General features: G+C 38.8%; 3 protein-coding genes across 15 annotated transcripts in view; 2 read left to right on the top strand and 1 right to left on the bottom strand.

Moving 5' to 3' along the window:
- TSPAN4 (tetraspanin 4) overlaps positions 1-17,520 on the top strand; it is a 431,876-nt gene extending 414,356 nt beyond the window's left edge. For all 5 annotated transcript variants that reach the window (XM_042038860.1, XM_042038859.1, XM_042038856.1 and 2 more), the window contains 3 exons: positions 4,015-4,146; positions 6,169-6,252; positions 8,978-17,520. In XM_042038860.1, the coding sequence (XP_041894794.1) occupies positions 4,015-4,146; positions 6,169-6,252; positions 8,978-9,046 (285 nt within the window). In that variant the 3' untranslated portion in view covers positions 9,047-17,520. The remainder of the gene's footprint in view (positions 1-4,014; positions 4,147-6,168; positions 6,253-8,977) is intronic.
- A 15,235-nt stretch (positions 17,521-32,755) lies between these two features.
- On the bottom strand, positions 32,756-137,265 carry CHID1 (chitinase domain containing 1). Of its 6 annotated transcripts, none has more exons than XM_042038545.1 (13): positions 137,217-137,265; positions 134,028-134,170; positions 132,703-132,852; positions 131,198-131,330; positions 130,197-130,241; positions 128,729-128,835; positions 127,386-127,447; positions 117,186-117,278; positions 98,646-98,747; positions 97,255-97,410; positions 38,416-38,496; positions 35,134-35,176; positions 32,756-33,085 (listed from the first exon to the last, which is right to left on the bottom strand). In XM_042038545.1, exons 2-13 carry the CDS (start codon positions 134,151-134,153, stop codon positions 32,987-32,989), a joined length of 1,197 nt encoding a protein of 398 aa, XP_041894479.1. In that variant the 5' UTR covers positions 134,154-134,170; positions 137,217-137,265; the 3' UTR covers positions 32,756-32,986. The 6 variants fall into 6 exon arrangements, with proteins under 6 accessions (XP_041894479.1, XP_041894477.1, XP_041894478.1 ...); XM_042038543.1 differs by having other exon boundaries at positions 134,028-134,194; positions 137,217-137,261; XM_042038544.1 differs by lacking the exon at positions 137,217-137,265 and adding an exon at positions 136,905-137,094.
- Positions 137,266-141,792: 4,527 nt separating this feature from the next.
- The window catches only part of AP2A2 (adaptor related protein complex 2 subunit alpha 2), a 45,320-nt gene continuing 42,933 nt past the window's right edge, over positions 141,793-144,179 (top strand). For 2 of the 4 annotated variants that reach the window (XM_042038161.1, XM_042038160.1), the window contains exon 1: positions 141,793-141,967. In XM_042038161.1, coding sequence (XP_041894095.1) covers positions 141,901-141,967 — 67 coding nt within the window. In that variant the 5' untranslated portion in view covers positions 141,793-141,900. The remainder of the gene's footprint in view (positions 141,968-144,179) is intronic. The other 2 variants (XM_042038163.1, XM_042038162.1) reach the window with 1 other exon arrangement.

Genomic DNA, 144,179 nt, shown 5'->3' with positions numbered 1-144,179 from the left:
CAAACTCACAGCCTCTCTCAATAGCGTTTCAAACCTTAAAAGGATCAGAAACACAAGCAGATGAATTCTGCATGTTGTGACCGAAGACTACGAAAGCTTACAAAGTGATTTTTAAACATGACTAAAATTCTAATAGTTCAGGAGGTAAGTTACTCTGAACTGCATTACACTCGTTACCCACCAGGACTGGTTAAAGTCACAGGTGGAGATCATTAGAAAATGAGAAACAGGCATTAATTTTTAAAATGTTGCTTCATCCCCAGCATCTTTGTGATGAATATTTGAGCACTTCTTTTAACTAACCAGGCAGTAATTCGAGAGGCATGCAGAAAACCTATTAGCTTCACTGAAGTGAGCAAATTCAGCTCACTTTAGCTGCTGTGTAATGCCTTTTCATGTCTATTTAGACCACTGTAACTGAGAAGAAATTTGACCCATCTCCTTCTGCCCAGTCATTGATTCTGTTAGATCTAGTCATACTTTAGAATTACTGCTGAAGTAATCCAAACCACCCATTAAACATGAATTTTAGAACAAAACTTATCTCACCACTTTTCACAGTGATGGAGGAAAAGGGTGTATAGAAGATCCCCTACTCTGTCTCTAGTTCTTTGCCACATTCACAAAACCAGAAATCAAGGCATTGCTAAAAACTGTCTGCAACAAGGATTGAGTATCTGTTTATTTTCACAAACCCTATCCCAGCCTGACTGACTTTGCAGGAATTTGGCAAAGAAGATAAGGCCCACTTAGCCTTCAGTATTGGTATTACCTCTAAAATGCGTACAAGTGTCCAGCTCCTTCCCATTTTTGTTGCACTGAGATAGAAACTTCTTAAATGCATTACTCCCTTTTAAAGTGTGTTAGTCTGGGTACCCCAAAATAAGCACTGTTAGTTTTTAATGTTTCTAAAAAACTTAAGTGTATTGTTCCCTGTTGAAAGTAGGAACAGAACTAAGCAATTATGCAACTTGTCTAATTCTATCACTTAACTAGTGAAGGGAACAAGACAGGACTGTAAATGTGACCAAAAAATGAATGTGAATGTAGAATGAAGTCTCCAATTGTTTCATGCCTGGGACTGGCAGAACATCAGCCTTTGTGGTAGAACTGGCTACAAACAAAGTGCTGGTGACAGAAATTACCTTTCATGTGCCCTGAGCTTTCTCCATCCACCAGGTGTAGGCCTGTCTCCAACTATCCCTGCTTAGAAACCTTGCAAATTTTTGAGAGAACATTGCTCTCAAATCTAAGAGGACTCTAAAAAGTCCTCAATATTCTCCTTTCTTCTAATGGTCCCTCATCTCCCTCAGCAGTTTGGCTGCTTACTGTTCAGCTGCATGAACCTGGGATAAATCAGTTGCTTGTCACATGATCCAAAATCACTCCTGCAGTCTTTCTTTTCTGCTTGGACATCCGTAATGAAGTCTCTGAGTTTACTGAGCTTTCAGCTTATCTGCCTTTCTGGCTTCTGACTGGACCCCTTTGCTGAATCTGAGCTGGTGACCCATTCAATCCCATTGCTGCTCATTTTCTTGTTCCTGCATCTCTGACTTACTGCCATGGATCAGTGCCCCTGCTCCCTAGAGATGCCAGTTACTGGACTTGGCCTTCCCTGAGCAGTACTCACTCACTTGCTTCTGCACTCTCAGGTCTCTATGGTGTTAGAACTCTTCTGTATTCATCACCTCTCCTTTAGGGCTATGGATCATCCACTGCTTAATCCCATTGCTCATCCTTTGTCTTCCAAAGATATTTCTTCCAGTTGTAGTTACAGACATTATTTCTTCCAGTTCCAAGACTATTGATCCTGTGCTATGTCCTTCTTTTATACCTTGACCTTCTCTTAGCCCATTCTCCCATTGCTGTGTCCGCTGTGCTCTTGTACAGAGAATCTGTGTGGGCAGGCAGTTTGTGTCCAACTGCAGCTTGTCTTCCCAACTGCATCCCTTCCTATTCTCACCTGGTGCTTTACCAGGAATTTTTACTCTTTGGAGTCCCAATCCTCGCTCATGGCTAGCCACCTCCTGCGTCACAGGCTCCATAGGAGCAGCTGTCCTCAACCTGTTAGTGAGCACTTGACTACAAAACCCGCGCTTCATCTTCATCTCCTTAGTCTGTCAGACTGACACCTTCAGCCATGCATTATTATGGGGAGAAGGAGTCTAGTCCTGATTTATGCAAACTTGTGTCACTTGTGTTTGGCCAGAACATCACTCAAATGTCTCAGCCCTTACCGCTGCACTCTCTACATCACAGATGAGCCACATTTTTAAGGCTTGCTGTTTACAAGCTGTCACTTCTCACTGTCTGTCAAAGAGCTGCCTCCTGACTCTAATGATGACAGCCTGCAAGACCTTCTTCTTGTTAGATTTCCAAATAAACCAGCCTTTCTCAAATGCATGCCATGTGTTCCAGGCTGCTCCTACCCGCTTTTGGGACCTGTTACACATGGACCTCCTGTTTTCTGTGCAGGAACATAGAGTAAAAAAAGAAAGGCACAAACTTTTTTTCTAGCTTCATGTCAGTTTGTAGAAAATGAAACCTGTAAACTTACAAATCAAACAGTTGCAAGTAGAGGGTTGAGTTCTGCCACAGACCACATCAAAATTTGGAGCAGAAACTTGGAGGGATAGATGTTAGTCCAGTAAAGTTTTCTGACTTTTCCTTGGCAGAAGAAAAACTCTGCTGTGGGGACTGAAACATCTCTATCAAGGAGGACTTTGTGAGTGCTGGAAGCATCATATGATGCATGAGGCAGCGTGTGACACCTCTGCCCTCTATGGGTCTGGAGTGGCACATTTTGTGTGTGCAACAAGACCTGAACACTACAACTCTACCTACAGCCTGAACTCTACAACTATTCTATAGCAAAGGAAAACTCCCCCTCTAGCCAGTGTAAATGTCAGGATCTCAGTTAGGTCTTTGGCCCTGGTGATGCAGATGTCTGCACGATTATGAGTCTGTCAGAAACAAGAGGAGTGATCTCTGTAGGGATGCAAAAAATACTCTTCAGGCTTATATAAAATCACATTTTAAAAAATAAGATCTTGGCAAGTCATTCTGGGACTATGTAGGTGGCTGGCACAGCCCTGAAAAAATGTGAGGTACTGTGAATAGCAGAGAGCAGTTGTGCCGCCCAGTGTTGTCTTGTTTTACTCATTGGTGCTGAAGTGTCTAAATACCAACAAATTCAACTTCCGAGTCCGCATAGGGGTGACAGATGGTGTATACATCTATATGGTAATGAGTCCTAGCTTACTTGCTATCACAGGAATATACCAGTTCCAAGGGGAAGATGGCCACAGAGCTATTCCCCATACCACGGTGTGTTTCCTTTACCTTTCATCCCACTACCAAAGTCAAACAGACCTTCTGATTTAGCAGTGTTGTGATCTCTGCACACACTGTGGCATTGTAGGTAGACACTTAAGGCACCACTATTAAAGCAGCATCAGATGATGACATTAAAGAAGTGCACCACAGAGAGAAGAGGAGGAAATACATCTTTTGCTGACTGGCAAAGACTTTCAAAGGTGATTAGTAATTAACAGCTTAGTGAGAAATTTGCCTTGTTTACTTCAATCATGATCCCAGAAGTAGTGTGCCGTAGAGATCCCAGTATCTTCATTTCTTGGGTGCTGTACCCTTATCTTTTTTCCTGACAAGCTGCAAACAACTGTTATAATTCTGCTCAGTCAATAACTCAATCTCAGTACTTGTCTGAGGTTGTTCAGTTCCAGCTCCTGCAGTATCCTCCCACTGCAAATAGGTGCCTTTACTTCTTGCATCAACATTAGCTGCGTACAAGGCCATATTTAAACATAATAAAAGAGTGGAGAAAAGGGTCTGGTTGGGTAAAGCTGAGGAAGAACTGTATTTCTTTAAAAATTCAAGCCTCTGCTGGTATAATCAAAATGCACTGAGTGTCAAGCTCCAGGAGGCAAAGTCAGAACAGGCAGAAGTCAGTGATGGATCACACTTACGATATCACCTAGGTTCATCTTTTTCCAGTTCAGATGCTGTGGAGTCTCCAACTACACAGACTGGTTTGAAGTGTACAACACAACCCGGGTGCCAGACTCCTGCTGCTTAGAATTCAGTGAGAATTGTGGGCTCCATTCCCCAGGGACCTGGTGGAAAGCGGTGAGTAGCTCTGTAGCACACAGCAGCAACTGCCTTGCAGCCCTGGTGAAGGGCAGACAGGTACTCATTTGCAGGGCTGTACAGATGATAAGCTGTGCACCTCATTCATCGATCCTAATTCACCTTTCAGCAGGTGCTTTCAGAAGGCTCCTGTTGAGCTGTGGCCTTTGACCTTCAATGAGACCCCCTATTTAGTTATTTTTATGAGCTGGTTTATTTTCAGGAGGCTCTAAGCTGTTGTTTCACATTGCAGATAGGTCCATTCCAACACTGATCTGCAGCAGAGACTAGTGACACCTAGCTAGGAAATGACAGGAATGTCCTTTTTAGTGTCCCACCTACTGGAGTCAGGTAGCAATAAAGGCAAATGGTTCATGAACACACACAGGCCCTGGAGCAGCAGCCATAGCTTATCACTGCCCAGGCAGTCCTGAGGCAAGAGGACTGTGTGAGCCTGGAGCACTTTTCTCCCACCAGGAGCTCCCGTTCAGGGGCTTCTGCTGCACAGGAGCAGAGTGGGAACTGTTCCACTGAGTTGCCAGTAGCATGTTTTTTCATTGAGTTTCTGCACTTGCCTGTAAACAAATTCAAAACTCCATGGGATAATTTCCCTACAATGGCCTCAGCAAGATCTTTCCAGAACAGATAGTCAGAGCCTAAATACATCTCTGAAATTAGCTCAGCAATTCTTTGTGCTAATTACAGGTAGTGCGATTACACAGGAGGGGTGTGGAGTGAGGCCACCTGATGAAGTGGAATTGTAACTAAGTTTTGCTGCTTCTAATGGTTTGTGAAGACAATAAGTAAAAAGCTCTCTTGACTTTCTAGTGAGATTTCATATGCATGGATTGGCACTCACAGAGGCTGAGTTCACATCAAACACTTCCTTACACTTGTTGAGTAGCTCCAGGTCATTTTTTTAAATAAAGGACTGGAAAGTTCTTCTTTTATTTTATTTGGGATAGCAAGAAAGTGAGCACAGGTTAACAACCTGGCTTCTGGTGGGCATTAATAGTTTTTCCCTTAAATGTATATAAAAGCTACTAACTGAAGGCTGAATGATTCTTGGATATGAACATTTACAAGACAGGGGGGCACTGTTTTTGCACAAGGTTGTCTTACAGACATTATTATTATTTAAAGAAAGGTTTCACTTGGGCCCATTCCACCCTCCCTAAAACTGGACCAGTAAAACAGGGCTTACAGCTACTGCAGAATTTAAAGCAGGAAGAAAATAATGGAGGAGTGCCCATACTGCAATTTGGAATGATGGAAAATGGCATGAAATGGGCCCATGCGCAGCAGGAGCAGCTACTGAGCCACTCACACTGGGACTTTGGGTATCATGTGTATGTATGTATTATAAGAAGTGTTTATGTCCCTGAAACATGGAGAAAATGAAAGTCTCATTCTAAGGTTCTAACTGCTTCCAACTGGGTTTTAGAGGGAAAAGAGGACCCAAACCCAGTGTTTGTTTATTTGTTGTAGTTTAACCACTGTTGGCAACTAAGCCCCACACAGCTGCCTGCTCACTTTCCCACCAGTGGGATCAAAGGGAGAAGCAGAAGAGTAAAAGTGAGAAAAGAATGGGTTGAGATAAAGACAGTTCAATAGGGAAAGCAAAAACCATGCTCTGTGTAACCCCTGCTCAACAATAACAAAAACATCTCCAGATTATCAACCCTGTGTTCAGCACAAATCCAAAACACAGCCCCATACCCACCACTGTGAAGAAAATTAACTCTACCCCAGCCAAAAACAGCACAGTATTTTTAGGCCCAATTTATATGGAGCAGTGCTCATGCAGCATTTTGAAGGTGCACTTTTTTGTGTCACTAAGATTAGTACTCCATGTTCCAGCTTGAACCCAAAAATACATTGTAGTTGCTCCAGCACTGAAATGATAAACCAGGCTACCTAGCAGCTAGGTCAGATCTGTGTTTTCTCTGGATGTATATTCCTAGAAGAGTAGAGCTGTGTATTTATGGCTAATACAATATTCTTGTTTTGTTTTTATTTTAGCCTTGTTATGAAACTGTGAAAATATGGCTCCAGGAAAACCTACTGGCAGTGGGAATCTTTGGATTGTGCACAGCTATGGTGCAGGTACAATTTAATAGCAATTTTCAAATCCTATCTAAGTAACCATAGATTCAGATATATGCTGCTCAAGCAGGTTTTAATAATTTTGCATGATGGTAGAGGAAAATTCTGCAATATTTAAGTACTTTGTGTTTTGCTTTAGTTAAAATACTGTGTACAAGAACTAGGAATACTGCACAGTGTTTTATGATGCATTGCAAAGAGCTGGCACTTTATCAAGTGGTTTATCTAATGCTGAAACTGTACTTGGGAGGGAAGACTGGACTCCAGACACCTAGTCAGGATAGGATGAACTGCCTTTAGGGTACCTGTATTTTCCAGTTAGTCTCCAGAGAGGACTTAGGCTAAATATCCAACTTCAGTATAGTCTAAACCCATAGCCCAGGGTAAGTTGCAAATCAGGATGTGGTCCCCATTAGTCAGCCTTGCCAATAAACCCATGCTCCTTTGCTGTTAATGGCAGGGAAACTTAAGATTGGCATAGATTTGCCTATCAGATTTTTGAGTTGCAGTTCTTTCCAGTGTGGCTTTGGTCAGAGAAGAATCTGTTGTCCATCACTTCGTGTCTTATGTGCCTGTGCCTTTAATCCAGCCTGCTGTGGTTGTGCCATAATGGCACAACCTGAGGATACACAGGTGAAAGCTGTGCTGGAGCTCAGGCTGGTTCAAAGTGCCTTTCCTAAATGCAGTGAAGATCTAGCTTTAGTTTCCAGCTCCCCCTCTCTCCCACTCAACATGCAAGCACAAAGGGTGGCGTTGCTGAGCTAATTAACACCATAACTGCAGATTAACCCATGGTTGTTTGGTTTGGTTTGGTTGGGGTTTTTTAAAATTTTGTCTGGTATGCCACTAGCAACAGCAAGAGAGAGCATGGGATCAGCATTCTGCTCACATTCCCACTGATGACAGATTAGGCAGAGTGGCACATATCTTACTCTCTTATATGTCATGTGTTGGCTACAACTTATTAATGCAAATGCCTGATGCCTCACAGGCCCAAATTCAGTAGAGTTTTGGGGTTTGTTCCAGTATAGTAAGCAGACATGCTTAGGGAAAAAAGCACAAGATCATATGGCAGACAGACAATTTATGACTGTTGTTAATAGATTACTATAATTTAAAAAAATGCCAAACCAGCTTTTGAGCATCCAGTCAGCATTTAGGGTATCTTTAAAGGATACACTAAAACCCCCCAGCAGCCCATGTCAGAGTCCTTCTCATAAATAGCCTAAATCAGTTCTAAGACAATACTGTCTTTCTGACAGAAAGACATCACTAGTTTGCATGGGAGAAAACACTTCAGACAATTTAAAAATGCAAATTCCTATTCCGAGTATATGCTGTGCAATGCAGGGAAAACACCTCAGAACACAACAGATTTTCAGTCTGTCTTCCAGCTGCCTGGTGTGATTGAATCTACTGCTGGCAAAAGTTTCTGTGCACTGTCACCTAAAATGAGCTGGGCTCCCTCTGTTGCTGCTGTTTCAGTGTTGTTCTGGCCCCAAGCATGTGACAGTTTTTCATGTTAAGAATCTTACAGAATTGTACAGTGACATCATTTGAAGGACATACAGTACATGTGACAGAAGCATCTTCCTCAGTCGTGCATGCTTCAAATTATAAACCAAATTCAGCCACCACTGTTTTGTTATGTAGCTGTCCCTGAGGGTGTTCCTTTGCCAGGAAGCAGAAGGCAGTGTTCAGGGATACTTCCAAAAGGCCAGTGCTTGCTATAAATAGCACACCAAAACCTAATAATCTGATTTTACTGTGGAAGAGTGAGACTTGAGGAAGATTAACAACTTTATAACCATTCTTTTCTTCATAAATATAATTGTGTGTGTGTGTATTCATATATTCCTTCAAAGTACTCATTAACAGGAACTATTACTCATGCAAAGACTAAATTTGAAGTGGTCAAATTAAGTGCTTAAAACAGAACTCATACCCTAAAATTTTCTACTTGGCGCAGACCTTCATTTCAGTGACGCCTCTTACAGTGGTGTTGCAAAGGGAAAGTAACAAGCACTTAGTACATTCATATAAGTACTTCAGCTGGAAGGAAAATAAGACTCTCTCCCCCATCCCCTTTTGATGAAGTAATCTACCAGAGGCAGCTCAAGAGGTCAGTGCTTGACTGGGAGGAGAACCCCCACCTCCCTGCTGCTTCTCTTGAACAGGCTGAGTAGAAAAACACATTCATTGTTGATGAGGCATTGATGGCCATGACAATGCATGTTCAGTCTCCAGTGATTCCCCCACAGGGACCTGTGCACACATACACTTGGAAAAGTAAAGTACAGTCAAGTAAACAGCATCCATAGGGCCAGGGATGAACCCAGTGTCTTTCAAAACAACAGTTACAGGGATACCCACACAGCCCACACAGCTGTGGATTGCTGCTATAAAATATCTTCAAGCAAAAGACATCCAAACTTTTTTCAATATACCTCTTCCCAGTATCTGGTGGCTGCTCTTGATGGAGAAATCAACTCCCCCCTGCTCTCACTGTTTGTTCTGTAAGACAGCAGTACAGATAAGGACAAAAGGCAGACAGACTCTAGGAACAGAAAAAGGACATGAACAGGCAGCAAAAGCAGTATGTGATATGTCCTCCTGTGTGTGAACAAAACTAGTGTTATGCTTTTCTCTTTTTTTCTTGTTGTTTCAATAAATAGGGGTTTTTTACTTACTGAAAAACGATTCTTTGTTGTTTTTTTTCTCTTAGATTCTCGGACTCACCTTTGCAATGACCATGTATTGTCAGGTAGTCAAGGCAGACACCTACTGTGCATAGATACCATTCCCAATCTTTCTGCTTCTCCTCCAAAGGACACAGGAGAAATCTCCTTCATGCTCATTCATCTGACCTTTTTTTCCCCCCTTTGTACTATAAACTGTGTATAATGCTATCTTTCTGAAGATTTTGTGAATCACCCCACTTTACTGAAGGAGGAAGAAAAGAAAAAGTCAGTAGTTGAACTGGCACAGGTAAGAAGCAGCCTTGTCTTTAAGCAGAGGAAAACCTCCAAAGAGCAATGGTTCCTTTTCCATGGCCTGTGGCAAGGCAAGAGAGGCTGCATATAAGGGGCTGACTGCAAACCCGTGATAGGAAAGGATGGCACTGAGGCAACCTCTACAAAAGCTGCCAGGCTGCCTTCCTGCATTTCCCGGTCTGGAAGAGAGGACGTAGAAAATAAATGTTCTTCATCAAGAAGGTACAGAGTAGCTAGCACTGAATGCAATTGTAATTTTACTACAGTTTGCACACAGCTAAAATGTCAAGATCAAACAGCCCTGCCTCCGAGTGTCTCAAGATGGTTTTGTAGCCAGGAGAGGATCATCTTCAGAAATACATTGTTTTAAGGGAGTATTTTTAATCTTATGCACCGCAAAGTCAGGCTTTTAATCAGAATCTGTACAGCGAGATCCTGGCTGTTAATGGAAAACTGGACATTGCCTCACTTCCTAATTGCCAGTGGCATATAGATGGTTGACTGCATATGTTATATATATTACATTCATAAACACATACTTTTCTGAAAGGAGGTGAAAATACCCAGCATCTAACCTCAGAAAGAGGAAACCTTTCTATCCTATTTTACATTCCAACTGAAATAACCAAGTATTATTTCTTGTACAAGGCACTATCACTTATACCTCTGGGAAACAAGTAATTACTTTCAGCTGTATCTTCATTTCAGTAAACAACTTGTGAGTGGGCTCTCTCTGTCAGTCTACTATGGTTTTATTTTTTATCATCCCTGTTTCAAGTTAGTCTGCCAAAAAGTATCACTCATTTCCACCCTTGAAAATGTGTACCAAGCTGTCAGCTGTTCCTCCCCTGAATGTCACTATTTCATTAATTTACTTTGGGATAACATCATCTGCAGGTATGATAGAGTTTGCCTTGCTGAGGAAAAGTCTTTTGCACATTGCTCATTTTTCTGAGAGTTATTAAGACTTCAGATGCTTTTATGCTTAGCTTTTTTTTTTTTTCCTCCCAGCTGCACGCTGACAACAGCCAAGACACATCAGTCTCTGTTAGAACTGGAGTCACTTCTCAGTGCTCTTTTTCAGATGCATTTTCCTTCACCTAGCTGCTGGCTAGAATATAATCCACACCTTCTGGAATACCACAGAATCACAGAAATATGCAGAAATCAAAACCACAACTTTCCTTAGCTGGGGAACAGCCACTCATTGATAACGGAAGTAATTCATGTAGTACCCTCCTATGTACATCTTCTGGTGATGAGGTTAAGAATCAGATGTATCCTATTGTTCAAACAAATAATTCCCTGCCAGCAAACAGCGCCAGCTAATGCATATGTGACAGAGAGAAGCTGAAGCACCCTAGGGAAAGGACACAGCAGGGAACAGCAAACAGAGCAGTGCAGATGGCCTCCTCCCTTCAGCCAGCCTTTGAGGAGCTCTCAGCCACTGACACTCAGAGCAGAGAGATGATCATGGAGTCCTGTTTTCCAGGAAGTTCAGCGCAGCCATTCCTGCAGACTGGAAGCATGCATCAAGCTCATACAGAAAGTTACCCTGCTTACAACAGCAGGTCTCAGCTACGAGTGACATTTTGCGTGCTTCCATTTAAAGGCAATTTCCAGCACAAAGCTGCCAACCCCCCAGCCTATTGAACAATCTCCTTTATACCCTTAACTAATCCTTTTCCTGGACCTGCATTATTTGACAGATTCACTCTCACACTCCTTAGGTTTGGGGGGTTTTTTGTCTCTTTGCTGATTTCCTGCATTCTTCTCACTCTCAGGCATGAGCTACTCCATATTTTCTAGGGAATTGCTTAGGACAGTCTGGTGTTTAAAAGAGCAAGTATCTTCCTAAATCTTACCCCCATGGGGCATTTAGCTCTGCAGGCTAAGGTAAAAAGTATTACTTGTGTGCATTTTATGTGGCTTCCCAATCCCTATCACAGCAACCTCCTCACCACTAAAGGATTTTACTGTCATGCAAACAAGCCCTGAAAGTGTTAACCAAGCTGAACAAGTAGCCCACACACAGGTGCCCTGTACTCCAAGCAAGAGGCTTACTAGTGGTGTTGCAATCACCACAGTCTCCATGCTTTCTGAGCCCAGGCTGACCTGCAGCCTGTCCTGCTCTGCAAAAGATGGTGTAAGTTTGTTCCTTCCCTCTCTCTGTTCTTTTCTTAACCTGCACTGATAAAATTCCAGGTTAGCTGTACCATTAGTTCTTGCCATGGTTTATAGTTTGTACACAGGGGTGCTTCTGCTGACAACTCAGGGTTTCTACCACTGAAAAGCAGCATGACAGAGTGATGAATACATTCATAAAACATTGATTTTTTTCTGAGACAGATAAAGGGTAGACAAGTCTATCTGTAGTGATCCCTGCCATTAAAAATTAACACAGACAGCAGGCTGATGATGGTTCAGTTGATGGGAGCAAACCACTGTGCAGAACTCCCACAGAGAGCAACTCTCCAATTTGCTTGATGGTGGTGTAGGGAAAAGAGAGATCACAAACCCCTCTCCTGTGAGTCTCACAGTAATATGTGCGGAATTCTTGGAGAACACTGCTAGACTTCAGCTAAAGCTTCAGTGGAAACAAAATACGAGAAGCAGACTGGAGACAAGTCATATTGTGTGGTTTCCTCTAATAATTTTTCACAGTTTAGGTGTCTTTACAAGATAAACTGCCTTGGTTTTCAAAAACAAGTATTTAAAGGGAGTGTAAGCAACACCCATTTCATAAATCCCAGTCACTGCAACAAAAACACACAAGGGAAAAAACAAAACAAAAACCACAAACAAACCCAAAAACACCCAAGCAGACAAACAAGCACACAAAAAAACCCAGATCACATATTGCTGCTAGTAATTTTTTTTTAAATACTCATCCTTCCACTACCAACTGAGATGCTACTGCAACTTGTTCATAATTTGAACTGGACTATTTTGTATATTTGATGTTATTAACTCTCTCCACATAGACCAAACAGATGTTACAGTGCTTACAGCATTACCAGCACAATCCAATTTCAAACCTCTGAACATATTGCATATAACAAGCCTCAGACTTACCATATTTTCTTAAGAGCATTGCATCCTTTCTCTGCTGACAAGGTCAAAAGATTTTGTGATGTGTAACAGCAACAGTCTTTAACAAAAAAAACCCCACAACAAAACAAAAAAGGACAGTTCCATTTAACACATAGAACTTCACATTAAACTGGTTGATTATAAATACTTAACCTGTAGTACATAATATTCATTTGAAAGGTTGCTGATAGTGAATGCAGGCAGAGCAATACAGAAGTCATTCCAATTGCTTCTATTAGTGTCTTGTCACTTTTAGTTAAGTCTTTTATATTATTTTGACATCTTATCTTTAAACATGAAGGAGGACTTAATACATTAAAATTAAAGACAGAACCAAAGGCAATAAAGGAGCACTCTTAGTCTATTCTCATTTCTGTTTCTGCTTAATAATAAGATATGAAGGCACAGGGCATATGCCTGAACCCACTGAATTCAGCAGCATCAGGATTTAGCTTTTTAGATTCAGCCCAATATACTTTTTGCTTTTTATTTTCACAGTTACTAAAAAAACCCAAAAAACATATATTTAATAGAATAAGGTTTATTTTCCTGTACTATCACTAGCAGCCAAATCTTACTATTTGTACAACAGAATTACTTACCTCCTCATCATACAGTGCACAATCACTGAAATTCACTCCAGCTTCTGTTCTATGAATAGGTCTTTGGTCTTCCCCTTTAAATCAAACAAACTCATAAAGGTTTATTCTTCCATTTAATAATTTGTATTTAAATGCAGCATTGTTGGTTTCATAATATGGAGAGGAAGGAACTGCACTGAAGCTGTAAAAATACTCTGTCTTGCATCAGCAATAGGGCTGCTATGGGAATCCACCCAAACCCTCACTTTGCACAAACTAACAAGAACTGGTCACACTGAGCACACGTGGCTCAGGGCTGCCTTTTACACCTTCCCAGGGTAGGACAGGAGGTTGTCAGCATGGACAAAGTCACAGCCTTTCATTTACCCCTTGGCTTCGGTGTTATGCTATAAATGTGGCACCAAAGGTAAGCAACAGAAACCAGCAGCTGATTGTGGCATTTATTTTAAACCCAGGCTCTCTATTTACTCTTTAATTTATCTGCAAGAATTTGCTAAGTGTGAATGCTCTTCATAGATACCGAGTTAGACAGTTAGAAAACACGTTGGGACTTGCCAGGGGAAATCTTGTTTGGATTCCATTGTGAATTCTCCTCCCTTGTCACTGGTATCTTACCACAGTGGGCAGGTCTCCTCGGGTCTTTGGATTTTGTTGCTACAATTACAATGGTACATTTTTGTGCATTCATATAAAGAACAAAATTTAAAGTATACATTTTATTTTTTAAAAGTTATTAAATATTCTTTAAAGTTTACAACAGAATGTCTTTTGTATTCTTTATAAGCAACTGCACTACAAGCTAAACAGTGATTCTATACAGACCCAAAGATGTGTGTGTGTACAACTGTGCAAGTGCACACACACACTGTATGCAATTTAACAAAACCCCACAGTGTTCTACTTCTTTGCCATGTCTCATTACCTTTGATTTCACCTATACTTCCGTACAGATTTGTTTTTATTATTATTATTTAAGTGGCTTACCCAGTCCCAGGTAAATTTACGCCCCTCTTTCCTCTTAAGGATGGGCAACCTGAAATTATGTGGTAGTTGATAACAATTCAGAAACTACTGGGAGATCAGGTTCAGTGTTAAAAAAAAACTCAGACCCAAATCCAATTATTTTCTGTTTACAACTTGTCTGTTACTGATAACTTTGAAACAAAAGGACTTCTCTTTTTCTGAGGTAGTTGCTTACATTCGGAAATTACATAGAAAAACTTGAAAAATTAACACCAGAATGTGTTGAAATGGAACAACTAGGAAGTTGTACTGTGTCAGATGAGTAGAATGTCTGGTTAGCCACCAATGTTACCTGCAGTCGTGTCTAACACTGCCTCCTTTAATACAATTTGTTGTACCCTACAGGTCAAACAGCTTCACAAGTGAAATTGCCTCTAAACTGTGCATTCTGAACAACAACACGTGTACTATTGAAAGTGTAATGGGAGAAGCAGAGACCCAGATGTTTTAGAGGTTGTTGCAGGAAGCATCATAAGGGATAACCCACACCTTTGGTGGAACGTTCTTACAGCTCCCTTAGTTTAGTAGAGATGTTTACATTATTTGAATTGTCTTCATCCCATTAAATGCACCACTAAATGGTCTCATTAACCACATTTATCTTTAATCCCTTTCTGACTTCATGAAAAAGATTAAAGTCTTGCAGTGTAGCAGTGAATTTCACAATTTCTTCAAGTTGCATTTAAAAGAATCCTTCTAACATGGATTTTAACGTGTTGCCTTTCAATTTCCTTTACTCACTACTGGTTCTGTACTTCAGGAACGATAACTTAATGATGCTTACAGAAATATATGGGCTCAGAGCAGCAGTATTACCTTTAAAGCTTAATTTGGCTTTCCACTAAAGCTTAACCCTGGGTAATTGAGTACTCTGTTGATTTTCAAGATCCCACTGTTTCAAACAGTGTACCTTCTCCCAGTGGCTATTCCAGTTGTCTTTGCTTTTGAACTACATGTTGGCATAGACAGAGCTGTTCCTATTTTAATCAACAACTAGATGAGTATTTCACCCGACATCCTGCTATTTTTCCAAAGCACACTTAACACAACCTGGAAATATCGGGCCTAGCTGATTATTCTGGCTGTGTAATACAAAGTACTTTCTGTCTGCATAGTGATAATTTTCAAAGAGACTTAAGGGCAGCTTATGAAGCTTCATCCAAGCTTTTGTCTTGACACATCAAAAGTGCAAAACACAGAGTCCTGTGTTTCTTCTCTTACCGTGTTAAAAACCCCAAACTAAGGAATCTGTCATTAATAACTCATCTGGCAAATGCCATTTGAAACAGGCTGTTTTTCTGAAATCCCATTAGTTGCCTATGGTAGGTCACTTTACCCTAGGCCTTGCTTCCTTGTCTCCCCCTGCAAGAAACTCTTTCCGCCTGGAAATACTGTATGTTCACTAGAAATCCTGGGGGTTGTTCACCTGCAAAGCCAGCTCAGTTTACATTCCTCCCTCCAACAGCCAGAAAATGTTCACTACCAAATCTACACCAGTGTGTGTTAGACAGCTGAAGAGAAGTCCTACATCTTAGGGTTTTTAATGAAGAAATAGCTGATCAGTTGAACTGATTTCTCAAGCAAATCCCTGGTATGTTTTATGCAGAAATCATTTAGGCAGAGCAGAACATTTTGTTATGACAGAATTGCTTAACAGAGACTTCCCTGTACTTGGAATTAAAGAATAATTTGAAAGGATGGGATAATTATTCACTATAAACTTTCCCTTATATTCCCATGGCATTGCTATTACAAAGTATAGTTTAAATCACAGGCAACCAAATAAAACATATAACCGTACATAGTTAAATACATAGAAAACAAAACTGTATAGAAAGCAAAGTACAGCATAAAAAACCCCCAACTGTTACATGTATTGCTTATGTGTCTGTGTCTCATATGGACAGTGACAAGAGTTCCAGGTGTAAAGCATTCTTCCTGAAGATTAACTAAAAATGACTGGAGAAATACAGGGATTTCAGGAACCGGCTTCTCAAAGTCTATTCAGATGCACCTCAGCATCTCCCTCCTCCACAAATGCCTTTCTTTGGCCCTAAAGCTTAAGTCCATCTCTGCTCCAGCCCCTTCCACCTCTACCATTTAAATCTGCTGTTCTGCACACAAAAATACTTGTCCAGTCACAGTCCCAGTCTGTCAAATGTGGAGGGGATTCAGTTGTCTGAATTGTATAAATTCTAGTGCCCAATGATAAGACACGTTACGTGGCTTGACAAAATTCAGGTTTGATACTGAGTTAGGAGAACACAGACTGTACAGAACAGAGCAGAATAAGTAGTGTGACCGAGTAATTCATGCAACCTGGTTCTGGACCTAAGTAGTGACTGAATCTGAGTTGCTCTTAATGTCCTCGGTTCCTTGATGCAAGCCTGCAAGTGGCTAGACAAGCACTGTTATCACGCAGAACTGTCACTAGCTGTTTAGTATTCTCCAGATAGACCAATGCTGCAGGAATTCTTTTTCCATTTTTTTTAACCCAGTTTACTTGGAAACTTGCTCAGTGTTATTGTATCAGCCACAGATGCAATTAACAGATTCTGATATTATATTCCAGCTTGAATGATAAACACCCAGAATACTGAGGTAAAAAAATGCCTCATCTTAGAAATGACGCCTTTCTTGTTCTTCTGAAATGCTCACCTGGACCCACACACTTTCAAGGTGTCTGGGACAGCATATGCATCCCCACAGTTTGTACTGTGGCAGCCCAACTGCCCAAGATAACTTCTATCAAAAAAAAAAAAAAAAAAAAGTGTAAACGCGTGTTTGTGTAATTCTCAGTTCTCTCATTTCAGGCTCTCATTTCTTAAGGAATAAACACCCTCCCTCCTTTAAGGGAGTCAGAGCTGTTCACAAACTCAGTTAGGATGAAGCATTTGCAAATACTCCAGGAAAAGAGCACTCCTGCATGGTGCTGATTCTAATGCTTCTTTGGAACCCCACCTCTCACTCTATAATCCAATACCAGGTCTCTTACCACCGTCAAAGTCACCAAAAGCTTTGTCATAATCTCGGAACACCACACAGCCTCCCTCCCTCCCCACCAATGGCCTTCTGTATTAATTTCATTTGAAAGCCATGCTGGCATTAGTTGAACAGGGAGGCTGTATGGAAGTGTAAGTCAAGCTCTTTGGGTAAACTCTTCTTGCTGTAAGCTCAGCTGCAGGAACTGGACACAGAAATATGTTAGAAATAGTAATATTTCCCCCTAGAAGCCAGAGGTGCTTTGACTATTCTGGTGAGCAGCTAAGTTATGCTACGTGGTCTCTCAAGGGCAGAGTTGCCTCAAAACCTCATGATTGAAAACACTCCTACTTTTTGGGGAAGGACAGAAATTGTGAACTCAGACCTGTGCACAACAGAAGGAATTACGGATTTGCAAATGCAAACACAATAGAGTACATAGACTGAATTGATGTGTCATATAATTACTAACTCACTTTCCCTAAACAAAGTAGCTCATCAGCTTGGAAGTACAGCTTGTTGTCATGGAACTTGCTTGATATTTGGTGCTAATAAAAATTGAAGTTTTAAATCTCCCTGTGAAGTCCGTGCATTGAAGTTCTTCCCTATTAAACACCTTCTTATTCCTGACTGTGCACCACAGCTGGTTACCCTGACACAAAACAATTTTATCAAAAGGTCCTTTGAAATAAGTGCTCACAGGTTTCAAAGAAGAATTATCACAGGAAAACCTGGCACAATTAAAAGCTTGCTGCAAATCACACTCTCTTGTTCCTGATGGAATCAAGAGTTAATGTACATGCAAAAAATCCATGTGCATGTGTTCTTCTCCAAACCAGAATATTCTGGTGCAAGCAGTCTTTGGTGTGGGTGGCAGAGCACTCCAATTTATCCAAATATGTAAACCAGGAAAGGTGAGGAAGAAAAGGGAAAATAAAAATGACAGGTATGAAAAAAAAATGAAGATTGAGGGAGAAAGTTGGAAATGGACAAGAGACCACCTGAGCAGACTGGTTTTCCCCACTGTAAGGTACAAAGATAGAGCAGCATCCCATGGCACATGGTGAGCCCGGTCGGAACAGCCCCTGTGCCCTGTTCCAGCTGCTTTCTTGTGCTCTTCAGACTGTAGTCCCATCTATTCCCCTCCTAGGTGCAGCAGCTTCACTGAGCTATTGAAGGACACAGGAATACTCAGATGATGAACAGCTGTAAGGGGTACAGACACTGATTTCTCTTACACCCTCCAAATTTCAGTTCTTCCAGCCTTGCAAGAGATCCATTTAGGGAGCAGTGGTGTTGAATTTATATGTAATTTAAACATTACTGAAAAATGCTGAGGATGATGAGATACATCTGCAGGTCCTGAGGGAACTGCTGGATGAAATGGCTGAGCCATTATCCATCATATTTGAGAAATCATGGCAGTGCAGTCAAGTTCCCACTGACTGGAAAAGGAGAAAAATAACCCCCATTTTTATAACGGGAAGAGTGGGATACCTGGAGAACTACAGGCCCATCAGTCTCTCCTTACTGCTCAGCAAAATCATGGAGCAGATCCTCCTGGAAAATATGCTAAGGTGCATAGAAAACAAGGATGTGACTAGAGACAGCCAACATGGCTTCATGAAGGGCAAATTGTGCCTGACAAATCTGGTGGCCTTCTGTGATGGGGTTACAGAGGTGGATAAGGGAAGAGTGACTGACATAACCTACCTGAACTTGTACAAAGCATTTGCCACTGTCGTGCACAACAGCGTTGTCTCTAAACTGGAAAGACATTGGTTTGATGGATGGACCACTCAGTGGATAAGCAACCAGCTGGATGGTCACTCTCAAAGTCCAAGAGGAGACCAATGACAAGTGGCGTTCCTTGGGGGTCCAGGAGGACTGTTCAGACCAGCACTGTTCAACATCTTTGTCAGTGACGTGGGCAGTGGGATCGAGTCACCCTCAGCAAGTCTGAAGATGATACCAAGCTGTGTCGTGTGGCTGACACTTGGGAGGGCAGGGATGCCATTCAGAGGGACCTGGACAGGCTGGAGAGATGGGCCCATGGGAACCTCAGGAAGTTCAACAAAGCTGATCACAATGTCCTGCACCTGAGTAAGGGAAATCCTGACAGGCTGGGCAAACACAAATACAGGATTGAGAGCAGCCCTGAAGAGAAGGACTTCAGTGCTGTTGACAAGAAGCTCGACAGGACCTGGCAACATGCTCTTGTATCCCAGAAAGAGAAGCAGTGCAGTCAGCAGGTCGAGACAGCCGATTCTCTCTCTACTCCACTCCAGTGAGATCCCACCTGCAGTACTGCATCCAGCTCTAGGGCTCCTGACATAAGAAGGACATGGACCTGCTGGAGCAGGTCCAGAAGAGGCCACAAAGATGCTCAGAGTGCTGGAGCACTTCTCCTGTGAGGACAGGCTGAGAGAGTTGGGATTTTCAGACTGGAGAAGAAATAGGTATTAGAAATAAGTTCTTGACTGTGAGGGTGGTGAGGCACCAGAACATGTTGCTCAGAGGAGTTAATGGATGCCCCATCCCTGGAAGGCCAGGCTGAATGGGACTGTGAGCAACCTGATCTAGTGGAAGGTGTCCCTGGCCCAGGGCTGGGAGGCTGGAACTAGATAATCTTTATGGTCCTTTCCAACCCATTCTGTGGTTTAAAAGAACTCAGCACGTCACAGCTGATCTGTCAGAGCTGTTCTGTCACTGTTACATGGAGCACAGTATCCTGCAAGTGAAAAAGCTTTCTTAGTGCAGCTACACAGAACACAAGGGTAGTTCAGCTACACAGTCAGATCTAGTGCTGAACAACTGAGTACCCTGATGCCTGACGTGCACAAGAAGCTCTGGTGAAGTATTAAGAGAAATTCAGGATAATACTGCCACTCTCAGTGCTGATGATGCAAGCTTATTTAATTTTAATTTTCATTTAGTGAGTTCTCACTGAAATTAAAGATTCCTTGAAAGCTTTATAGCATGAAGTGAAATGGCAAATTAAATTGAAATTGCGATAATCCCCAGAAATGTATACACAACTAATGCAACTCAAAGTCTAGACACCTTTAAGACTGGCAAGTTCTTATAAGAAAAAGCAATCTATCATTTTCAAGCCTTTCAATTTGTCTGAGGACATCCCAGAATGCACCACATTGTGTCTACACTATCACTGCAGTGGGACTAGGCAGATCTCTATCAGAGAATGAAGTACTATTGAAATGCGTTACATGAACCCAAAGCACCAGAGAATTTCACATACAGGAGTTTAAAAAAAACCCCTATTTTCTCTGTCTGTCTTATTGAGACCACATATCACAAGCATCAATGTAATTTTCACTTCAGTATTTTCAAATGGCAACATTTGCTTGTTTGAAAGCCTAAGCAAGATCTCTGTTAAGGTAGGAAAGTTGCTCAACTCTGCAATTTTTGTTTTTCAAGTCTGTGTAAAACTCTTCCTGCAGCAAACATGTAATAAGTGAAAACCCACAAGGAATCACACTCTGGGTGTACAGATGTACACAGAAGGAATTTAAGCCCCAAGAATGAAAGTAGATTTCCCAGTAGGCAAAGGTGAGCTATAGTTTCAGTTAAGTCTTCAGTGAAATTTTTAAAGCAGAGAATATGATGATTCCTCAGGGAAACTGCACAGCCACAATGCCTAAGCATATTTAAAGATTATCATTCGGGGCTTTTAAATCGAGCTCTATGTTTCTATTAATCCACTGAGCTGCCAGCCCAGTCTCACACTGGCAGGCTCACTGCTCTCTAACAATTGAGAGCTTATTAAATATTAAGGTCTTAAGTACTTCTGTTTGACTGAGAAATTCTAAACAGTGCAGAAGATAAACATTTTCCCACTAATATATATATACACACACATATATATGCAGAGAGAGAGCAGTATGAGATAAAGGCAAATGTCCCCAAACTAGCAGGAGAATTGTGTAATAAATCCATTCATTTTAAAGCAGCCCATGTATCCCCCCAGTTACATTCCCTTCCAGTTGTCTAGACCCAGCCTTCACAGGTTTACCTCTAAAGGACAAAAGCTCACCTCTCTCCTGCCTTCAAATGCCAGCTTAGGAATTAGAAAGATGCTCACAGCAGGATTCACACTACTCTAATAATGCTACACTACAGGTAAAGAGCCAGACAAATGGTTTGAAAGGTAGCAGGACCAGCAGCATGTCTGGTACTTGATCTCTCTGACTTTCCATTCCGTTATTTTTAAAAGCATTCAGCTAAGACAGCTTTTGCTTAAAAATTAGGGTAAAATGCATAAACTGGATGTGTATCCAGTACAAGATTTTCTGAAAAATCATTTTCTACCTAACAGGGACAGGGGTCATCTAGTCAGATGGCTTCCCTTCCTCTTGTATTTCAGAAGGATCACTTTAGATCCAGTACAACTTGGGGTGGGTTGGGAGAAAGCAGGAAAGTTTTTAGTTGAGATTTTTAGATTTTCATACTGTTAAGGCTTTCCACTAGACCCAACAGTAAAAGAGATGGTGACTGGGAAAATGGTCAGCAGCAAATGAGGGTTCCTGTTTCAGGACCTTTGTTCTGGAAAGGAGCCAAGGAGTACCCGCAGGGTGCTGAAATCCCACTTGCCTCTTACACAGATGATCTGTAGTGCAAGCACTGCTGCCCCCTGAAGGAGCCCTGTGAAATCACATGGAGTGTGGCTTGCTGCACTGTCTGTGGAAGCAAGACCTTCCCGGATGACAGAATTCTTCTTTGTGCCCTTCTCTTCAGCCCAAGATTTCTGCTGGAACCAGACGTCCTCCTCTCTTCACAGCATCACCATTCCCCTGAGGGCTGGCACGCTGAAACCCCTCTGTCAGGAATCAGAGCCACATCAGCTTCTCTACACACAAACTTGAATTTCCCTTTCTAGACAAGCTCAGATACCAAACAATGGTCAGATAGGCATTACACCACAGAAACAAAATGTGGATCTTGCCAAAAAATGAAAGAAATAAGGAGCTTAGAGTCTGTGTCTACACGTGGAAACCTAGAGATCAATCAAAACTAGAATAGTGGAATTAGTGCTGAGGTGAAACACAATGAAGCAAAACACCAAACAGCTGCCTGAGGCTCTTTCAGCAGGGACATCAGCAGAGGCTGGTGCATACCCTGTCCTGCTCTGTGCCAGGGGACACCACTCTGACACGAGTAGCACGTGGGCTCTGTCATTCCCATCACAATATTTATATGTAGGCCCAAGAGAGTACTTGCAAAACCAATATACTCACTAAAAATTTCCATTATCTTTTCAAATAGAAAGCTACCATTCGGATGCATTTTGGCCAGAGGTTTAGCTGAGACTCAGCCTCATGTTTCCGTGGCCCATGTCATCTACATGGCCATCAGTATGGGACAAAGTACTTTCAATTCCTGTTTGATGACCACAAACAACATTTCAGAAAAGCAATTTCTGCAGTTAGTGCAATAAAGTAAGGAGGTACTGAGGGCTAGCAAACACAAAAGGCTTCAAGCCCCCTGGAACAGATAATACAGAAATATGTAAGTCGTTTTGTACTGCAAGTCAATCCCTTTATTAAAAGGGGATTACAACAACCACAGCATTTGGTGTCATTCACACACACACAACCCTGTATTAACTCCTGTATATGGAAAACTCAGTTTGGTGATAGGCTCCTGCAGTCTGCTTGTCCTGTCTCCCATTCCCCCTCCCCCAAGCTTTTTACCTACAAGAATGTCAATAGCTCAGATTTCAATTTCTAAAGGAATGGGGGTTTAACATTTATCCAGAACTCTCTGGATGTTTGTCCTTCCTCCACTAGTGGCCCATATGGCCAGAAAAATGGTAAGGTCTGCAGAGAGACAAAGTTTAAAATCAATTAATAATATTCAAACTCCTTTGCAGGACCTAAAGGCCAGTCCTTGAAACAATTACAGATTTGATAATGAAATGTTCTTCCATTTATCAAGGGTTTTTTTCTGTCTCCTAGTTTGGTTTGTTCATGCTCTATTCCATGCTTGAACACCTATTTTATAAAGACAATCTTTAGAAATACTAACTATACATGCTTACGAATGCTTCTTTATGCAAAAGTAACAAAACCAAACCACAGAATCATTTTAATGGACAAAACACTTGAGGTGCAAAACAGCGTGAAGAAAAATAATGTGTTACTTAGGAAAGCACAGGAAGGAATTATTCTGATAATCTGCAGAACAATCCATGACTCAATAAATAAAATAAGCTTTTCAGCTTCTTTCTAAATTAATTCTTTTATAATCTTGTCTCTTCATAGGTAAGCCAAGTTTGCCTTGCCATAAATTCTATTCCAATAATAATGGCAAAAGATTGAGACATTTATCAGGACACAGGGAATCTTGAAGCTACACCAAACATCCTTCCTCACGGTGATGCACATTTGATGGGCTACTAATGGAATCCTTTCAGCTGAGTATCACAGGTTTTACTGTCTGGCAGAAAGCAAAGTTTTACAGTGAAAGAAAAACACTGCATAGGGAGATACTCCAAGGGCTTACCAGGTGCTGCTGCTTTCAGTGCTGCATTTCCAGACCACTCCAGTACAATCAGAAATTCAAAACCATTTTCATGTGCAGCGAGTCAAGCTGTTCTCCTGCTCTGTTAGTGACTGCAGTCAGTTCTGAGTAACATCTCCCCATCACCATGAAGAAACTGCCCAAATTTATGTGCCTGACACCTGCACTGTAGAATCCTTCACATGAAGCAAAGCTTTCATTATTTTGGGGTTGCACTGAAATTAGAAGTAAATTCTTTCAGATGCTACTATTTAGTTCCAGAAAAGCCCCAAGTGAGTTATTTAATACTGCCTGTGCAAATAACCTTAAAACCCTTTTTTATTACAAAAATAGCATTATCAATAAAAACTGGATAAGCTACACAACTTCATGGCATAGCTCTGTTCTCGGAAGTGTTGTTCTTTTCATTGTGCAGAACCAATATCTACTCTTCTGTTCCAAATAATGGTTTTAAACTTCCTCCAGGATGGGAGAAAGGCATTATTACTTTTTTGATTCCTCCTATTCTTGCTGAGTCAACACAAAATGAAGCAGAATTATGTTTTCATTTGAGATTCATCAAAAGAGCTGCAATCAAGCTGAGCTGTACTGCTAAATTCTGTTTTAATGAGAAACAACAAAAATCCTTGAAAACAAATGGGCTCCCAGACATGCAAGTCGGTGGCAAAACGGGGCCTGTGGAATCTTTAAGCAGCAATGGTCCCTGAACACCAACAGTGCTTGAATGTCAGCAGAAAAAAAAAAAAAAAAAAAAGCTTTCACTTACAAAGAAAACAGCTTGGAAATGAAAGCTGACCAGCAGTTTGACTCCTACATCAAACACAGAGACCAAACAGTCTCAAAAGAGGGAAGTACATCCCCCGAAGCACATACGCAAGCAAGTTTAGAAAGCACAAGGTTAGCCTTGCAAACGTGATCCACTACAGATCCTGCTCTTTTTTGCCTTTTCAGCTTACCCAGACAACATGCAGAAAGGCCAGGTTGGGATGGAAAGAAGATGCCTCAGAGGAGTAACAATTCACCTTATGACAGAAGGACTAACCCACCATTACGTTCCCTTTGAAATGTATAATCAGTGACATTATCACTAGGAAAATATTCAGACCTTTGAAAGATCCAGCTACTGTCTGTGACTCTATGACTTATTGCAGTAGTTATTTACTCCACCTGATTGCATGTTGTACAAATTACTATTTCCATTTATGCTATGTATAACTACTTGTCTCCATATCTACAAGCAAAGCCATTTTTCCTCAGTGTGTGGTGGTGAGGGGAAGGACTCATCAGCTCTCACAGAACCAGTCAGAATGGCAGTGTGCTCTGTTCACTTTGACATGCACACATCCCCAACTTGCTGCCAACAGACTGTTCTGCAGTGAGTGATTTTGAGAAGACCCTCACAGTGTCAGTGATGAAGGGACCCTACTTTGCTCTGGCTTGCTCTGATTTGTGTAACTCAGCAGCAGGGTCTAGCCAGCACATGGTGGGAGACAGAATCATAGAATATCCCCAGCTGAAAGGGACCCACAAGCATAATCAAAGCCCAACTCCTGGCCCTGCACAGCACAGTCCCAAGAATCACACCATGTCCCTGAGAGTGTTTTACCCAAATGCTTCTTAAACTTTGTCAGGTGCAGTTATCACTTCCCTGGGGAGCCTGTTCCAGTGCCTAAACATCCTCTGGTGAAAAAACTTTTCCTAATATCAAACCTAAATCTCCCCTGACACAACTTCAGGCCATTCCCTCAGGTCCTGTCACTGGTCACCAGAAAGAGATCTGGGTCTGTCCCCTGTTCTTCCCCTCAGGAGGAAGTTTTAAGTGCAGTGAGGTCTCCCCTCAGTCTCCTCCAGGCTGAACAGACCAAATGACCTCGGCTGCTCCTTGTGTGGCTTCCCCAATAGACTCTTCACCTTCTTTAGATGCTTTCTAATATTTTTCTCTCTTTTATTATATTGTGGCACCCAAAACTGCCCCAGCACTCGAAGTGAAGCTGCCTCCATGCTGAGCAGAGCAGGACAATCCCCTCCCTTGCCCGACTGGCGATGCTGTGCCTGATGCCCACCAGGGTCAGAAACCCTGGCTCCTGTTTGATTTTGTGACAGATTTACTACCTGGCACTGAAAAAGTAATTTTCTCTTTTCTTTCCACTTTGTCTGCCAGGTCTCTTTAAGGCTGTGTGCTCTTTGGAACACTGTCCACTGTACCTTTTTTCCAATGCAGTTATCCCTAACAACCAAGGGCTCCTGAGAAGGAGGAGGAAAAGGCTTCTCATACACTCTGATGAGTTCTTCTTATATCCATGATGAGTTTAATACTGCATACACTTGAAGCTCAAATTATATACTAATATGTGTATCTGGGAAGGCAAGGAGTATTTACAATATTCATGTTTTCATCTGCAAAATTCACTTAATAACTTCTAGTGGTCTGCCAAAAAGCACTGGGAGAAGCCATCAGAAAAGTCACCTCAGTTGTGATAAATATATTTTCCAAGGACAGAGCACAGCCTGCCAAAATATTTCATAGTGCTAGGCTCCAAAACAGTGCTCAAAAATGTACAGGGATCACCTTGGAACACAGGGGTTTGGGTTTCATCTTGCTAAGTCTATCTCTCTGCTGGTCCTACAGAAGGAAGGAAAGGAGAAAGTGCATTTTTTCTGAAAGCAATTGTTCTGCCCCATTCCCTCCCTCTCATCCCCTTCAAACAGCCACACACACAGTTTCTCTACTCTGCCCTGCCCACCACCTTAAGAGACATGGGCAGATAAGCTCACTTGTTGCAGCCAAGGGGAGAAGATGAAATCTGAACACAAAACTGGGACCTTGCTCAGAGGTCAGTCTATATTAGACACAACAGAAAGGTTTTCATTCTGGGGATGATGATTAGTCTCCCTGCCACCTTATATATTTATTTAACTCTTACTAAAGCAATTAACAAATCTGGTTCAGTAAAAAAAAAAACCCACCTTAAAAATTACTGATCGTTCCCTCTTGTATCAAAGGCAGTAATTCCAAATCAAAAAGCAAATGTTAAAGGTACAGTTTAACCCTCAGTGCTTAAAATAGTTAATAAACTGCTAAACCAGGCTTCTAAGACATGAGCTCAGCCAGTCTCCTGTGTGCAATTGCATCTTCACATCAACCCCAATTTCAGGGTTGATGTGAATGAAGAAAGGAGGAATTAGATGGAATTTAAAATCCTGACCCACTGTTTGACTCAGAAAGTCCATCTAAAACACTTCCCAGCTAACAGCAAATGCAATTTCATTTTAACAGGAAGTTCTGAGCTAAAAAGCAGAAGCAGGATGCAAAGGCCTCATACAGCAGACAACAATTTAGTGCTGTGATTCTAAAAGCATCATTAAATAAAAGACTTTCTAGTGTTAATTCCAGCTAATTATATCAGCAAGCTACCCAGAGCAAAAAAACCCAAAAAAACTCATTTTAAGTTGGCTCTACAGTTGCAAGACATGACACAATATATCTGTAAAGGGAGACTGCTTATCATTTATGAAGAAACTATTTACTTATGCTAGTAGAAGTGGTCTGTATAAAATACGCCAAACACCTCCACCTGGTTCCTCGGTAGCTCCAGCTCTAGTGCAAAACAAAGACAGTTTGGCTTTCACTTAGCCAGGCTGATTGGTTGTTTTAATGAGAGCAAAATGAACAATATTATAAGCACAAAGGTTTTTCCACATTAGGACATGAGCAGAGCAAAAATAACCACTTGTTTTACACAAAAGCTCCCAGCGCAGCAACTGAAACAGCACCTATAAACAAGGGGGAATCAGCCCAGAGGTAGCTGCCATGAGCAGAGCTGAGCTTTGCCACTCTTCCTCCCACAATATCACTCTAATAACTATAGGGATTAGGGAGCCAGCTTTACAAATGGCATAAATTACTCTCTCCTCCTCTCTCTCAGTGTGGTCACACAACACTCCAGGCATCTTTTCCCTAATTTCCACAGCACAAGAATGCTGATTCTGCTGCTGCTGGGCCTTCATCTACTCATGATATATAAAGCCCCCAAAGGAGCAAAGGAAAACACAAAAAGACTACAAAACCTGTAATAATAGCCAAACCATCTGTAGCAACTTTTCTGCCCCTCATGAGTTCACCTGAAAAATCAGAGAAGAAACCGTAAAGATTGAGTGAAAATGGACACACACAGTCCTAAATAATTTTCTACACTGGGCAGTAATTCTGTCTATTGGCTATTTTTAGTCACAGTCCCATGCTCCACAACTGCAAGCAAAGACAGCATAGAGTGGAGTATATGCTCTCCACCAGTGCACTGGAAGAAAAATGACAGGAACATATCAAAAGTCCTACCTAGATGAGGTAATGAGATTGTAAGGAAGAATAGAAAAGTAACGTTTAGTGAAAATTAGCAATGTTTCTATGGGGGTTTTTAAGCTGCTTTTACACTTGCAAATGTATGTAATAAATAAAGGAAAACAATATTTAGTATTACCTTCTGGAGTAGGATAAGCAGCAGAGGTAACCATAATGTGTAGACTTTACATATTAGAGGAAACTTGAAACCCCATAATCTTCTACTCCATCTGTACTAACCTTAATCTTTGAGGAAGGTGAGGGAGATCATTCAGCCAGTCCCTGGTGCAGCCACACACAGAGCAGGAACTTAACAGCAACAGATGACAGACCTGGAATATTAGATAGCCCAGCTCTGAGAAACTGTTCCAGGATTTGCAGAAAAATGCAACGATCTGGGAAGCCTTACAGCAAGTCACTTATGCAAAAAACTCCACGGTATGCAATCTAGAGATAAGAGGGTCTGTGCCCTTCTGCCACTATGTGTATGTCTGCTCAGATTAGTGGCTTCTGGTAAACGAAATAAGGAAAGTTAGGAAGTCAATAGAAAGACAATATACTGCTTATTTACACTAAACATTTCCACATGATCTTCATTACTGCTCTCAAAAAATCAGGTGGGCAAGGTAATGAATGCCCTGTGATTAAACTCTGTTCCCACCTGGGCAGCCAGCTGAGCATTCATACACAGAGGGGCAGGGTTTTATGTTCTGCCTTCCTACACTAGACAGTTGCTAAATTTTACCTTATTTAAACTCCACACAATGGATGGAATAAAATATGATCTGTGTGCCACATGAAGGCAGCTCGAAAGTGCCCATCTGCTTTGCTCTCAGCAGTTAAATGGAGAATAAGTTCTAATGTGCTGGAAGTCAGAGTAAGAACTTATTTCATTAAGAGTTTGTAAGAAACGTCTTTGTTTCTAGGAAAAATAGCCTACAAGTTTTTCTATAGTATTTTTACTGAAACAATTTTAAGTTACACTGTAACCAACTAAACATTGAAATATATCCCGAAAAGGTAACTGGTATAAGTAGGAATGTAAAACAACAAACTGTTTTAAATTTTGAGTCTTAGATTCTATTCATCTGCATTTTTTTTGCAAAATAACATTTTGTTATAATGTTCTCATTCCAACAGAATACATTTTAAAACACATTTTGCTTTTAATTTCATATACTAACAAGATAAGTGATGTTATTTATTTTTGCAACTGTTTGAATAAGTAGCGTTAATCAAGTTCTATTCCAGTTATTTTTTCATATTAAGCTGGGTTTTTTTCTAAAGAGATGATCTATTTTTCCCTAACACAGACTATCAAAGGGATTGCCTGGCAGACTACAAAACTCCAATTCAGGCTTACTTAATTTGCACTTATTACATATAAAAGTGATCACTGAAGGAATGTTATTTTCAGGAAATAGCTGCATACAACCTCTTCAAGCTGCAGAGGTAGAATCCATCTGCTTTGTGCTGCTATTTCTTTAACTGAAGTCACAGAGCTGCACTGTGTATTAATCAGAACAGTAAACTTCAGAAGACATGTCCCAAATTCAGGAGAGACTGTAATTACAGTTCCTGTGAACATCCATTAGCTTTGCAGTCTCCACAGATGAGCATGCACAGAACTCTCCCCCCGCTCTTACGAATAATTACGACTGTTAGTTCACAGCAGAAATGAAAAAAGCATTTCATATTTTTGCTTAAGCCCATAAACATTAAATTGTTACAACTCACCCAACAATTCTTTATAACTAAGAAGTGGTTAAAGAGCCTGTTTTACTATTGTCAGCCTTTGGTCTGCCTTATCACATTTTCTCTTCTCTTTCTCTCCTAACTTTCTTACCTCAAAGCTACACTTGGTTCTGCAGTTTCCCACCTATATATGATAAAAAACCAAACTATAACATGAAATCCTATAGCGATTTTTCTTGAAGAAATAGCACCTCACAATGAGAAGCAAAACAACTTATTTTCCACAATTCTCTGTTAAATCTCTTTCTCATTACAAAGATGCTATGGCAGCTCAAGTTTTCAAGATACACTTACCACAGGAGATAAGATGGGATGCTGTTATCCCAGAAGAATGGTCCATGTGGTCCTACAAGCAGCCAGATACATCCTCTTTTCTGTCACAAGATACTTAGTTGTATACAGATACCCTCCCTTGACACCTGTTAAAACGATGTGTGTGATGATAATTGACAATAAAACTACTAGCTTCATATCAAAGGCCAGCTGCAACAGAATCAGCTGCTATTTCTTTTTCTCAGTGAATGCAATAAAAATTGTGCAGAAAAATGTGTTTATCTTAACCCTGTGTAAGTCTAACCCAAGAAAAAAAATCACCCAAAAATACAAGAGCAAAGGCCAGTTGAAAAAAGCTCTACTTGGCATCAGGTAGATCAAAGATACCTTTACATTCATAGGTCTTGAGATCTTATACAAATACAAGGAAATTTTTCTTGCAACAGAGCCAGATTATACAGCAAACCTTTTTTGGTTTTTTTAAAATGCATCTTAGAAAACTTAATGATAATATACTGTGTGCAAATAAACACACTTCCATGTCACTGCTTGCTTTAGTAGGTGTAAGCTGTTTTAATAGAAACACTAAATATTTCTCCCCAGTCATACCCTTGATTGTGTATGTCCAGTATCTTCAGCCTTGCCCTGCCAAGTACCTCATTTTAGGAATACTTTTTAAATTTAGGAATAAATAATGAAGTGTCACTTCAGCACTCCCTCCTACCTTCTGCCCCTCATGCAGTTTTCCCCACTTGTCATAAAAGAGATGCTCTGCAGGAACTCCTTTCATACCAACCTCTCTCTCCTGTGTCACTTCTCATAAATGTGTTAAGGTGCAAATTTCAAAAGAAAGCTGATTTCATCGTGGCTCATTGATATCTCAATTCTCTGTTAATACAGGACAACCTGACATTCCTAAATATTGAAAACTTAGGGAAATGCAAGACCAACCCGTCAGAAGCTGTTCTGCATTCATTCTGGAGCTCACGTGCCTTCTGATGCTCATTTGGTTTTTTCTTTTTCTTTTTTTTTGAACAGAGAATTTCATGAGAAAGAATAATGCCAATTTTGTTTCTTTTAGAATATTATTTCTAAAGCAACAAACATGTTTTGCCTTTAGAGACAACGGCAACATTCTTGGCCTCAAGCACCAATATACCATGGATGGCTCAAAATCCTATCTGGTACTTCTTATCTGGTATTTATTTTTCATGATACATCAAGGGTTAGTTTTATCTTCTTGAAACACAAAGGTGTTTGTGCTACCTCTAAGGATGGAAAAGACATTTCTTTCTAACATAGCTGTACTTGGAGACAAACAGGAATCATGAACTTCATAAAAAAATCATCACAGAATATAAAAAAAATTATAATTGTGATAAATTATGTATATCTACCTTTTCTAGAGAGGAAACAAGCTAAAATGAAATATCATTTTCTTCCCCACATCCCATTTGGGAAGCTACTTACTAGCTAATACAGAACTGGATGCCATTTCAGAACATAACCCCTTCCACTGCTGAGTATTTTTTCCTGGTTCAATAGTGCCACTGAATGTAGAAAAAACAGTGTAATAGAATTTAATTCTTGTGCTATTCTAGATACCATTGCCAGAGCGACTTTAAATTGCTTTCGAACGAACTAGAAAGTTCAAGTTAATTGAACACAAGGATTCATGTAGCAAATTATCTTACTACTAATGGTATGGAAGAAAGAAACCTGATTAGTAAGCCCAGCTGGATACTCGCAATGTGAGAAGTCGAGAGATGCCAGAACTAAATCAGAAAGGTGAAGATCAATAGTTCCTTAATCAATGGTGGATTACAGTGGGATTTATTCTGCTGAAAACAGCAGGGGCAGATAAATTCCCCGCTGAGATTAATTACTGGGAAGGGTGAATGTGAACAGAGGAGTGCAGTTATCTTTGTGACAACTGTAAGTGGCAAGAAGAGCACCAGTGGGAGTACAGAGCTCTTTGCCTGAGTCTCTGCTGGTGACCAATGACACCCTCATCAAATTCCCAGCACCTCTTCATTCCTTAGAAGAAATTGCCTTGAAGCCTGTGGATTTCAACAAATACAAATACTATAAACCAAGAAGCAGGGCCACAATTTTTTGGCTTTGTTTTTAAACTGATGGGTTTTTACAGCCGTTGGGTTCCTAAAAAAATCCATATTACAGAGACAAAAGCACCAGTGTGTGCAGCTGAAGAATGACAGCTTAATACACAAAGATGCTGATGACATTCACAGTGCCTGATTAAGTCAAGGGGTTGTCAGAGCTGCTGGGGCTCTGTCTACTGGGGACATGGAATCCATCATGTCCATGGAACCCATGATTACCATTAGAGCCTTTGTTGCTGAATGTTACAGTTCTCACAAACTGGCCACTAATGCATCATGCTCTAGGGCTAAATACTGCTCCTCAGACACCAAGCAGGCTAAGCAGAATAGGGAAATCACAGAGCATCTCTTGTAACAGAACTGATTTAGAAACAGGTAGTAAATTGAAATTACTGTGACTTTGAACTGCTTAAGAAATTTACTAACATGACAAAACAAACAGAGCCAACAGCTTAGCTTGTCAGTGCTTGATTTTCTACCAGCTTGAGGGAAAGTCTGCTAATTGGTCTCCCCTCCTGACATTTTATGTTCACTCACCTTACCAGAAGACAGCAAGATGTCCAGCAGACTTTAAATTTGCTGCATGTAGTATGATGGATTTATTGTTTTCTTACTATGGTTATTACCAGCAGCTCTTTGAGAGGTCTCCATCTTACACTCTGATCAGATGGCATCAAATTTCCCATTTTATTTCTTGTAGAAAACATTTCAGAAAATATTTTCAACTCTGACTCCATCCACCTATGTTGGTTTGTTTTCAATGACTCGGAATTCAGGTGCTTTATGAGAAATTTCTGTGGTTTTTTACTCTGAATTTTATCAGATACCAACAATCATGTCTGTGTGGCAAATCAAAAAAAGATTCTTTATTGGGAAAAAAAAGCAAGTTTAATACAGATATGATATAAATTACAAAAAATGTTCTAAAAATCACCTCTCCAGGATACTCAGATTAATTGAAAGTGGAGCCTCAGTGAAGCAAATAAAGTCTTTCTCAGATCATCTCTTGTTTTAAAGCAGGTCATAGAAATAGTCCAGGCCTTGTCCCAGCTCCCAGATGGATATTCCAGTGCCCAGTTCTTTTGCAAGCTCCAAGCGCAACTGGATGGACTAAGAGAAAGACACATAAAGCCATCACATTTCAGTCAGAGATACCAGACACTCCAAACTGCCATCTCTTCATGACATTATCAGACCTTTTAAAAACATCTACCCTTGAACCAGCTACTGAAAAACTCCTTCTGTACTTGAAATACTCTCTGGTTAGCAAGCAGTAATTCAGTCAAAGACCGTTAATCGTACCTGTTAATTCAATGACCTAATAAAAGATTACCAGCTAAATTGACAAAATGCCACAGAAATAAATCAGATTTATGAACTATGCAAAGAACTATTCTAATTTAGGCTATCATTTCACAATGTACAGAAATTCTAACTCTTCCCAGAAATGTCTCACAGGTAAAATAAAACTTTATCACTGAAGACAACCATAATAATTTGTCAAATACCATGAAGATCTCTTGCCTACCCTTGCCTTTTCCCAGGACACAGTCACAATTTATATTACAAAAATTCTATTTTAAAGAGATTCTTGGAGATAATAATTAAAAGTATTTCTATTTGAGCTCCAGCCATTGATTTAGAAGAGTTAGTTTAGCCATTGGTTTACAAGGGAAGCAATGCCACAGTCCGTGTTCTGCACCTTTCTTTTTCAGTTCAAACAACAAAAATAATTATTTTTTAATCTTTTTCTCTCAGGTTTTCTTACTTTGAACTGCAGCACTGCAATGTTTAAACTACTCACACTAGGGATGTGTTTAAAAAATCATTTCCATGGGAAACAGAAAAAAGTATCACAGCATCATTAACAGATCCACTGGGCCAGCCATTCATGACTGCTTTTAACTGATCATGAACAAACTAATTTTGAGCAACCTGTCAGTGATTATAACGTTAAAAAGGGAAAGAAATGCATTTTTCATGAGGTAATAACATTCAGTGTTTCCCAACCATCTTGGCCAGCATACAAATCTCAAAATACTTCATTACAAGCTTTTTGAAAATGGAAAGAATACCCATTTCCATGCATTCACCAATCAGCACAGTTGAGTGGTGGTCTGTTAGAGAAGAAATAATGAAAGAAATGTACAGGAATGAGTGTTCTTAACCTAGTTAGTACTAACAATGGCAGGGTGAAATCCTTCCATGAGGCCAAAGAAAACACAGCATAACAGCACAAGCTATCTTTTCTCTGATAGGTTCCTAAGGAAACTTTCTAACACTCTCAGACACAGCACTAGCAAGGACATAGTTAGATGTGGTAGTTAATATCCCAGATGTGATAGTACTTCCATCAATATTAGATTAATGAGGAGAAATATCCTTTTACTCATGGTGCTTAAGATAACAATCTTGTCCAGGAAAACAGAGCCCTAGAACATTTCATACTAGTTTAACCATTAAAAAAAGTCTCAATTCTCTGTAAATATGACGTAGTTTCACTACAGAAGCAATTGTTTTCCAGTAATAAAAGCCCGCAGAGGTCTAACATGCTGACTTCAGTTTAATATGAGAAAATCTAAAGATAGCTTCCTAGGAACTCGGGCTGTAATTAACCACTTTGTCCTGTATTTTGCTCTACTGCAGACTATTGTGTAGAAGTTTTCAAAACACTAAAATAGGTTCCACAGAAACAGAACTGAAGAAAACAGGGTGGCGCAGGCTGACAGGGAGAATCAGGACCCTATTACAAAGGAAGGCAAAAGTTCTTCAAGCTTTCAGCCACCATGATGAGAAGGAAAATGTCTTCAGTAACTTGTTTGAGAATCTGCTAACAACATGTCTGATAGTACATAACCTGTGCACTTGAACAGATCTTCTCACAGCACTGGTTTGTCCTGGTGTGTCTTACCTCCAGACACGCTTTATCTTCAGAGTTCCCAAAACTCCATTATGCATCAGAGAAAAAACCAACCTTCTTGCACAGGCAGCTGAAGCTTTGAATCATAACAATTTACATAACATTTACATGAGGGTAAACTTCTTTCACAAAAGCCTAAATTCAGTTCAACGTTTTCTGAAATGCCTCAATAATGAAACAGATCAAGTAAACATCTCTGTCCTCTTACAGCCCTCTGACCTGACAAAGTGGCACCTACCTTCAGTGTTGGGTAGAAGACTGCATGTTTTCCTCCCTTATTTCTGCAAAACAAAAAAACTAAATAGTCACAATAGCTTTGATAGATAATAGGATTTTAAACTAAGGTTAGAATTCAAACCCAGTTTTATTCTTTTCCACTAAAAGGAAACAACCTCAGTGCTGAAGAAAACTGCCAACTTTATTCTGAACTATTGGTAATAAAATTAAGGTATGCTAGTATGTTCAGAACATGAGCATTAATACATACATATCAAAGACAGAGACTACTTCCCATTTAGTAGCTCATATCTGAGATTTCTTACCCAGCGTTCATTTCACTGAAATCAGACACTTTTGCTATCAACTACCATTCATTCCATATTTGCACTCTGGCTACTCTGTCTCTTGGGGGCAGAGTACAGCCAAAATCTTCTCTACTTCTCTTCCTTTTCTACTGCAGATAAGAACTTCTACTCCCTCCCCTGTCCTAATGTAGATGCAAAAAAACCCCACAGCACATAAATCCAAAAAACTTTTAAGAGAAGGTGCACAACATATCTAAAAGTCAAGTATGCAACTGTGTCACTGTCCTGCAGGTACTGGTTATGGGAACATTTGTCAGAAAGCCCCAAACTTCTTTGTGTGTAATACCTCATCCAAGAACTGGTTACAACAAAATACAATACAAGCAGTCAGACAAGATTTTTATTTAGCCCATACTGGCTAATTATGCCATACTGGTGGCCTTTAAGGAGGACAAGTCTTAAAGCAGGTGAAAGAGGATTTTGACACTTTCTCCCATGATATCTTCACAGACAAGCTCAGGAAGTGTGGGCTGGACAAGCAGATGGTGAGGTGGATTGAGAACTGGGTGAGGGGCAGACACCAGGGGGACATAATCAGTAGCACAGGGTCTAGTTGGAGACCCGTCACTAGCTGGGCACGGACACAGGTTGCCCAGACAGGTTGTGGAGTCTCCTTCACTGGAGATATTCCAGAGCCACCTGGGTACAATCCTGAGTAACATATTCTACAGCTTGAGTAGGGAGGTGGAACAAGATGATCTCCAGTGGTCCCTTCCAACTTTAACCTTTCTGAGATTTCTGTGATACTGTGAAAAGGCTGACAGTGAAAACAGAAGATCCAAGAAGAGATCTCACAACAGAGATGGTTTGATGCCATAGCACAGTAAACACTGAGATATTTTGTTGCAACTGGATGACAAAACTGTCAGATAGTAACAGACAGTTGTGCCTGCTAAATGCACATCTGAAAAAGATGAAGACATTTGGTTTTCTGATGCAAACTGTGAAAGATTTTCTCCAATTCCCTGAATTACTATCTTTCAGGCTAAATTAAATGCTAGCAGTATAAAATATACAGACAGGCCAAGCTGTACTGGGCACAAATACCAAGGTTGCATTTTAAACCCCTAGTAACGAGAAGGACGAGTTACGAGTGGTCTCACAGCACCACTTTAGCACTTAGGCCAGGAGAAAATGTAAAGTGCATGGACAGACCAAGAAGGAATTGCTTCTAAAATCTCACAACTTACATAAATGAATACTTGCCTGTGCACTGGGACAAGCACTCAGATTTCTGCAACTATTTGTAACAGACAGTCTGCCTGCTACATGAAATCATTAGCAGTCCTTTGCTTAAAGATTCATGATTTCATTTCTCAGCCACTGTAGACATGCAGGATTTCCAGGTGAGAGGCTTTCACCAGGGAAGCATACATATTTCAGGCCTGGCTGCCATCCCTGTCCAACATAATCGAACCTTTGCAAAACAAAGTGGTAACTGAAAAAGAGATCCTTAAATAACCCTCCCCTGGAACCAGCTGAACCCCACAGCTGACTGCCAAGCACAGCACAAGTGAAGTTTAGAGTTATTTTCAGACACACTGTGCTTCGTGCATCAAAAATTCCTCCAGGAAGCCCACACACAAGAACCTCCAAAGGCTGGCTTCAAAGAAAAAAAGAGGGAGTACTACTGGCAAGCTATCCCTTTCCCACACGTTCATTTTGCCATATAAGAAATGTGATTCAGACATGAATCCCAGAAGCATGCCATTCAAACAGAGCCCTCAGAGTTACTCTTTTGAGAGCAAGTTTTCATCGAGTGCTCATTGTGTCTCCAACTGGATTTTACATTAAAGATCAGTAAAACAGAGCTTCTGGTTTATTCCTCTTTAGTTAACACAAAAAACTGTAATTGTTTGGTACAAAGTAATTTTGCAACAGGATACCAAATAATTAAATAAGAGGCATACAGATCCCAGTCCTTTCATAAAAACACAGAAAAGAAATTAAAACACTGTTGAACAACAGTTTTTTTTTTCTGGTAGGAAAAAAAGTCAGAAGAAAATTACAGCTGAGAAAAACCTTAAAAATAAACTAAAAATACAAAGGTAGACGATTTGTAGGTTTAGTTTTGGATTTTGCTTTTTGTTTTTTTTTTAATATTTAAAAATCTTTTAGACAGGAATGTTATGGAAATAATGAAGTAGTTTTGATTGTTTCTATTAAAAGCTTCTAAATTGTGTTCTACTCTCCCTTTCAGTTGTGTGTCTTCACATTCACAATGCATTGAGTAATATACAAGACATAGCTTTGCAGAAGTAGTAGGATTTGTTTGTATCATTTTAGTGTATTTTGGTATATTTGCATAAAAATAGCAAATTACCAGAGGATTAATGAGATGTTGCTGGGTTTATTTATTTAAATCTATTTTAAATAGATTCTTCCTAGATCAGGAATCCTCTCATCATTTCATGATGAAAAAAGGAGGACAAAGAACATTATTACCCTTAATGCTCTCAGTCCATTCAAAAACTTTATCTGGAAGTCACTTGGTTTTATTTCTATTACATTTCTCTACCCATTCCATCTAGTGGAAGTTTATTGCCTAAACAATCTTAGCAGGAGGACTTGTGAAACCAGGCTCTTGTGCCACAGATTTTTCTCAGAACTATTTTTGGCTGAATTATTGGTAATCACCCGACAGCTCACAGTACTCCTTTCAGAGCCTCTGATTAACTGACATGCAACAGATAACTTTGATGGATAATTTCTAAAGATATGGCTCATCAGACTTCTCTTCTAAAAAGATTGTTCTAGTTTATGAATCCTTCTCTGATTTTCTCCTCTCATCCAAAGCACTCTTTTATGCTGCACTTCAGCATTGACACAGATTACAACCAGCAGAATTTCCATTTGCTGAATTCAGTTGCATACCACAGTCACTGGCTCATGCCCAAAAATATTTGCAGAATGGTAAATTAATAAATGTAACTCACTTTTTGTATTCAAAGTAGTGTTCAGCAATTTGTTCATCCCAGAGAATTTTTGGCTTGTGTTCCTTCAAGGTTTCAATGTACCTACAAATTAAAAACATAGATATAGAATTAACTTTTCTAAGAAGCAGTTACGAAATTACATTGCAGAAATTTCTGAAAAAGAAGTTTTACCATGTTTAGATGTTGAATGCTGTATCAAAAATATCTTCTTGTTGATAACTAATTTCCTATACCACTTTACAATTTCATGTTCACATTTTTAGGCTATTTTTTTTCTAAAGCATTGCATATAAGTATCTAAAGGGAAAGTGTCAGGAGGTGGTGCCAAGCAACCAATGGGCAGAAACTGATGGACAGGAAGTTCCCTCTGATTATGAGGAAAAATGTTACTGTGTTGGTGACCAAGCACTAGAACAGACTGCCCTGAGAGGGTGTGGAGTCTCATTCCCTGGAGATATTCAAAAGGTGTCGGAGCACAGTCCTCAGTAACGTGGTCCAGGGAACCCCAATTGAGCAGGGAGCTTGAACCAGATGGCCTCCAGTGGCCCCTTATTCATTCTGTGATTGTGATTCTGTGAATTAATTAATGTTCATCAATTGAAAAATCTTCAAGGACACATGAAGGCACTATTTTATTATTTCTACAGTCTGAAACCCATATGCCAAAGCACAGGAACTGACATCACTAGGCTGTACATAGCGGTGTCCTCCACTACATGGCTTATGGCATCAGGAAAGTTCTTCTATAAAAGGGGCTTAGCTAATCTTCTAAAACTGAAATTGTCAAGAAAAAGTCACTGCTAATTCATTCTGCATATGAATTTTCTCCATCACCAGCTTCTTGGCATTATTTTCTCACACGGACATTTTGAACATGGAATGACCTATTTCACCTGACACAGTGAGGACAGATTACTACTTGTACCCAAAACACTGCAAGGGGAACTGGAGTGGAAGAGCTGGTATGCTGTAAATTTATGTTCTTGGCTATCTCATAGTATCATCTTGGTGCAGAGACAGTGTCTGCATTTCTGATGGCAAAACAGAAACAAAGCTGCAGGCTGCCACATGTCAGAGGACCAGAAGATGGCAAGCTACTGCCAGTGATAGAGGCCACATGGGTGTCACACAGAAAAGAGAAGTCTCACTCCCCTGTCTCTTCTGCATCTTTTAACCTGCATCTTTGGCCATCTCTTTTTAAAGAGTCTATCAAAGCCATCTCTCCCACAATTGGTCTCTTTCTTGCAATAATTTCTCTGCTCATGACAGGATTTGGATGGAGAAATTTCCTTCAAATCATCTTATTTTTTATTAAGAAATTTCAATCAGCCACTATCCTGACTGCATCAGTGCTGAAATTCCACCTCACTATTATACATCAAGAAACAGAGAAAAAGTTTGCATTTCTCAGTTTGGAAAAGATGTGTTCTCTCATTTGGTATTATTCTAAATGCAACTAAAACATCCAGCATTGCCAGGACCATCTTCTCTCTTTTGCTGTGGCTTGCTTATTCATATATTGGTGAATTGTTTCCTACTGCTAGCGAGTTTAGAAAAGATTTTCTTTTGTATTTATGTCAAATGAACCCATGCCAGGCATGGATTTATCTCCATAAGCAAACACACAGGAACATGTGAGCACATGGAAACATGAAGAGCTATTGCACTCTCCCTCACACACACATGCCCTGGAATAATGAACCTTTTCAAAGAGTGGAAGTAAGACCTTGGAACCTGCCCATCCCTTTTTAAGACATACAAAATTTTATGTTGCCCCACTGGAAACATATGCAAAGAGACCTAGTTTTGTATATTTAAAATTTAAGGACAGATTTTAACAAATTGTCGCATTCCAGAATGACAACTTCAGTAATGACAGGAGACTACACTTATATAGAATATGGTACTAAGATGTTCCAGACCAGAAAACAAGAATTATTGGCCAAGACATCCTGGCACACAGCTTTGTTCCTGAATGTATGACTTTAGATGGGAAATCCTAATTGTGCCTGCTAAAATTCCCAACACAATTAAAGATCGTTCAAAATACTTATGAAGAAGCTTTAAAATTAGAAATGCAGGTGGAACCAGTTATTATATCTTGTTCTATAAAAGGTATATTATTATTTTAAAACTGTTCAGGTATACACCACATCAATGAGTACCCATCCTGACCAGGCACCGAGAATTTATTTCCCTTTCTACTGTCTCTAGGCATTTATCCCCACAGTACATAAGAGCAAAAATGAACAAGTTTGTCTTGAAATCACATCTATGGTGATGAGATTAGCTCCAAGCTTGAGTTGGGGAAAAAAGAAGTATTAGCCCCTGGATTGTCACTGCTATCCATTAATATTAGGGGGCCTACTTGAAACACATGAACTTGGTTTTTACATTTCTCTATTAAGGCCAACAGAAAGTCCAAGCACAATGTTCAAAACAATAAGCTCTCATTTACTTCAGTTGCAACTGCACACACAATGCTTCTGAAAGTCAAGCTTTATATTTCTCAACCAGACACAAAGCTGCTGTGAAGAGTTGGGAAGAGGTGCAGCAGCAAACCACAACTGTTTCCCATGGGCTTTCTATTGCTCTAACTTGGGAATAACCCATTCCCTTCTTGTAGTCATTTTCCCTTTCCTTGATTCCTTTCCTTTCAGTAAAGCATTTGGGATCTTTGCAGTCAAGAACTCTGAGATATGCCATATTATCCTGTTATCTCTGTAGTATCCTACCCTGTGCAACATAAGCAGAAAGGTTCCTGTCTAAAACTGCAGCACCTCTATCACAACACACTTGCTTGACTCAAACTAGTGCTTACCAGGCACTTCTAACATATCTCCTAGCTGAGGCAGTACTTGACTCAACAAATATTTGACATGTATTGGTTTAAATAAATAAATAGAATGGAAAAGCAAAATTTGCCACCACACTGAATAAGATGTTCATATGTCTGGGGCAGCAGAGCTCTAGATAAATTTTTGGGTTCTTAAAGAGGAAGAGAAAGGGGCAAGAAGCTCACCACAGCTAACTTTCCTTTTTTCCACCCCTTGCCTCACTCTACTCCTTTGAAATCATATTTATTGCTACTTTTTCCTCCTCTCTTTCTAATTTATCCCTCTTTCTACTGCCTCTGTCCCAGTTCACTTCTGCTTTTATACTGCTATCCGGACTAATTTATTTGCCTCCTCATCCATCAGCTCCTAACTTACTACCTTTCTTCTTTTACCAAGCTGCCTCAGCAGTTAAGAGAATGAAAAACACTGAAAACTCAGCTTCATTACCTTGGACTACATATTTCCTGGGATGTTTGTGACCATTTGCAGAGCAAGTCATGCTGTTTCCGTGGTCCTAGCCTGAAAAAGGGTCAGCACAGATGAAGTATCTGGATTATTGATGCCAGCCTCTACTGAAGCACCAATGCAACATATATAAATGATAGATCTGCATGGATCATCAGGAATAGTAAAAAAAGGCAGATATCACCTGCATGTCCACCTTGCAAATACATGTTCTGACACAGACAAGTGCCATTCTGGCTTGCTTAAATTGCCACGCCTTTGTCACAATGGGCACATCCTGGTATTCAGAAAATAACTGTTATTTGTGTGACAGATACTCCTGGTTACAAACACTCTGGGCTAAAACAACCACTCCCTTCTGCAAAGTAAATGAGAAGTCAAAACATACATATTAGGGAGTTGCTGTAAAGTCAGTCCTGCCAAAGATGTGTATCTATGAACAACCCTAATGTGGCTACACCTACACACTATTGCACTTTACTGCACATTCAACGAATAAATAAAGGATCCAGATGAAAGGTTCTCAGGATTTATGCCTGGTGTTCCTTTACTAAGATGCTTTTCTTCCAAAACATGAAAAATGGCATGGCCCTGGAATACGTTAAGTTAAAACCCACAATATTTAGTCCCCCTGAAGAAGGTATTTATCTTCATGGATAATGCTTTTTTCACTGAGAATATAAAGAAACCAGTCTCTAGTATATCTTTTGCAACAAAAATTTACATTCTAGGAAAAGAGATAGCTTCATATATAATTCTTAGGCTAGGATTTATTTATGAAGTTAAACTTTTTAATCTTCAGGTGTTTTGCTTTACTAGTCCTGAATCATTCTTCAACCAAAAAACTTTAGTGGAAAGAAAACCACTACTGAGCATACATTGCATTTTAATACTCTTTTCTAACACTTTATATTTTCTTCCTAGTTCTCACATGAACAAAACTCTGATTAGAAGCAACAGGTCTCTATTCAGAACGAAGGATCATTTTCTCCTGCTACAGAAAATTGAGTTTATCTTCTGCTATAACAACTTTGAGTGATTCACTCAAAGAATAAAAATACTACTCAGCTTGAAAATCTATACCACACGTTTTCTTTTCAGTTTTGTTCCATTACAATAGGCTTAGTCATTAAAATGTGAACCTACCAGGAATTGTATCTTGATACCTAACTATCAACAGTGCCTATGCACAGCAAAAATGTTTTAGTCTCAACTGGAGAGGGGCCATCTTCCCCCTTTATAGGGAGCTGTATCTCTTAATAAAAGTAAGAGAAGTCACATAAAAGGCTGTATTCTAAAGCTCAAGAGTTCAAATTTCTGATGCAAAACAATTTTACAGAAATAGTTCCAAAACAGTTTTCACAGGAGTACTCCTAAGAACATTCCCTATCTCAGTACATATCTTCCAAAAAAGTACCAGTCAGTTTCCCCACTGCTCTGTGTACATCAGGACACTCTGTGAAAGGGCAGATACCCATCTTCAAAACAAGATTTTTCAGAAAGGTTGGATATATAACCTGCAAGTTCAACTCCCTTTTATTTAGTGTTTAATTTTAGCTACCTCGACACTTTCCATTTTAGGTTTTTCATAAATGACTTCCTTTTAGGCGAGACAAAATGTCAAGAAACAATACAATCTGGAGACATTTTTATAAAAAGGTTTTAAAAGTGGGAAGTTTTTGGCCTTCTCTGCTTCTTAGAAGATCATTTCTAAAGAACAAATGCAAAAATTCTGAATATCCTACAAGCTGCTGAATGATTCAATCATGAAACTAACAGTTTTGATAAAACGTACCTTCAAAGGTAATAGATAAAAAACACAAAAGGAAGAAAATTTGAAAAAGAAAAAAGATTTTATATAAATTTTGAGTTTTCATTCACTCAGTCCCTAAAATTGCAGCTTGCAAAAGGTAGAGATGCCCTGCAATTTAACAATCTTTAGATATTATCCTTTAAAATAGTTTTGAAAGCATGCATAAATTTATGAAAAACCTAGCAGAGTCAATAACAGCATAATGTTATATATATGTGTGTGTATGTATATATATACAGCATTACACAGTGCAATAAAAAAGGACAGCAATAGACTAAACAATTAAGCTTTCACCACACTGGTTCCATCAGGATCACTTAAGCACCTTTTTAGTCATCTCTCCATCCAATACTCAATAATACCACATCTACAATTTAGAAGCTTCCAACTCTAAAAGGTGGTAATGTTACATACCACTGTATCCCATGCTTGCACATTAAAGAATTCAGATTTTATTAAAACAAATCCCACAAGTTCTTTCAAAAGCAAATAGGCTATCCAGGAAAAAGACAGCTACTATGTATTTTCTAGCGAATCAAAAGAATGCACTAACATTGAAATAATTTTTACTCTGAAGATTTATGCATCTGAGAGGAGTGGAGAGCACACTATAGCCTGTCTACAGGGTATGTTATTCAAAAATAATTCTGTTAAAATCTTTAGATTATTTAATGCAAAAGAACTTAAAAACACAGAGTTTGAAGAGAGAAATCAATCTGTTAGCTGTTAAAATATCCAAGTAGCAGCCTAGAAATGAAAAATCTATAAGCAAGCATCATCTTTCTCTAGTAATCTCTCTGTTGCTGCCTGCACCTTGCTCTGTCAGTTTTAAAAGGCAGTAAGAATATTTTTAGTATTTTAATAGTAAGAGGTTTCCAACAGAGTCGTTTGTCTGGTTTATTGCTTTCAGTAAGTTTTATAAAATCATTCTCACCGCTTTCTTCACAACACTTCATCACTGACTTGACAGATTGCACTTTCCAGCACTTCCACGCCAACCTCACGCAAACTCACTGACCTTGTACCTTCTGCCATGATGCACCAGCCCAGTGAAAATAAGCAGAACCTCAGTGACATTTCTACCATTACTCTGGGCTCTTCAAAAGAGCACCTTGTTCAGCATTCCTAAAGTAATTTGGGAACAGTAATACTTTGCTGGACACAACTGCAGAGAGGCAGAAAATTATTCCTAATTTACAGATCTCAGGAGACACAGTAGACAATGTCAAGCTTTTCAGAAGCATTCTTGTCTCAAGAAACAATGAGCATCAAAACCTTCTGGTGCTTTACTGTGGCTACAGAAGAAAATGTAAACATTACCTATTTCTTTGTATAGAGATTTACATGTTAATAGTGCCCCTTATTACAATTCAGCTTCACAGAGGTTTTATAGAGAGACCCACCTGAGAGTTTACACAGTGGTACACTGGCAAATTATCCAAGGGAATGTCAAGTACAGCTGAAAGCAATACAGTGCATGCTGTATTTCGCAATATAACCAAAATGGTGGTTCTTTACTAAAAAAACCCTCCCGAAGTTACAGTTAGATATTGATCTATGAATAGAACTAATCACACACAAGGCAGAAAGCTGTGAACATTTATTTATATATTGAAGATTTTTACTCAAACTGACAGATACGAACATATGCGCATATGAAAATCTCCTCAAAGAAAACAAGACCTTAATTTCAAAGTCAAAAACTATGCAATGAAGACATAACTAGATTGAGGCAGAAGGCTTGTATATCTGTTTGTGTACCTTCAGTAACACATTGCTGTTCAGCAGAATGACTGTTTCTAAGGGAGAACTGAAAATATGTATTGTTGAGAAGCCAGTATGTGATTCTTTCCTCAGTCAGGGTTGAACCACTACACTGACATTACTGCAGCTTAATGCCCATCCTTCATGGAAGAAACACAGGTCCTAATAAATTCCTATAAGGCAATGTATCATCAAGAAACAGTAAAAGTGTTAGTGCTTCCTAGACCATACATAAAAGCTTACATTCTGCTCCAGCTCAGCCAATAATCTGGCTTAGTACAGAATCTGAGACAAGACAGAGTGTCTCTGCTTAAAAATACTTCTCAACATGATGAAAACTAATGTTTGTTTATCCCTACAGGCTTGTTTAAAGAACCAGCAGGTTCACGCTAAAAATAAAATCTCTTAAGATAAAACTGCTAGTTTAAGGGTCCATTTCCTGAAATGTTTAAGTAACACTCAATTGAGGTTGAAGGATTTTCAAATTCATTAATCCAAGTACAATACCATGCTCCATTCTTCTAAGAACTGACATAATAAGCACTACATCTGAAAAAATGAGGCTATTTATCTTTGGATGTGAGGCTGAACAAAGTTCAGATCCACTAATATATCTGCTGCTCAGCTTCAGCTGTAAATAACAAAATCTAAAACTATGCTACTTCTGTTATGTGTCAGATTGGGTTTGTTGGGGTTTCTTTTACTCACATCATAAAAACTTTACAGACTTTCCTCTTGCTCAAAGTATACAAATCAGCTCTATTCACACAGTGCTACAAAGATTAGCTATGAAAACTGTTATACTGGATTTGGAGCCTGGTCAGATTCACATAATCTTAATTCAGTGTGTAAGAGATGAAGTCTGATGCACTCCAGTATGAAAATGAATTTTGTGTGCAAACTCACCTACTTCGATATTCTCAATTCTTCCATACCTACTTCATTTAGAAAGGTACCTATTAAAAAATCACATTTCTTTTCCATCCTTGTCTACAAGGTCAGATGATCTTAATGCCATTGAATATCATTCCTAGCTTTTCCAGTTGCTTCTTGTATCTCCCTTCAACCATTCCTGAATTTAATCATTCCAATACAACACAAGGTCAATAGTAATATCATCCAGCAGATTTAAGAAACACAAAAGCCAGCAGGAGCATCTTTTCCTCACCCTGTGTCGGAAAAGGAGCAGTTCAGTTCTTCCAAGCCTCCACCTCAGGCCTGTCTCACCTGGGGCCTGTGCCAGGCAGGTGCTCATGCCCTGTTTCCAGAGGGTTGCTACGAAGCCCTGGTTGAGCCCCATGCAGGGGAAAGGATACACTTGGTAGCAAAGGAGAAAAAAAGGGAACATACACTGGGTGCAAGCAGCAGAAGGCACCGAGGATGGGACGAGGACACTGACTGAAGGGGAAGATCTGCTCCCAAGTGACTTGACTCAGGCAGAACACAAAATTTTCAGGCTGCAGGACTCTGGGGATGTAAAACTGACCCAGGTGGGCAACTGCCTTAGGAAAGAAATGCTGTCTCTGTTGTCTCTCCAAAAATAGGAGAAATCATTTAGGCCACCAGAAAGAAGCGGAGCCATCTGCAAGGAACCAGAACTTCAGATGATAAAAAAAACTTACTACAGTAGGAGACTGTAGCCTGAGAAAGCTGACCAATATTTGGATTCCATTTGCTTCACAAGATGCTGAAAATGAGACACAGAAAAGTATCTGTACTTCCAAGTAGCCTCAGAAGAATGTTCAGGTTCCTTAGCTGACAATCACATCAGGCCTACAATTTCCACTACTGTCATGAATGAGTGGTTTGGCTGCTTAGAGAAACACCATCAAAGGTATTGGCAAAAGGAGGACCTGAACACCAAACACTTTCTATAAAATAAAAGAAACACAGCTCAGGGATAGTTTTTTGGCATGCAGTAGTTATAGCAGCACAGTAATAAATTTAAGTTATCAAGAACAATACAGCAGATAGTTTCATATGAAAGAAATCATAAATTACATCCTTGGCAGGGAGGATTGTAACTAGAGAAGTTAACTATGCTAAAGGAAAATCTATGGCAGAGCAGTAAATTCTCCAAACCTCCTGTGTCCTATGAAGATATGAACTATATACTCTTTTCCATCTATTGGGACCAAGTTAAGTGAAGAACAAAGAACACTGCTGCTGACTTTTGAGTTAATTTTTCATACTTGGCAGGTGGATCTTTCTCCTCTCAACTGACCGTGTACACCAACAGAACTAATAGACTTTCAGACTTTGTTTTTGGAAAGACAGAAGGATGACAAATTCATGCAAATGAATATTAATCTCTCATAAAAAATGCAAATCTCAGAGGGTTAATACATTTTTAACATGCCTTAAAATAATCTAGATATCATATAATTTCTCAGGTTTTGGCATGACTTGAAGACAGGCTATGAAGCCATAAACTATCTTTTTAACCAATGAGAGTGGGGGTTTATGCCCCTTTGAGCAACTATCTTCACCAGGGGAGTTAAGTAAATATTTGAGAACATGAATTTTTAATATCTTGATATTTAGTTAAACAAATGCATATTCATGTGACAGTGTTCAGTTTTAAAGAAAAGCCCGGTACTTTTCATCATGAAAAAATAGCAGAACATCTTCCATATCTTTGCTGTAACTCAAAAAAATATTTGTAAATTCTTATCTGTTTAGTTTCTGCTGAACACACTTACCTGCCTTCTGATAAAGTTTGCTAAGGTCAAGACTAAATTTTAAAGCAAAAAGAAATATGCATGTACTTATTTAAAATGATTTCCAAAAGAACTATTACTTATATCAAAACAGTAACACTTGGATTGCAAATCAAGGGACAAAATGATGGCCACCACATTTTTTCCCCCTTTAAATTAACTGGAAATTTCAAAATGCAATACTATTTACCTCTAACAGGTATGTATATCATTTTTTTAAATCTTTAATTAAACAGCATTTACAGCATTAATCCTCTCAAATGATATTTGGTTGGCTGAAGAAGTTGTTGGTTTAAAGGAAGAGTGAAAAGGGCATTATACTCAGCACATATGGGATCTGTGCACATCTGGGGAAGTTAGAAAATAAATTCTTTTGCTGTGTTTGAATGATAGAAGTTTACTTTTTGCAATTATTTGAGAAAATTCAGACAGTAAATGTTGACAATTTATCCTAGTACACTGCTAGGAAAACAGTCAGGCATTTCTGTATCCAAAATTGTTCCATATGCAAACATATTGAACTGCAATAACACTTTCAAAACACTATTACTTTGCACTACCTACACAAGTCATCCAGCACATGGAGCAATCACCAGTACAGCTGTGTAATCAATAAAAGAAGAATGTCCTTTAAACACTTACTAACTGTAAAGCTAAACAAGTCAAATATGAACATTATGATATGCATGTAAGAAAGGCAAACCCAGAAAGTCCAATGCAAGATTAAAGAGTAAAAAATACTGCAAAGCATCAATTACTAAAAGCATAGTGGATGAGAGATGGATACAATGTGGAATGAAGAAACATCTTTTTTCTTTTTTTTTTTTTTAAAGCACAATTTAGAAACAACTGTTGGGGAAAGAAGTTTTCAGTTTCCTTTTTTCTTCTGATTTCATCAGTGAACATAAAATTGTTTCTGTTGGATTATGTCTGGCAAGATACTGAAGGGTTCATACCCACAAACAAGTCAACTTTTCTACCTTAAGGCAGGCCTGAGGGGAGAAGTAAAGCTCTCCTTTTCATTGCAAAGAGCTATTTCAAAACCATATGGCAGAGGTGCCACCTGGGAATAACTCCCTGTGCCCCACATACCTAATTAACACGAGCTCCTGCTACAGTGGTATGCACAAAGAGGTATGAATGACCTTGTTAGGGGAAGACACATAAAAATAGGATGAGAGCAAAGCTCAGAGATGAAGAGAAACAGATGGGACTGTCAGCTGTAGAACTGCAAAGCCCTGCAATGCAAGAGCATGGAGAACATGGGGAATATTACTTGGATTAGATGGAACAGTTCCAACTGCAGTCACTGGAAGACTTACTGACCTACATTTGGGATTGGTAAGGCTTTTGCTGGGTAATATTTTAGTTGTACTTACTTTTACATGAAGTGGAGGGCTGTAATCTGTTCCTCTCTTGCTCTGCATTGAAGATACCCAAGTAAATGTCAGTACTGCTTTACACACTTCGTAGTCTACAACACAACTACTGCACCGCTTCAGAAGCTCTTTAATTTCAATCCCCCACCCCCTCAGGACGGCACAGTTTTCTCTTTAGGTAAAGAACCTTTACTGCCAGATAATGGATTCTGTACTCAGCATCCATTCTGTACTCAGCTTGGTGATCAAATCGAGAAGTCCTGAACAGAAATAAAAATTACCTCCTCACACCATGAAAAAAGTGCAGGTTCTTGTCTTAACAATAGGCTCTAACTCCATAACTGAGCTTGTTTAAACTAGTTTGGATGACTGATTTGGGCACTTGCTGACTTGAAAACTCAAATATTATGTTGCTAGAAATCTTTTCTCTCCCACAAAGCTCTGTATTTGTGGATTATGATGGCTGCTGTCTTTGATCAAATGCTCAGGGTGTTTTCATGCAGAAGACCAAACTTGGAGGAAAAGAACCTGCTGCAACACAGGATTGACAGCCAGAATACAGAGAAATGCCCTGAAAAGTCCAAAATGGACTTTATTGGGCCATTTGTCTATGTGGACACATGTTACAGATCTCCTAAGCAGACAAGAACAAAGGGAAAAAAAAGATTGAGGACAAGAAGTAATTTTTATCCATTAGTATTTCCAAGCAAGGAACAGCAATTCAAATATTCTGGGTACATTTTTTGGATCCTGGGGAATGAAGAGACAGATTACTAGACCTATTAATTTATATGCACAAAACATATTCCAATTACAAGTAGTTTCTGACCCTTTCTGGCCCTACAGCCATTGCAAGAATCTCTTTAATTACTTGCCTTTTTTGCAATAAAATACAATTAGGCAGTACTAATTATTTGACACAAGATATTTTAAGTATGGAAGAGGCTAACCAGTTGCTATAACAACATAATTTAATGAAGTTGACTGGCAGGTACTACATATTCTTCTCCTATGGCAGAACAGATTTGTTCCGCACCTTCACTTTCAAACGTATCATCTTTGTTGTAATTTGTACCTACAAAAACATAGGAACATATTGAATAGAAGAGTGCTGAAAGAATTCACAAAACCATCACATTTTCACAGCATTTCACACTTGGGGATACTGGATAAATATTAAGCAATTATGACAGAGGTGGGAAGGCCATGGATTAAAATAAAAAACCTGTGTGGAAACAAGGTCTTCTGAGGACAGAAGTCTGGGATAATGTTATAAATTAAACTAGACAGAAGCAACACCAATCCCATCAATAATGATGGGGATTTTTTTATGATAAAACAGTGACTTATCCCTACATGGGCAACTAAAGATGCCATGATGTATAATTATTTCTTCAGAAATATTGCAACATCATTATCCAAAAAAAATTTAATTAGAAAAAAATTCAAGTCAGATATCCAAAAGTTATAAAAACTTAAATTTCTTTATGTGATTCCAGATAGTCTTCATTGTGTTCCCCAAAAGGTCACAGATGGAAAGGGAGGCTAAGAAGTTATCAAGTTGGAATAAGTATATTACATGACAACACTGGGTAACTTCAGGAGCACTTTTCTCAATCTTACAGCTAATGTCAATTATACAGTTGACCCTTTGAACTTTGTCAATCACTCAGATTCAAGTCTTATTTTTAACACAATGAAAGGATGAGTAATTCGAAAGGAATTGAGGAAGGTGTTCAATTTTTACGGATACAAAAACATCATTCTGTAAAGAATTTGTTCTGTAATTTTGAGTGCAGGAAGACAACACATGGGCTTCACAGAACCAGAGGCACTGTTTCATTCCAGCCAATGTATGCTGTTTATAATAAAATACAGGTAACATCTGCAAGTTTTCTTACTTTTTCATTTGAATTACTGGATCCTCTAAATTAAATTTAAAGCTGACAAAGGGTATTTATGTTTTTACCCAAAGTCTAAATAACTTCTTGAAAAGGTTCAGCTCTAATAATCAAAACTGATGGAAATAATTAGGATTTTATACCTTTATTATCTGTCACTAATTACAACCTCAAATAGAACAGTAAGAAAAAATTCTTGATGATGTCTGATATTCACTTTCACCACCAAAATTTCTTTCTTGATAACATCTTTAGCAAGTTAAACCAACTTGTGAATCAAACCAAGCCTCACAAGTTCTTTAGAAAGTCACACACACCCCTACCATTTTGTCAGCATCAAATCAATGGTATCTCTCCTTCACTGAACAAACAGGCAAAACCTGAACTCATCCCCTCCGATAGCCAATGTTTGCACACATTAGTACACAAGTACTTGCATTTGGATCCACAAGTATTTCCAACAGAGTACCTACTTAAATCATAAATTAAGAAACTACTTAAACATTAAGGTATTTTAGTAACATTTAAAGAAGCACAAAACCACAGAAATAAACTCAAAATGTTTATTTAGTTGTCAAAATTAGTTAACTTTCATTTTGCAAACAGCAATTTTTGCTGTTGAATTTGATTTTCAATGCATCACAGGGAATTTACAAATAAAATTAATAAAATACTTTTAAGCATAAAATTCTTACTCTATAAGAAAAAATTGTTCAATGTTTTACTTCCTTTTCAAAAGATTTTAAATCTCTACATAAATTTCTTATTTAATTTTAAAAATTTGTATGGAGTTTTAAAGATTCATCTGTGAAAGTCTATGAAATATTTCAATATAGCATCCTTCAATATTTTCATACGAAAGCTCTTATTGAGTCATACTGTATGAATTTTTGGGGGTAAAAATTAGGGTAATTTCATCATCTTTACCACCCCAGCATTAATATGGAAGACCAGCTGATAGAATAAATGCATGAGAATTAATTACAGGATTCATACTCACATATCATATTTAGAGAAAGGAAACTCAAAGAAAGGGATCAAAGAAGGTTTTTAAAAAGACAAATATTGTAGGGCTAAAACCAACTTATAAACACAAAACAGATTTTGCTAGAAGTGTACATAAGGGACATTACATTTTACCTCCAGTGTTACTGCCATTCTACAGGAGGGTAAGACATCTATGTGTAATACAAACACCTTCAGTTTTTCCACGCAGTACTGAAGTCTACTGGCTCAGGATTTCCACAACTAATTTAACAAGCTATAACACAACTAATTTAACTACTGTTTGACCTGCCTGTTAAAGTATTTTGAAAGGGGGAGAAGACTATGGGATCAGCTGTTTAGTTTGATTTTCATAGCCACTAGGAAAACAATACATTCATTACTAAAGGATGAAAGTCACATCTGGGAGGTGAGTTCTGTTAGACTGTAGGATGCTGTTACTGGGATCTCACACTCCACCCCCACATATAGTGAAGAATGTAGCCCTTATGTACAGAAATAATCTTTCTGCATGGGTCAGCATTGAAAAATTGAAACTGGAGCTTTGTATCTTTTTCTAAAAATAGCAAAGATGGTGATTTTCATTAATGCAAGGAAACACAGAATAACTTCAGCACCTCTTAAACTTGACTAATGGCCTGCTTAACTTCAACTGCACTGAAAGTGTACTTTAATATAACTGTGCAACCACTGTATGCAAAACATACTAATAATTTCTGTAATTTATGTATTTCAAAGCATTCTGAAGGCTTATGAACCTTGCTGTCTTGATTTGTCATGCAAGATAACCTGGTTAAACAGTCCTCAAGAAGCCATTTTCTCATCTCACAAAATAGAAGTTTTCACTAATGGAGAAAATACTATAAAATACCTCACATGAGGGTGGCTGGGCATACCCCACAGTTTCCTTACGTGCTAGACCCTGGGTTTCCATAGCAGAGTCTTGGACCTCTTGTCCAAAAGAAATTAAGTTTGTGTATTTCAAGACCAGTCTGCAATGTGAATTAAAGTAAGAGAAATGGGAGATAATGTGGAAGACTGACTAAAAAAGTATGGTCCAGAACCAAATGAAAACACACCACACTATTCTTCAATGTTTCTCAGTATAAGAATAATCAGTGGTGGTTTTTTTGGTTGGTAGGATTTTTTCCCATCTATATGCAGTGTACATTTGTCTTTCTTCCCCTTGTTGCATTTTTCAAGTCCAGTTTGAACAGCCACACTCTGTTTCAAGTGTCAAGTCTAACTAAGTTATAATTATGATAAGGAATTATTATCTGAATAATAACTTGTATCCCTGAAGATAAGTATCATAAATATGCATGTGTCAGACCTTGATTCTGTTGCTAAATGGCACCAGAATTCAGGATATCTCAAAAACAAGGCTGCAAAGTCAGATTAATCTGTATTACAAGTGAGAAAAGTGTTCACCTTTGGAAACATGAAACACACCATGATGGTGATACAGTATTACATCTGAAATACTTGCATTTGGCACTCTAGTAAGTTCTATATTAATTCATAAACAACAGGACCACTGTCAGTAGCTCATAAGCTCATTTCAGTACATCGGGGACCCTTAACATAAGAAGGACATGGATCTGCTGGAATGAGTCCAGAGGAGACCGTGAAGATGGTCAGAGGGCTGGAACACCTCTCCAATGAGGACAGGATGAGAGTTGGAGTTATTCAGCATGGAGAAGAGAAAGTTCCAGGAAAACATTAGAGCAATTTCCAGTACTGAAAGGGGCCCTACAAGAAAGCTGGAGAGGGACTTTTCGCAAGTACGTAGTGACACGTAACGGCTTTAAATTGAAAGAATAGGTTTAGATAAGGTACTAGCAGGAAAATCCTTACTGGGAGGGCGGTGAGGCACTGGAACAGGTTGCCCAGAGAACTTGTGGATGCCCCATCCCTGGAAGTGTTCAAGGCCAGGCTGGACGGGGCTCTGAGCAACCTGGTCTAGTAAAAAGTGTCTCTGTCCATGGCACAGAGGGGAACGAGATGATCTTTAAGGTCCCTTCCAATCCAAACCATTCTATGATAACACTTTCAGACTCTATAAAGTTCAGAAATTATGCATAGAAAACACACTGACATAAATACTTATTTCACTTTTTTCACAGGAAAAAGAATTAATTAGAACCTGAGCACATTTGATTGCTTTGTTTATTTCAGAAAGACACTTTCTAATTCAGAGAAAAAGCTTCACAGAAAGGATCAAAGATTAATTTCACACAGTAGTTTTGTGAAATCTGATTTCTAGGAAAATTTTTTCTGAATCTAGAACTGTTTACTTCTGCAAATCAAATGTGTATTTATATGAGTCACTGTTTGGTGGTGCTTGTTCTGAGTCTTCTGGAAAACAACAAAGTGAAATAAAGCAGAGTAGAGATGTCATTGCAATGGCACACTCCTTTATTAGTCCTGTTCCTTCTGCCTGTTTTTAAACAACACCAAGTTTGAGTCTCACCACTCCAGTTACACTCTAAAGTATTCTGTAAAATTTTAGAATCCCCTCATAAGAATTTTGCTAAATTTCTTAAAGATTTTTCTCAAAGTGTTTATCTAGTTTTAAATAAAATTTTCTAAAAAGTTCTAAGAATGTATGCAACATTAAATATATGTTTAAAATTATAGTATTTTTATACTTAAATTCACAAATCACTAAGTATGTCTTGGAAAATCCCTGGAAGAACTTGAGAATTGAAATTACTAGTAACCAAAGCATGTATTAGGAAACACTTACTGTGACTGAAATTACTTGAATTTTGCACATAGTAAATATTGAAAAAAATGTGTACTCTTAAAAATAAACACAGATAGAAGTATAGTACAAAACCAAAGTCATTTGTAGACATCTAGGAAGGGTTACTAGCTCACAATCAAGGAGAGAAGAAACTCATGGAGGGAACTGAAAATTACAACAATCTTCAGAATTTAGAAAAGATGAACTGTACATAAGACTTAAGGACAAACATAGAAACATTAGGATTGAAAAATAATTAAAATACCAATAAGCTTGGTTACTAAAATATCACTACTAAAAATGTCAATACACATACCCACACTTATTAAAAATGGAATAGAAAACAACATCATCACCCAGCATATCAGATGTGAACAAAAACTACTCAATTTACATCATGGATTATGTTTGTAGAGATAGAACAAAATCTATTTTTCACTACCCTACTCATAAGAAACATTAATATGTAGATTGTGTTCTGAAACTTGCTGAAGTTCATGATGATTTTACAAGGCTGAACTAGATGCTGAGAGCAAGTTTTGCTCCAATTGGTTTAGTAAATCTAAGTGATTCACTAATGAGGAAACAGGACCTAGGGATTAACTCAGAGAACAGTTATGAGTTCAACGTTCTATTGCTGGTTTGCTACTCCTACCTCTCTTTCATGGTCACGGGCAAGTCATTTATCAACATGGAATAAAACAAGGCTGTACCTGCTTTTACTAGACACATTGAAAATCCACTGAGTGTCATACACACATTAATTACTTCCAACATTATTTTAAAGCCTTACATAAAGAAACTCAGGTCTAATTTGTATGTACTGTCCATAAAGAAGTTCTGGAATTTTATTTAACATAAGAAAGGACCATGAAGGATTTGGCACCAATCCTTGCTTGGTGGAGGCCTGATTTCACTATGTTCCTCTGTACAAGCCAAGTAATTTAAAACTACTTGCATTATGTAAATGACAAGCTAGCAACCACTAGAAGACACTCTCAGGTAAGCAATGAAGCTGGGAAAGGATCTGGAGCACAGGTCTGATGAGGAGTGGCTGCGGGAGCTAGGGGTGTTGAGCCCACAGAAAAAGAAGGCTCAGGGAGAACCTTATAGTGGTTTACGTGTTAAATTTCTGAAACAGAATGCCAGTACAGAAGATTTAGCAGAAAATATATCTGCTTGCACTCTGGTACCTTCTGTTTTCTTTTCCAAAGCATTAGGAGTCACCAAATCACAGAATGGCTAAGGTTGGAAGGAACCACTGGAGGTCATCTAGTCCAACCTCCCTGCTCAAGCTCTACAGCACATTACTCAGGATTGTGTCCAGACAGCTTTTGAATAGGTTAAATGCCCCACAAAAAAAAGGGCAATGCTTAATGCCTAAGGTAATGCTTTATGGTAAGGTAACTTGATGGTTGTACAGCTTTTCAGTTTTCCTTTGGCCACAATCAGCTAACTAGAGAATCTCTAAAATTAGCATTCATGAAAAAGCTACCAGTTTCTGATCAAGCCTTTCACAGCTGGAGTTGAACAGTAAAGGGGTCTGGTTTAGTGCACTTGCACAGTAGAGGGAACGAAGTCAGATCCTCAGCAAGAGCCCCAGATGACGCAAAACAGAATCAGGCAGCAAGAGCCTTCTTGCTGTACCTCAAAGCGGCCCCCAAGATATTCATTATGCACTGAATGTGAAACTCAGCTTCAATTCACTAACAGAAAATTAAATACATCAAATAAAACGCTGATGAGTGACATTCTGGTATTGGTTGTCCCAGTTAAAGAGAATTAAGTAATCTGTGGAATGCTCCCCTGCTGAACCAGGTCATATGCAGAGGAGGACCTTGTAAAGGGAAGTATGTGGTCTGTTGAGACTGATGTGTAAGAGAGAACAATGGTTGAATTTAAATGTAATTTCAGGAGAAATAAGAAATTTCTTGGGAGGGCATACTGTAGTCTAGTAGCTACACTGTGTTAAATACTCATTCTGTGACAGCATTAGTTGCTGCATTTGAACTATCTGTAAATCAAAATACTGGGCAGTTTCCTTGCTACAGTGACAGTACAGTGACTGAAAGGAATATTACTAATATTAATTACTAATTATTAATATTACTGTGTTTTAACTAACAAAGCAAAAAAAAAAAAAAAAAGAGTTTTTCTAATTTCTTTATGTCCTAAAATCAGAGGTACAGGAGTAAGTGAACAACCACATCTACAACTGTAAAAGTTATCAAAGCCCAGAGAGAGCAGTTTAACGCAGGAGAGAGAGAGAATAGGAGTAGAACCTAGGTAACTGAAGGAGTGTATAGTTCACAACTTGGAATCAGAAAAGAATATAACCTTGTTAAAAGCAGTAAGTAACAAAGTTAAAGTAGTCTTACACCTGTAAATCCAGCAAAATGTCTTGCTGAGTTATTTCAGGCAAATCATCATGGTAAGTCTCAAATGGGCAGTGGATGAAGTGTACACATGGTCAAGGTAGTTCATGTTAGGAAAAAGAGAGCAGTTGCAGGCTGCTGCAATGACAGCTCAGAAATCTGGAAGAACTGTATCCTGTGGTTTGCAATTGACTGTTTCAAAACCAGTGTGCACCATCTTCAAACAATAGACAAAATATCAAATTTTTCAAATAGCAACGTTTAGAAAACAGTGTCTGAAAGATGTACTTGAGGATTTCTCACAGGGAAAACCTGAAAACCCATCAAAACCAAATATTCATCTCACTTTTTGATTACTCAAAATGATACTCAGATTTTTCTCCTAGAGTCCTGTTTATCAACAAATGCAACTTGTAAAGCATATAAATTGCACCAAACAAAGTTAGAAAACCTAGAGCTGTGTTCATACAAGAGAGATAACAGAAAGTCAAAAGCAGTACACAGCTGTTCTTGTTTGTCATTTGGATATAACAATCCAGACCTGATAAATTATGATTTATTACTGCTGTATCTGAAGTCTAAATTTCTATTCCTCCATGTCAATTACAAAGACAAATATTTTTTTTTAAAAAATCCTGACTCTAAAGGTAAATACACAAGGTCAAGAAACACAAATTGAATGCTTCCATCTCCAGTTTGCACATGGCGCAGTAACACAAAGCCTACATGCTAGGTCTGATCCTCTAACACACTGAGCACTGCCTTGCAGGTGGTCAAGCACAGAGCCTCAAACATTTTCACACGTTTTCCTTCTAATAAGATCCTTTGCTACAGAAGACTTCAGGAAGAACCAAGTGCTCAAATGCTTTGGGCAACCTGTCTTTCCAGACTGTAGAGATCATATCTAATCTGACAGGGAAAAGAGAAGGCTCAGACCTTAAGAGTTCCAAATCTATAACATTTTCTTTCAGGAGTTGGTAAGGGACAGAGTGGTCATCTGTTATGTCACTTAAATATACCTACAAACTTTAAAAAGTATTGAATAATTAAGAAGATCATAAATTTTGCACTACCCACAAAATGAATGTACTTTACATTTTTCAAATATAAAAGAAATGCATATTTCATTATAAAACAACATGGATTGTTGGTGGCAGTAAGAGCTGGGTTTATGCATTATTCACTCATGAAAATATTCATTAATTCAAAGATTGTCTGATGGTGTTCATGCCCTTCTGAACACTAAGCCCAAGGGGGAGTGAAGGTATTTCAAACCCAAAACTTGCGTGTCACATGGTTTTGCTGGCAGTGGAACACTGGGAAATACCTGCACGCTGTCCAGTTACACGCAGACCTGCAGCCTTCAGAGGGATCATCTGAAAGAATATGGCAAAACCATGACTGTAGGCAGCGTTTCTCCAAGCTTACCAGCCCAGCCCGTGCATCAGAAGGCACTGCACAAGCATTTGGCACAACCTGAGCATTCCCAGGCAGGGTCACTTCCAGAGAATTGCAATGCATGGGAGCATCAGCCCACAATTTTCTGTTATCCACTTTCTGCCAGCAGGTAAATGGGAGTCGAGCGTGGCTGTAGATTAAATTGTGAGCAAGTGAAATGACAGAACTGGAAGACAACAACTGCTCTGGTGTAAGGGGACTAATCTGTGTGACCAAGGGAGGTAGGCATGTATCTCCTACCAAGGGCAGTGCAGACTGCAAGTAAATTGGGCATACAGATGCATCCCTTAAAGAGAGAACAGCTGTTACATGAATTTTTTCCATAATTTTCTATTTCTGATGTCTTAGAAGCCTGGCTTTCTCTGACTTCAAACCTTCTCAAAAGGGAAAGAAGATACTAGCAGGAATCCATAGTTCTGCACTGAATAAGGCTTTTTCATCAAATTACTAGACATATGGACTGTTTATCTGGCAATGGTAAGTGGTTGTTTTCACAACAGAAAGAAGGCACAGCATTTCACTAGTATCTGTGTTGTGACCTCTGCAGTTCACTCAATATACACAAATATCTGTAAAAATTAGCAAGGCTGCAAAATTTGCTGATGATACAAAAATTCTCGGAGCCACTTAAAAACCAAACTTGATCGAAATGAGTTGCAGAAGCTCAGAGAAACAAATTATGTCGCAATAAAATGGCAACTGAAGTCAGATGCCAATAAACACAAAATAATTACGATGAGAAAAATAAACGGGTTCTGAATAAGTTGCTAACACCCAGAAAAATGACTTTGGTGTTTATATAGGTTGTTCTCTGTCAGCACCAGTCTAGCACTCAAAAATTGACAAGAAGTCAAACAAAATATTAGAAATTAATAAGAAAGGACCTTTCTTTAATTAAGAAATTAATAAGAAACAGGAACTACAAGTGATTAACTGCTTCACTAACTTCATAAAGTATTCTGAATGCAGTTCCCAGTTCTGGTGTTTGGAAGCTCATGATATCTATCAAGAACATTTCAACAAATCATACAGCAACATTCAGCTAAGGGTCACATTTAACCAGCCTTTGCCAATTTCCAGCCAATGCCACTGTCTGCTGCACATCCCTTTGAACTAGGAAATAAATAAGAAACCAGAAATCATTTGTATTACTTTGCCCATAAGTACTGTAATCAGTTAGGTGAATGTAAAACATCTTGGTTTTAGCACCTACTTCAGTTTTGTTTTCCCACAGGGCAAGTAGGTGTGATTGCAGTAGATGAGGGAGAAATCGAGGTAAATGAAAAAGTCTGGGACAGTTCCATCAGTCACGGTTTAATCCCCATATGGGAGCAAGCACTAACAGAATGTGTCAATCACCAGCAAACTTTGTGGCTCAAGAGGAATCAGAAAAAAAGCAGATGAGATACTGAATTATATTCCAACAAGTGCTGATTTGGTGTATATAAGCCTTGCCTGGGAACATATCAAAGTCCAAGGTAAATCTAAGTGTGTTAATTTTACGGTACTTAGGAAAGCATTAGCAATAGAACCAGATCGTTAATGTTAATTGCAGCAGATCTGGCATCTTACTGCTCTAATTTGCTGAGTTAATTGTACAACATACTTAAAGGACCACGCATTCTGAAATTTGGTAAAACATTAGTTTTTTAGAAACATACACCATGCAAATATGCTGAGAAATGCCTTAATAAGAGAGTAAGCCATGATTTCTCATTTATATATGGGTTTTGAAATACTAACTAGCCATTACACGTGATCATGCTTTTTTCTGAATTAAAGCCTGTTAAACCTTGGCATTTAAGAACATTGATAAAATGGCTGTTATCTTTAATCACTGTTACGGTATTTCAGCAAGTTGACAGAGATAAGCTATATTTTCTAGTAATTAGTTACTTTTTTCACTTCTCCCATTGAGAGCATTTTAATTTTCAAAACAGACTGCTTACCAGCTGGCTCTAAAAAGTCACTCCCAATGCAATGTCAGTTACTACATAAAGGGATGTTTTATAATGATTTTAACTTCTGTATTAAAAAACAAACAGTAACATCAAAATTATTTTCCAATCACTGTGATAAAAAAGCAGCAAACACATTATTTGCAAAATTCCAAACATTATTTGAAGAACATACTAACATGCTGTGGCATACTAAAACTTTATTCAAGCAACCCAATATCATAAATGGAGGTAGTACTAATGGTACCATGGCTGAATATTATGATTGGAAGTTCATTGAGATTTGCTTCAGAGATTTCATAACGGCAAGTCACGAGCGTGAGGGATAACACTTGAGATGATGCTGTGAAAGACGTCCAGATTGACAAAAATTCTTGAAACTTGCAAGTGAAAGTGAAATATGAGAATTTTTTACTTTTGTAATGAAAAGAACAAAAACTCCATAAATAACAAGCACTTTAGAGATCACAAAGCACACATATTTCTTGCCTGTTTGCAGTTTTAGGCTATTTGGTTTGGGTTTTTTTATCTTAACATAAGATAATCTTGGTGTTCCTGTAAGTGCACAATCCCTCAAAGTTTCATCTTACAGTAATAATTAACAAAGCAACCTTTCAGGATAAGACATAAACCCGTCAAAGAATAAAAATGTTTTCCCTGTCAAGAAGACCAGGCTAATCTGTGAAATAGTACATATTTAAATAGTCAACCAGCATGTCATGATTTAACTCCACTTTGTCATTCTCCAAAATGAAAACACACCTGTAGGACTGACCAAGATTTTATTGGCAGCACCTGAATCAGCTACTCCATCAGAATAAGTAAAAAGGACAAAAAGATAAATGAATCTGCACTAGGATTTTGTCAGCATAAAGCTTTGCTAGTTAAAAAAGAAGAATTTTTATCACCCTTCTAATATTTTAGGCAACCACCTACCTAAAGATTCTACATCTTCAGGTCCCCTGAAGTAGCATCAGTAATAATTTGTGAAAAATGTGCAATTTCAATAGAAGAGGAAAAGGATCAAAATCAAACTGTGTCCTAACTGTAAAACTGAAATGCTTCAATGCCATTCCCTTTCTTCATTTCACTACAGAGGTGTAAAAAAAGCCCAGTGCTTTGAAGACACTTGACATTTTGTGCAAGTGAGAGGAGTAACAAAATAGTTAACTATGTAAACATAGAAAATGAAAATTTTCAAAATAGAGAAATGAAATTTACAAATGTAATCTAAATGATGACCTGAATTTGGGCAATCCAGTACACCTAATTTCTTTTCTGCTTGCAGCAACTTAAAAACTAGATATATGCAGTCTGTCTCCTCATGATTTTTACAGACTTAAGCAAAAACGGATTCTAGAAGCCTAGCGCTGACCAACTACATTTTGTAAAAGTCACAGTCTTTGCTTCTTCCACATCCATGTCTTAGCAAATACTGTATCACTGTCACTTGCACTAACAAGCCTTTGCATTGCCATTCCGTCCGTGTTCTATCCAAAAGCAACATCACAATGAGCTTTTCAGAACCTTTTCTGCAGTACAGATCATGCAATGTAGTCCCCAATAAATCTTTTAAATATCATTTCTTCAAGATGCATTTCCATCAACTACCTCTGACAATTCAGAGAATGTCACTAAGTTATGAATTTTGCTTAAGGTTATAAAAATGTGGCAGCAGTTACGGCCTCAGGGTGCACACAGCCTGCAGTTCTCTGTCAGAGCAGCATCTGCTCTCCAAGGCCAGGTGCAATAAACGACCATTTGCTGACCAGCTACTCGGAGCAACCTTGGATGAGGGCCTGCTGCATAAGACAAAACTCACTTTACTTTTAACTCTAAATATACAAGTGGACTGATCCTCAGACAAGGCTGCCTGGGAAAGAGAAACAAATGGCTCTTTGGCGAGAAAACAGCAAACAGAAAATATTTTTTTCCTAAGCAGAAGGGTAAAAATTACGTGCAGGAGGGGAATAATGAACTTCTAGAGGCTCTGACATTATCTTCAAACAATAATTTACTGAGGAAAATAAACCCATAAGAAATACAGACATTTATTATTATGCTCTCTGTATGTTTCCTTTTCTAGCTAAAGTGGAAGAGTGTTTGTTTTCTTGAACCCATTAGCAAAACCCAGTGGGTATTTATTTGTTCATTTTTCCTCTAAATATCTGACAAGACAAACTGCAAAATAAAACTGTTCAGCAGGAGCTCAGGAACAGTCTGTACCAACAGTGAATTTGCAGGATTCATGCACATCTAGGAACTTAAGACAGTTGTGAAGTACAATCCATTACTAGGGAGTAAACAAGGATCTGCCTCCAAGAAAACTATCAGGGAAGCAAGGAGAGTGACAGCGCAGTAACCAGCCCAGACCCAGCAAAGGTATGAGTACAAGGATGATGCTGAACTTCAAACCCAGTAACCTGCACATGCAGCAACTGAACCAAGTGGTGCTTGTGCCACCCCTTCATTGCTTGCCCAGCCTTTTTGTTTGCAGCTCCTGCAAAGAGTGTTCTAGGTAAGACCCAACTGCAGCAACCTAATTTTTCTATTAAATCCCTGAAGAAACCTCACTACATTAATTAGAACTGCTGCAAGTTGAAAGTAAACACTTCAACTGACCTTAAAGAATTGGGTGAGCTCTTCTGGAGAACTTACCTGTGCACTGATTCTATACCATAGGAACAGGATATTACAGATGTATTTTGGTGTTACTCCACAGACCCCCACACCCCACCTCCCCCTCTCACTCCTGACAAAAGATTTGGTTACAGCCCACATGAAGAAGTTTAAGTACTTGACTGCACAGCAGATGCAAACCAAATGACCACCAAGTGTCATTTTACACGCTGTACTGTTTCGAATTTATATTGTCTTTGTAGCGGCTTTGGAACAAGAAAGACCAGCTGAAGTCAGCTGAAGCCAACATTTTCTTGCTTTACCTACAGTCTTTGTATTGGCTCTGTTCATCATGCAGATAAATCTTAAGCTGCTGCAGTAACAGATTTCACTTAAAACTTTAGTAGAGTGGCTTTTATTATTTGTTATTTATTTATACTTTCAATTAACTCATGGCCAAGAAACCAAAGGTAATTTTCTAGCAACAACTGAAGTTAACTGAAGTTTTTGTTGGGGCAGCCTTGATGGTTATAGGTCTGATTCTTGTTGCAACATTTCTCATCTACTACGAGATGGGGAGTTTTTGTGCTACAGTTTCTTTCACACACTTTATACTGGGAATGTTTTCTCTGGTAGTGATACCTGCAAATATTTTTATTGCCAACTGCAAACATTTGCTAACTGTAACAAAGTATTCAAGTAAATATTTACAAAAAACTCTGAGCTCATCAGTTACTTTAGGTGCAGGAAATTTCCATTACAGTGCTGTAACTAAGAGGAAGATAAAAACACTCCAGGACATGAAATAATTCTTTTTTGTAAAGAGTTGAAGCCTACGTTTTTATGCAAAAAATTTAATATTTGAAATCTTAATGTATGGACTTCAGGTTACACTGAGGTAAGTGCCTTTCATGCATGGAGCTAGAAAGAGGACCTATATTAAGCAATATTATTTTCTGTCTTTAAGTGCACAATTGAATGCACATGCATGGATCATGGCAATTTCGCTGAACAATCTGAATCTTCAGCTGAAGCGACATTTTGGTAATAGTATGATGGAAATAACAGTACTGGACTAACCACAAGAAAATGTGACATCAGAAATTTAAAAATGCAAACTATTAACATTGATGCTGCTTGGAAATTTGGTAAGAACTTCCCATAAATTCACAGTTCCAGCTTATATCAGTCACTTTCTCAAAATCCTAGGAATCTCAATGAATTTATCCTAAAACAGTAATACTGATTAAATATTCTTGAGTACTTTATTATGTATGTTATTTTAAAACTTTTAGGAATATCTTACCTGCCAACATTTTACTTTCTACAACTGCTTAATCCTCAAATATCTCCCTTTTTGCCTTCTGTGTTTTTATCTTAAAAAACCCCAAGCTGCCAGCATGTAAGATTAAATAACCATTTTGGTTGAGAAAAATAACATTCAGCCAATCACATAAAAATACAGTACCAGGCAAGTAGTTACTAAAGTTACTTAAGCCCTGTATTTTGGAACAGCGTTTCCCCTAGAGATGGTTTTTTATTATATAGAACTATAGAAAATCCCTAATCCCCTCAAACCTTTCTGGTTTTCTTTATCAGCTTTTCTGTGATTGTGCTGCAGTCTGACGGCTGGACATCTCATCCCTGACTTAATGACATGGAAAGCTAAAAAGATGCCCCCAGACCCTCCTTTTCAAAATGGTTCTTTTATCTGCTGAAGGAAATTATAAATATTCCCTAAACTATCAGAATTTATTTGGAATGATGGCTCCACTTTTACATTTGGCATATAGTCCACTTACTCCTTCCATATCCCAACAATAAGGCTATTAGAATTAACAAGTACTGGTTATGATCCAGCCTGTTAATAGCAAGATTGACCCATGGAGTGTTTTATAGCTTGTTAAAAGTTTATTAGCTATTGCAGATCATCAATAAAACATGTTTAATTGGCTAATTGCAACAGCTGCTGCAGTGAACAATGCTTGTGATTGTTCCCATGTACAGAGCAGCATGTTCCCCCAAACTCTGCCTGTCTGATATTCCTTTTACAGGAGACTCTTACTGCATTTTTGTACCCAGTGATAACACACGTGATAACACAGTTTTTACGTCTTAACAGTTCCTGTGAGCAGCACTAGATTAAGTTACAGCTGCAGTCAGAAGAATCTTTCTAAAATGTGTGGAAAATCAACACATTTAAAGCCTTTCAAGTGTCTTGGTTTGATAAGTAGTAACCTCAGAAAATCAGTGCTTTGATGGGCTGACTAGGGATTACTATTTTGTTCAAGCCATTTTACAATCTCACATGGCTCAGCAAGTATTTACACTGAAAAACATTCAGCAACCAAACACTTGGCCAGCTGGAATTAGAAGAATTACTCTATTTCATAATTATTATTAGATACAGTGTAACTTTATATGAATTCTATTTCAAGAGATAAAATTACCATATTTAATGTGCTGAAACTTTTCATTTTCTCCATAAACCACTTACTCTAATTGCTTGTAATATGAAAATTGTGTTTAAATACATCATGAGTGCTCACTAAAACAGCTCTTAGCTGTTGCCTGTGAACAGCTGACTGCCATGCTGTATTACAGCTCTCTATATGACATTACCAGCTCTTCCAATGTTCTCAGAGCAACCCAGAAAGTCAGTGCAACACAAGGAATATCAGCTGAATTTTGCTTGTTAGAACCTGTTGAATGCTGCATGTATTTCAGGGTTTAAGACCTATACTAAGAACAGCTACTTTATCAATATGTGTTCAGGGCAACTGTGCCCAGGCTTTCACCAGTGAAGAGCACAGGCCAAGTGTTCTTCTGAAATGGCGTTATACTTGCAGAAATTGCTAAGAAGAAAACGCATACAGTGTTTATTTATTTATTCATTCATTCATAAATTCCTTCTGTAGATACTCAAAACACTCTATGCCTGAATATATGGATAGAAGCCCTCAAACAGTGCTCTAAAGTATTTCTACAGGACACCTCTGTAAAAGTTCAGAGTGAAGAGCAGAAGTATAACAGCTGAGAACAGCTTGTTACGCCTGTGAATTTCTTTACTTTCAACTGTGCAAGCTCAGTGAAGGGAGGGAGGGTGTTTATAGCAACAAGTCCCTCTAGACCTTCCAATTACCCTCCTGCCTAAGGGTAATGTAAGATAGCAAAACATACAAAGAAAAGAGGGATCTAATTTCAGCTATTGCTATAGATCATCCTAGGTTTATTTGAAAACTGTATGTGCCTTATCATAGAATTTTTAAGATTCAAAAAGACCTTTAAGATATTCAAGTCCAACAGTTAACCTAAAGCTGCCATCCTCACCCCCATCCTCAACCCTGCCCCCCAAGCACCATGTGTAGATGTCTTCTGGAATCATCATAAGGATGGTGATTGCACCCCTTCTCTGGGCAGCTTGTTCCAATATATGACCACCCTTACAGTGAAGAAATTTTTCCTGATATCCAACGTAAACCTCCCTGGTGCAACTTGAGACCATTTCCTCTTGTTCTGTTGCTTGTTACCTGGGAGAAGAGACCAACCCCACCTCACTACAACCTCAGGCAGCACAGCTATGCATTCCTGCCATTCAAAGTCTAAAGCCAGTGTTAGACACAGCATATTCCAACTTATTTTGCCTTCCAGTACCAACTCAGTGTTAATACAACACACAAATATTTCACCCTGAAATCTAACAACACACAACCTATTATCTTTGCTTGTTGAACAACAACAGTGGTGTTGTGAAAAAAAACCTTCCTCTAGCGGCCTCTCTCTGCCCTGGATTTTGGGAGATATGAGTACAGTGGTTATGCAGCAGAGAGTATCATCCTAGCAGATTGTTAAGTTTGCTCGCTAATTATACATTAAGCATTGGTCAATGCTGAAAGTGAATTAATTCATTACAAATACATGACATGTATCTTAAGCTGCTATTAAGGCTACAGTCTTCTGAATAATGAATGAAGTTACAATGAGTTCTAACCACAGTTCAACAGGATAATCACATTTCAGAATAATAGTTGATGCCACGAAAGCCTGAGTACCTTCAAAGCCAGTATGAGCTCATCAAGTCACAAAAAACTAGGTCAACTGCAATTCATATTGCTGCTTTAGAGTTTTACACATATTATTTTAGATCATCACTACCAATAAACTTAGGTATTCAATTTTTAATCATGTTTAAGTATTTCTTACCCTTCAAAAAGGCATCTGTTAAACTGACTTACATAGAAAAGCAAGAGAAGATGAAGAAAAGATGTAATCATTAGATTACACTAGATATCTGATTAGCACTGCCACCTGTAAGTTGTAGATAAAAACCCATTAATTTCTCAGTGCTGAGCTGCTGCTTCTACTCCAGATTCTCTTACACTCTCAATTGCTTTCTGATAATTTCCTAGAATTCCACCAGTTCAGTGTATAAATTCACACAGATCCTTACAATACTAAATCTACACAGAGACAGTATGAGAACCTGGGAAGAGAATACTGTCTACAGTTCTGCCTCTACAGTTTGAGAAAATTCACTTTCCTGCATCTCCATTCCATGTTTGAGATAAATAGAAACTGGAAGCTCCAATAAGCTGTGATGGTGGCTAGATGGAATTCATCCTGTGCATGACCAACGTCACGGGGCAGCTTTTGGGATTTTTGGGATGCCAAACAGCATCCTCTGTTCTATCCAACCAAAATAACTGGAAAAGGTATGTTGTATAAAAAATTTTAAACTAGTCTAGAAAATAAATACTAAGAGAAAACATATAGTTTCCTTTCCCCTTATTCCTTGTTCCCAAACATCATAGTCTTCTTGATATTCACAGATAAGCAAAAGCTCTAAAAAAAAAAAAAGTGAGTGTTAGCACCTGATTATAGCACATCAGTACTGGGATGCAAATAATAAATTCTGAAGCAATATGATGGACAACATAATTTTCTTAATGTCAAATAAAAGGTCCCAGAACATGTACAGCTACATGACAAGGCTGAATTAAAAAAATATCTAATTGCTTTGTGGGGAACTCTGAAGAACAAAAATTGAGAAAAAAAGATGTAATTTCCATTGAAAGTTTTTCTTCTAAGACAGAATCGAGAGAACATGCCTGCTATGCATCAAAGACTGTGGATAAGCTCAGAGCAGAGCACACAACCACTCACTGTGTGGGTTACACTGCAGTCTGTCACCTGTCTTCTTAGGGCAAAAACTCCTAGAGCTTTGTGATTTCCAAAATCTTTTACCAGGGAACAGGAATCTAAAAACAAGGATCCTGACAGATGGCATCTTGAGATGGAACCACCAGCCTTATGGGAGGTGTCAGAACCACAGTTCTGTCAAACTTCAACTTTTAAATCAAATTACTTAAGAGCAAGTGGTGCCAAATAGGAAAGGACACAGATAAATTTTTCTCCTGAAGTAGCAATCAGCAAGTCCTATGAAAAACCACAGTGAACCTCTTTTAATACCATCTGTTAATAAAAGATGAAGATGTGAGTACTGGGTTTATGCTGGCAGTCATTAGTATGGCTTCATCTGTACCTTGGTAAACCCTACATGCTGGTTAACGACACAGACTATCTGCAGAGCACTGAGTAAGTCCAACTGGGCTGATTAAGAAAATCTAAATGGAGAAAAACTTTTTGTGCCACTGTAGGTTTTACAAGGCTACTACTTGTAGCCTTGTAAAAGGCTACAAGTAGGTTTTACAAGGCTACTACTGTTTTCCTTTAATGAAAAGACCTAACAAGATTGAAAATGTGAGCAAAACCACACGCCAATTTGGAGCAAAGATGCAATGAAAATGCATCAAGGTTTTGTTTTGATTGACTGAAAGATAGTTCTCATCACAAGCAACACGTTTCACACACAAGACGGCTGTTCATACAATCTTCTACCAGGAACTTGATCCATTATATGGTAATATGCACCAGCTCTTCCTGGTGACTACCAGAAACCAGAAATAGTATCTCTCTCTCAGATTTAATGAATATTGCACTGTTGGCAGCTACAAAAGCAAATGCTGCATTCAGCATGACTAGAGAAGGGTTTTGGAATGAACTTTTTTTAGCTATTAACTCCTAATACAAGGAGTTACCCTGCTAGTAACAGCCTTTATCTAGGGAAAGAAAATAAATCAAGCTTTCCCACTCTGGGAGTGCCAATGTTCTTCTTCTAAAATGTTTATCATATTACTGAAGATAATCACTAAACTCACTGGCACCTTTACAACTTTCCAACATCCTAACAAAGAGAACACAGGAAATAGAATTCATTCAACCCCTTCTGAACAACCCTTTTGGCAATGATAGCAGGTATGATATTAACTGTTTGATTAGAAACATTACTACAACATAAAAACTGAATATAGATAGAATGAATAGTGATTTTATGAACATGTTACAGAAAATTTTCTATGTCGCAGTCTAGCAGCATTTAGAACAAAAGCTTAAGGTATGAAATTTGGGTGCTAAGTATTACTAAACTATACTTCAGTGTGAGAAAGATCACTGTCGTCCTTGGCTATCAACATAAAACGTGTATGTGCTCCAAAAAAGTCAATTTGGATGTACAAACGTCCAAATTACTTGGCAGTTTATCGTACAGCCTCGGGACAGAATCAGCACAAATCATTTAATCATCTTGGTTGAAAACACAGATTAACTTGCATGATCTGTTCATAAAATCAACCAACCTCACAGGAATCAACAAGTTTCAATCAGTATTTATTAGTCTGTAGCACTACAACAGGATTTTGTTAGAATGCAAAACTATACTTTCACTTGACTGAAACAGTCTTTTTTTCAGTTTATCAAAGAAGTATTACACTGCTTAAGAGATGAAATTAAATTATACCAGCCATAATCTGTGCCCCAAATATCTTTATTTGCCATATTCTTGATTTTGGTATTACTGAAACTCCTTTCTACCTTAGAAAGCCTGAATGTCCAAGATAGTAGGATGGTCCCACCAGCACTGAATGGTCACTATGCAACTGTGCTGCCATCAGTGCTGCAATATCCTTCCATGTTAGAATGTCACAGTCTTCACATCTAAACAAACATTTCAGGGCACTGAAACGTTTCACAATTTTTGCACTGAGGGAGGGATGGGGAACCCAACTTCATGCTCAGATGTCAGGTCCACAGCTAGAGCATGAATTTCACAAATTAAAGTAATTTGAGTTGGTTACAATTCCCTGTGCTAACATATAATTAATAAAATGGGAATAAACCTTACTGTACAAATTGTGCCAGCACTTGCTCTAATTTCCCAGACAGCCCCAGCCTCATTACTTCCAGATTTGTGCATCTCATTATGATTCTGACACTCGCACTTGTGCGATTAGTGATAAAATTACAGATTCATCCTGATTTACTGTGGCCTTTATTGCTGTTAATTAGGCAATGAAATGTGAAAACTGTTACAGCATTTTAATTATCTGAATGCAATCCGATTTGTATATTAAAAAAAACAACCACAAAATAACAAACCAAAACCTGGAGAATGCTATCTTTTTTTAGAAACGTTTGCTGGTTTTGATGGAAACAGCTGATTGAGAGAAATTTGAAAATTCATTTTGCTGCTAGCTGCGGTGACAGCTCCTATCTATATCTGCCATGTACTGTTTTATTTTTTGCAGAAAGCTAAAAAATGCCTTCTTATCAAAGGGCATCAAAATATGCAGTAACAAAAACCTGAATGAAATATGGACAGATAAATTGCTTAATCTCAGTAAAATTTTTGTATTTCTTTGGCCAAGATCCTTCAAAAAAACCCTAGAGGAACAGCCACCAGGCACAACTTATGTGCAGAAACAAAACCTCAAAGGAGGCAGCACCAAAATCCAAATGATAAAAGCACTGAAACCTCACCCTTGTTGCTGGACCTAGGTTGAAGTAATTTTACAATTACTGATTGTTTTATAACAATTTATGCAGAATGGTCAGAACAACCCCATTCTCATCAGCTCTCTCAGCTAAGATGGATGCCCTCCTGCAGTCAGCTGTAACGGAAGGTAATGGGAATACAACTTCTCTGGTGTAGCCACAGCATGGGTTAACCCAGCACCTATCTGTAATTAGTCATGTATGAGTGACGTATGTTTGAGTCTCTCCTACTATTTGATCTATGTTTCATTGAGCGTTATTGCTTTGCTTCACTAATAAACTAGTTATAACTGGTTCGTTAGTTTTTGCTAACATATGGTAATTAATCGATTGTCATAGAACATTTGGAAGGAATTTGGTTCATGGGCAGAAGGTGGCTTTGGAGAGATGGAGAGCCAAACATCCTTGCATGCTGGCACCATGTCTATCCCAGGACAGCCTGCAGGAGAAGGAAGGCAGCCAGAGGTGTACCGGTGTCAGTAGAAGTCCTGCAGTGGCTGTGCACACCTAGGCTTCCCTTACTAAAATGGCACATCCAGCAGGCAGGTCCTGTGTGGGCATTTACAAGCGCACACAAACACTCAAGTCTGAATCCTGAGCTGCACCACGCTTTGTGTTTGTATTTCTGTAAATACTTAGCTATATCAGCCTGTCTTCACAAGCCCCCATGAGAACACAGAGGCTGGCAAGCCTTCAGACAGCTTCTCATAACACGTGTGGAATTTGTAGAAAAGAACTGTTGTCCCTCACTTTTTGCTGTAGACTCAAATTTGTAGGACATTATTCTCATTGTACCCAGTTAAGTCTTCCTTCAACCTAGTGTAACCTATGTAAGTGTTACCTTACTTGATTATAAATAACTTTCTATACAAAATACTTCTATTTTGATAATTCTGATTAAGCTACAATAAACCTGTTCCCTCCTTTCATCATATACTGGATAGAATTTCATCGTTTTTCTTCTACAAGATCACACACACACAAGAATTAGTATTATGTTTCTTTCCAAAAATTAAATTGAACGGGTGTCACAGTTTCTCAATAGGCATGATATTTTAAATAGATTTTAAATAGACAAGCATCAGGAAATTTGAAAGGAAAGGCTCTCAAAGAGACATCACATTTAGTAGATTTTATGCATGTGTATCTCACACATATGCATCTATCTATAGTCCATAACATTAAAATATAATTGGCATGGTGCTGCACTGGGAACTTCTCTGATCTCTCATTTACACCCTCATCTTAATTTATGTACGTTATGCTTCCTTTTTTAAAATGAAATAGCTAAGGAAAATATTCTCAAGTAAGACTGTTTTTTACTGTCCTGTATACCTTCAGTGAAACCAAATTCAAAACACTATGGCGAAAACACTGAAGTAGTAGCATTATTGCTACTACTAATTTTCATGATATAGAAATACATAATTTATCCATGTATTTAGTGTTCAGAAAGCATGAAAAAACCTGAGTGCTTCAGACATATTTCATCCATTTTTTCTCTCATCCCTTCTTCATCCTCTGTACTTTCAACACCACAATTGGTTCCCTGAAAATAATTTTGGGAACTGTACCAGAAAAAAAATATTATTGAGTTGAATATCTGCCTGAGGAACTAAATATGGAAGAAATCCTAGAGTGATGGGCTTAATATATAGAAACAAACATTAATTTATTCAGCAATTTTTCACTCTAAAGCTAGCTTCCCCCAGAAGCAGTGTACAAAAATAAGTACCAGTATTTTTCAAATACTAGAAATGCAAATATTAGGCAATTTGCCAAAGGTGACACAAGTCAATAAGAGAATTATGAGCAGACTGCAGTTCCTGGCTGAATTCTGAAATTAAACTGCTCATCAGTAAAGTCCTTAAAGTCAGGGCAAGCAACACATATCCCTCATAGAAGCACAGAAATTATGATGACAGAATATATATAAATATGTGCACACACTCAGTGTGATAGTACTGCAGTCCCTTAAGCTTCTTGAAAAAGCAGACATCAAAATCTGTAAAAGTAGAAGCATCATTATACTATTTTCTACTCAAAGACACTGCACAGTCACCTGTTCTGCTTAAGAGTGTGCTCGAGATCATTGCTTTATGAATTATAGGATCCTATCATCTAAACCCCAGACAGCAGATGAACTTAGGTATTAGTGTGCATTCTTAATAAATACCCTACTACCTTGGAATTATTCTACTTGCCAGACAACCTTTCCTTTTTTTGACCATTCATTTGCATACACAGGAATAACAAAAAATCTCCATCTAGATGCACACACTTCAGGGAAAATTTTACAGCTGTCACAAAACAGTAGAAAGGATGGTACTGGCTCCACCAGGCCAGCTGAGTGTCCCAGCTCAGTCCATAGGTTCCCAGTGAAATGGATACATCTTTCTATGAATATGATCCTTTTGGCACACAAGGGTAAGTGCAGCCAATTACTTAAAGCAGGAAGACAGACTCCTGAGTGTGAAGTCTAATGTATTGGAAGGTCTAACCTGCCCAGCTTCATTAAACCATCTCAGAATAATGAACATCTTAAAAGTGAAAAATTAATTAATCCTAAAAAATTAATAAAGTGTGTTTTATCCATAACTTTGTACAGCCTTTTTCAAAAGCAACTAAGGAGAAAAGCAATTAAGTTACTCCTGCCCATCCTCTTATTTTTTGGCTCTGTGTGGAGAATGAGACAGTATACTGTTATTTCTCTAGCTCAAAAGCAAAAGGTTGATGTATAACACTGAAATCTAGAAGATTCATTTGCCAATAAATTTGCAAGTTAATGATTATGTATTTATAATCTAGCAGACTGCTATCCAAGTAGATTTTCCATACAATAGTATCTAATCAGTACAAGATGGTGCATTTCATTAAGTGTTTTTAAGTGACATGAGAATGAGGGCACTCACATGAATACTAAAATAAGCACACTGAAATATCAAAGAATTGTTTAAAAACTTGTACTGTACTACCTCCCTAAACATCACTCTTCCTTTAATCCTGACCCATAAGCTCTCTGCTTCTCATTCATCCCCAGGCAGAGCTCCAGCTCCATGCACTCCAGCTACTCAGAACACAGAGGGTGACATCCACTCCTCATCTGCCTGTGCTTCCTAAAGAGCCCCTATCCTTCCATTCCCACACTCCAGTCATCATGATGGCAAGAAGATCATAGCCCTGCATGCATGCACACCTCTCTAACTCCTCTTACGATGTGTGTGTATTTGCACAGAGGCATTTAAGCTGGGCCCCCAAGGCAGCTGACTTACTGGCTGGAGTGTCTGGAATTACTTTGTGCTGCCCTTCAGGTGCTCTTCTGGCGACCTGCAATCCGTCTCCAGGCTCAGGGCTTTTATTAGTGGCACTGGCTTCAAACTGGTGGGAGTGGAATGAACCCAGGTTCCCCTTCCCCAGCAACCTTATTTTAAAATCCTCTTCCCCATGTTGGCAAGCATATGATGTATAACACAACTGGGGTTTGTCATTAAACACTCCCTCCCTGAGCTTGCATTTCATGTCTTACTGGATGTGAGGTCTCCTTCTCCATATTCTTTGTTTGTTGAGACTCACTGGTTATGCCAGTGTTTGAAATAAAGGATGATGAACAAGAGAGGTGTTGTACAGGAAACCTGTACAATGGAAAAACACAAATTTGCTGAAGAGATGTCAAGAATTTAACTACAGTTTTCTGCTTGGTAAACAGGACTGTGTCAGTCTCTTGCAACAGCTCACAGAACCAGACAGTGCAACACTAACTTGACCTAAGATTACAAAAAGCTCTGCACAAAGCTGAAGTACAGCAACACCACAGCACTGCAACAGAAGTATTAAAAAAAGAAAGAAGCTGTGTGCTCTTACCCTGACCTGATACTGCAATGGAACACTGAAACAGCTCAAATTAAGTGTAAAACAGTCCAATTTTAAGAATGGCTGTAAATGATGATGTTTTTTCAGCCCTTCAACATTATGTGTCAACATCATCAGTACAGCAGGCTCATGCATGGCCGATAGAATCCATACCCTTCCGTCATCCAGCACCCCCATACCCAGCCTATGTTTCCTCAGAGAGGAAGGGTGCTTAAGAGTATTTTAAATTCTAGGCATACTTGTTCTACTACTTTTCCTCAGCCCCAAGATAACTGTTACATGTTTCACTGAATCTATGAAATTTGAACACAAAATGAGGGAGGAAAAAAAGTCCATGATTTAACCAGAAGAGATGAGGAGGCTGGTGAAAAGTAGTCAAGCATCAGCACATTGCACAAGCGTTGTCAAGGCAGCCAAGAGGGCACTGAGAGAACACAGATAGACAGCAACAACTATAGAGCTGGAGCATATGGGAATTCTTTGTTGGTTGTAAGCATCACCTTTGGATCATAAAGCAAGGGGAAATTTTCTTCTGAATCTTTTTATGAACACATTAAGCTACAAAGGTTAACTCTACAAAAAACACTGCATGACTGTGTAAAGCACTTAGAATACATGGAACGAGCATCCCAGACACATGAACAAAGTCAAAATGTCCTAGCACATACAATGTTTACATACAATTTGTGGCCAGTGTTATTTAAGAGAGTGATTCAGACACTGTAACTTGCTCTCTCTGGTAAACCACTTATTACCTGAAAGCAACCTAACTCTCATTTTACAGAAGTCAAAATATTGTGCCTTAATAATATCTTTTGGATCTTGAAATACTGCCTTGATGTAAGACAGTTATGCTTCTGTTGGTCCACCACAAGAATTATGCCTTTCTGTCAAGTACTGGCTCTTTGACATCACTCCAGGTACATCTACTTAATATCATTTAAGAAATGCTGAACCACCTTCCCCTGGATATCACTTTCAAAGTTACATCAGCTTGAAAGAATACATAAAATATGAAGCATACCCTCTACTAATAGCCACTGTTAAAGGAAATACACTTATTATTCAGTGTAATTAGCTACAAGCTTCTGAATGTCAATTCACCACACAGAGCTGAATGACAGGAGGCGAACAGTCAGCTTGACCACTGAGGTCTTTATGACTTGCATACATTAGCAAATCTCAGTAAGAAATGCCCTGAAGTATGTACTTGCAATTTCACTGCTATTAAAGAGTATTAAAAGTTATTCATATACCACAGCTAGAATGAGACAAAAATAGAAAGCTTACATAAGCTTCTATTATGAATAATGACTACTGAATGGAAAAGGAGATTGCAGGCAGACACTGGAAGGCTAGACTTGCCTTAGCTCTAAAAACACACAATAATGTAAAGGACATACAGCTGATCTGTATCCATTTATAAACACTGCATGTGATGTGCTTACTGAGTAATTACTGTATGCAAATATGAATTTGGTTTAGTAAAAGAGCTGTTCAGAAATTGTACACAATCACTGGATTAGCAAAAATTTGGTTATGAATGATTCAACTAGAAAACATCACTGATGGAAATACTGGAGGTCTTAAGGCTCAAAGAAGCAACAATTATTTTGCCAAAGTTGCAGATCTAAAAGACAGTAAACAGCTAGGAAGTAATTTCCAACTTTCACCTAGGCAAAACACATTGCAGGGGCCTGCTATGCAATCACAGTTTACACACAAGCAGATCACCCAGCACATCTTTTAAAAGCAAGTTCTCCTACAGGAAGATTATGTTTGGAAGGATCACTCAGTAAGACCAGAAATGGCAACAAAAAACCAGCTAAAACACAAGTCCGGAGAAAGATATCTTTAAGGAAATGCTTATTTCAGGTAGAACGTCAAGTGTGCTAAAACTTGCCTTAGGAAACCTCTACCATTCTCTAGCACTAAGCATTTTCAATGTTCAGTATTTCATATGGATTCATTAGTATGGATTGGTCATACAGGGACTTAAAGTTTTCTTTGTAACTAGCTTAAACACCATGCCTGCTAACATCAATAGGTTCTACGCTTGCCCAATACCTACCAGAATATGTGTGTAAAGAAAACATTGGTCTAACAATTACTTAAACTAAAAAGGCATTTCAAAGGAAAACTCTTTCTCCAATCTTCCCAAATACTTGTGATATAGTCATGGTGCCCACTCACATGTACATAAAGCAGACATAGCTCTCATAAGAATGAGAACAGCAGTCACAATGTATGATCAACAACACATATTTTCACCAAATTACAGTGCTTGTTCTTTCACTAACTAATCAGTTAAAGAACTCCCTAACTGCAAAAAAGTGCCACTAAAATAATGAGGAGCTAGAAGGAGAAAGAAAATTGTGTGGCCCTGTGATATTCAGAGGTCATGGCAAATTTAATCAGCAAGTGTTGCCAACAGTGCTATATCCCAGGATTCAATCTATCTGGAGAGAAAAGAATATAAAATGAAAGCTAAACTGTGACTGAACAGAGAGATTGGAAACAACCTCCCTTCATTTTCAGCTGGCCTCTTAACCAAATATACTGTGTGCAACGGTGACCTTAGCCCCTGAAGATGATGCACTAGAAAACTCAATTTTTTTTTTACAGCATACATTAAGGAACCCTTTTTACAATATCTTTGTAAGTGTATCAGTAGTAGACACTGACCTTTGTGAGAATACTCACTGCAATTTCAGAAAAATTATTTAATAATCACTGATGCACTGGTTTGTTTCATTTGAAACAGGAAAAGACTCTAAACCTCTAAAACACAACACAGAACCCAATCAACTTCCAAAGCATTCCTCAGTTCCAAAAATACAGAAGAAGAGCACCAGCAGGTGTTTACAGTTAAAGACCTTTGAGACTTAAGGTCCTTAAAACCACATTAGCAAAAATATCATTCAATATTGAATCTCAAGGAGCTTTACAAAAATATCACTCTGAAATGCAGCACATGTGTGCAAAAGAACACATTCAAAATGATACATAATCATGCCAACCCTGGGAAAAAATCCCTGCTCACATAATGCCCCAAGATAATATGTGTGAGTGGAAAGTGGCTTTGCTTTTCAGGTTTGATGGAAGCGCCTGATAAACCACATTCTCTAGAAACTTCCAAAGTGAACCCAAGTTTCTGTTTGTACATAACAGTAGACAAGAATCATTGTGTGATTATTATTAATATAAGTGTGAACAAGTATGATTTTATATGCCATTATTTTTAAGCAATATGCTATATTACCTCCAGTACTTAGCACCGGAGAAAGCAAAAACCTCTTGAAATAAAATTTATCACAAATCTTATGGCAGTTCCAATTGGTTGTACAAAGGCACATCTCATAGGTGACTTTCAAATTGTGCAGATCAGGAATTCCACATACTGAAAAGCATAAATGCAACTAAGAACCAGCTGACAGAAGTGATCTGTTCCCTTATAGTTACTCTACTGAACAGCTGCTCTTCAGTTTAATATTCTAGGGAAAAGTTTCTTGTCTTTTTGTAAAGAATAATAGCAAAGCTACCCATAAGAAAAAAAACAAACCATAACAAACCTGAAAAAGACCCTCACTACAAATACCAAACCACTGAACAAAAAATTCTCTGGTTTGTGCACTATAGAACCCAAATGTGTCTCAACAACCAAGGCAACTGAGAGGTATTTTCATACTTGCTTTGTCAAGACAGGTACAACTTTCTGTTGCAGAAATCAACCTTGTGTTACTTCACTAAATCTGTAAAACAAACTGAATTCCTGGCTGGAATTTTCTTTGAAGAATGCTACTCTAGTACCTTAACTCTAAACATAGCCCAAACCTCTAATATTCTAACATCCACTTCTTCAAAATAAAACATTAATTTAAATTGATACCAAAGCCCTGAAATTATTCTGACAATAGTGTATAACTGGAAAATATCTAGAGAGAGTATTTCTTCTCTACTGAGTGTGATTCTGGAATCACTCAAGCATGTTTTTGAAAAAGCACTTTAAAGAAATCACGCTGTTGTTAACTACTTATTCTGTGCAATGATAGTTTTGTTCTTATTTCCTCAGTGACTACCATTATACGTAACAAGGACTGTTTAACTTCTCCACAGCTGTGTTTCTTTATTGATCTTTTGAGGCAATTTTTCAGATGCTTTCTAAAAGAAGAAAAAAATCCAAATCTAAATGAAATTATTACTTGTAACATAGCTCATCCAAACAAATCCCAGAAGCAAAAGGTCACGGTTTACTCTTACAGAAACTATGGTGGCTATCTTTCTGTATTTTAAAAAACTATTTTTTCTAGTGATGTGATACATTTAATTCCTGTGGAAAACACCTCTGTAAATCCATTACTTCTAAGTTTTTCATTCAGATAGTTGATTCAGGCTTGCCCTTCCAAAGACACCCTACTCAGTAATCTCACTAAAATATATATATTCTAGACTGTTCCAGTGGATGAAGATAAAACTTCCTCAGGGACGTCTGCAGTGGTCTTGTTCTGACATGACTAAAACACACAAAATTGCAGGACTGACATTCAGAAGGAGACCAATACAACCTCTGGAACCAGGTGCCAGTGGCCAGAAGACTTACTGCCATACAGTGATGCAGCACACTTCAAAGTGCCAAGTGTGCCATGGGTTGTAGCGATGCTTGGTAAACAGCGTTCCATGAGCTCTTCCTAATGGATACCAAAGTACTGACATAATCTCACATCATTCCCTTTTGTTGGCTTCCAATATCACTGCCCACAAGTGGGCTCTGAATTCCCTTACAAACCATGACATCTCTTTTGATTGCCCTTGGACAACGTTGCAGCTTCATCATCACCCACATGGAACAGTAATGGGTAATAGTCTGAGGGCTGCACTAGCCTGAGAACTTTCCTAGTGACATCCTTAACCCAGGTTGCAGGGAGGCAGCAGCCTTCCCTAAGAGGAGGGTCTGTCCAGCACAGCGGACCCACTGTTCCCCTCACCAGGGAGTCACCTACCACCACAGCCCATCTTTCTTCCTTGTGGAGGTGGTCATCATACAGGGGCCAGTCCTTTCTATTCAGCAGTATCTCTGGTGTAGATGGGCCATCACCCACATCATCCTTTGACCTACCTTTCACATCCAGAGCCTCATCATTATTGTGCACAAGCATGTGGGAAGGCGAGGTAGGCAAAGGGGGGGTTTGCCTGCTGCTCCAAGCAGGGACTTGTCCTTGTTCACTCTTTAAGTTACTGCCTTCTGTATGGCAGGGGAAGAAAATAGGATCCCCCCAGTCTTATGTTTTTTCTGGTGGCTGTTCTTGTAACTGTCTCAGGCAGAGCAGAACACAGGTTTGCCAGTCTAATTCTTTCTCATTTCCCTACTAATGACCCAGTGTTCCACACTTATACTTTGAAATAGCAGCCAAATGTCCTAATAATGGTGGCTGATACACGTAGCTCTGAATAACAAAGTGAAATGTCTTTGAAAATACTGTTTTCCATTTCAAGCAACGACATTAAGCAATTCAAAAGCATTATTTCATGCTTCTCATAATAGCCACACAAAATGGAAATTTCTTTTTTTGCTCACAGTAGCAGATGAATACACACAAAAATGTATTGCCAATAAAGGGTCATTTACTTCTTGTTTTATGGATTTTAACCAGTATTCCCATGAAGCTTGAGCAGAAGCCATGTAATATGACTGATGTAGAATGAATTCCATCTTATTCAAGTTATTTTGCTGTCCTTATTCTCATTAGAGAAGAAAGCTCCTGAGGTCAAAAGACAATGGAAATAATATTTCATTTTACCTTAGACTACAAACTCTGGAACTAAACACAGTGCTTTAATACCTGGATGCATTTAGACCTGCTCAAATAGGATTTAATATTCTTCTATAAATAGCAAACTCTGTAAAAGTTATCATTAATACAGAGATAACTCTTGAAAGTATTATATTTATAGCCAAAAAGTAGACCATATTCTATACATGCAGTGCTCTCCACACACATATGTAGAAAATGCTACAATAAAGTAAGCATTTTTATACTGCAAGTGCTTCTATTTCTATGATGATAAAAGCTTTTTTATCAAACAATTCTTTTTGGATAAATAACATTTTTGCTAATTCTAAAGGGAAAAGCACCTAAGAAGTTACCACATCAATGAAATGGAATGGAGCCAAATGAGGAATCTACTATTAACTTCTAGAATACGAAATGTTAATTCTTCAACGTTAACTGGCCTTTTGGGATTTCTAATAAGCTGAGTCTAGCATACTGTGGGATTTTAGCATTGACATGTTTCTAATTAGAGGTTAATGAATCTAATCTCTCAAACCATGGTAAAACACAAGACTAGTGATCAGGGAGCCAGTTCTGACAGTGTTTGGCTGTGTTCCAGTTGGGTTCACTTATTCATGAAGAAGCTTCCATCAGATACTCTACTTCTTACTGAAACATGAAGTGAGGTGGAAAAGAAAGGTCTCTGTGGTGTAGAGGGAACTGTCAACAACCCAAGGAAAAGGCCAAATTAAAATTAAAATTCATTAACCTTAGCACCTGTCAAAGAGTTTTGAAAGGAAGAATGAAAGAAGAAAAAAGAAGGGTGAATACAGTAGTCTGAGAGAAAAAAAATTACTACTTTCTACCTGTTTACCAGAAAACTGCCTATTACATAAATAACCTTAGTTCTCTGAGAACAGTATCTCTGATAAATAGAAATGATGTAACATAGCTAAGTACCATTCTTCACTGTCAACTCCTTTAAATACCTGATATTTGAATGTGACAAGAATACCTTTTTCAGTCCCAAATTTACGTATGGTCAAGGAGAAAGCATCCCACCAGCTAAGCCTCCCCATCAAAAGGCTATTGAAACATTCCCTGCAATCCACATCCAAAGAATCACAGTGAGAAATGCACAGGCATAAGTTACTCTAGACCAAATAAGTACACAGCTCACAGCAGACAGGAGGAGACCCTCAGTTCTGAAAACAATGAAGTTTCCTACACGTTGAGATTTTCACAGATTCTCTGGCAACCAGCAACCAGTTTATGGTAGGGAGGCTTACTCTCTTCACAGCCCTGACTTAGCTCTGCTGTATTCAACACAGTTGTTTTTATATCTTCATCAAACATGGTTTAAAGTAGTTTATATACGCAAAAGGTACCAAAAGGTTGTAGAGAACAATTGCCTGAACAAGCTGACCAACAGAGCTTTTTCCCAGTAGAAAATTTATTTTCTTAAGCAATTTAGAAAAATAATAATAATCTGGATGGCCAAGTGTAGAATATTCAGGATATGAAATTTATCAAAGTAAAACCAAGCCATGTATTTGAACACTAACATATATGAAACATGCATAAGCTTCTCAAAAGCAAATAGAACTCGGTGAAACTTCAAGCACTTCATAAAGAGCTACTATTTTTCCTGGTAGTTCAAAAATCACTCCTTAGCATCTCAATACATAATGTACTTAAACTCTGTCCTCAGAACAGCCTTTTTTTTTTTTTTAGACTACTCTAATGAATACTTGGATTTTGTCTTCATACATTTTACATTTCCTAGCAAGTTAAAGCGCAATTCAAAGCGCAATTCTGCACTTTACCGGTGCCATAACATGGGTAAATAATAAATACATTTTATGCAATTTCTTCAGCCATACTAACTGCTTTTCAGATATTGCAATATTTCTACGCAACTGTGAACGACCAGCATCCCTACGTCATCCCTGTTTAGCTCCCTTTTATGTTTGTTCCTGCCTACAATACAGATCTTTCAATACAAGCAGATCAGGATGATCAAAGGTCCTGTAATAGTCCCAATATTTTATTTATATTTCCAATTTATTTTAAGATTAACATGCTCATCTTCTCCTCGACCAGATCTTGGATTCAATATTGGACATTAACCTAACTCACTTTCTTTGGGAACTCTATTTCCTTACTTGGATTAGGTAAATTCCAACTGTGGCATCAGGAACGTTCCTTTTTGATGCTGCAACAGTGGGAGAAGGTCTAAGTGGCTCTGAAGGCAACATACTCACTACCTGCTTGAAGTGTTCTTACTTGAGAACTTTCTATTTCAATATTTCAGAGTTAAGATACATAGAAATTGGAATTATAAACAGAATCACTTTTTTAAACTATGCTTTAGCACAAAGTAGGATAAGAGACGTTGCATGAGTATGGCAAACTTTCCATGAGGTGAATATACTAATTAAAATATGTAGTAGAAGTATTAGAGATTTTGAATAAATAGCTGAAAAAATGACACATCAAATAGCAAGTCTAGATAGAACAACTTGTAATGAGATTTACAGCACTGGTAATGGTACGCTGGTAATGATACTGGACTGTTATTTGTTTCCAGAATAGAAGAAACCCACTAAAATGGATCTCCAGTACTGGTACAAGACAGTATCATGTATCCTTCTCTGACAAAGATTATTCTTTCTTGGATGGACAACATTCAAAACTTTTACTCTGTAAAGTAAAATAGAAAAGAGGAAAAAAAAGACAAATAACTTGGAATCTTCTCAAATTAACTCCAAAGTAGGTGAAAATATTATAACATCTCAGGTTATCCTTGAACACATAGTTTTGAGACAACCTGCTCTTTCTACTACAAAGAGAACACTGTAAAATTACTTCAGTTACAATGGAGGAAAATGCTGCCAACTAATACTGTGAAGGAAGATAAAATATCAAATGCCAACATTTTCAGAAACACATTTTCCAAATCCAAACCAAGATCCCTTGTTGCACAAAATTCCAGGATTGTTCTTAATAAAAGCCACAAAAACCCCCTACAATAAAGCGACTTACTTGACAAATGCTAAATTTATTTCATTCTTTTAAAGGCTCTAAAAATGATCATAAAATCTCCCTTTCAGTAAGCTATCAAGTAAGGCAGAATATTCTGATTTCCCTTCATTTATTCTCTGCCAGTAACTCTGGCAACATAAAGAGAAGGGGACAGAATTGCTATCCACTGGAAGGCTGGAGAAAGGCTGAGTTCTCTGGCTCATTTCATGAGATGATTCTTGCATTGTCACTTGCATGATAAAAATTATTTACCTGAACCACTGTTAGTATGGAACATGTTTAGGAAGCAAAAGTTCAGTTTACTTCCCATGAGAGTGAATTATTTTTTTCTGCAGCAATCCTGGTGGAGGTTTTGCTTGTTTAACAGGCTTCACATTTCCCATTTTTTCTCCCTGTCAAAAATCTATCCTCCATACAAATTGTCTGGAGAGAAAAGACAAAGTGACTCCATTCATGAAGACTGTCTTATTTAATGGCTAAATATCAACAATTAGTAAGAATTTGAAGCTGCATGATACAAGGCAGGGAGCGAGGTTAATAGAGAAAACCTTTAAAAGAAATCGGAGGAATCAGGAATCAAGAAGAATGAGAGAAAATGGCTAGAACTCATTAAATAACTGACTAAATGTATATGATTAAAGGAATTCAAGAAACTGGGAATTATTAAAGGCTATTATTGGGTAAGGTGAAACTCATTTTTTCCTTCAGTGGAAAGATCAGATATTCCTTCCTCAAAACCAGCAAAATAAACAAAAGCATAGCCCAGCTCAGGTCTCCAGCTGACAGCCAAATATTTATTATCCTATTACTGCAGAGTGTTCTTGAATTTTGCATTACCTATATTCGCCATAGCTCATAAAAATGCACCACAGTTTTTTTGATTTTAAGTGGTATCTTTTCAATTTTAGATACAGAATCACTACAAAAACACAAGCTGCATATTGAAACTAATGCCAAGCTGTTCCATCTGTATTAAAAATCTCAATAGTTGCCAAAGTTCAAGTGTAGATCTTTCACCAGTAATACTCCTGGAAGTAAAATACATACAAATAAAGTTCAAATAAAGATAAAGAGGGAGAGGTTAAATTAACTGCTAAGGTTTCACAGTGAAGTCAACAGCACTAAGGAAATGAAAAAGAACAGGTGTAGATCTGTTAAAAATTCTGCCTTTTCACCATTATATTCCTTTCCCTTTAAAAACATAAGCTTGGTTCTTTTATCTTGCTAGCTAAAAGAACAGGGGTCTCTCTCCAGGGATGCCTCTTTTGAGTAAGTTTTCCTATCATTTGCTTTCCAAACTCGAGAAGAGTTCTGGTCTCATACAACATTTTGCTTTGGAGGTGATGGGAGGCTTTGCTGCCCCCGGCACAGCACCATTAGTTATCAGGCATATTGAGTGGAAATAGAGATTTAATAAAAATACTAAAAAAGGAAAGGGAAACATTTGCACAGCACCACTGTATTCAGATACCATGTTGGCAGTAGCCAGTAATGAAAGACTGCAGGCCTCAATCTGACTGTCCCAGCAAAAAACAGTTTGAAGGTGCAAAGTCCCATGTCCCAAGGTCAGGTTGTTTAAAGGACAGCCTCAACTTGGAATAATTAAAGCTGTATTTAATCATAAATAGACACTGCTCGAAGGAGGTGGAAAAGGCAAGGCAGATCATTTCATTAAAAGCATAGCTCCAGGCGATGAGATTCAGAAGTTCTGGTCAAAGGTCTCCAATCCACCCCTTTAATTTGATGGCTACTTCAGGACAAACTGAGTATCTGGTGCCAATCCTTTTTTGTTAAAATAGTGGAACAATAATTCCAGATAAGGATTCCATTGATAAATGATTGTTTTATTATTCTATTAGACTTGGAGACACGACTACAGAAAAGTAGTCACTACATTACAACTATTAAAGTGGCAAAAAACGGAAAGAAACAGAAGAAGGGAAAATGAGGACATTTAGTGCGATTGCACTAGAGCATTCTAACCTAGTCATCCACAAGGTACCTTACACCCAGTACCCTAATACTACAACCACCTGGGTTTCAGGCATCCTTAAAAAGATAATTGTATTAAATGGCAAGATACTCCAAACTCTAACAGCTATGAAAGATTACGTTCAGAGAATCACTGCACCACATTCTGGAATAAGCAGCTTTATAAAGAAGCTAAATTCAGAATTTAAGCATTTTGCAGTAAATAAGTATATAATTCTATCGCTTATACCACAGTTTTATGGGTTTTATTTCTTTCTTCATGGCCCAGCACCTGTGTACAAACAGTCAACCTCTTTTTTTATCAAATATGACTCAGACTTATTTCTATAAGGATTTTTTCCCCATATTTCTACAAATACTGCTAGTTCAACTTAGCCATAACTGGCTACCAGAAAACACAATTAGGCTGTGGAAATAAAATCAGCTTTAAAACTCACATAATAGTACTGAATAAATAAATATACCAGCATTTTTCAAATTATGCATTTATGTAAATGAGGGAAGGTTAACTTCAAAAGCCTTCTCTAGCCTGATCACTCACTCTTCTTGCCATTATGTGTGATTTTGTGCCAGCTGAGGACTCATTTTCGTGAACAAGTAGCTTTTCATCGGATGCAGGTTTTATGTGTAAAATATGCTAAAATAGGTAAATGTCAAAATGTGTTTCTCATTCCTAATAACAAGCAAAAAAAAAGATTCCAAGTTGAAAATTTAATGTGAAAATAAGCTCTGGAATAAATTCATTATCCTGTGAACAAAGAGTTTCATTGTATAAATCAGCATCTTTTAAAAAAAATTCAGCTCAAGAAACATTCTAATACTAAAATTCAAGTACTGAAGAAATTAAAGCTGCCAAAATACTTTAATTGCAGAGATTTCCAAACTCATGGAGGGAGGAAAAGAAACATTTAAACAGCAGATAATTTAACATCAGAATCCAAAAAATACTCATAACAATGGCCAAAATATAAACAACCAAGCAACAAATATGCCCTAGATTAGCTAATACCACTCTAGTGGTCTGTGAGCACATTCTGGAGTTTAGACACTAAGGAGACAGAAAAAAACAATTTTGGAAATAACTCATTCCTAAAGTTTTAAACCCTCTATAAGTATCAGAGTGAATTACACTGGGCTGCTCCTGTAGTTTTTCTACACAGAATGTGCATAAATAACAGCGCCACATTTCTAAGGATAATTTCCCATCCATGTGAACAGAAACACTCTAATTTCAAATGATAAGCTGTCAACATGTGGCAGACCAGAAGAGGTGATTGTAAATTTTGTCCAGTGCAAAGAAGGGAATTCTAGTAACTAAGTGCAGTGAACTTAGAGAAGGAGAATGGAAATTATTTAGAATGTAAATCTGAGCAGCACATGTGAAGATATGCACATTAATGTCATTTGAAACAAATGGCTCCAGGTAATTTTCTCCATGTCAATTTCTTCCATACCCTAAAACTACAACTATTTCTGATGACATTTATTCTTCCTTACTGCAACTAAAAAACCACATCTTTTCCTGCTCAAGTACAAGATTACTGAGTTCTTCAGAACAAATTGTTTCACCTGTTGCCACAGACTCCCTACTGCTTAAATCTACCTACTAATGCACTCGAAGATTTTATGTTCCTAATCCACTCCTATTTAAAAATCTCTTTCTCACAGTACTATAAAACAGATTCTAGTAAAATACTATTTATCCTGGAAGACACTCCTGTACATAGTAATGGATGCCATCAGTCCTTTATTATGCAGGTTGATAACAACCATTTCACAAAAGACTAATGGCAAATGGTTTCTTCGCAAATTAAGAGTGGTTTACTTTAGGCAAGCTCATGATTCAGTATCAGATTTTGCTTTAAAAACCCACAGATTTTCAACTATTCTTAATACATCTGCTAAATAAATGCTGCCAGTCAGCTACAGAGTTCCGGGCACATCTTATTCTTAATATTCCCTTTATGGATTTTCTCAAGGAATACTCTAGGGGCAAGAAGCGAGATGAAAAGTCTTCATTTTCGGAAAGAGGTTTTCAGATCTGATTGAAATGTATTGGTGGAGTTCCCTGTAAGCTTGACATATTACCATCAGTGGTACAGGGCTTTATTTTTTTTTAATCTGGGGAGAGACTAAATGCACGCTGTAGTTAGCAAGCACCTTAGTTTCTCCTGACTTAAATTTAAGTCAGTTTTAAGACTATGCTGCTATTGATGGAGAGTTTCCATCACCACATTCTTCAGTTTTCTTTCATGATGACATTTGTGAGGAAAAATAAAAAAAACCAGCTAAAATACTCCTGAATATAAATCAGAAAAAGTGTCCCACAGATATTGCCATACTGGCTATGCCTTTAAATGGAAGCACTGTGTCTGCTGCCCTTATCAACTCATAGTTCTAAAAATCCTATAAATGGCATCTTCAAGCAAGGCTTACAGAGAGACTGACCCTTAAGATTCAAGCCTTTGCAACATGATACCCACCTTACACATACAGATGCTTATAGTATTGGTTTTCAGGGTCAACTGTAAGAGAAATTACACATGACAAACAATTTACCATTCATCTCTAGCTATTCTACCCATTCTCCTGTCTCCTAATTCATGTTCCCAAGGATGAATACATCAACAAAAAGAGAATTGTTCAGGAGTCCTTCAATATGCAAACTCAAATACAGAAACAAAGCCAGGATAAACTAAACAAGAACACCTGGACTCAGCTAAGACTTAGTGTCCACAAAAAAAAAGGTTAAAATTCTGAGGAAACTAGGATATTTAATTCGTAAGTAAGCAGCAGTCAAGGTGATATGAGACCCTCACATCATATTTATAACTCAAAATTACAGTGGTGACAGCAGAGACACCATGCTCCCCATAATGCTTTCCTTGTGTATTCACTCAGTAATGAGGGCTCAGCAATGGCAGTTTGCAATGATCATATTGGTTTCCAGGTTTGGTACATAAAGCTCTTCCTGAAGATGCATGACTCATTGATTTCTCTCCATGTGCTTACAATCCACAAATGCTAAAACCTAAGAACGATTCAATAAATTATTTTTATCAATAGGCATCTTCACTTCTGCTGTCAATACTAAAATATATTCCACTTCTATATTGAGTTTGCTCAAACTGTCCAGTGTCTCTTTACTATAAAATGTAGAATCCAGTGAAGTGTAACTACACATTTATCCATTAAAGCGCATTCAAAGTGGTGCATGAATATGGAAAGCAACAGCTTCATTGACTTTTACCTTTCTGGATTTATGGCTCCAAGTGAACAGTGTACAACTACTTCTCAGGTGGAAATACCTTATTTTCTTAAGTTACTGGGGCTCAAATCCCAGGACTCAGGGACATTTGCTTTCACTCACAGGGGGAAAAAAATCTTGCACATTACTAATGTCTAAATTTGGTAAATACAAGGAAACCCTAAAGATAAGACAGCTTCCTTTAGGTTTTAACCACTGTAGTAAATGATTTTATACTCAAAATTGCAAGCAGCATATGCCATCTACACCCGCATCCTGTAGTAGAGGCTGGCAGTATGACTATCCCCAGTCTCACACAAACTGGGTCACAGAACTTCACAGACTGTGAACAAGAAATAGTTAACTATATAAGTATATATGGTACCTAAGGTACTAGGATATATAGATATATTTTGGACATAATCTTGTATATTTTATTGAATTTCCAAATAACTGATTTGTAATAATTTTCATAATACTGTGGTTTTTTCCTAAAAGTAGAGGAAGTATCGAAGTCTGCCTTGATTTCCATTTTAGCCATGAATAGTACTGCATTTCAGCATCATTCTGAAATGCAACTCTCCTATTTTTAGAGCCCAAAATCCAAAAACTTACTTTAGGTAAAATTTACTACTCAACATTTTCAGATCCATTTTCCTAATGTGGGCATGAATTAATTTAGGGTAGAAAAACCCCACTCTGTTTGCTGGCATTACTAATATACTGAAATAGCTCATAAAATCATAAAGAAAAAATGTATTGGACATTGTACCACTACTGAATGTTATCACCAGAAACCTTATTCAATCACCTGCTGTATAATTCCAAGTATAAACAAGCTGTTTGCACAAATCAAAAGCTGTTAATGTTGTGGAACACACTCGCACTCCTATTACTTCAAAGACTGTATAGCTATATGCTCCATTACTATTTCCTGTAAGTATTACTTCAAGGCTTCAAACCTATTCCTAAATCTTATCTATTTCCACACTGGCTCTTCACTCGGTTATTGAGTCCTTCCATTGGTAATTTGATCACTCTGAACACTTTACTGCTGTGATTGCTGCTTTTCTCTGGAATTGCAATAAACATGCACATTTGTTCTTGCCCTCTGAAAGAATTTTGCACAAAAAAAAAAGTCTTGAGAAATGTAATAATACTTTTAGAGAAATTTTTTCACTGCCATATGCAAAGAATAATGTTTTGTAACTTTTCCTTCTTTTCTTTTTTCATTGTAGTGTTTAAAAACATTGTGTCAAAATGAAAGGAAGAATTTAGGTTATAAGATTCTGCCTATATCAAACTTACAGTTCACATCAGGATGGAACTTTTACAATAAAAACTAGCACCATACTTTAGTCTGCACTGTGGAGCAATCTCAGAGTGCATAAAACGGATGCTTTTTTTGGATTAAACAACTGGAGCGGCACTCAAACTGCTAATGAGTTCCAGCTCATAGGACCAGACCAGAGTCACCTCAAAGGAAAAAGCCCCAAAGACTCATCATGTAAGCACTGGGTCCCCAGCACCACTTTTGTGGCAGTCAGCTTGACAGCATACTCATAGCCAAGAAATAAAGACATAACTTCAGAAAAAAAGAAAAAAAGGAAAGAGCTGTATTTTATCAGGAATTACTTTATGTTTCAGAGCCTGCTAAATAAAGCTTTGAAAGTGGTGCTCTTTACCAAATGAAGGCGTATATAGCTATCTTCCTATAAATTCAACCAACTGAAATTACATTTGAGTTACCAAGAAGGTTCATTTCAACTTTCAAATCTATGCTGATGATATTCAGATCAGTTTCAGCAGGCCTACAGAAAGTCATATATTGATTTTAATTCTGACTGCTTCCCCAACAATCATAGCAATTCAATTCACTGAACAGATTAATGTTAAAATTAGATAATGAGGATTGAAAAATCAGTTTAAGATTAGAGAAACTCCAAGCTACTTGCTTTTAAAAGAAAAACTTGTCTGCTAAAAAACCCCAAGCAAACACTACATATCAAACAATGCCCCTCTGTGAAAAAAATACAGATGATCTCACTACTGTCAGTTTTCTAGTAAAGAGAATAGACAATCAATCTAAAACTCCAGGATCTATATTTATTTTTTTTCCTTCAGGAAAAGGTCAAAAACTCTCCCTGTTTAGAAATAAGAAGGAAGTATATCCAGCTGTCTGGAGCCAACACCTTAGCCCATGCATCGCTGTCAGCGGTGGGTAGGTCCCAGTGTAGCTGATGAGCTTCACCCAGGCTGCTGTCCTCGGCTCCAAGAGAGGATGCCACACCTTCAGAATCAAAAGCTTCCCAGAGGAATCTACACTGCACACAATCCAACAAGTGAGCACAGTGCACTTAGCCAGCTCTAGGCTAACTTTGTATAAAGTCACTAAGCATTTTCAGGAGGCCCTTTTCATACTCATCCCCAGCTGACCTGCAGTGGAACTGGACACAAGGAGTATATTGTGAGGCACAGCAAACACCAGGCAAAATTAATCATTATCCTTTCTGCACTGAGCATGAGAGAGGATGGGGCAATGGGAGCAAAGGGATTCATGGTGGAGTGATCTGGATACAAACATGGTGTTATCTGTTCTATGTTCTTTGTTAATCATCATGTATCTGAAGAGATTCAATCAGAGCTTTAAGTCACCATTAGTGATCTCAGAAGCCCAAAGAAGGCTACCAAAGCAATGAGTTTCTTTCACTTTACACTGGGCACAAACACCCAGATGCAAATCTAGGGACATAAGTAAATTTAGCTTACGGGAAAGGTTTCTGGGTCTTGGTTTTAAACCACAGAAGTATTTTTCCTATTTCATCATGCTATCTTCTAATGGTTGGAGTGCAACAAGACAGTAAAGAACTATAGCCTTATTATTTTGTCAATATTTAACTGCCTAAATATTGCTTGTAGAAAATTTACTATTAAAAAGCACCAGGGGAGACAGAGAAGAACACATTTCACAGTAATATGCCCACCATTTAAAATGTACATCACAACTGACCAGTTTTTAAAGCAGATTCACTGAGATATACACATTCACCCACAGCCAATGCCATTGTACAACTGAACTTCAGAACCAATCATTTGCCTACTAAACAAAAGCCACCTTTCTCTCATTTCAAAAGAAATTAAGAATGTGTTTTACATAAAAACCAATTATAACAGCTTTTTTATTTATCATCATAAGGTAAATGTGGATAAACTGAAATATGACCCATAATTTTACTTTGTAAAATGTTCTGTCTACCTTACACAAATTAATTAATCTTACACTTTCAGCTAACAGCTCAAACTCTCTTTCCATCCCTAAAGGGAGGGAGGGACAGATATACCATGGAAGAGACACATACCAGAATATTCCAGAGGGAATTTAATAGAATAAAACTCTTGAAACACTCCTGAAATATTTAGACATCTGTAATATAGAAATAATTTCTGATTCCAGGCCCAATTGTAACTGCCTCTTATCACTGCCATGATTTTACCATCTGACCCTGCAGTACAATTTAAGAAGAAATGGCTTAGCAGTTTCTTCAGTAAAGAGGAGAGGTGGACAACAGGTCAAGTTGTTCGGTCCCGCAAAGCTAATGGGTACACACAAAGCTAATGGGTGCATTGGTTTATTTGAAATATTAGTATCTCCCCAAAATCCCACAAACTATGAACAAAATCTATTAAATCAGGATACAGAATCCTAGCATACAGGGAAGTAACAGAAATCCTGAGGGAATTACAGCATGAAGAGAAATGTTGTAAAAGCTTTGCAGCTTCAAGAGTATGAGAGTTCCTGGCACAAGCTTTTTCCTAACTTCTGTAAGACAAAATCATGAGTCACAGTTGGCCCAAATGTCAAACTGCTGCTTATAAAGACAATGCCATGATAATTCAGAGAAAAAGTTCACCTCTAACCATTTCTAAGTACCACATTTTATGACCTGCTATTTACAGAATGGCAGGCAGCCAGTGAAATTCTCAGTAGACCTCTACATTCTCACATAGCTTGCAAGTCATCTTATTTTCTATCTTTGAACAGCAAAATGCATTGTAAAATTAGTTTCTCCCTTGCTTCAACTGGCAATTTATTATGTCAATCTTCTTAAATGTTTAAAATCAACATAAAAGTCCTTATTCAGATTACTTTAAATGAAAGGTAAGCACACGCAGCATTGTTTCAAAATAATGGAGTTATTCATATATCTATTTTTATCACTACATTTGGAACAAAAGCATCTTGAATGCAGAATATATTCAAAAGTTACACAGAGCCAGGTGGAACATTAGAGATGTATCTTTCCCCTTTCAACACTATACAAAAAAAAAGGACAAAATGACATTATCAGTGGAACTTAGCAGGGAGATACTCAGTAAAGAATTTTGACTTATTAAACATAAGCGACACTGTTGCCACATGACAGTGTTTGATTTATATTGCTTTTAATTCACAGCTAGCAATGAAGTTTATCAGTTCCTTTTTGGCCCAGGTCATTACGGACACAGATTTTAGATGGCATGGAATGAAAAACACCACTACACTACTGTGTAACCTCACATGAGAAGGCAAAACAAAACTGCAACTGAAATGTAATGTTCCAGTGATTAAGGGAGATCCTGTAGAACAGATAGCTAAAGGCAGAAAAAGTACATTGGAGGTAAGAAGCTCGTGAGATTGAGGGGCTTGCTGACCTACTGCAGGTCTCAAAAAGGACTCAAAGGTAAAGATCTCTAAGACCATCCAATTTCTTAAGCTTCAGGGTATATTGAAGAATCATTTACCCAAGACATACACTTGTGAGGTAAAAAGGAAACACTGTCAAGTCACAGTATCAATAGAGGACATGCTGGAACAAGGTGATCACTAGAGCAGCAAGTCAGCAGCACCAGATGGTTATGATCTGACAGGATTTTAATTCAATGGGAAGTGAGAATCACTGCATCTTAACAACTCAGACACCTGATTCTTGACAGCCAAAGGGCAGAAAACATTGCCATAAGCACTACAGGTGATTTGGGGAATCACAAACAGAACACCTTTATTTCCAGCTTACGATTTCATAAAAATTATGTCACAGTGAAATATACTCAGGAATGCAGCTTCCCTGCAGCTAATTCAACAGTACTTGGTTGATTAAAGCACAAGAAACTGCTATAATCTCTATGATTGACTCATTGTATTAATAACTAATAGCTGTGACTGAGCTTTAAGAAACAAATTGTTTCTGCAAATATAAATTGTAGTTCCTATTGTAACAACACCCAAGGACAAACTACACCGTGCTGCTGTAAGAGAAAAATTGTTTTCATTTCATTTAATCCTGAGATATATATGTATCTACATGCAAGCATATACGTATATACCTATTACTTCTTATGGTGTGTATGAAGAAAACAGGATATTACATGGAAAGCTTATATATCTTTGCAAGTACTTCTACCTTTAGATTACATTCTGCAATAAAAAAAACAATGCCAAATAATATTTTATGCAAATAGGAGTTCTACTGTAAGTTATTTTATGAATTTCTGGACTGAAAAAAATATGCAGTGAATGAAATCCACCTATGTTCAGCATCTCTTTCCATCACATAATTCCTATCCTAAACAAAAACATAAACATGAGACCAGCATAGATTTCTGCATTCTGCATGCATTCTATGCATACACTTTACTAATAATCAATTGAAGTTCGTAATACACTGACATCAAACAATTTGAGAAAACACAGTTTGCCACTGAAACTTGCAATTCTCCATCCCTCTTCTTAAAGAGGATCAGATTCCAATGAATATGCTTCAACAAGAAATTGTGCACCTTACTGTGTGCCAAGGAGCACTGACATGCTGGAGACTTGTACTTGCAATAAATTTCATATGCAAAAACTTGAGCAGAAATCTACAACAAAGAAGTTGACACACACCAGACTGCACTTAACTGAATAGACTTTGAATTAATTTTTATACCAGTACCTTGGCTCAACTTCACTATCACTACAACATATGGACACTGCCTTAAAAGAGCCATGAATCAATCCTTCAGCCCTTTTTGAAGGTCAAAGGACTTCCTTGCAAATGGCCTGATACCACTCAAGTGGCAGAAAGCTTATTTTACACTAAACGCTTTTTGGGGCTTTTTTTCCTGTTCTCTTTATGGCAGAAGTTTGGCCTATTTTACAGCTACTTTACCTTGAATCTATTCTCCTTTTACATTACTACATGACATACACAACTGTGGATGCTCAGAGCTGTATTTCTGGAAAAATAAACATAACCATTGACCAACGGGTAACACATCAAAGGGAAAATTGATGTCTTTTATGCATAAATTCAAAGTCTCTTAAAGACTTAGTCCAGAATCTTGCTTCTGGTAAATATCTGGAAAACTACTATTGCATGATCTGCCAGTGAAGTATATGTTAACAGAACTATTCTCTGTATAAAACATACTGTCCCATACTGTGCACCACTGTCCTACAGACAGATAAATATAACCACTTTCAGTAAAAGTTACAGTAATCATACATGACTCTTGGCTAGGATATTTTTGCCATTAATTAAAAAGCAACATGAATTAATACTACAATATAGTCCAGAATAATCTATGAAAAGTAAAGTTCATGCCATCCTAGTGCACAATGCTTTTTCAAGTGGGAACTCAATTTCAGAAATTTCAGTTCAGAAAAAAGCAAGAACTTTCTATTCTGCTAGGTAGTGCTACACTCCACTTGCAAAAGGAGCTGTAAATATTACAGTGAAGCTAATAATTTTTCTGAGCTTGTATAATTAGGTCTGTAAATCTGACTATAGAGTATACTCTATAGAGAATACTCTAGAGTATTCTTCCTGCTTAAGGACCACAACTAACTTTACAGAAGTCATTCTGAAATACTTGCTAAATACCTGTCACTGTAAACAATGGCTTTATTTTTCCCTTTTCTGTTATTCAGTCAGATTCAAACACAAATCAGCACTGGAAAAAAACTGTGTCTACAGTATTATACCCCTGCAAAGAGCAAAGGAGAAGCGGGAAGAGAGCAGAAGCAGGCGCAATGATAACAGTGTTTGTGTAACTGTAGGCATAGACACAAAAAAATTCAGGCTTACCTTACACAGTTCACCTCAGATAGTATTTCACTGTCTAAAAAGCAATTTATTATTACATTCAAATATCATGGGGCAATGAACTTAGTAACCTGTGAAAGTGAGAACAGTCACTTGTGTGCTTTTGGTTTGTTTCTACTTGGCTTCATTCTATTTTATAATTCAATAACAAATTTCTGAACAAGCCTGATTTTCCTGTCAAATTCACAGTGGTTTTCTTGGTTTTTTTCTGGTTTGATGTACCATACCCTGACTGTATTTCTGCTAAGCTCACTGTTAGGATTGGAGGTTATTACCCCAAACTAAAACAACCATTTTCCTCTGAGAATCAATATAAAATTTCAAGCTGGCTTTGGAATATTTCCTTTATCTTGTTATAGATTTTTGTCTCCAGGTGAGCTTATTGCAGCTTTTTCTACCAAAAAGAAATTTGGTGGCATATTGCTGCTGGAAACCAGTATCAAATTTCAAAGTAACAGGTAACAACTTCAGGAGGTGAGGGAAAGAATCATTAGGGCAACTACAGGAACCCCCAAAATGATACAGAGTGTAAGAGAATACTGCAGAACATTTTTAACACGAAGATGGCAACCTGCATGTACAAACATGGATAGAGGAAAGAGGGAAAACTACACAAACCATTTTTGCATAAGAGTTCTAACAGGATAACTGTGCCATCTATCTGCATTTCTGTACAGGGCAGAGAAGTTACAGGTCTTACTCTAACTGGTGTGCTACTATTTCATGTGCAGATTTATCACTTTTGCCATTTCTGTGTTGCTAATACATCCGTATTTCTAAACAAGAATACTTGTGAATTTCTAATTTTTTGTGAGAATATATAATATAGAAGTATTTATTATCCAGAAAAGTCATACCTGCTACCAAGGATTGGCTCCCCAGAGGCTCCCAAAGCAGAATAGTCCATGCCATAGAAATTCAGTCCTAAAAGTATTTTATTCCTCCATTTTGAATCAGGATCCAGTACTTCAACACAAGCTCGTACCCAGGGAAGGGGGGAGTTTGGACCAGGTCTGTCAAGTCAGCAAAAATTAAACAGGTTGTCAGAAAAAGTACATGTTCATACTCATCCTTCTCTTTTTGACCAGTGTAATTGTAAAGAGCAAATTATGGGACACAAAAATCAGTGAGGATGAACCTACAATTCCATCAAGGTTAAATGCACATTCTTCAGTAGCTTGAAGTGCTGATACACAAAACATGCTTGCCCCACTCTTGACTTTTTGATTCAATTCTAAGGTGAAGGGACATAAAACTCCTTCCTAGGGGTAAGAAAAAGTTTCCCCCTAGTACATTTTCACTGGGCCTTGCACAATGCCTACCCTATAATTCAAAACCCTGTATGACTTCAGTTACTTTCCAATACCATCCTCAATGTTTTTACTGCAAGATGGCAAAATACACTGGGACAAAATCCACCATTTACTTACAGAAGGAACTATAAAATTAGTAACTGGTAAGCAAGTTTCAGATTGTGTGACACTTATTTATGGGAAAAAACCTAAAAATTACCTAACAAAAATGTACGTGAAGAAAGAGAGTGTAGCATTAATACACAGAGTAATTAAATTGTCATGTATGTAACATCAGGATATTGCACTCATTCCATTCCTACCTCACTGGAGAGGAGAGCAGGCTTTCCCTCAAACACTAACATGACAGAAGGTATTCACTAGCATGGTAACAGGAGAAGTATATCCTAGTCTTACAAACATCAACATCTGCTACTCTCTAGTAATTACCTGCCTCAAAGCCTACATGATACCTGTGTCATTAAAACTTAACATGCTAATATAGCAGAGCAGTGTTGCTGGGAACTGTGCTCATATTTAAAGGCAAATCAAGTATCAACTGTTTAAAGCTAATTCGTTCCACAATGTTATTATCAGTAGATTATTAGCATACCCATCCTGCAGAACTGTGCTAAATAACTCAAAGCAAAAGAACCTGGCCTGGAAAAGAGTAAGTACCAGGTTAACCTTTCAAAAGGATGCCTTTTCAGCTTGAGTACAAAGTCTTCCATAATATCCAAACCCCAGACATACATTGCTGTTAAAAATGTACTGAGTTAGCAGCTTGTTAAAAAATCATCTATTTTAATTACTAATCCAGGACTTTAGTATCTGATAAACTTACAATACACTATCCACTAAACTAGAAAAAAAAATGATCTTGTACTGTAGATTTAACAGACTTAAGTAGGAATCAGCTCCTTCAATGATATTTCTGATGTCAGATGGAGTCTTACCGATGTGGTGCTGAAAAGTCGTACGTCATGAGACTGAAGCTGTCTATTACTGAGGCCAACTGATCAAATTCTTTCTTTGTGAACATTCCTGGCTGGTTTGTCCTTTCAAAACAAAGCAAAACAGAAACAGGAAGAGATAAATTACTACAATAACCAGGCTTATTCTCTCCATTGGGTTTCATACCATTTCATCACATAGGAAAAATCTTTCATTCTGAGGAGGCAAAAAAAAAAAAAAAAAAAATAAAAAAAAACAAAAATAAATATATATATATATATATATACATATATATATATATATTTCACTGCCATTTTTGTAATAAACATCTAAGAAAAAAAAATAAATTCAATGCTATGTAGGTTGCCAGTGGGAAGAATCATACTTCCACAGCATACTTACCAAATAAGCTTTTCCAGCACGGCTACAATAGTTATTATAAGGGCTGTGGACTAATCAAATTGCCCTAGGTAGCAATCAGTTGAACTCTAAAAGCTTTTACGAAACCTTTAATTGCTTGGGCTGTTAAACTGGTTTTGACACTTACAAAACTAAGTTCTCTGAGGTATACTTAAACAAATGGATGGGTGCAGCTTTAATAGAAAAATATACACCAAAGGTAATTTTTTTATTAACCTCCAAAAGAACAATTTCAGTTTATACTGTACTTAAGAAAGACTAAAGAAAGAAAATCTGTTTTCTTTAGACAAAAACAGATCCATTTCTTTCTTTGGGCAGGGGAGAGGAAAGAAGAAATCCATTCTATGACCTTCTCTAGACATAAGTCTAATTATGCCTTCAGCATATCTTGGTATGAAATATGGAACACCATTCTTACTTCCCTCTTTTTTTTGTTTACTCTTGATTTACAAAATATAGAACTGTATTAATATCTACTTTATCTTCATGGGTGAGGGGGTGTATATTTTGTTTGTTTTGGACTCAGAGAGGCTATTGACTTCCCTCAGTCATTCAAGATGGAAACAACTAATTCACACAAGTTGCCTGAAAACACTGAATCTGTTTCAAAGAGAATTTGTAATTTCAAAATAGCAGCACAAATAGCACAGCAGGCAACATAAGACAAACTTAACCACATTGCAAAGATGAGACTGAACTAAAACAGAGGCCAGAAGAACCCTGTCCTCAGCCAGAGGGCTCTGAAGCATGTTAACATGAGGCAAACAGGTACAAAAGCAGGATATTGTCCCAAATAATCTGGGACAGCAGTTTTTATAGGGGGACATTGCAAAAGAAGAGAAAAGGGAAAAAAATGTAATTTAACAGCTACAAACTCAGAGGTGCATCTCTCCCATTTAAGAGGCAGACTTACAGGATTGTACAAGATTCCTCTAGAGAGCAGAGGAGAGAGACTGGAGAATCCAGACCTTCACAGTAGTACCAGAAACTGCTACTTGATCTACAAATTGGAAGCCAACCCTTGTCTAGGCAAGGTATGCTTTTAAAACTACTCACATTCCATCTTAAATGTAAAACCAAAAAGGTGCTCAGTGACAGATGCAAGTAATAAACAGAAAAATCACATATTTTGACCTTTATCCCTTTTGGATCAGTGTGCAAATTCTACATCCAACAATATGTGCTGTGTGGATCACCAGAGCATAACAGTGTTCATTTATCCGTTCAGAAGGACACTTAGTGTTCCACTGCATAAGGAAAGAGGTGAACAAAATGCAAGTTACAAAGTGGGGCAGATTAAATCACGTAACATGCCTGTCATGTTATAAGACAGCAAAGCATGAGTGAGATGTGCAAGAATGTAATCTGTATGAAGCATAGTGGTGTTGCAGTAGTCTCAGATTTTCAGAACCAGTGATATACTGGTCATAGGAAGGAGAAATTCCATTCCTTTCCTTCAAGGGTTGTAACAAATTAAAACAAATCCTCACTTCTGGAACCTACTGGTAGACCTCAGGTTTTTTATAGTTATCTGCTTGTCATGTACTGCAATTGCAAACTACAGTTGTTCTACAAGAATTAAAATAATAAATACATTTTTGAGACAATGTCATGGCAACTTGGATGTCTGTAGGCAAAGCAATTTCCCGATGCAAACTCCAGCAAAACACATTTTCAGTAAATTGATTGTGATTACTCCTGAAGGGAAAACCATAAAAAGTAATTATAATGTGTATTAGATATTAGGGCAAGTTGGATTGCTTTATAGATTAAGCCAGGTAGTAACTTTAATGAAATTTGCATGTGTAACTTAAGAAGAAACCCACAGGTTAAAACGGATATTGTCATAATTTTCTCCAAAGCAATTTTGTAACTCAACTATTTCTGTTACAAAGGAATGCCATCCGAGTGGCAATGGCATAAATTTCCAACTTGGAACAAAACCAGCAGCAATGAATATACTTTGTCCATTAATGTACAGTGTTAAAATAGCAGCACTCTTCAAAAAAACAAGCACCATTCACCATTTCAATAAGTACCACCAGTCAACTCTGCTCCAGTCAAGCACTTTGGGAAAATGTCCACTGGAACAAAACCAGGACTATTTGATTCACGTCTTTAGAATTGTTCCGAGTCAAGAAAACTGGCACTCAAGGATAAAACCTAAACATTTCAACAGCTACTATACTTAAAATTTGAGGTTTTCCAATCATTCCGATATTTATGTAAACTTAACTCAAAGGCAGGTATGTTCTACTGACTACTTTGTTGAGAAACTCAGCACAGAAAGTCAGGAGACTTGGCACAAGATATGCAAAGTCCATGAAAGGAATATTTTCGAAGTCTAAGTCAAAAACTTGTCATTCTTCTAAACTTTGAATACCGTTTCCAAAACAGTCAGTGAAGTGGCAGAAGCTTCATCATCATTTATCAGCTCTGTAAAATATATATAGAATCAAAGAATCATCAAATATGCTAAGTTGGAAGGGACCCACAAGGATCATCAAGTTCAACTCCTGGCCCTGCACAAGACAGCCATGACAATCTTCCCATATACCTGAGAGCGTTGTCCAAACGGGTCTTGAACTCTGTCAGGCTGGTGCTGTGACCACTTCCCTGGTGGGCCTGTTCCAGTGCTCAGCCACCTTCTGGGTGAAAAACTTTTTCCTAAGGTCCAACATAAACCTCCGTAAAGACCATAAAAAGAGCCTGTATTTAGAGTTACCCTAGTTTGCTAAAACACTCAAGCCTAAGTCCTACTGGCTTTGTAGAGAATTTGGCATAACTTAACCAGTTTGCTGAATATTTTCAGTCTTCTAAACTGGGACAGACTCCGCTCTCACTTGGTCTTATTTTTTTAACATGGCTTGTTTCATTATAAAACTTTATGAAGAACATTAAGGGACACTGCAGAAGGAGAGGCAAGAGTAACAATTGAGTTTTCTCTGAAAATCTGCTCTTAAAACTTCCACTGGTCTTGAGCAAGCCTGGGGTCTTCTCAGCCCCTTTGCAAAACCAGACCCAAACTCTTCTCCTAAGATCCTGAAACTCTCCCAGAGCTGAGAGAAGGATGATGATGCAGGAGGGGTGGAGAAGGAATGAAGATGGAATGGAAAAAGGATGTCCTGGGTGGCACAGCTGGTGCCCCTGGCCCCAGCCCCGGAGCTCCAGCCCCCTGGGATTGTCCCATGCCAGGACTTGCTCCCTGGGGCAGCACTGTTCCACAGTGCAGGGGGAATGGGGAGGCCACATCAGCAATGCGCCTGGTGATACCGCCCTGACCCGATTGGAATGCAGGGCACCAGGATGGAACCAGTTTCAGCTCATGGATATTCTCAAAGAGTTAAAATTCCCAGGCATTCCTGCTAGTATCAACTATTCCTATTCAGCATCCATGGGTGTTTTCAGTAACTTGGATTGAACAAAACACATTAATGTGAATTATAATCAACTGAAAAACTGAACTGTTTAAATTGAATCTACAACCAAGCCTGCTGCTCGGCGCATCCCCGAATGAAACAAACATTTGGAAGATAGGGAAGGGAAAAGGAAGACTGATTTTTCTGGGATTGCTGAAAACCATTGACATACACTATTAACAAGAACCTTTTTTTTTTTTTTAATCTGAGATACTTGAGGGTTTTTTACTATTAAATAGGCCTTAAACTTGTTCAGGCAACTTCTCATAGTTACAGGTTTGGTTTGCACTATTATTGAGAAAGCACTGGGGTTTTTAGCTCCTTTCAAGGCAGCTTCAATGTGGCAGTGCAATGTTATGTCTCAACCTATGCAACCAGGCACTATATTGTATTTTTATGTCTTCTTTACCCAATGTGCTTTCCCTGTTTCCACGAAAGAGCTTCTCTGGCATTGAAAAATACTCTGGTGAAAAGCAGATGCAAAGCTAGTAAGTGTTCAGACTTGAGTCATCACTCAACCTACTATTCTGATTGACAATTTAGGATCCAAAAATTTGTCTTACACTTCACGGTCTACTTTCAGTACAGGGTATGTGGTTTATCTGCCTGGCAAGCACATTTCAGGGAGGGAAATTACCTAAGCAAGACTATACCAATGCACAGTATGAAATGCATAAACAAATCTCCATAAAATGAGACATCAAATGTGTGACAGGTATAAGTTCTGTCACTTCAAGAGTGACTTGAAAATGCTCTGGCACTGGCAATGAGGATGATAAAAAATTCCACAGTAAACAGAAAATCAAATTGTATCCTCTATCTTATATCATTAATATTTTAAATTAACACTCTGTGGTGAATGTGTGTTACATATTATTGAAAAGGAAAAGAATCGCTCAAAGAAATGAAGCTTTATTTTTTCTTCTTTCTGGTTTGAAATGACTGTTAACCTGGAATGATATTTATCCCATATTTTTCAATTTTCTGTTTTCTAGAAAAATCTGTAGGACTATATTTCTAAAATACCAGCCAAATGTAAACACTTAAATTCCTTGGACCAACAAGCCTTTCTAATGGATATAGTATCTATTCTTTATAGTATTTTTAAGTATTTATTAAAATGTGTAAGAAATATGGACTTAGCCCTGTAAAAATACATTATCTGGAATTAATACAAAAACTGTCTTTCACTCCTGTTTAACATTTAAGGAATAAGGCACCATACAACAGCAATTCAGAGAGGTGGCTTTCTACAAAAGCAAGTAGAATTTATCAGTGCAGGGGAATGATTAACACTAAGGATAGAAAACAGGGCATGGGAGTGCTGGGTGTGCAGAAAGGGGGTGGAAGAATAAAAACACACTGCAGAGAGAAAATGAGAGTTTTACTTTCCAGTTCACTGCTTTTTTACCTAAAGTGGACATTTTTTATTCTGTGACATATTTTCCTCCTAAAAACCAGTGAAGAAGCTGCCTTACACAACATCCACGGAAATCCTTCTCGTAAAAAGCCTCAGGAATACAACATAATCTTTACAAGTTCTCCTCTTCAAGTAAGAGAGCAATGGCAACCTGACAGAACTCACAGAACAATGATTCCCCTGAGAGCATAAGTCTTATTTGCACATATTCCTGAGAATTTGTCAACATTTCCCAATGGCACACTGCCACATGTATATAAAAAACCCCCTATTACTGGGACAACATCACAGACTCAGAAGAAACCACCTGTTTTCCGTGGTATTTCCATATACACAGCTTAGAATTCCACAGTCTCTTTATACTATTTTATCTTTACATGTCTAAAATAACTGCGGGGGTGTTTGTTTCACAGCCTAGAAGGTTTATTACCCAAATCTTTCAAATTACATACAGTCATATGTATCAAAATTCCCATTAATGCTTTACTGGTAAGTATTTCTGTAAGGTTTTGAGTTTGTAGTCTTTCATACTGAAAGATTGAAAAAAAAACTTCAACAATGCAAGCTGCTTTCATTTACTTTCAAATGAATCTACACTCTCGATTACTTCTTGTCTCACTACAATTACTCTCAAAATGAAATAAGGAGAAAAAAGGTCTTTTAACTGACTGCTCTTCCCTGTGAGTTCAAACTGCATTCTCGGCAGGTTACCTCACCTTCACCCTCCTTTATAAAAGAGAATTTTCCTGTATCCTCACATCTTTGAATAGCCTTCATAATGGAAAACTGATTGATTTTCTGTTTCCACTATAATTCTATTTCAGAAGTCAGACTCTCAGTAATGACTTAACTTTCTTGTCATGTATAATTTTCTGTAAAGCAACTGTTTGCAGATCTTTCTTCACCACAAGATATTATTGGTTTTCATAGCTCGTTGCAGATAGGAGCATTACAGTATAATGCTACTGCATTTTATGAACACAGACCACTGAATTCAGCTAACACAAATGCTGAATAAAAATTCACTGTTTCTTCCTGCATGAAGTCTGTTCTATAGAAAATGGAAGAAAGAGCTACATGTCTACCCTGCTCATCACACAATTATAGGCATTGATAATGAAATAGTCAAATGTGTAAACAAGATCAATCTGAAACCATTTCCTTTTTCAGAAAAAATCCTCTTGACAGTTTTGTAACTACCCTTTCTCATTTTAGGTTTCCCAAAACTCTCAGAATGACAGCCACTGAAGTAATTTTCCACTATCAGTACTTAAGAGAACAATTCTACATGGATCCTGGTTTCCATGGATGTTTTGCAACTAGATTTTTCATTTACAATGCCCTCTTACAGCTGGGTCTTAGGGGGAAAAAAAAGATATGTTTTCTGTCCAGCTGTGTATTTTCATGAAGTAACAGGGACCTGACTATTCAAATTCTATGCCTATGTCAATTTGGCTTGAAACTGGTCAAACGCCAAAGAAGCTTTAGCAGAGAGATGAAAAATGTAAGAGAGAAAGCTTACAGACACCTTGTTACCTCAGAAATCAGGCTAAAAAACAGAATTAAGGTCTGTCTACAACAGCATTTTATGAAGCAGTCAAGTCAACAACAGGACCTTGAAACAATACTGCTGTTCAAAATCATGAACAATAATTACAGATCTAATCCCTGCTGTCAAAAGAACATGACCATACTGAATGTTTAACCAACGAAAGAGAGATCCTCAGGTAGACAAAAACAGATTTACTACATAGTGGGGGGGTGAATTCCATGCAGTTGGATGGAGATTGTAAAAAGCACATGTAGTGGGTTGAACCCGAGTTGATGGACAGACTTTTAGACCAAACGCTTCTTGTAATTTACATATTTACATATTCACAGACAACAGATCAAGGCTTTTGCAGAAACGCATGTTACTCAGGCATTTCAGAAAATGCACATGCTTACTGTAAATTCAAGTATCTTCACCAGCCTTCAAAATACTGATTTCTTTTTCTCTAATTCCTTCCTAAGAAAAAAATGTTGCAAGAGGTGAAGCATGATCCAAACACAGTATCTGATCTTGTGGCCTACAAACCCAGATCAATATGACAAATCAGGGATCGTACATTTCAAAACCAAAAATGTCCATTGAACTGCAGTGTTAAGGTCAGTCCATTTCAGGAGAAACAAACAAAACAAAATCCAATTTAGTATAAATTTCTCCTCCCAACTAACAGTCTCTGTACAAAAGTCTTATTCCTCTTAAAACAGAACGAAAAATCAAACTAAAAGGTAATTCCATAAAACGAGTACAATCACCTCTTGTCACATACACTCTTCCAGTCATGGTCTTTTGTCTGGTTCTACTCAGAGAACACTCTCCCAATTTCACACACTAAAGTGCTGGAACTGATGAACACAGAGACAAAAGCAAGAGGTTCCTTCCTTTCTCAACTAAAGCCCATCTTCTTAACATCTCCAAATCCCATTTTGCTTACATAACACAAAAGAATACCTTATTGTTAATATGTCAGAGAATCATCATCTCAAGAGACACAAATTATAAAAGAATGAGCAAATGAAAAAGGAGATTGGAACAGTCTGAATATTCCAAGATAACTGCTTTAGCAAACCTGGGCTGGACGTTAGGGAGAACTTTCTAAAGCTGTAGGTAGTCTGGGAGCACACTTCTGACATTTTTAGATTTTAAGGGCTTGTTAGATAAACTTCTGCTAAAAGTAATGTAGTTATAGGATTTTTTGACTTTTTTTTTTATTTTCACCTTCCAGTACTATGCTATTCTGAATAGTAGCTTAAATTCAGAAGTAAAAACCTGCAACCCCACTTGTGCACTGTCTTTGGTGCACTTATTTCATGATAGGAATGGTGACACTCAGATGCCTTCAGAGCATAAGGGCTTATCTGTCCCTTGTCCACAGAAAAGATCACAATTTAAAATAAACAAACACCTCTGCTGAAAAACACAAGCCACATTACTGACTGTTTTCAAATTTTCTCAATGGCAAAAATCTCTTTACCAAATTCTCATGTATGAAAGATTAAGATAGGTATTTTAAAACCAACAAAACCTAGACAGCTTGACAAGCAAGAAAATTGTAACTGAGAGCTACAGATTCACAACACTAAAGCCCTGGGAGTGGTTCCTTCATACACTCCAAGTGCTTCACATCACTAGGGGACTGTGAATTATAACAGACTGACAAGTGAAAACTTGCTATATTTTTATCAGGAAGCAGAATGGTATATCTGTACCTAATGAATTTTTAGCAGAACATTAGGGGCTGGCACTCTTCTTTAATACACATATCCCATCCCAGCTGTTGCCTTTGCAGTCCTTGCTCTCTAAAGAGGGAGAAGCACGAGATCTGTTCTTGCCATGGAGTAGCCTACACAGTTTTCATGAAGCCAAACTAATTACCTGTGGCCCATCTGGTTTAAACCAGTAACAGAAGTCGAGAAGGGGAAACATGCCAACCAATATATGTCCTGAAAAGAAAGCATGAAATCTCAGCAGACGGCTAGGGACAACTCAGCCTGAAAACTGCTCTGTCCTCAGAGCTGAGGCATGATGGCAGACCAGCCACTCACAAATTCTTAAGTTACTTGAAAAATACCTTGTATCTGAAACTCTTAAGTCAACGTAAGAAATACACGTTTCTTATGTGCATGACAAAACCAGACAATATGACTACCAAAGAAGAAAAAATTCATTTTGATACTTATTGTATTTACAAGTTCCATTTTTGGGAAGGTCAACTGCTCTCCTTTAATGCTGTTTCTGTTATGTTGCTTCAGCCTCTTCATAGGAGCCATTTAAGAAGGACTATGCACAAATGAACATCCACTGTGTCACCATTTGCTTCTCCTAATTTCCAAACTATTTCAGTGCCTTTCATGCCAGGGCTTAGTACCCAGGCAAGCCATGCTCCAATAGCAGAACATCATGCAAAACAAACTTGTACTCCGGAGCATACGAGCCTAATTTAAAAACTCTAACACACCAAATGTAGCCTTAATTCCTCCTTGCATAAAATGCTCACCATTTTTCTTCTCTTTGTTTTTGGAAAGTTTTCCAACTTAATACTGAAACTTATGCTCTACACCAGTTGGCTCAGAATTGGTAGAGCTACAAATGATAGATATGTGGAGGATTACATTGATACAAGTCAAATCCTTCTCTTTGACTGCTGTTAGCTAACCTGCACATAATTTTAATGATCCTCCCTAGTGGGAATTCAAAATGCGTACACTTGCTTCAGAATGTGTCAGTACAGTCAGACCTTTGTTGCATTGATTTTATACAGTAAGGTATAGTCTTTAAAAGAGCCAATTCTAAAAATAAATTTGTTCCTCTTGAGTCCTTTCTGAATCTATGCAAAATGCATGGAACCTCTCATGGCTGCAGGCAGAGCTATGCGGTACTTACCTGGCAGCCCACCAAACAGCAGCAAAACCAGGGAAGTCATCAGCAAGGGAAACAGATGTAGTTTAGAGTCATTAACAAGCATCCAGATTTACTTTAGCTAACACAATTCAATTCAAAAAGAGATGTGACTGACAGACCTATACTTTGGGCCTTTATACAGGGAAAAAACATGAGCCCAGTAGCCTGACTCTGAGTATGATTTAATAGTATTACTGTAATTTGAAGACATTATTAAACTTTCTCCAGTAACTGCTACTCAGAAGTAGTCAGTAATAATTTCCTACTGAGTTTTCTGTTCCCTTCAGTATAAACTGATATATCAAGCTATATCTTGTGATCCAAATCAAACATATTATACAAGTTCTCTAACATGCAATAAAAATGATTATGCCAGTCAGTTAGCCTAGACAGCCTTCTTAAGAGTCATTTCTATGTTTTCTTGAGTGCTGAATTTTATGCACAGGGCCCAATTACAAATTATTTTCCATGTTCCTGACAGTCCCTTTTCTTTTAGGATACTCACAGGGAGATTGACAATTATGGAAACAATGGGGGACAAAGTGTTATTACCAACTAGGCACAACAAATATGAAACTGTACATAGTTAGCTTTCAGATTTTCCCTCCCAAGTCCCATTTTCTGTATATTGATTGTCCAAAGAGATTGTCTTCCAGCATCAAATATCCTTATCAGCAACAGTGAGCATGCAGAGCATATTTGGTATATACTTACTAACTCTACAGTAAATAAACACTTATCATTTTCAAAATGCTTTTCTGTGACCTCATTTGTCAAATTGGAAGGAAAAGCAAGAAAGATTATACATGTGGAAAGCTCAGAAAAATTCAGCAACAGTATTAGTGATTCCAACAAAATAAGATTATTATGAGCATGTTTCTCATGAATATTTTAACGCTTCATAATTTTAGGTGTATATATCTGTAAAGCAGAATCCTACTTAATAAACAGTTGTCTACAAAGTTGGTTTCCTAATATACTATTATTTGACATAATCTGATAATTGGAAACTTCATCTGAAACAAGCAATAGGTTTCCTGCTGGTTTGATCCCTGTTATTATTTACTTACCAAAATTTTGAGGCTCTACGTTCTGCCCTACATAGTCCTGCCTGAGAATGATGCTAAAAGTAAGTGATGGTTTCCATTTCACTCCAAAACAGGCACATGTTAGAAGCCACGTATAATTTCATTGAATTTATTTACCATACATTATCATAAAAATTACCCTGCTGTTTACTTGCATATTCTACATCAGAATTTCTACTTGCTACAAATATTTCTAAGAAAAACTGTGTGTATATATACACTGGAATAGTAAACTAACAAACATATCATTCTGTATACACAAAGTTATGGCAAGGCAATTGAATCTGCAGCAACTTCTAAAGATGACAGATTACTGATATAAAAAAAAAAATATAATTACAAGTATCTGTTCATAATCAGTTTCTAAAAGACTGAAACACCTATTTCCACTATCACATTTACAAAACACTGGTCAATTGTGGCATCCATTAGGCTGAGCAAGTGTGAGGTCAATGAGCAGTTATTCATTGTGTACTCTTCCTACTTTTCAGTCAAATATGGATGTATATTTACACAAAAGGCAGAAAAGAGCATGACAGCACAAAGTAAGAGGAGGGACGAGATGTCAACCCTCCTGCCAGTCTTTCTCAAGAGGCAGAGTTGCAAAACTAAGCTGATATTGACTGCTACTGGATAGCAGTAATGAAGATTGCATAGATTCTGGTAATTTTCATTGCACAGCAGCTCTAGAAAGAAAAAGCTGAAGATAATTAGGACAGTACTTCACATCCACAATGTTTTTGCAGCAAGAATAAAGAATGAACTGAGTAGCTAAAATGTTAATTTTGAAGAAGTGGCAGTTTAGTGGTGGAAAATACTGACAATACATACCTAGAGAAGTTTTAAGTAACAGGAAGAGAAGCTGTATATTTTTTTTCCCTCACATATGCAAATATGAAATCCAAAGCTAGGGATTGCTTGCTGTATTTTGATGGGACAAGAACATACATTATGTTCAAACACTTGAAGAGAGAAAGTGGTTTGGGTTCCTGCAGCTTAAAATGAAAGCAGCTGCACTACAGCTGTGCATCTCAAGAAGTCAATAAAGACAGACAAATTTTTCTAGAAGCTGTGAGGTTAAGTGTGCCTTTTATCAGGGAGAAACATGTTTGGTTTTAATTTAAATACTGCTTTGATATATGCTATCAGAAACTAGCCAGGAGATAACAAATTACTCTAGCTAAACTGTATGCAATTTACCAATAGTAGCACTTCTTGAGAATGTCAGGAGGACAGCGATAGCTCCAATGGTTTGTTTACAATGTGTTTCACTCTTAGCATTAATCCCAACCACCATGTCCCACAAGGTTAAATGAAACCATCCTGCTCACTGACCTCTGCTTTGTACTGGCAGGCATGCTATTAAAACACAGCAAAGAACGGCAGCTATTTTGCATACATTTACTCAAATCAAGGATCAAGGCTTAACACATCTAGTTATTATTATGCTAGACTTGATAAAATTGCTGAAGTATAAAGCTACTTTGTGCTACCTGAGGCTTCTTACACGACTGAAACAATCTTTTTCTAACACTGTCTTCCGTGCATTTTAATTATGAGGGATACATACAAGGCTCCAAAGTTTTAGAGATTTTTCAGCAGATTTTTGATATTTTTTCTCAGAAATGCAGCAGTAGCTACATCTGTAATTCTAAAACTCTTAAGAGTGACAAAATAAAGGGGACATGACAGAGGAGATGCAACTGCTGCAACAGGCAGGAACTTGTCACCATTGCCCCCTATCCCTTAAGTCACACGTTCAGTCAGGTGGAAAGATGACAGGGAGTCTTCTGTGTCATGTGCCCTGTTTGCCTAACAGGCCTCTCCCAGGGAAGGTAGGGTGCGATTCCTGTAATCTGTTTATCTCTTGGACTCCTGGATACTCCTCAACCTAGTCACCTCCTCATGGAGTTCCATGAGGTCTTTCCAGTCCAGGAAACTCCCTGGGCAGCATGCTAGAGTGCTCCACCACAGATCATGCTGACAGTGCAGCCTCTCACCTCAGCATCTGAGTTTACTTATTTACTTCACAGTTTACTTTCTCTCATTTATGGATTCTGCACAACATCAAGAGATAAAGAATCATCTGTTATTCAAGGAGCGGCTACTGCCTTGTAGCCTGAAGACTGGTGTGTTAAAAGGATATCCATCACACAGGACAAATTGCCTGGTGTATATCCTAACCATCAAAATGTTAATAAAGAGTAGAGTATCATACTATGAAATGACACAGCCAATGCCATTTTTATTTCTACTTTGTCCAAAGAATTATACTTCAGGGGACAATAAAAGTCCAAGGAAAGTGACCACTAACAGCCTAAATACAGAGTTATTTAACACTCTGTTTAACAAAACTAACAGCTTTTAATGAGTGTATACTGAGACTTAACATATTTATATCATATATCTAAAGTCTGTAATAAACTACAAATGCCAGGAAGGCAATGGTTGTGCAACCACAGATAGATTGAGAACCCCTGTGAAGACAACACCATACCTACAGCTTCCAAGAACTTTTTGTCTTTGCTCTTTCTCAGGGCAGGAAACAGGAACATTACTGGTGCTCCTTTCCATGATAGCTTATGCAAATAAACTTAATTTTCTCTACTTGTTGCTTTATTTAGAGTAACTGGGACATACAATGGATAAAATGGTTGCTGAACCTGGACAAAACATGCGATAATCTAGTCAGATGAAATTCAATTTACTTGCAGATAGAAAAGAGTTACTATACAAAGTCTCATTTTTTGCTTTGAAAATGTATCCCCCATATTATAAAGCATTTAAGTACAGAGAAACAAAATAACCAACCCAATGCCTATGATTTAAGAGAACAGGTGCAACCAAATTTCAAAATCCATCTGCCATATTTATTCTTTTCCCCCTAACATAGCTATGCACGTGCATATTTAGGCATAGAGATAGTTCACTCCAGCACAGCTATCCTTTTTGGAAAGAGGCTTGTGAAATCAGTATAAAAACATCCACATAGCTTTCCCCAGTGTAATTTCTGCAGCACAATAAAACACTGAAGTGCATATATTTAAGGCAGGAATTTAATCAAGCCCGGGATTAGTAGGACCAATGGAGTTACTCACCATCAGCAATGGACAGAATATGCCTGGCTACCCACTGACCTTTTAGAAATGGTACTCACAGTTTACATATGCATCAATGTCTATGCATGTCAAAAGCAGTAAAATTCTAACTTTTTGAGACAATCTGTTGGAAGACAGGGTGGAAGTCTCCAACAAACCACCTGCTCTAGCAACCACTGCAATCCTTGCACGTCTCTTCAGACATCTGCAACTGCAAGACTCCAATCACAAGGGAGAATTACACACACACTTTGTAAAGAATAGCTTTGACTCCTGCTGTTCCTCTCTCTTGTAAATCACTTATATTTGCAGGAAAATCATGCAATTTCTGGACATCAGGTGGATGAAAACACTATTTCAATCTCTGTTTTCCACCATGGGAGCTCTACATGCATTCTCTGTGACAGTAAAGCTTGCTAGAGAGATTCCTGCCTCCTAATCAGCATCCAAACACATTCCCAACCCTTGATTACTCTTGATTATGCCAGCACAACTGCCTCTGGTTCATGTGGTGAAAAGCTATAAAATGTCTGAATTAAAAAACAATACAAAACAAAGAGAGTGAAGTTTTCTTTTAGTCCAAAACATTTTACAAGCAAGCCAAAATCCAAAGGCGCCACTGGAACCTTTAGTTACCAAATCAAGGTTCAGTAGAGGATCAGTCTCACTTAGTTTTTGTTGCAAAAGTTGAACTTGCAAAGTTAAACAGATGACCCAACATGCTTTCTTCCTGCATCCCACACTTGATGTCATGTGCAGTGCTGCATTTTCCAGACAGATTTTCCCTCAGCAAACTAGTATTTTTAGCTCTTAAGCGTCTCCTTTCAGATAGCATTTGCTGACAGACCACTTTGATCTTAATGCATATCAAAAGAGTCTAAATTACAAATTCCTAAATAAACTGCTTACGTTTGACTATTCTCTCTTTAAATTTTAATCAGGGTAGAACACAGAAGGGACAATGTTTCAACTCCTAGACTTTTTTCCATGCCTTTTGCTGTATTTTTGATTAACAATCTACAGTGATTCCAAAAACTTAAGAATGTAAGATGCGTTAAAGCACACTTTCAACCATGCATAAGTGTTAAAACCCAAAGTGAATTTCAAGACACAAGATATTTAATACACAGTAGGAGGCACTTTTCAGTTCAAGCCTGGCATCCTATAGATCAAATATTTTCAAGTACAACTGCTATCCAAAAAGTCAAGTAAGGTAGAAAGTTTCAGGATTCTGATTATTGATATCACTGAATCCAATGTATTTCTAAGTTTTAAAGTATGCATTGACATTGTGAATATTTTAAAATGTTTCTGTAAGTTATGAATGTATTTGCAACAACCCGTTTACTCAAAAACTTAAAGTGTTTTCTCTAGTTAATGCAATAAGAATACATACATGGAAGACACAGACAGGTGGCTTATGTAAGATTACTGATTGAAAAGAACATGACTCATGAATTCTCTGGGGCAATGAAGTTTTACGGATATATCCCAAAAACTTTAGGAATGCATAAAGATATATATAATTGGTTTAGAGGAGTGAGACTTTGAGATTTTTATATAAACTACAGTTGTTATTTCTCACAGCTCCTCTACAAACAGGCCACTTAGGGACAGGCATGTAAAACTTATTTCAGGTTAAAAACTGCACTTTAGATAGGCATCTCTTCCCAGCTCCAATAGGGCATCCCTAAATCCCAGATCAGAAAAGTTTCAGAACTGTGACCTCACTATTGTGTCAATATGCAGGACAGCAGGAGGCAGCAGTGACAACACAAGATCCAAACCTCAGTGTGGTGTTCAAGAAACAGCCCTGATCGATAGTTACCTTAAAAATGCAAATTCTCATCCAGGCAGAACATGTTTAAGAATCCAGAGGTTTTAAAGTGGCTCCAACTCATGTTTAGGGATTTAGAAAAAATAGACTGTAGAGTCCCACGTGACTTACAGAAACAAAACAGATTTAGGTCCCTCTGGCTGGCCTTGGTAACGTCAGTAGGTATCACAAGGAACAGGAATGCTGAGGTTTGCACTATTCTCCACTTTCTCCCTACCACCAAAAGTGCAAATGGACTTCAAATGCGAACCCTGTTTATAGCAACTACTCAAATTCTACCAGAGCATGCATTAGCATTTTAAAAAGCACCTGTGCGATGCAGTGACTGATAAGGCATTTTAGAAATATGTTTTAAAATGTTCTCCTTTGCTTTACCTGTAATAGACTAAAATTAATAGCAACAGAAAATTACTTTTAAAAGTAACTATCAGTTGGGATGAAATGTAGGACGTAAGAGGGCAGCATGAAAGATTGGAATAAATGACAGAGAGGAGATAAGACATAATTAACTTCTCATTATTTTTGATTTAACCAAATCAGAAGAAACTCAAAGTACTTGTTAACACTGCTGAAAATTCATGTGATGCAAAGGCCCACAATTTCCCAGAGAAATCTGCAAGAAATTAGAGGAATAATGATCCAGAACCAAGGTAAAAGCAAAGGTGCTTGAGGAATAGGAAGGAATCTCCTCAAAATGCAGCTAGGCCTTCAGTCCTTTAAGTAAAGGGCTCTGCACAGCTATTATTTTACAAAACTCTCTACTTTACCAATTTACATGGAATTCATTGGGATTTTTTGCCACAGTCTTCAACACATTGTTTCTCTCTCTCCGCCTATCAAAATTTGATGGCCAGCCCCACACAGAAGCAAAGTGAGTTTTGCATTAAACTAGCTACTTCTTATAAGGATATAAATCAGTTACAGCATGCAACAGAGGAAAATATAAAGAGACAATAAATATCCTCAAGTACATAGTTTTACAAAAAATAAACTGAAATCAGATTTCAGGCAGCTATTGAAGAACAAAATTAGGTAGATATTGTTCCGGGCTTACAGTCTTAAGGTGGTAGGAAGTATGTATATTCTGGAATTGGTTTGGATGGGGTTACATTACCAACCTACAGAAGAGGTGACACCACCGTTATAAGGCAGATGCTAACTGATCTCAGCACACAGACACCCTTTTAGTCACCTACTACAGGATCCCTGAATCTTTTCAGCCAGATGCATTTAAGTCTGCACAGATAGCTGTAGGCAGAAATGCTTTATTTCCACTCACATGCTATAGGACCTCCTCATAAAACTCAACAAAAACTTGAGGTCATTGCAGAGGAAAGTCCAGACACAGAACCAACATTTACCAGACTGCTCAGGCATTCAATTTTCTTAGCCTTTTTGGCACTTTGAAAATGAATGTACACTGAAAGATGTGACAGCCTACAAGAAATTTAGGAGGCTGTACAACGCTATCCTGAAACTGTGCTGTTAAACTGTCATAATCTGTATTGGCTGTGAGCCTATCCATACTGCGATACAGCCCAAGGTGAGAAAAATAAGAAACTGTCATACTTTTCTTTAGTTGTCTACTGACTCTCATTTGAAAAAGTACCTAACTGTTGAGCTTTTGATGGGATACTCTTCCTTCTCGGACCAGGGTAAAAGAGCAGAGGAGGCTGCTGTTCTGCTAAGTTCTTTATTTCATAGTCTCATAGCTTTCTTGAAGGCGGAGCTCAAGGGGGTTACATGATAAAGCCAAGCAGCAACAGCAAACAGCAGGCAGAAAACAGCTTCTTCTTCTAATTCTAGTTTCTTCTAATTATTTTTTCTTACAGAAGTGTGGATTATATTTGTTAATTGACCAATAAGACTAACACACTATTCTAGTTTTCCTTTTCTTAACCTATCCTGGTCTAATTCTAACAGTCGTAAGTCTTACACAAGTATTACATAGGTATTACACAGATTTGTGTATACAGTTTCTATCAGCTCTTATTGTTTATGTGAACACTCTAAAAAATGTGAACAGTATAGTCCTAGCTATATTTTGTCTATAGTAAAAAATTCTGTGAAAAGGTAACACTGCTGCAGTAAGAACTGTGTTTTAAGGTCTCTGATGCAGCTTTTTAATGTTTAAGGCACTTAGCATATATACCTACTAAAAGTTAAAAATCTATATTTCTATTTCACTTTGGTGTGACTTCATGTATCTCAGCTTATCCAAAGGTTTTAATTCAACCCCTGTGCTTTGGCTTTCCTCTGGGCCTGAGTCCAGAGAAGCTTTCACTCCAACACCTAACAGTGCTTCTCTGTTTGACTTACATTACTGAATTTTCATATGCAGGCATAAGGTTGCTGAACAGCTTAAAGGAAAAAAGGAAACTTGGGGGGGGAAAAAAATAATCTTGCATTGTCAACTATGCAATTGGCAGCCAACTGTGCACTTGCAGTCAGGAAAGCCACCCACATCGTGGGCTACAGCAAGGGAAGTGTGGCCAGCAGGTCAAGGGAGGGGATTCTGCCCCTCCACTCTGCTCTCATGACACCCCACCTGGAGTGTGGGGGAGAACAAGGTCCAGCATAGTACCTCTCCTTGTTGCTCCTCTATCACATCAAAAATTAAGAGGTATATCTGAATGCACATAGTTACCAAGACTATTCAGCACAACATGCATGGAGAAAGGACTACCAATCAAACTCAAATAATTTCTTATTCTTTTCAACTGCACAGCTTTAAACAAAGCTTTGAACTTACTGTTTATCAGACAAGAAAGCCTTTCTCATCTGGAACCTGCCCTCTAAATAGGAATACTCACCCTGCTGCAACTGCAGGAGGGATGACCAGTATGAGTTTAAGTTGTGCTTCATGCAGAGCTTCAGAAAGGTGAGTGAGCAAGTGAATCAACTCCCTGAAATATAAATATACTGTTAGAGGGAAAGGCAGGAAAACTGCTGCTATATATTGACAAGAACAAGTAACAGTAGTAATAATTTAAAAGATGCAGCTGGCAAGAGAGACAAACACAATTTGCTGCAAATGATCCTAGCAGAAAACAACAATTAGGAATTCTTCTTTAAGGATTATGAACACTGCACTGCTCGGGACAGTCTTAGTTTTATTGGAACTTGTGATCACCTTGGGGTTTAAGTTTTTCTTAGTTTTATTTTAATCTAACTATGCATTGTTAGCACATAAAACAAGCCAGTATATCTTATCAGAGCAGGTCACCTCTTGAGGTCATTTTTGGTGAAAAGAATTAGATCAATAGAAGAACCAAAAGCTGTTCTGAAGAGGCAGCTGCTCAAGAGATTAAAGTTGTCACAGCGTTGCTACACACAAGAATTTGTGAAGAAGATTTCACAGCAAAACATGCAATCTTCAAGGGATAGTTCTGAGGCCTGTGTTTAGAAACATTTTTTCTGCTGTTTTTTTCCCTGTATAAATAATCCTTTTGTTTCTCAATACCTACAAAATACATGTTTGACAATGTCGTATCTGGAAATAGCATCTCTGTATGCATCATTTAAATAAAGACTTCCACAAAAGCTGATTTTCATATCTGTATTCTAGGTATTTCAATAGGAAAATAAACTTAAAAATTCTTATGCAAACTCTTTTTAGCACTCCTGACTGGAAGGGCGATGTTAACAGAAAATCCTTCAGTCTGCAGAACCAAAGTTTAATGTCATCTTAAGAGGAATTCAATATTACCTTAAATTTGCACTACAAACATGGCCCTTCTGAGTGCCTTTCTTAAGTCATTTGATCTTTCAGAACAAAGTTAACTTTCCTATTTTTCAGCTGGCCAGGAGGATCCACAAACACAGTCAGATGATATTAGTACAGAACTCTAGATCTGTTTAGGACTACGCTTCAACCAGAACCAAATGAAAAGCAACTTTACCACCCATTCCAGGAGGCTAAAAGTGCTTAAGCAGGAAAGGCAGAATAGACAAAAGCCATCATCCAAGCTGTTTGCTCCAGTTAAACATGATTAGACCTGAACTCTCAGAAACAACACCTTGCTACTGTCATGCCTTTCAAGGCAGCATAATCCTAGAGATGTTCTTCTGAAAATATTGCTCTTCCAATATGATTATCCATCACAGTGCTTATACTTGATTTGCACAATGTAGACACTATCCAAAGGTAACCAAGTGTTTTCATTTCCCCTGAAATGGTTCACTGCCTGATGAAAACTTCCTAGGGCCTACAAAAGCCATTACTCTCAAAATCCTGGCAAACAAACAAAGCATGTTTTATCACTTTCCCAATACCAGCAATATTTTGGGCTTACAATTTGAGAGCTGGCTGTGCTGAACAGCCCTTAACAATGAACTATCACACTGTCACCTATATTTCTCTTCTGGAGGAAGACATGGGATTACAGGAATCAGCTTTTGGTCTGTCTGTGGCATGTACTTCTACCATTCCCACTCTGGGAAACCAACAGCTTTCCCTCCTGTTACTTTACCACATGCATTCCACATTAGGAGTGTCACTATTCAGAAAAAACAATTATAGCATAGAAGAATCCTTTTCCATAGGAACACATTAAAAAATTACAACACTAATCTAAACAGGCATTTATTGACATAAATATACACATCTATCACAACTCCCACATGACATAATCTTATCAAAAACTATCATCAGTATTAAAACTAGGTAAGCAAGCTTTCCCACTGATTTGTATCTCATGGCTTAGTGACCTTTTTAACTAAATATGCCCAAACTACAGCATAACTCAACCTTTATTAGATGTCAGAGATGCTACATATAAGAGAAATTTGACCGAAGAATCAATTAGTCAATTGAGATTATTCTACAGTGCTCAACAGCAGGGATCTCTCTTCTCTGCCTAGCTGCCTTTGCTACTGTAGCTTTGAGAACTCTGCACCATGCAAAACATTTGCTGACTTTAACTATTTAGAAGATGAGGGGATAAAAAGAAGTGCAGGATAGCACAAAAGAACCTATCAAAGGCACAGAACAAAGTAACATCTTTTTCATTTAGAAACAAGAGTAACACCCTCACTCCCATTCTGCCGAGGCAAAAACTGATCCAGAAAGGCAGTGACACAACCACAAGAACAGTGACTGCATAAAAAATGTCATATGTTGAAATATATAGTGTAGAACCAAAACCTACAACTGTAAACACAGGACAGAGATTTGTGGCCTGAAAAAGGAGCAGGAATGCAGTTTGGATTGTTGGTGCACTCAGGACTCTAAAACAGGCTACATCTAAACAGCCACTTCCTACCCTCTCCCCACAAAATTCAATCAGTGTTGATATGGCTGAAAAATAATTATCTTCAACTTGAAGGAGGTCAAGAAGAAAAGGGACAGCTGGCAAACTGCACATTCTTGCTCAAGAAACCCAGATTAATATCTACTCACTAACCTGTCAAGCCAGGTTTCTGGACCCTGAACGCTTTCTGGCAGATCAGGCAGGATTAACAGCTAAAGACTTAATTTAGGCTCACTTCCATGTGCTGGCCAAGACAGATTAAGTAAATCAAATGTGCACTCTTCCCTCTCCCCTAAAGAGCAATATCAGAATGTTCATTTATTGTGCTATAATTTAAAACTTTACTGTGTCCCAACAGTGCTTTCCAGTGTTTTAAATGCAATATTCTCCAATGTTACCATTGGCAATTTTGAAAGAAAAGCTACTGACATTTTAAACATCATAATGAGGTACAGGAAAGTAGGAATAGAATCAATCTTTCTAAAGAAGCTTCATTAAATATTTACCAGACACTTCACTATAGTCAAGCTTAACTTCAGAGTAGCTACTAAAATATTGGCAGCTTTAAGATTCTATCTTGAGCTAAGTAAGGTCTACTTCATTCACACTATTTCAGGCCTTCTCCTATCAGTACTATTTGATAGGTCAATTTTCCAAGTGTTTATGACTTCAAAGTACCTTGTCCGCTATAAAGTATGCAGGCCTCCAAATTTTCATCACCCAAAGTTTGTGGCAAGCTTATTTTTGCAGAAATCACTTCTTCCAGTGATGCCGCCTTCTTGGTCTTAAAATCAAGAGTCAAGCACAGTTAGAAGGGGAAAAGGGATTTTACCTTGATATTTATTTTAAGGCTCTTTAGGTGCACACGTCCAGGTCGAGTGCACTGAAATGCACACCACAATATACACCTGTGGATACAAATATGCAGCTAGCAAGAATTTCTCTTGCTTCTTTCCAGTCCAGTGAGATATTTTTCTCCCTCACAGAAGATATTAGTAGAGTTCTATGAGCTATGAACACCTGCGACCTTGCAAAGCTTTGTTTATAGTACAGTAGAAAAATATTTTGACAATGGATGTTTTAAGATTTTAGCCAATCACCCCAAGGTGTGGCTGATCCTTTTTCCTATTAGACTATGAAGAAAAAAGTCTATAAAAGAGTTTGTAAAATAATTAAATAAATCAATCTTGCTGCACAATTCCTGCCTGCTGGATCTCTCTTCTCCTCCCTACCACTGCAGGACACCATGATATACATCCCCAAAAGATCTTGTATAACATTATAGGTTTTACTAATTAGCATATCTATCAAAGATTCCCCAATGAGAGGCTCGAGTGAGCCCCCCTCCCCAAGGAGCCTTTCCCTGGATGGTTCTATCTTAGTTTACAGAATGTGTCCTGGAGAGGACCTTGGGGTCTGGGGCACACTGATCTCTAGCTACGAAGCTTCTAAAATGTTTAGTCTCTCAGCTTGACAAACAAGCCCAAAAATGTGGGCAAAAAGCACTAAGAATACAGAAGTTGTAAAAAAGGTATAACAGGGGTATAAAAGAAAAGGCAAAAAATCTTCATGGCATCACCAGCATTTCTGGCCTACTGTGTTTTGGACACCTTGTAGAACAGTTTACTTCAGTGCATAAGAGTGGGATGTCAATGCATTTGAAAAGCCTTGCAGAAGACATAAAAGGTTCTCATACCCTTCCTTTCAGTTACATCACCCTTCAGAGCTCTGCAACTTTCCAACTTCAGTCACCTTTTTGCACAAATTGGGAGTCACTACTCCCTAAAATTTATGCCTTGTCAAGAAAATTGGACAAAATAAAGCTGTCTACTTGAAGAAGAAATTGCCCTTTTCTGCCATTTCATTGCCTAGTTAATACCAAGAAACTGGAGTGAATTATGGCAAATCTTTGATTAATAGTTAATTTTTCAGGGACTAACATGAAGGATACAACTGCTGGAAGAGCTTTTTCCTCCTATACTTCTACCAACATTAATAAGATGCCTGAAGGTCATCTTCTGCATAGAGTGACAAAAAAAATATCACATTTTTCAGATTGATTCTGTGTGATGGCAGTGCCATCTGTCAAGTAATGCTGGACTGATCAGAATATTGTGTGCATTTTTATGTAGCCTGTGAGAGTCTTATGAGTATATTATGCCTTTTTCACAACATACCCAGGTCTCTGGAGAAAAATAAACCCACCCAGTAAACCCACAGCTGAGATTAGTAAGTGAGACATGGTCTTGTCTAGCCATTAACTAAATAAGCAGGAGAACCTCTGCTTGCTCAGGTCTCTCAATATTTCTGCCATGTACATTTCTAAACATAAATGCCATGGGATGAATAACTTGGAATATTTTATTGCAAAATCAGGCAAGAAAGTTTTAGGAAAAAAAAAGACAGTTATTTAAGAAGTAGGTTTAAACTATGAGAAGCAGCAAAACAGATTAGAATTGAGGTATCATCTGCACAGGGTATCTCAGTGCATTTAGATTTCTATTAGGAAACTACTTTCCTACATGTTAGGGTAAAAGGTGGGTAGCTGAACACTTTTTCACTGTGCAATGATTGCTAGCATGAAAGGAAGCAGCATCAGTTAGATGCAGTCCTTCATTTCACATTAAATTTGATACCACTGTGATTTGTATATTAATAATTCTATTCCCAGAAAACACAGGGAAGAAGTAGGTACCAGTGCTATAGAGGGTACTTTAAAGTACCTGTATTAGACATCTGCAAGAGCCTGGAGTGCTCAGTATAAAGCCCCCAAAACAGGTCCACGCACATGTAATAAGACAATTCAGGTTCTTCAGATGGAACAGGTGCTATTTCTAAAATTAAGAACCCAAACAGAAGAACCCAATGCCATTTTATACATGTGAAAGTATACAAAGCATACATACAGCACTACTGTGTAAGACTTGAGGCACCAAGGCTCCTACATGAACAGCCAGAGAAGAGATTGCTCAGGATATCTAACATGAAAGCAGGAAAATATATTTTGGCACATAATTCTCTTATAAAAATTGATAATGTTGATAAAATCCACAATGAATGAATATGCAAAATAAAGCAGCACAAAGGATTTATATGATTTAGGACCTTAGTCTGCTAAGCATTACAGAACAATTCTATAACCCTGAACCAGAATGATCGGAAAATTTTTTGTTCTTGAAAAAGCCCAAACTAGTTTGAGTTAGTTTTGCCTAAGAAGACATAAACCAGAAGATACATAATGAGCCTGAAACCACAGAATTTCACATTTAAGTAGATGCCAGAAACATAACTTCTTAGCAACATTTCACCTCATCTGTGATGCCAGCTAGAATAAACAGGAAACTGAAGACTCTCCTTAGGTAACTCCTTGGGCCTTGATGGGAAAATTTCCACTCATTTTTTAAGTTGAATTGAGTACCCCCAAGAAATAAAGGTTTTCTAGAAACATGCAAAGGGCTGACAGAGGGGTGTCTAAGTTTACCTAATTTTAAAAGTGCTCAGTGATTGCAGGTTCTTAAAGATGCTGGTCACAGGATTTATGTGTTACAGAAGAGCTAGCATTGTTACCCTGTTACATGAAGATTCTTACAGAATTTAATAATCACAAAGTTTTTAGGCATTTTTCAAGCCCCAACATCAAGACATGAGGCAGAGCATATGTTATGAAAATGTCCCTCCAATATGCAAGTTTAGCTACTGAAAAAGGGTATCTCAAGGGGACACTTGCTCAGCTGAGGTCATCTGAGAAGAGACCTTCAGCTGCAATTAATCCAGGTTTGTGATATATGAAGTAGTTTTCAAATCATAGCCCAGTTTATTGTTGAATTAGGACACCAATTTGCAGGTTTTCAAACTCTTTCTCAGACTCATTTGCTTCTAGGTGCACTCTGCTAGAAAGTATCACTGCACATTTTTTTAGAGAGTGGATACTGATTTTGTAGCTGAAACATTGTATTGGGCACAAATATTCAATGAGCAAATCCCCCTGTAGTCATTTTAAGCTCATAAAGAAACCTGCGCTGTACCAAGTGTTCCTGCACCACTAAGGCAGTGCATTGGATGAGATCACAGATCCTTTCCATAACACAGTTAAAAACACGACAAGAATAATTTCCATGGCTTTCCCCTCAACACAGATATATGAAATATATTGAATAATTCAGAGACATTTGTTAATTTAATAGCTAGGTACCCACTTAATTTAGGTTTTGAAAAATGAAAACCATAATGATTCTCCATAAAATATTTTTCCCTAGATCGACACCATTGCTCTAACATTTCATAAGGCAAGCTGGCAGCTGCAGCATATTCCCATATTTTTTATGCACCTGCGTTGAGTTTCAACAATCTATTAGTAACTGTTTATGTGAGACTATTTCTTGTATGTCAGGGAAAAAAAAGGGATTTTTAAAATTCATTTTTAAAGTAAAATGTGTTCACTTTAAATAACATGAATACACTGTATTAGCTAGCCAGATCTCCTTGTATTGTCAGACCTCTCTGAAAGCACTTTGAAGGCAAAACGTCTGTTCCCAGGAGTATCATTATGATCTTTTGTCCCATTAAGCTACTTTCAGGTGTTGGACCTTGAAGGATCTGAACCAGGAAAGGCTACACTGCACCTAACAGCTCAGACAGATGCTTTATTTGGAGCACACACAAATACTGTCCTACAAACACTTCACCTCTCCAGAGGATTAGGGTTCATCTCTGTGCTGACATCTCCTGTGAACCCCGACCCTTGCAAGGTTAAGAACTTTCCCACCGGTGTTTGTCACTTCGGAAAGACACAACCTGAAGGAAGATCAGGTGTGACTCACGTTACAATACTGCCACGCAGTGGGCGAAAGGAGGCATTGCACTGCTCCAACTCTTCGACGGGAACAAGCGAAGCAGAAGACCACCCGTGCTTATCCATTCATCAGAAAAAACTCTGCGCTGCTACTCGAAGTGAAATGAACTGATCCCAAAGTAATAGCACCCAAAGTGCAATAAAAATACAGACTTTCCAAGGTAATAAATTCACTTAATTTTGCTCCTTAAGATCTGTTCAAAGAAGCTGTTCGCACCAAAAAACATTATCAGGGAAAACTCCTGGGGCACTGGATAGCCAAGCCATCGAGTTTCAGCGCAAGTGACAGGCAAACACAATCTCAAAATGAAGACACCGGTCCTACAACTTAGAAGCATCATGAGACAAAATTTCCATGTAATGATGTGAGTCGCCTACATTTACAAGACAGCTGTTACTGCACACTGAGCCCAGCTTCAGCTTTCTGTCTAAATTGGCATCATTCAGAATGCTGCAAGCCCAACCCAAGGCATCGTGCGACTTAAACACCCTAGCCATTTCTAGGGAAGTGGCAGTAAAAGGAGGAAAAAACCACTGATGAGTTTCTAATGAAGCACTTAAATCAGATCAAGTCTTGAAATGGAGGAAAATCTGCAGTTCCTAACTTCTGTTTCTATTTATGCTTTTGTGACAAACAATCTCACATTTTAAGTTAGGATAATCCTAAAGTGTTGTTCGCAGGTGGCCACATATGATCAAACATTACCAACTCAGAGAAAAGGATCCAGTTACCATTATACTGTGTGAGAATAACTGTTTCCTTTCACAAGTTATGGAAAATACTTCCCATTCCTTTCTATCAATAACAGACAGACAGTGAATATGGAAGTGGTGCTTCACCTAAATAACAGGTAACTGAAGGCTAAGGCAACTAAACAGCAGTACCTCCTCTAGTACAAACAGTTTTTATCAAACCAGTCTCTCATAGTGTCCTTCTGGACAAAATGTCCAGTACATGGCTAGATAAACTGTGCCATGGAAAGGAACCTGGGGGTCCTGCTCACTGGCAAGTTGAATCTGAGTCAGCAGTGCCCTGGCAGCCAGGAGGGCCACCTGTGCCCCGGGGTACATCAGGCACAGCATGGCCAGCCGGGCAAGGGAGGGGATTGTCCTGCTCTGCTCTGCACTGGGGCAGCCTCACCTCGAGTGCTGGGGCAGTTTTGGGTGCCACAATATAAAAATGATACAAAGCTGTTAGAGAGTGTCCAAAGGAGGATCATGAGGATGGTGAAGTACCTTGAGGGGAAGCCATACAAGGAGCAGCTGAGACCACTTGGTCTGCTCAGCCTGGAGGAGACTGAGGGGAGGCCTTTGCAGTCTCCAACTTCCTCCTGAGGGGAAGAAGAGGCACAGGCACTGATCTCTTCTCTCTGGTGACCAATGACAGGACCTGAGGGAATGGCCTGAAGTTGTGTCAGGGGAGGTTTAGGTTGGAGCCTTAGGAAAAGGTTCTTCACCCATAGGGTGGTCAGGCGCTGGAACAGGCTCCCCAGGGAAGTGGTCACAGTACCAGCCTGACAGAGTTCAAGAAGTGTTTGGACAACACACCTGGACACATGGTGTGACTCTCGGGGATGGTGCTGTGCAGGGGCGGGAGATGGACTCAATGATCCTTGGGGGTCCCTTCCAACTCAGTTTATTCTGCGATTCTGTGAAACAGCACTATTTTAAACCAACATTACTCCTGGCAGAGAGCAGTATTTGCTACCATGCCACAAATAAACTCACCCTGGAGCTAATAGAAAAGTATGCTTTGCTCATGAGTTTCATTTGCAACACAGCACTTTCATGCCAGTGTGTTTAAAATGATCTTCAGTGAGTCTTACAATGACAGTTACACAGTCTGTCTTACATCCATGTTAAGTTAACTAATAGGAAAAACATCAACTTTACTTAAATACAGTAAGCACAGTAAATAAAATGACCACTACCACCCACTTCTGACTGGCAGTTACTAATTGTTTCAGTCACCTTCGTGGCTGACTTAATAAGACACTGCACTAGGTTCAGCGATCAGGATACAGATCAGCTCTTAGGAACAGCCTGGCAAATTACATAATTATGAGCAAGAGCATACAGTTTAAGAATTATTCATTGCAGGGCAATTTACAGAGCCCTTGACAAAGCTATAAAGATTCTGCAGTTTCAATTTTTTGTTCCCAAGTGTTAATTTTATAGGGAAAAGGTAGGACTTCTAATAGTACACTCAGTTCAAGACGTAACTAGTATATGCCATCAGTCAGCAGCATTTGCCCTAAACGGAATAACCTGAAGTAACCATTTCTTGAAAGGTGAAAGCCCTCCATAATGAACTCTACATTCTGTGCAGCTTTCTTGAAGCTATTTTCCCCCAGACACTTTAGGCAACAGACATCTGGAAGAAATACTGTGCTTTAGGGAAATGGATGCCTGAATTTCCTTAGAAACGAACACAAAATCTTCAGATTCCTGCACTGAATCATTAATTTCACCACCATATTCTGCCTTTACCTTGTGAAGCAGAAGTTTGGTGTTTGCCTCAGGTCTTGAAGGCATCCCACTGTTCCAAGCCTCACCCAGTAACCCAAACCAAACAACGTTATGATAAAGACCAGTGCCAATATGTGAGTGAGTGCGCAACTGAGGTACCCTCTTCATCTTTGTACAACAGTTACATCATGCAAAACTCAAGTATGAAAGACTAACATGACCTGCTAAACCCACTGTGAAGATTCTTATGTAATAATTGATCTCATGTAGAGTGAGATAAAGCCTTCTACTTCATTGTAAGACAAGCAGAACAGCCTTTAGTTGTTCTAGAATGAAGTGTATTTATTTATAAAGACATATCCAAATCAATATGGACAAATTAAAAGGATGCTTTAAAGGAACTAATTTTTAGGAATCGCATCCTAGAGATTTCTACTTACGTTTGCTTTTGGTTTCCCAGCTGACTCCAAACTTCAACTACAAAACCATCAAAATTTTCATTCTAAATAAAGAGAATTGTCAACAATATGGAGTTAATGACCATGCAGTTATTTTTCTTGTACTATTACAGATTGAACACGCTTTGTATTCTTCTATCAGCTTCATCTTTAACACAACATTTCATGGAGAAGTCCAAGAGAAGCTTAAATAATTTAACAAACATGCAAAAGTTGAAAATCTGTATTATTTATCCACGATGTCTACTCTTACAGAATAAACAATATTGTCTAAGGAAAATTCAGACACTAATGAAAGATGGTTGTTAAGCAAATAATTGGACACACTTTTACTTGTATATTGGGAAAAGACTCATTATCTCTTGAGTCTAAAGATGTAAATGCTAATTCGGCATAGACATGATCCCAAATATCTCCCACAATTAGTCTCTCTTTTGATAATTTATTCTTAGCATGATCAAGGATCCTGTTGTATTTGAGTTGACCTCCTTAAGAGGTCAACTGTTACTGAGGACCTAAAATTGATATATCAGTTACAAATTTTAAGCAATTACTCAGTTTAACTCTACATCCAACTTCCTCTAGAGCACTGTAAGATTTCTTTACATCATGTAGTAAGTGAGAACTCTTATTCTGACAATAAGCAGGCTTCCATGAATCAACCACTAATGCTGAATGTCTTTTGGGTGCAACTTGTCTAGTCCCACACATGCATAGCTCTAAAGCCATTAGGCAAGAGGTTGGCCAGAAACCTTAGAAAAATTCCTCTTCTTCTCTCCCCAGTCCCTTAACATTTTGAGGAAACTGGTTGATCAGACCTGAGCAAAACTGTTCAGTAACACATATCCAGTGAGTTATTCTTGGTATTAAAAGAGACTCCTTGCTCTACCACGCTGAGCTTGAATGTATTCCTGTACAGAAAACAGCACTCATTGCACCCATGACCCTTTTTCTGCCTATCAGAAAATACCATTAAGCAGTTTAGCCACAGCTCAATAATTACATTTTTTACAGAAATGTAAAAGAAATTTCAAGCAGGGAAAAGTCACGGGTGCAGCTGCCAATGACAACAAGGTTATGTTGATCAGACTGATGTAGTTTCACATTAGACTCACAGTCATCTGCACTAAAGCATTACTACACTTCATATTCACAGAAATCGGACACATACCAACACACACTATTAAGAATCCTGCCTCATTATTGTTTTGAGCAAATTTTATTTTGTAGAATACAAAATCACTAGAAATGAGAAAACATCTATTACAAAAGGAATCAAGTATCATCTCACACTATTGTATAAGCATCATAAATAGGTTTTTTACCTTGGCTAGAAGAACCATGTTCCTGGAAAGCTCCTCTATCTCATCTTCACTGCCAAAAACACTCTCAAAGTCTTGGTAAGTCCAGCCATCAAACAAAATTCGAGGCACTATCAGGCAAAGTTGTCAATCAGTAGTGAAAATTAAGAATTTATTATCTACACTGGAATGTTTCTGCAGAAACAGAATACAGCAGATACAAGCAAATAGGCCACTAAAAATCATATCCTATCACTGAGATCATTACTTTTTCACTCTCACCAATTTCAGCAGCATAGATAAATTGACACTGTAGAACATTCTTCTTCATTTTAACTTTAGTTAATGGTCAGCACTGACGCAAGTTTTAAGAGAAGATACCTTCATTCGACTGAGCAATCTTAATTGAATTACCACTTAGGGCCTCAAGTAGTCTTAAAACAGCAACAACACAAGACAGCAATCTTTAGGTTGTGTATCTCTTCTACCCCAATAATGAGGTAGAAAAGTTCACCTCAAACTCTAATTTACTCCATACACAGCCCTATATTACTTCACTCTTCTACTCAACTCGAGGCCCCAAGACAAATGTTTACTTTTGGAAAGCATGGGCACTTGAGCTTGTGTAATTTCTTTTTCTAAAAACACAAAACATTAAAAACATAGACAGGAAAACTGCTGTTGGAGCAGCTGACCATCATGCCCACAGGAAAAGTGGAGCTATGTCTAAGCCTTTTCTAACTACCAAGGTTGTAAAAGAGTGTTTTAGAAGAGTATAGAGAGATTTCAAAGGCTTTATCCTCTGGTAGGTGAAGTACGTTAAAATATCTGACTGAGCGTTCAATTTTTCTAATGCATTTCAAATTTCATACTCCCTTCTGAATCAAGAAGCATTTCACAGTTCCACTGAATTCTTGCTATAGACAAATGTAAGAAGTCTGGCACAATAGAATCTCTACAGCAATGTTTGCCATTTTCCCTAAAGACACACACTGTAGCACATCCCATGAGTTCCCAACTTCAAGGGGAGAAGAGACAAAGCAGGACTTTTCTACTATCATGTAGGATAGTAGAAAGTAAAAAAAATCCTATCATGTAGGAAAGTCTGACTGACTGACTCAGATTTGTATTTTTTTTTCTTTTTAACTACACAGAAACCCAAGCAACAAGTTTGAAGAGTTCTTTCCCCAGGGAGGCACACAGTGTTATATACTAGTATCCCTCCAGGGAGGGCACTGTAACCCAGGATTTATTCAGAGACAAGAAGCTGAGGCAAAACATTAAGGCATCAAGAAGGAAAACACTTCAGTTACTTAACTATATATAGTTAACTGCTTTAATTTTTCTTCTCAGGCATCTTCCTTCATACAACTGTTCTAAGGTTATCTCCCTTCCTCCCATACAGACGTGGAAGAAAGCCGTCCTTTCCTTTCCTTTCCTAGCAGCTAAAGAAGATAAAAAACAAGCAAACAAACATAAACCAGAGGCTCACCTATTTTGATGGTTTTGGAGGTTTTTCTGACATCTTTCATCCAGCCTGTCAAACAGTACCAAGTAAGACAGCTGATAAAATACAAATGATGCTGACAGTGACAACATATTTTCAAGCATTCTTCAAATGATGTAGCATAGTTTCATTATACATATCTTCCTGCCACAGACTACCAGTTCATGATCCACCCAGACAGAACATCCCGCGATGCACAGAATCTGAAGCCATGAACCTGCACCGCAGCATAGACAGCATTCGCTACAGTCTTAACAATAGTCCCCACCCAGCCCCTCCCTGCTCAGTTCTGCCTCCCTGTGGAAACTACCCTAGTGCCTACTCAGAACAACACTTCTGCAGCCACCAGGCATCACCTGGGAAGAATGTTTGATTTTTTCAGATGGTCCTTTAAAGTGTCCCATCGACTCCTCTTGGCAGTCATTGCTCTAGGATGAATTTGTTAGTAGGCACTAACATGGTAAGAATTATAGCTATTTCAAATGAAATTCCACATTCAATCAACTTCAAAACCATGAACTAGTATATACTAGCTGAAATTTAAACTTGCTACCACTTTCCTCACAATGAAGGGAAAAAATTCTCTTCAAATTAAATTTATCTTCCCTTTCCAAAACAAATTCACCTAAAGGTTTTTGCAAAGAAAAAAAAAAAAAAAACCCACAACAGGTGAACAACTGCACAGTGCAACACCAAAGACTATTTTTCCCTGTACATTGCCCTTCCATTTTTTTAAGAGAGGCCTTGTGGACAGCATGGTGGAAAAGCCAATCTTCCTACCTACATTTTTTGACAAATAAACTATGTACACATGTGGAAGCAGGTGAGGACTGAAAGAAGTTCACTTTGAAGAAAACCCCAAAAAAAAATGAATGGATGAAAGTACTTCACCATGAGGCAGAGCCAGCAAAACCCACCTAGTATGCCAAAGCTATCTAGTCTGCAACAATACTGCAATTCATATTCAAAGAAAAAGAAAATAACACCTTGATCAGCATCATGGAGCCCAGTGAACTGGAACCTTTCCTTCCCTCTCCTTTTCACTTGTAACCAAACTGGTGAGATTAGCGTAAATTTGTTTCCAAATATTTTAGCAATGTCATAGCCATGGCTGTTCCACTTGAAAAACAAAGGAGAGAAAAAAAGTGAGATACTCAGAAGCAAGATATACAGTTCATTTAACTTTTGACCAATATAAACTCTTTAACAGAAATGTAACCATCTGCTAGATCCCTATTCATTTATTCGAGGAAACCTTCTGGGATACTGATTTCATTTACATAAGAAAGTACTCTGGAAACTCTGACAGCTATATGAAAGGCAATCTTCAAATTGTGCTAATTCACCTGAACTACAGGAACTTGCTCGTGGATTTCAACACAGTTTTGAATTTACAGACTCTGAATTTATGTTCAAGAGAACTTGAGAAAGGTGGAAATTTATAGGGCATCTATTTGTCTTTTAAGCAGTATAAGACTAAAACAAGTGAAAAGTATCCTCTAAAAAAAAAGGATGAAACCTTTATCATTCAAGAAAGAATGCTTTGAAGGAGACAGGATAGCAAAAGACATCAGTCTGACAGCAGCATACAATTGTTACTGTTGATTTAGCAGGTTTAAATTGCAGCCCTCCTGTTCTGACTTCACTGCAACTTCACCTGGCTCACCACTGACAGGAGAATACTATCATATCTCTTATAACCAGTGTTAAGGAAGCTTCCCTGTCTGACCATCCAGGAGCCACTCCAGCAGTCACACTCCCACCACCCTAAACTTTCACTGCTGGGACCAAGGCCCCTTCAGAGTGGGTGGCTCCAGTGATCCCATGGGTGCCCCTCTTCGCTCCCTGCACATCCCACACTCACACAATCAGACAGGGTTTCCTTACCAGCTCAGGCCTGGGTTTCCCACAGCAGATATCTGGATCCTTAAAATAATTTAATCATGGCACAGTAATGCAGAAACAGCTGGAGCTGGTGCCTTTAGGGACAGACCCTCAACAAAGGAATCCCTGGGTTTTGTACCCTCCATGCCTGTGACAGTCTGGGGTCTCCCTGCTGAGTCCTTGGCTCCTGCTGTGTCCAAGTCCCCGGTCACCTGGCCGGTGCCACAGGTCCCTGTGCCCTCTGTGGTGCAAAGGGTCAGCACCAGGTCAGGGCCCCTTGCCTGGGGCTCCCACCATGCTCCCCAGCCAGGGCACAACCTGCAGCTCCCACTGCAGCTGCACACCCAGCTACCTGCTCTAAGTGTATTGCTTAACACCAGGGAGAAGAAAAACAATATGACCTAGACATCCCCCAAGAAACAGATGGGAGAACAAGGGCTTGAACCCCAAGCCAGGTCTCAAATACTTCTCTGGCTATTTGACTGTATTTGACCAGCAGTCCCCTCTACTATTAAAATATTTTAAAGCAGGGATGCAAGCTTGCAGGTTAGCGCAGTCTGCTGCATATTCATTCAATGCACAAATCTTATTTATTGTATTAACTTACAGGAGTAATATATCCCAGAACATCTCCTGAGAAATGTCTTTCCTTCATCTTCTTGGAGCAATAACTTTTATGTTCCAGTATAATATCCTTTGCTTTTGGATCCACAACTACCAATCCCCGGTCTTGTACATTTTTATCAGAATGCAGCTTCTGTGGAGAGAAGACAGTTATTAGAACCAGTTATATGAAACAGCCACTTTCAATGGCAACAGACTTTAAAAACAACAACAAAAAATCACTTCATTAAACTCTGAGCACTCCTTTTAAATGATGCAGAGCACTTTGATTTAAAACTGAAACACAGAAGTACTCAGAAATGATTTGTCATCATCAGTACACTTACTTTGTTTGGAAGGTAAAAAGCATATAAACAAAAAACAAAACCCAAGACATTACAAGAGTAAAGAAATTTATGGCAGCTGATGGTGCTCTGTTTTCTAATCAATGCTTTCTGTCATGTTACCCCCAAAACAATAAAAAGGGGTTAGGAGTTCTTAACCAAGAATTTGAAGACAACTTTTAAACTGGATATATTTTAGTCTGAGAATGCTGCATTGTGGTTACTGAAGGTCAAGATTTTAAACACTCTTCTTTAGGGAAGATGCTTTAACTGAACCAGCAGATAAAAACAGAATGAGAAGACCTAATAAGATGTGCATGGTGAATATGCAGAAGCCATCTATTGATTCAGTGTAAGGAATTTAGGGATATGGTCTGCCTTAACAGCTTGTATTATTTTCACTACCTGCAGATGAGATTTGTTTCCTGGTAGATGTTGAGTAAGTAATACAAACAATGGCAGATGTATATTCATAATGACAGGAAACAATAACATGCTCAGCAAGTGAAAAGAGACTTCAGCGTGCTGGCTCTGCTTGCTCTGATTATTGTGGGACTCTGAATCATTTCTGCCTGCAAAAGAACTACTGCTCAGAAGGCTCTTCAAACTCTTTCATCAGGATGCAGCCTTCCCATTGGCAAGGCTCCATTCCACCAGTAAATGACCTAGAGCTCTTGGCCCAAACTACTGTTCCCCACCCTGCTTTCCAAAAGGATGGAAGTGTGCTCCCTGAAGGGACAAAAATTCGTGCTTCTGCAGCTTGCACGGAGGATAAAGTTCCAGAAGTCTACATCAAATGTTTCAAGAAGTGAACTATTTGTGACACATAGAAAAGCTGAAGGACAGTTTCAAGTTTTATCTGTGAGCATAAGCTTCAGCAGAAATGCATTAACAGTGTTTTAACAGAGGTAGAGGTCATTTACCAAAGCTCAATTAATTCACTGCACAGGTTAGATAAGAAAAGAATTTCAGTTATTTCCCTTACCTTTTCCTCCAGTTTTTTTGTAGCACCTTTCTTTGCATCTGCTTTCGACAGGGTACCTTCAGCTAGCCAGCAAATCATGGTAAGAGAAAGTGAAGCACAGAGAAACCTCATGGTGTTTTTCCCCATGTCAAGTTTCTCTTCTCCTGAAAACATAAGGGTTCAAATCTCTGTGAACAGAGGAATATAACAGTTTCATTCAGTTTTCTTGTCTAAAAAAAGTCAAGCAATTTTCTTATCTCCCACCTAGAATCAAACTTATTAAGGCAGTACTGTTTTAATAGTGCTTTCGTTCTGGCAACAAAAGCAGAGGATTTAAAGAGATTATTCCTAGACTCAAACATCTTTTTTTGTCCCTTGTTTTAATAGCTGTATCACAGATGAAGTGGGTTGGACCCTTGCAGCTTCCTTTTCAAAGAATCCCCTAAAGAAGTACAACTGTTTACAGCTGCAGCTGAGATAAATGTCTGCTACATGGAACAATTATTGTACCACCTTACCTTTTCTATAGCCAAGAGATAACATTGTTTCTGCTCCTACCTAGCCTGGCCAGTGTGCCATAAATTAATAAACAGATATAAAGAATTACAGCTATATACTTACAGCTATGTGCCTCTACTGCAACAGGTGAGACCTTTGCTTTCAATTCCTTGCCAAGTCACTGATACAGAAATTGAAGAAAAAAAGGGGGAGGCATGTCCCTTTTGTCTAGAAGAACGACTTTGACAGCTCGTCCCAGCTCCAGATAAAGGAGCTGAGAATTAGTAGACAACAGTTCTGTTGTGTGTTCATCTATCATACCTTGTATATGCAGGAAGACTTTAAAAAAAATCAAATACAGACAGAGTTTGTTTTCCAACCCCTCCCCATTTAAAAGCTGCACTGGTTTCCCAGCCTAGCTCCCAGCAATGAATAAGAACACAGAGAAAAAAATATTTGGCATTAGGGGAACCAGGGCTCTAAATACGTATCAAGCTGCCTCTCATAAATATGAGATCCTGATGGAGAAAAAAATAGGTTATTTCCCGCAATATTCTTAATTTTTGTTAAACTTAAAAAATTATCTTGCTTTCTATATTACTCTACCACTCACTTTAAATACTTACAAGCTCATTTCTGCAAGTCATATTTACAAGACTTGTTCTACTGGCACTGATAACAAGTCACTGCTCAAAGTTTGAGTACTTTGTTTCTGTACAAAACATCAGGTGAGGGATCCCACAACAGCAGACTGAGCCTCAGTATTGTGGCAGAAGGAATCTTAAAGCTTCAATGGAAGTGTACTCAATGAAACAGACATGAAATCAACAACCCAATAAACTTGCTCATATTTGGATGTGTCTGGCTTAGCAGTGAGATTTTAAAAACCAGAGATATTTATTGTAGGATTTAGGGATTCTGCAGGAAAAGAGAGGAATATGTGATTAGGCAATAAAGTAGAAGGACGATGGCAGAAGTGCTTGAAAAAAAACAATGCCAGTATCACCAAAGAACATAGAGCATTAAAAACCTCATGTACAAAATTATTTGAAGATTTTAGTCAAGTCTTTTATAAACTGCAAATTAAAAGCAATAAGCCTTCTAATATTTCTTAGATCCAGAGAGTGTAGTAGAAGCTAAATTCCTGTACTGCTTGAAAATCACTTCTATGAATAATTAAGGTCTTATGCTTCTATTTTGACTTCAAGGTCACTGGTAACCCCTTTGTCTTCCACATTCTAAAAAAATGAGACAAAGCAGGTTGCTTTTGATAGTATCTCCTATGTTCCATCTAGCTTGGCAAGATCTATAAACTATTGCAGAGAGGAACAACTGAGAGCCTGAATAGTCAATACAAGTCTTAACTATTTGGACAGGATATCAATTCACCCAGAAGCTCGTATATATTGATTTGGAGGTGTTTGATTCCACTTTCAGAAACAATTAGCAACAGTATCTACTTCTCTGAAAAGAAGATAACATCCAACAGCTGAAGAACAGAAGTTTAAAAAACAATCACTGAACTCTAATTAGACATCAAAATGTGCTCATTTCCTTGACAGGATCATACCCATCTGTCAATTATTGTTAAGTCAACATCCACTCCTAGATTTATGGGAAGAACTGAGCCTGTGGCAAAATGTTTTCTGCTACTGACAGTCCAGTAACAACTCTTGGTTGGAAACTTATTTTAATAGCTTTTTCTTTAACAACATCAGTGAAAATTAAGTAGATGGCACCATTGTAACATAGAAGATTAATTGTCAAACTTTAAACGCTCTTTATGGAAACTATAAGCATGCATTTTGCAAGCTTTACAAAGCTAAATCCTCATCAAGCTTTTCTTCTATGAACTCTCCGCCATTTTTAAACTCTTCTCAAATTAGCTGAACTCAGTAGAACCGTCTGAGTTTGGCACTCTTTAATTCCTTTATCACTAAAAAATGCAACCAGAATTGAAGACTGCCTCTGTCTGTGTCCTTGTCCAACTGATAGTATGGACAATTTAAAGCTTAAAACATCATTTGACAAACTGATCTGAAGCCCAGGTTCCTCTCTTAGCCAGGTCACAAACGTTGCTTAACCCCAGCCTCCACATGAGGTAACATACTTTTGGTCGGCTGTTTTAAGTTTATACTAATTTTTAAAAACGAGTAAAGCTAGCACAGATTTAGGCTGTCCAAAATAAGCAAGCAAAGAAACGAAATGGATGCTGCACAATACTAAATTAATGTTGATAGTTTATTTATAAAGAAAAAACTAGATTCTAACTACATTTGCAGAAAGAGCCTGCATCACTTAGTAAAGGAAGATCAGGAAGCATACTGCTGATACATTTTTAAATTAAATCAATAAAAGCTATACTGAGGAGTGAAGAGTGGGAATAAATCCGTTTCTAACCTGTGTAAACATTAAACCCTTCCCTCTTGCAAGGTGCTCCACTTTGACGTTCAGAAGTCCCTCCCACACTCGCCCGACTCTCGAGATACCAAAGCTTGCCAGGGAGCCCGCACGCCTGCTATGCCAGCAGTGCTTCAAACGCCAGCCGCGCCGCGGCCTCCCCCGAGCTCGGACCCCGCGGGGCAGCCCCGGCCTCCCCCGGCTGCCGCGTCACCCCCGCCGGGGCGCTGCCTCACCTCCAGCCTTTACCCCTCCCTCCCTCCTTGCCTTCCCTCCCTCGGGCAGCCCCGGCGCCCCGCGGACACCACGTACCGCCCGCCGCCGCCGCGGAAGTGCGGGCGAGCGGGCGGCAGCGCCCCGCCCCGCCGGCTCCGGGCAGCGCCGTGGCGCCGGGAGGGCGCCGCGCTGCGCCAACATGGCGGGGTGGCTGAGGCAGCGGCTGCGGCTCCCCGGCGCTCCGGGCCGGCTCAGCGGCGGCACATCCCTGCTAAGTCCCATGGGCAGAGCCGCCGCTGGGCTGGCCCGGCCCGGCCCGACCCAGGGCGCGATGCTTTGGGGCTCATCAGTAGCTGAAAAAAAGGAAATACTAATAATGGTGTGATTCTAAATTCCTGTAAACAGCCTCTTGGTTTAGCCCAAACTGTGGCGAATTTTTAGAGCTCCAGGCCTAGCCTGGAGAAGAGGAGTCTCAGGGATGACCTTATCACTCAGTGCAATTGTCCAAAAAGACTGTAGCCAGGTTGGGATCAGCCTCTTCTCACAGGCAGCCAGCAACAAGAGACAAGAGGAAATGGCCTTAAGCTACACCACGGTAGGTTCAGGTTGGACATTAGGAGGAATTCCTTCACAGAAGGTGATTAGACATTGGAATGGGCTGCCCAGGGAGGTGGTGGAGTCACCCTCCCTGGAGGTGTCTAAAGAAAGACGGGAGTTAGAGCCATGGTCTAGTTGACATGGTGATGTTCGATCACAGATTGGACTCGATGATCTCCAAGGTCTTTTCAAAACTAATTGTTTCTGTGATTCTGAGAAATAGTGTAGGTAAATCAGAAGCTTGGGCTAAAATGCACACACTGACCTGGAGGCAAAATGGTCACATAGGCAAGGCTGCAGAGAGTCTGCAAGCAATACTGCTCACTCAGGGTGTGCAGAAAGGAGGGGTCAAATCTCAGACGGCTTTTAACAGGCTTTTAAAAAAAGATTTTGTTTTAAGTTGAGTTTTTTATTTTCTTCTGGTTTGACCTTCTACAGTTTGTGTTTTTGCGTGCAGCATGGCTGCGCTACAGCTATTTTTACTGCAGCAGAAGTTTTGGTGTTACCCTGTTATTTCACAGGCTGCTTGCAGGGACTAAATATCATATCAAAAGACTTGATAAAAAAAGGATGTGTTATATCATGATGTAGTGGCAAGGCCAGCATATCCTAGCAGTGTGCTTCCCAACAGAAGCCTTCCTGTGACCTGCTTTCTGTCTTGGTTACAGTTTGGTGCAGTCTTCTAGAAGCTGAATTGGAAGGTTGCATTATTCTGCTGAACTGCCCGCTTCTTTCACTCCCTCTTGTGTAGTGAAGATCTTCATGAGCATTATTCAGCACTGAAAAGAAAAATAGGAATATTTTTCCTCTGAACAAAAGTCTCGTCAGTGAAGCAGATACATGGTCTTCTACGACTAGATCCATCCCAAATTTCTGTAAATTCAGAGTTTCGTGATAATGATATTACCCTAACTTTGTGTTTTCTACTGCTGAAAGCAGCACGTTTGATACTCTGGCATGGCAGAAGACACTGTGCTCTCTGTAAATGGAAAATGAATGTTAGATGTCAAGTACAGAAACATGGTTGAGTTTACACATGGTGGAGCCACCAATTCTGTTTGCTCCTGAACTCTTTTTGCTTCCAGTAATGGCTGGAATGATCATAAGGAGCAGAAGAAAACACTAACTGGTGAGACAAATCTGACAGAAGTAACAAAGGGAAAGGAACAATTCCCTTTTTGTAGTTCTCACAACTGGATCCTCACCAGCTGAAAACATTCAGATGAATGGTAATAGTTTTACAAAGGTCAGTGCAATTAAAGCCTTTGTACCAAAGTGCAATGAAATCCTGAAAAAATTTTAAAGTAATTCCCATATAAAATGGGAAGGAAGGGACAAACACTGTGGATTTGTTGGCAAACAAATGTGATGCAAAACATTTTGTGTAATAGGAAATGATTTCTTGGTACTATTTCCCCTTTAATGCTGATTTTACAGTAATTATAAATATCTTAAATAATCATAACATCTTGGGATGGATAGAACCAATTAAGTTTGTTTTTAGGCAGCCTGGTGTTTTATAGATGTTAGGCTCAAACCAAAATGTTTTCCACAATTACCAACTCAGTGTGTTTGCAAAGGGTTCTGCCTGGTATGAGCTCTGTGCTGAGTAACAGCTGAGTTCACATTACAGTGTTTCTTTCAGCCAGGATGCATCTAAAGCCCATTACAAACTCTCTTTCTGCTAGCTACCTGTTTATTCACATAAAATTTCTACCTTGTCCCTACCAAGACTATCTGAAATACATGAGTAAGTCCTAAATTATGAGGCAGTAAGGATAGACATGCCCAATTTGTCCTGATTGCACAAGCCTTTGTTGAGGCAAAAAGACAGGGAGCAAGGTGAATATAAGTGAGGCCTCAAAAGTCAGTCAAAGGAGGTTGACATAAAATAATCAGGGTATGTGTACTGCATACTGAGCCCCTTCAAATGAAACATTTAGCTGTACAGTTACAAAACTAGAGACATCCACATGTGTTAACCACTTGGATATTTTCCCAGTTCTCAAGAAGAATTTGCAGCTCATGCATAGCTTGGTACTGCCACAGCTATTGTGCTGGCAGTATTTAATCTGCCACTGAAAAGGCGGTTGGATACCTGCATGACTTGCAGTACTGATGGGAATACAGCCAGACAGGATGGATAGACTGAGCCTTTAGGTGTCACTGTGCTCTTAAGAGTAGAAACCAGTTCAACATTTTGGCTAGCTCAAAAAAGATTTTTTTTTTTCTGATTACAGAAAAAGCTTCATTTGGTGACATAGGAAGTTTTCATCTTCAAAGGTACATGGATGTTATTATTAAGCATCAAATATATTTGTAAAGCTGTGAAAAAGGAGAGTGTTCTTCATGAAAGCCTACAAATAATCTGAATTAAATAATAGACTAGTTGTGCATGACTGCCTGTAGTTGCACTTGGTCTAAATTATGGATCCAGGGATAAAGGGATAATTACGTGACTACCACATGCTGTCATCCTGCCTTTCTCATAGATACTTGCACAACTTAAAAGCACTCATGTATAACAATGTATCCTGAAAGCACCCAAAATAGACCCTTGAGAGGTGACCTAACTGAGGTGTACAGCCACTATCAGACAGAGGGTATCAAGTATTATGTAGATCTTTATGAGAGAGAAATGTATCACTAAATTAAAGGCACTGGAGCTTGATGAATCTGAACAAGATCCTTTAAACAAGGAGGATTAACCATGGGAGCAAACTATCCAGGGAAACAGTGAATTTGATTGTGTCAGAGCAAGACTGAGTGCCTTTCTGGAAGATAGACTGTAGCTAAAAGCTAGATACTGGGATCAATTCACTGGGAGAAAAAAACCCCAGATGAAATGAAATGGCTTGAAGTATACTGAAAAAGAGGTGAAATAACTGATTGATGTCCAGTAGCCCTAAGCCCCATGATTCTACAAGTCATTGTTCTCCACTAAGCATACTAATCACTTGCATCATGACTGAAGCCCCCAGCATACTTTTGGTTAGGCAGACTAGGCCAGTCTTGAGACCATTTGAACCTATTTTCAGCTGAAGATCTTAAATGCTCTGCGCAGTCCCACCTTTTTGGCATATTTAAGACAGTTTAACCTTGAAATGTTTTCAGTCTCGGGAGTAGATGTGGTGTGAGACTGTGCCACTCCGCGTGTTCACAGCCTTCAGGAGGAACATGTGGCCCTGGGGCTGCACACCTGCATGCCCAGGGAGTCGGGGAGTGGGATCTCTGCATGAACACAGAGCAACTGCGCCACTCACACAGCCGATGGCAGGCTCACAAGGGGGATGTGCCTAAGGATGGAGCTGCACACAGTAGCCTCTGGGCTTGTCAGTGCTCACAGTGACTGTGCAGGGTACGTGCAGTAGATCCCGTGCACTGTTTTGGGGTCCCTTTTGAGGAGGAGGACCAAGGCACAGCCTCCTGCAGTCCACCCTGTGGAAAGCATGTTCTTATGAACTGTACCACTGAGAGTCTGTACCTTGCTCTTCACGTTTTAGAAATAAGATTCCAGAACAATAATCTGCTTAAGTGAAATTTTCCAGTATCTTGATCGGCCGTCCCTCTCCTTCTCCCTCAGCAGCTACATCCTCTGAGACGCCTGCGAAGCCCGGTATTTCACCTTCAAAAATCATCAAACTCCTCGGCCATTAGGGTCACGAGGAGAGGAAGGGATTAGGCTGTTCCTGAGCAGGGAGCGTGCAGTGAATTCACCCATGGACACAGCGACTGTCGCCGCCCTGCCGCTCCTCACCTCGGCCCGGGCCCGTTTGCCCTCACGGGCGGTGACTGGTAATCGCGTCCAAGCAGCGGCACGGCAGATCTCCGGGGCCTGGCCTCCAGCCAGCTAGCCCTCTCAGGCCGCAGGGCCGCACGGGGAATGCCCAGGAGCCGGGGCACATCCCGGGGGACAGGCGGGGACCGCGCCCGCGGCGGCTGCGGCGCAGGGAGGCGCGAGGGGCGCGAGGGGCCCGGTGCACCCGCGGCGCTCCCGCCTCCGCACGGCAGGTGGCGCCCGAGCAGCGCCCGCCCGGCGGCTGCGGGGGCGCGGGAGCCCCGGCGGCGCCTGCGCGCTGCGGAGGCGGCGGCGGAGCGGCCTGAGGAGCCCGCGGGGAGAGCGGGCGGCGGCTGCGGGGGTTCGTCGTGTCGCGTCCCAGGGCGACCGTGATCGTGCGCCACGATGCCTGCCGTGTCGAAAGGCGATGGCATGCGAGGCCTGGCGGTCTTCATCTCCGATATCCGCAACTGTGAGTGGCACCGGGGTCGGGGCCTGGGCTGGGCCGCGCCGGCCGTCGCCATGGGCTGTTGCCCCGTGGGGCCGGGGCTTCACCCCTCAATCCCCTCCCCAGTGTTCCCCTCTTCCCCCTGATCATCGCGGCGGGCAGCTCGGAGCGCTCCTGCCTCACGAAATGGCGACGCGCTCGGGGGGGCGGCGCGGCGGGGAGGGGAGGGCAGCATAAGGCATTTGCCCGTGGGTTTGTGCATTTTGGGTGGGTGGGTTGGGGTGTTTCCCTCCCCCCTCACCACCCCTGTCACCCCCCTCCCCCGTCCTTGAGTGTCGCGGTGGCCGCCCCGGCGGAGGGGGTGCCGGGAGTCGGTGCCGCCGTTGTTAGCGATGCACCGGAGCGGTGCCGGGGCGCGGGTGGGTGTGTGGCGGGGCAGGGAGAGGCGTCCCTGGGCTCCTTCCAGATCCCTGAGCGGCTCTCGGCTCATCACGTCACTGATGGAAAACAGGCCTCTGTAGGCGCCTGAGAGCAAGGCCCTCAGTGCGTATGCCTAGGCTAGGCTTAAATTGGCTTTAAGGTTCTGCTTTGACGGATATCAGGGCTTAGGATCAGTGTAATTAAAAATGGGATGGAGGGGGGTGCGAATAAGTGCCCCCCCCCCCCCGCTCACCCGAGGGAAGTGGGGAGAGTGTTTCTGTGAGTGTGCAGCAGGAGAGGAGTACAAATCTGATGCTGCTTGGTGTGGAGGAAAGGGTTATGTGTAGGGGCACACCTCAGTGCTCAATCTTCCTTTTTGTCCGAGAATTGCATACGATAGTTTAATATTAATCAGAGTTAGAGATCTAAGTGTATGATGTGGCAGGAATTGCCTGGGGAAGGGCTAAGGTCGCTGTGGTTGGTGTGATGAAACAGCTCTATTTTGTCCACCTGTGTGTCTCTGTAGATCACTTGAGGCTATTTTAAAAGCAGTGGAGCAGTGGCAGTAAGGGCTTCTCTCTAAAGATATAGATAGATTTGGAGAATTTTTTAATGCAAATTATGTTGTTCTAACTGGGCTTGTATTGGGATTATTTAACCCCACTAGCTTGGGAAACTTCGTATTGATGACTTCTAATACAAAAAACCTGGGGAAGAATTATACTGGTAGAATGAGACCATTTAAATGCAGTGTCTTTAAAATTAGGTGATTTGGACTCCCAGACACGTGAACAGGGGCTTTATATGTAAAATTCAAGGTTGATAATCTTCCTTAGAGCAGAAACTATTTGAATGGGTTGGTTTTTATTTTTCAGAACAGAGTTGCAGGTCCTTAGGTTACTTTAGACTTCACTCTTGTGTGTGTAGAAGATGGCTTACAAAATGTGTAGTGTAGCAGTTCAAGGTTACACGAATGCTCTTGTGCTTTGTCTGGTTGGCCTTGCTATTTAGTGAGCATTTTCCAGTGTCCTGGTGTTCTGTGCAAGCTACATGTGTAACATAGTTCCACTTGGTGTCATAGCAGTTAAGACTTGCTGTTGTATCTACCCAGTACAATTCACGATGATTTTTTAAATCATTGTTTATATTGATTTAGCTGGAAGAAGTATGACTTGATTCATCAGTGTCTCATGTCTTGCATGAGACATGGTTAGCACATTTGTCCACTCTTGTTTTCAGTGGAATTTGCTAGAAGTAAACACAAGGGAAACATTTAAGCTCTTAGCTTTGTAACTCGTGTTCAGGGATGTGGAATAACAAAATTTAAGGTTGTAGGCTATAACAAATCAGGTACTTATTTCCCCACAAGACACTTATATCCCCACAAGGGGATAGAGCTGAAGCTGCCTCAGTCCAGATGGGACAACAAGCGTTTCATGCTCTGCAGGAGACACAAAGATGTAACTTACTGGTGATACAAATAAAATGTTAACAGTTTGACTGTTAAAACAAATAGTGGTATATCTCAAATATTTTGTCTCTGTCCAGACAGCTGTTTGGGAGCTGTAATTACTTGTGTATCTTTCTTATCTTCATAATGAAAAAAGTAACAGCATCTTCTAAACAGCTGCGAAAGAGCTGATATTCTCACTAGTAGATGATCTATGAAGCTTCCAAATAGCTGTGAATGGCGTTTGAGCCTTTCCTTTAGCAGAGCTCTGAGTGCTGCCAGCTAACCACGGGCTAGTGTATACTGACCAGGATTCACAAAAATGCTTCCTGGCGTATTCACAAAAGTACTCTCTGGAGACTCTGT

This window comes from Corvus kubaryi, unplaced genomic scaffold (assembly GCF_017639235.1).
Source record: "Corvus kubaryi isolate FWS band 111438036 unplaced genomic scaffold, C.kubaryi_AGA036_p1.0 37392, whole genome shotgun sequence".
In the NCBI taxonomy this organism is placed as follows: Eukaryota; Metazoa; Chordata; class Aves; order Passeriformes; family Corvidae; genus Corvus; species Corvus kubaryi.
The sequence above is the reverse complement of the archived record's forward strand: the minus strand, read 5'-3'. Positions and strand labels throughout refer to the sequence as shown.

Bases quoted from the DNA above. Each gene is read 5' to 3' on its own strand.
- CHID1 (XM_042038543.1), bottom strand. From the start codon at position 134,180: ATGTTTTCAGGAGAAGAGAAACTTGACATGGGGAAAAACACCATGAGG. The intron at 131,331-132,702 runs GTAAGTTAATAC...TTGTTTTTCAAG, and splicing joins TTCTGGGATATATTACTCCT to TGGAACAGCCATGGCTATGA. The intron at 117,279-127,385 runs GTAAGTAGAAAT...TTTATATTTCAG, and splicing joins CTGGGAAACCAAAAGCAAAC to GGAGTTGATTCACTTGCTCA.